General features: G+C 39.8%; 2 protein-coding genes across 4 annotated transcripts; one reads left to right on the top strand and one right to left on the bottom strand.

Annotated features, from left to right (window-relative positions):
- Positions 1-47,210: 47,210 nt before the first annotated feature.
- LOC149312755 (fibroblast growth factor 20-like) lies at positions 47,211-52,655 on the bottom strand. Its single transcript, XM_089526982.1, has 3 exons — positions 52,331-52,655; positions 48,866-48,969; positions 47,211-47,456 (listed from the first exon to the last, which is right to left on the bottom strand). Exons 1-3 carry the CDS (start codon positions 52,653-52,655, stop codon positions 47,211-47,213), a joined length of 675 nt encoding a protein of 224 aa, XP_089383108.1.
- A 19,658-nt stretch (positions 52,656-72,313) lies between these two features.
- LOC149312756 (calcium uptake protein 3, mitochondrial-like) lies at positions 72,314-121,190 on the top strand. Of its 3 annotated transcripts, XM_089525295.1 has the most exons (15): positions 72,314-72,661; positions 90,287-90,440; positions 90,948-90,979; positions 95,823-95,901; positions 96,829-96,876; positions 98,334-98,416; positions 98,684-98,755; positions 103,144-103,182; positions 107,027-107,122; positions 110,247-110,347; positions 111,015-111,186; positions 114,008-114,116; positions 118,041-118,198; positions 118,523-118,587; positions 121,113-121,190. In XM_089525295.1, exons 1-14 carry the CDS (start codon positions 72,323-72,325, stop codon positions 118,565-118,567), a joined length of 1,527 nt encoding a protein of 508 aa, XP_089381421.1. In that variant the 5' UTR covers positions 72,314-72,322; the 3' UTR covers positions 118,568-118,587; positions 121,113-121,190. The 3 variants fall into 3 exon arrangements, with proteins under 3 accessions (XP_089381421.1, XP_089381420.1, XP_089381422.1); XM_089525294.1 differs by lacking the exon at positions 118,523-118,587; XM_089525296.1 differs by lacking the exons at positions 107,027-107,122; positions 118,523-118,587.
- The last annotated feature ends 706 nt before the right edge of the window (positions 121,191-121,896 follow it).

Below are 121,896 nucleotides of genomic sequence, written 5' to 3' on the forward strand. Positions count from 1 at the left end.
AAGATACAATGAAACAGGTAAAAGGAGGGGAAGAATTTTAAAAGATGGAATATAGTAGCACCTTTAAGACTAACTGGTTTTTATTTTAACATGAGGTTTCATGGATATAAACCCACTTCTTCAGATGCAGTACAGAGTAATAGCCAGGCCTCAGGATATAATGAATTAGAATTTGTAATATAATTCAACTCAGCTGTTTCTCTTTCTAGTCTTCCTTTGTAATTTCATCTTTCAAGGATTGCAGCCAATAAAGCCCAAAAATCTTGTATGTCCAAGGAGGTTGAAATGTTCTACAGTTGGTTTGAGGATATTGACACTCCTCATGTCCAATTTGGGTCCATTTATCCTCTTACATATAGACTGTCCTAATTGTCCAATGTAAAATGTTTCTGGCATAGGATGGCATATATTGTATTGGAGGAAAAACAAATGAATGTACCTCTGATGTTCTGGCTGATATTATTGGCCCCTGTGATAATGCTCCCAGAGCAGATGAGGGGAAAGAGTTGTTTTGTGGCAGAGTCTTGTCCCTGTATTATCACCCATGTTATGCATCCTTTTCTGGGTAAATAGCTATTTGGAGGCTGTCTCTAAGCCAAAAAAGGCCTCCGTCCCAGAGCTTCTGAGAAAGGTGCACTCTTTTCCAGAACTTTTTGTAGCTTTTTGATTATGCATTTGCATGGTCTCAGTTGGGGACTGGAGGTGACATCTAGGGGTCACCTAGAAATGTATATATTATATACAATGCAGTACACTTTTATATCCCCAAATAAGGCCACAACCCTGTGCAAACATTATAATAAGTAATTCAGCTTACACAGTGGGGACAAAAAGGAATACCCCTTTTAATCCTGACCCCAAAGTTCTTATATCATTTCTTGTGAACAGAGCCTTCTTAAAGATAATTTGTACATGCACTAGCCCTCTCCAACTCTATTTAACTCTATTTGGTTCTTGCATTGTATTGCAGAGCATAGATTGTGGAGAAAGAACTTAGATACATATAACTTGTTTGTACTTTTTTATTCTTTGTTCACAGAATCTATCAATACCTGCAAAAATTCCAAGCCTCATGCATGTACACACATGTTCACATGCATTCTGTTTCAAATGCATCTGTATGAGGGCCTGTGGAAGGCCCATCTCTTCTCTTGATCAAGAACATTGGGAGCTAGGGCAGATCAGAATCATGCACCCATGCAGTGATTGCTTTTGGATGGAAAAACAAATCAAATTGGAATAAGTATTATTTGTTTAAATATATAAAAGAATATATATTATTTGATTTCCTTAGGGAAAGAAGGCTTAAATATATTAGGGAAAGCAATAAAGAATCATGGAGATATAAATGGGAAATTGTGATTAAGAAAGTGGAAGGTAAAATGGAGTATGAAGAAGTAAGAAATATAATTAATGATATTTTCCACACCTCCGATAATGATTGTTAACTTAATTGTTATGTATTTCCTCCAGTGTTGTTAGTGGGAGGGGGGAAGCACATTATGGATTATGGATCGTATAATGTGTGCTATATACTGTGTAATAAAATTAATTTAACAAAAAGATTTACTAATCATGCAAATAACATAAAGAAGCTATGAACATACAAAAATCTGAAAACCAGGAACCTCCTTACAGAGGTTAGTTTGCTTTGTGTGTTTTCTCCCCATTTCACTCCTGCCACAAGTATTTATCTCTTACCAGTCAGGCAACTCATTAAACCTTAAAGTGCTAACACTGATAGAAGGATGTCTGGCTGGCATTTTTCCAGATTTACTTGAATGATGTTCAAAGCAAAGATATATTTATTTCAGTTAGCTATATGTCTTCAAGAACGCCTGGTGGAAGTTGGAACTGATGGATCTTCCTGACACAGTGTTAATAATGTTCCAGTGGAGTGTATAGAAAACATTTGTACAGAAGTAACGCATGCCTGTTAGCTCATTTAGCAAAGGCTCTCTTGAAATTTGGTTTAAAAAAAAAGAAAATCTTTCTGTCCAAAATGGCCATTGGGAGTTTTTTTTCTTTTTTCTTTGTCAATGGCATGTCCAGTAACATTGCTTTCAGAAGCCTTGCCTATAAAATACCAATGTTCTGAGGAGGAAAATGCTGCAAATGATCCTTGAGGCTACATCTACACTGCAATTTGACACCGCTTTAAGTGATCTGACTCAAATGCTATGGAATTCTGGGATTTGTAGTTCTGTGAGAGATTTAGCTTTCTCTGTCAGAGAGCTCTGCTGCTACCACAAACTACAGATCCCTGGATTCCATAGGATGGAGCCATGGGCAGTTAAAACAGTGTCAAACTGCATTAATTCTGCAGCGTGGCAACAACCTGGGATAGTCTAACAGCAGACCACAGGTCACATTCAGCCTTGTGGCAATTTTATCTGGTCATTGTCAGGTATACCAAATTTTAGTTACATCTCCCTTTGAATTCTGTAAGAGTATAAAAAGAGCTGAGAGCCAGCATGGTATAGTGGTTTGGGCATAGGACTTGGACTCTGGAGATCAGGGTTCAATTCCCTGTTCAGCCATGGAAACTGCTGGGTGTCCATTGCCATATGTCAAAAACTACCTGAAGGCAGATAACAACAAACAAACAAATAAGAAGAACTAAGATGTATCAAACCAAAGATCTATCTAATCCAGTGATTCCCAATTCCCAGTACGCCCCCCAAAAGTGGTAGAAGAATCCAGGGGGGCAGTGAGATAGAAAGGTGGCAGTAGAGGTGGTGAGGGGGAAAGGGGACAGCAGTGGGGCCTACAGTGAAAGTACTGGTGTGCAGGAAAGCCAAGGGGAACCAGCAGTCTTTAGGACCATGGTGGGGATAAGGATTATATAAAACTTATTTTCAGAGTCACCAGAAAACCGCCAGATAGCCTCACTGATCATTTTGCATGGTGGTGTCTCCTGCTCTTTGCCTGCCCATGTGAGTTCACTACCTTACAGGAATTTTTCACTAGTAGTGCCAATTGGGAAACTTGTACGAGGCTGGGGCACATGACAACACTTCTGTAGCTCTGAGAGGCACCATTTTGAGACAGACTGGAGCAAAGAGTTTCAAAGAGTGGAATAAAGAGTGGAGTACATGGTGGCAGAGGAGAAGTGGCAGCAAAAGGAGCTTTCAAACTTGCACAAGCAAGAAGCTTCTTGGGCGCTGCTCAGCCAGCTGCTTGGCTGTTGTTCCCAAGGTGATTGGGTGGACATGGAGCAAGAACTAAGATTGTCTGTTCTGAATTTGCAGTAAAAAGTAAAGGTAAAAGTTTTCCCTTGACAAGATTGTCTAGTGTCATCCAGCTGTAGGGGGTAGTGCTCATCTCCGTTACTAATCCGAGGGAGCCAGTATTGTCAGAGGCAATTCCATGGTCATGTGGCCAGCATATCAAAAATATGTGGGGGGGGGATTAGAGTTGCTGCCCAAAGGAAAGGAGGCGGTAGCCCAAAATCCCATGATATAATACCTGGTTGCATCCCAAATGAGACTACAGAACAGGAGAGATAAGTCACATTTTTTAACAATGAGAGAATCTCCTTAGTGTCTTGCTTCATATGTGTTTTCCTCAGTTTCCACACACTCCTACATGGATCCTTTCAAACTGCTTATCTTCAATTGGAAACTATGTGGGACAAAATGGACAGATGGTGAATCCTTCTTGCTTTACTTAATAGCAATCATTCTGTTTCCCTAGTTCCAAACACTTTGTGTGAATGGCACTCCCTCTTGACCATCATGCACTTCCATAGAATTTTCCATCTCAAAGGTTTATGTACAATGTGAACCTTTCACTATGGTGCTTCACTTATGGAAAAACATGATTTCTGTCCTGGACCCGACTACCTGTATCTCCATACCAAAAGTAAGATATAATTTCCAGATTGTCATCTTGTCATCATGCTAACTATTTGTCTCTCTTTTCTTTTCCTGAGGTTCCCCCTGACCCATGTAATTCCTGTGTATCTCCTCCTTTAATCTGTCAATTTATTAACTGTGCTACAAGGACAGAGCAAACCTGACAGTATGCATATCACAGGGTGAAAGAATACTCTGTAGATCCTATTTCTTAATAGCTCTTATTTATGAATCATGAGAGTAGTTGAGTCAGAGTGCTGTGCAGCTCTTTGCAGCCCTCTTGAAAAGAAACCCTTGTTCTTTAGCTTACTTTAAATGAAATCTGTCTACAGACTTATGTTCTTGGTCTCAGACATCCAACAATTATTATTATGGATGTTTGTAAGGTTCCCAACAATACTGTTGTCTTCTAATTGTGCGGGGGTAAGACTCTACATCTCTCACAGATTTTTCCATCAAGGGAAAATCAATTTCAGCAAGAAATGCAGAATAGCCACACAGTATATTTTAGCTGATAGGACTAGGAGCCCTCAATCTGAATTAGAAGCAGCCTCAGTCTGTGGCCACAAGAGTTTTGTGTATCCATAAATATTTTTCCTGTTGTGTATGGAAAGCTGAAATTAAATCAGCTGTGTGATAGATAAAGATCAGGAAAACATTGTTTTGGGAAAAGTTAATTGCTTATCTCCCAGAAATGCAATTTCAACAGAATTTGGATTGCTCCCTCCACATACCTCCTTTAAAGATTTTCTTAAAAAATTAAAAACACTGGGAAAATCTGACTATGGAAATTTAAATGACAAATAATGCTTATGCCAGGAAAAACATTCCTACATTACATTCAATAGCATTTATTGTATCTGAAATATGTAGATGTACATCTGATATTTGTGCAAGTCTTACATTTCACATTGCATAGGGCCTGAACAGACAGGCCAAAATAAAGCTGCTCTGGGTCACTTTGGAGGTATGTTGCTTAAATGACACATGCATCTTAAGAGGCCAGAAGCTGCACCAAAGCTGCGCTCCAGTCCTTAGGACTGGAGAGTGGCTTTGGCACAGCTTCTGGCATCTTAGGACACATATATCATTTAAACAGCACACTTCCAAAGGGACTCAAAGCAGCTTTATTTTGGCCTGTCTGTTCAGGCCCATACAGTCCACAAGGGGGAAAAAGCTGCACCATGGTAATTATACTACTAAAGATGAAGTTGGACCTAATGCTTCACCATTGCTTATCTTTTCTGCCCCTTGTAATGCAAAGGGATGGGGAAGTAAAGAGAAGGAAACCTAAAACTATAAATCTGATCAAAAATCTTTATTCCCATTTTCATAAGGCTATAAAGCACTAGTCTATGTGTGTTGCAGGCAGGGTGTCACATCAGACCTCAGATCTTAACTCTTTCACACCTGGTAGATCTGTTGCATCCACCTTACAGATAACTTCAATAAACTGACCAGTCTGGCCACTTGTGTATATTTGATGCCTTCAGTCAGGAGCACACTGACAAGACTGTTCTGGAGCCATAAGCCAGAGCCAGTTCTGGGAAAGAAGCCAGGGCAGGTTTAGAACATTTGACACCCAGACATATCCAAAAGTCTTTGCAATCTGATATATTAAGAATCCTGGACAACTAAGCCAAGATCAGAACTCCAGGCAACAGCCTCTTGGGCATGGATCCCAATCTAAGTCAGGTAAACATGCAAGGTCAAAGATGGTATAGCTTGACAGGTATATAAACAATTTCCAAAGACTATTTGGGGATCAAACATCAGATAAACGTCTGTATGGAGTTTATCACACTAGTGAGCTTCCACAGGAAAACGGGATAAACAAGAGTTAAATTAGAGAAAACCCAGACATGCCTGAAGTTTATCACACATTGTTGCTGTTAACGTGAAATAACGTGAAATTAAACTGAAGTTAAACTGGAGGAAAACGGCAGGAAATTCCAAAAGTAAAAAGGTGGCATTTTTCTCTGCTTTAACTTTGCACCATTTCACTTTAGCAGCAATTCGGTGTGATAAACTTCTTGAATTTACAGGTTCTGATTAAATTTGAATTTAATTAACTCTTGTTTAAATCCCATTTTCACGTGGGATCTCACTAGTGTGATAAACTCCTAAGATACCTATCTTACAGACAGACTCTTAAAGATTTTTCACTGTAATCAATAAATCAATTAGATGAAGGTTGAAATCCTATACACCCTTTATCTGGGTATAAGTCCTATTGAAATGGTTGGGATATGAATAGTTGTGCATTATAATGGTTTTCTTTAACGATTATTTTCATGTATTCTTTTTAATACACGTAAAAACTATTGGCGGCAGAAGCATTTCCCTTTCTCATGTATATAAGGGAAAATACTCTAAGGACTTTATCACATGGGGGAAATTGGAAGGTTAACTGAAGGTTAACCCAGGGTCATCCATGGTATTTCATGTAATTTTGCACAAGAATTTCAAACAACGTCGCACAGAAACTGAACGCAATCCAAACACAATCACGAGTCATCCCATGAATAGCTGCATTCAGAAAAATATTGAATTTATAAATCCTTTACCACTGCAATTTCACAGTCAATTCGCATTTGCATTAATATGAAATGTGTCTCTATTTCAGCCATTAGAAACAAACTACAATTTCCATAATCCTTTGTTGCGATTTTCTTTCCTGTACTCCCTGGCTGCCGAGAGCAAAGCAGCTGTTTTCAAAGGAAAGAGAGAAGGGTGTATGTGAAAATGTGGAGCCTGAGCATGCCTCCTCCAAATGCATCTGAGTCTACGAGGTCTACGAAAGCTCATGCTGCCAATTTTATTCTTTCAGTTAGTCTCAAAGATGCTACAAGATCTCTCTATGTACAGACTAACATGGCTATATCTTTGAATTCTACCCATAAAAAAGACTTCATGCTGCCTCCTCCTCCACTGCTTTTCCTCAGTTGCCAACAAGAATTGGAGTATGCAGGTAAGTCAAGAAATAAAGGGAGTGCAGACTCAGATCCCAGAATGTTGAAGGAGCCAATGGGGGCGGGGAGGAGACAGCCAAGAAACAGTAGTGGAGAAGGGGGGCACATGGATGAGAAGGAATGATAGAAATAGACAGATGGGCAGGTCAAGAAAGAAAAGGAATGCAAACTCAAAGTCCGAAAAGTCAATTGTTTGGTGGTTCCTTAGATTAAAGTGTGAATGGAAATTAATGGAGACTTTTGTTGCACACCTTGGCCCTTCTGTCAAGCAAGGCTAGAAAATCAACCCCAAAATTCCAGTATGCAATACACCTCTATTTATTAATTCCTGTTATCTAATCCATCCATTCCTGTGTGGCCTTATGCTTCTTTCTCAAAAAGACGTGCAGAATGAAACAGTCATGACTGGAGGCAGGCCTACAACTGTGGACTCGTTCTTCACAAAGTGCACAGTCTGGAATAAAGCTTCATGATTTTCTTGAAAATGCACAGTTTTTAAACATAGTGGTGAGTTTTCCTTTCCTTCCGGGGAGGAAAGCCCAAAAGGTTTTGAAACCACAGGAAGAAATACTGATTCCTTTTCCTCAACATCTGTCTGGAAGTGGGAAAATCAAGAATTTCCATCCTTAATTTGAAAGTGCAGTACAAGAACCAAAAACTGAAGACAACAATGTAGGAAGAAGGACAGAAATGTAATAATTAAGCCAATAAAAATATGAGAAACTGGCAGACAGATGAATAAACTCACTGAAGTAACTCTCTGATTAATCTAACCATGATCAAGGATATTTTTCAGTTTGTCTAACTTTTTGTATCCCCTTGCACAACATAAATCATTGTAACTATGGAGATTATGGCACCACCAATCGCCCACAGGATAGACGTGGATTTAACAGTCAACATTGGATTTTATCACGCTGCCTGTAGCCGGGCAATATGCAACCCATATGCAATCCAGGCTTCTCATGCAGTTTTTCAAGAACAAGGGTTGCATACAGGTTGCGTAGTGCCTGGCTATGGGACAGTGCAATAAAATCTGTCTTTGACTGTTAAATCCTAGATCTATCCCACGGGTGACCTGGCAGTGCGATAATCTCATATGACTATTGCCACCCAAGACACCTAATTATTTCCCATCTCTCCTTGCTGCCCAACCTCCAGATTCAGAAGTGTCTTGAAGGCACACAACAACACAGCAGTAAATGGGGAAGGAAATCTGGAAGATGTATAGCTCCTGGGATCTCACTTGTGCTAGTGCTTCCTAGCAAGCTCATGGACAGCATACAGACATTCTACCATCATGCAGTATTGTGGAGACACAACACTCAAACCTCTGTAGCCACAATAAATCAACTTTGCTTGGGTTGAGTACAGTTCCATCCACCCCAGCCAGCGTTGGCAATGGTTGGGAGATAATATTTGTAATTTTAAGTACTTGGCAAAATCAGCTTTTGGCTATCTTTGATGATGATAGCATAGCATTTTCATTGCCTTAGATAGACTCAACAATATAATTTTGTCACTGAAAATCTAATATCTGGCAGTCATAAGTTGGACTCATTGGTAAAGGAGATTCAGTTTCCAAGCCTATACATATCTACCCAAAAGTAAGTGAGTATAAGACTTCAACCTTAGTTGTGTTTGTCTTTGTCTAGCCAGCATAGCTAAAGTATAAGATTGCAGCATTAGCCTTCAATATCCTCTCCTCACAAGGAAACTGTGTGCAACATAATATAGTATCTAGGGCTTTAGTCACACATGGCTGTATTTTTATGTATGCGCTTAAGCTTCACTACCAGAAATTCTATTTCCTTCCCATCAAGTGTTAAATTTCACCAGTGGCCCTGCAAGTTGCATTTTTCTTCCTGTCCTCCCACACCCAAAGCTGACCTTTCATTCTAGCTATGTTATTGTTTTTCTGGGAGAATTTTTAAAAAAAGAAAGAAAGAAGATGAAGGTGGACACAGTGACCTATGTCTTGATTTTGAAATTTAACTGACATTATTGAAATGCGGGGATTTACCATTACATTTCCCTGACAGTCTTGTAGAATGATCAAAGATCGAAGGCTCTGCCTTAGCCCTTTAGAAACCTTGGGAGCTTATACTTAATCTCAGCTAGCAGCTGTTTTAGATGCACAAAATTCACCTGCTGGTGGAAGCAAATTACCAAACTGATGAAATTACAAAGTCATTAACTGTGGAAAATCTCTATTGACAGTTGTAAGTCTTCTACAAATCCATATCTATTACTTTCCAGAGAACAAGCCAGCTTACAAGGTGGTCCAGAACTGAAAAGTAATTCCCTGGCTTACTCTTTGGGGAATTTCCCTAGTACTCAAAAGGACATTTGTTGTGGACAGCAGAAATACTAAAAGACTACATTAATGGTTTTCAAACATCCTGTTCTTCAGAAACTGTTTCCACATAGATCACCAAAAGACACCTGTGGATCTGCTAAAGACTCCTGCATTTTGTGTTTTAGGAAACCACAACAGTCTCTTGGTCAGTCTTGGGGTAAAAACAGGCAAAGTGTGGATGATGTGGCTCTGATAAACATTCTCTGGACTGAAAATACATGCTTTAGAATACAGCACAAGTGTGTCAAAACCACAATGACAGCACTTTAAAATGTACAGTTAGGAATTCCAACAACTTGTTGCAGTGTAGAGTGCTTTGGTTCAGTTTTCTAGTAAGCCCTGACTTCCACCACTTTAGCAAAGCTTGGAACATTTGGGAGCATTTCTGTGTTGTCAAAATGTGTTGATGAAAGCAGTATTCGCAAAGATGTTAAAAACAAAGCTCGGAACATTTGGGTTGTGTTTTTTCCTGCTTAACACAGAGAATGGGAAACTTAATTTTTAATCAGAGAAATAGTTTCACATCTTCATTCTCTGAAGATGCCAGCCACAGATGCTGGTGAAACATCAGGAATAAACTCTTCTAGAACATGGCCACATAGCCCGAAAAACCCACAAAAAACTATAGTTTCACATTTGTTGGCATTTTGTAAAACTGTTATTTGAATGGCATGCATCAAGCAACTGTGGTTGATACTTAATATGTCATACCTAAAGACATTACTAGGGCTTGTCTCTTGTAATATGACTGAGCTCTCCCACATTTTTATGGTACCAATAGGTACCCCTAGGCCTCAACTTTTGGTCCTGAAATCTCATAGAATCATAGAGTTGCAAGAGACCTCAAGGGCCATCAAGTCCAATCCACTGCTGTGCAAGAATACTCAAATCAAATCACCTTCACCAGATGGCCATCAAGCCTCTGTTTAAAACCCTCCAAAGGAGGAGACTCCACCACACTCTGAAGGAGTATGTTCTACTCGTGAACAACTCTTACTGTCAGGTGGTTCTTCCTAATGTTGAGGTTGAATCTCTCTTCATGTAGCTTGAATCCATTGCTCTGCATCCTATTCTCTAGAGCAGCAGAAAACAAGCTTGATCCATCATCTATATGACATCCCTTAAAATATTTAAACAGGGCTGTCAAATCACCTCTCACAGCCTGTGAAGCTATAGCAACCCTGTGAAACTAGCAACCTGGATACCTATCCTTTGGGTTTTTTCTAGATTTTGAATGGGCTTTTCCCAATCTGAAAAGGTTTGAATGACCCCATATGGCTAAACACTATCAGTAAGAGCTTTAAGTCAAGTTATGCTGGGGTTTGGGTCATATTCACTACTAGAATCTGGCATCAACAACCTGCCTCAATTTCAGTTCAGTCTTCAGGGTCAAAAAGTTTCCCCATCTGTAGGTAAAGCAGCCTTACTCAAAGTGGTGATTTATGGACTTGTGTTTATTCCAAGCCATTAGCTGTCAAGTTTCCTGAAAAGAAAAAAAACAACTGTAGCCAATGGGTGCAAATAAAGTAATGGTCTGCCACATTTGGGCCCATACAGACAAGCCAAAATAAAGCTGCTTCAGGTCACTTTGGAGGTATGCTATTTAAATGATGCATGTGTCCTAAGAGTCCAGAAGCCACGCCAAAGCCATGCTTCAATCCTAAGGACGGGAACATGGCTTTGGTGAGGGTTCTAGACTCTTAGGATGCCTGCATCATTTAAACAGCATATCTCCAAAGTGACCCGAAGCAGCTTTATTTTGGCCTGTCTGTTTGGGCCCAATTGCTGATCTCCCACATCAGAAAGTCTAAGGAGTATTGAGTTAAAGGATACCTTTTCTAACCTGCTGCATTACATGGCATTCAGACTCAACTCTGACTATGTTATCACAATACAGAAGTGCAGCACACATTTCTGGTAATTGGCCCATGCCTATATAGTGCCAAGAAGAAAGGGGGTTTTTTTAACCTCATGGTACTGGGTGACCTTGGGCAAGTCACATTCTCTCAACCTCAGAGGAGGCAGTAGCAAACCCTCTCTGAAGAAACCTGCCAAGAGAACCCCATAATAGGGTCACCTTAAGGCCACCATAAATTGGAAATGACTTGAAGGTATCCAACAGCAAGACAACCCTAATCTGAACCCCCCTTCAGGATATTTGCTACAAATTGTAAAGAGCCTTTCCCCCATCCCACTGGCCATCAAAACACATAGGTTTAAATACAGTTTCCTTGTCTTCAGATTTCTTTAGATCCATTTTTTCTTCATTTGTTTTTATGGGTTTAAACTATAAGCTCATAAGTTTTTCTCAGGCAATTTTAGAGGTATCGTAACAAAAACACTTATTTCAGTGCATAAATATCTATTTTAATGTGCAAATGTCTGTGCTTCTGCATACCTAGAGCGTCCCCCAAGTATGTAGAAATCACTGTTTTCTTTCTGGGTGGCTGCATTTAATTTCCAAACTGATAGACATTCAACCCCCTGAGTTCACAATGAATGGGAATGAGCTAAAGAAAGATAAATTGGGATAGATCTGGGGTGAATTTCATTCACAACAAAAATTCTCAAGCAAGATTTTCTTTTTTCAAAAAAAAAGTGACTGGAGAGAAGTTCATTGTGCGCTTCTTATGCATTTTGTTCTGGGTACCTGAGTAGTGAACAATGTGCCGCTTATCAGTAGAACAAAAGATGCCTTCATTGGCCAAAGTCTGGGAAAGATGACAGCTGCAAAGTCAGCATCTATATGGAAATGTAGCTTGCTGGAGACCTTGTAGGAAATGGGCTATTCAGGTTGAAGTTAATACGTAATTATCTAATTCAAACTGAGGTAAGATTAACCTCCTCTGAAAACATGTGTAAGTGTAATAGAAATCCTAGATGATCATGCTTGCAAGAGATCGGGTTCAAAGATACAAAACACAGACTGACCTATGTTGGTACAGAAGCAATGTAACATCTACTTGGATCAACACTATTTCTTTCATCCTTGCCAAACTAGAACTCAAGGCAAACAAAAATATTCTACATTTAAATGGTATGTGGTGAATTTTCCTCAGTAAGTTAAATCTATTAATATCTGCCTGATATTAATTTCACTAAAATTAATTTCATAACAAAACATGAAAACTGTTGTGTTTAAAGTAATGTAATCTTAAGGCCAAATCACACTTAAAATAATAGGCTAAATCACACTTTTTAAAACATTGGGCAATAAAGCCTCACATCTATTGACATCACCACCATAGTTTCACATGAGAGTTATGACCTTGGCATAATCAACTTGCAGTATTTTTAAACAACAGACTTGCTTTGTGTTGGTGAGTTTGCACAGTGAATGAAGAATATTAGGCAAATCAAAATATTTATGTATTTGCATGTATGTACAAAAGGATTCATCAAGCGATGCCCAACAAATGAAAGCATTAAAATAATACAGAGATTTTAAAAAGAAGTTGAAAACACATTAAAATACTCTTTTAAATAACTAAAACAAACCTTGGATAGAAAATTAAAACAAACATTTAAAACAGAGCCGTTTCAGACAGCACTGTCTTAGCTTATTGTGAGCTTGTGAGCTCTTGGGACACATAACAGGGTCTCCACTGCAGATCTTAGATTTGGGATAGACTTGTATGGGAGAAGTTGGCTTCTCAGATCGTAACCTGGCCCCAAGCCTTTTAGGAATCCAAGCCAATTAAGAACTGGTGTAAGTGGGTTCAATGGGGATCATGGTGACATCAGGATCTGAAGTGGAACTGCCACAAGGTGTTGGTTAGTTGTGATCATCACTGATGCTGATAACATCACAGTTTTCTTTGGTGGTTCTTCCACAACACTGAGACTGCTATAAAGGAGAAAAACTCAATTTGCCCATGATCTCTTACTAACAGTTTCTGGTAAGCTTTATGACTGCACATCAGCCTTTTAAAATGTTCTCTTTGCATATGAATGAACTAGTAGGAGGACTATGACCTTTAAATATAGAAGTAAGAGCTGAAAGGAAGCAATCATCTTAGACTTATTAAAGAAATGACAATTGAAAATGTAGACGTACTGAGCCAGAGAACAATGTAATAGCACACTAAATAATAATGGATCTAAAGATCACTGACCCATATGAATTCTCATTATTCTGTATCTGCCTCTGTTTGCACACTGATTCCATATGGGCCTTGAATCAAAACATCTTTATTTTATTGGACAATAAAAATTCTAGCAAAGAATTTTCATAGACAATGTGAGCCTTTAAATCATTTGTTTCATGCATAGTCTTATGAAGTTCACCAATCAGTGTTCTTGGTAAATGGTAATGGGTCGCGGAGTACAAAAATATTATCATTGATCAGAAGTTGAACATGACCAGCAGTGTGATTTGGCAGCAAAGAAGACAAATAATATTTTAGACTGCATTGACAGAACCAATGCTTTCAAGTCAAGGAAAGTAATAGTCCCACTATATTCTGTGCTAGTCAGGCTTCACATGGAGTACTGCATTCAGATCTGGGCACCTTATTTTAAGAAGTTTATAGAAAAGTTGGAGTGGGTTCTGAGAAGGACAAACAGAATGATAGAAGGATGGCAAACAAAACTTATGATGGCGGGATACAAACCGCCGCTTTGCGGCGCTTCCCCGCCGCCGCCGTTTGCTCCGCGCGGGAGCTGCAGCAGTCAAACCGCGCGGCTCCCGCGCGGAGCAAAAAAGAAGCTCCATTTCGGAGCTTCTTCTTGCGGCGCCTCTATGACGTCGCGAGGCGCCTGGCGCGGACTCGCGATGTCATAGGCGCTGCGACATGTCTGGACGCTATGCGTCCAGTACGTAAAGATGGCGGCGCCCATGTGGAAGGGGCGCCGCCATCTTGTACGTATTGTATACGTACTAGGGTTAGCGGGGTGCGGAAGCACCGCCCCTTCCTAACCCTAGTACGTATACAATACGTACTATATGGCGGTATGTATCCCGCCGATGAAAAGCTGAAGGTTGTGTATGTTCAGCCTGGTGAAGAGAAGACTGAGGGATGGCATGATTGCACTCTTTAAATATCTAAAGGGCTGTCATAGAGAAGAGGATACAGGTTTGTTCTCTGCTGCAGGGATTTTGGGAAGGGGGGGTCCAGACTGAGTGCCACCATTATAATGGGGCTTGGGCGCGGCAGCACAGCAGCACACACCATTCATTGTATCTAACGGAAGGGGGGGTCCAAACCCCACGGACACCCCCCCCCTTGGCTATGTCCCTGTCTGCTGCCCCAGAGGGTAGGACCAGGTTTAATGGTTACTGTATATACTCATGTATAAGTCTAGAAATTTTAGTCAAAAAATTCACCCCAAAAACCTAGGCCGACTTATCCATGGGTCAATGTAAATACAATACTTTAACGCTTATTAAAAAGGGAACCATCTCCTGGTGAAAGGCAAGTGTGCAATCTGTCCTGGAAGCAATGACCTCCCTCTATTCTCTCTTTCATCCAGCCTTTAGTGTGAGCAAAACAGTTATGCCTGCCATAATTTTGTAGGTTCTTTGGCATTGTTTTTCTTTGCTTCATCATTTAGATTCTTTATTGCATGTCCCTAAATTTTACCCTCAACTTAACCAAGGGGCATATCAAAATCAATAATTTTGCCCCCAAAACCTGCCCTCAACTTATAGATGAGGTTGACTTATAGTTGAATATATATGGTAAGTTATGGGAGGGTAGATTTCAAAGTGAACATTAAAATGAACTTTTTGACAGTAAGTAGTTTAGCAAGGGAACCAATTACCTGGAGTGGTGGTGATGCATTTTTCTCTGGCCATCTTCAAAAAGAGGCTGAACAGCTACCTGATGGGGATGATCTAGTTGGAAGTCTTGCATTGAGCAGGAGGTTGGGCTCAGTAACTTATAGGGCCCCTTCCAACTCTACAATGCTGTTATTCTATGATTCTAATATCTGGAAGGTGACATGTCACCCACTGCTTTACAGAGCCTCTATTCTTAATATGATATAGCTCCCTCTGGTTGTTCATGAACTCTCTTTTGTAACCAATAAGCTAGGGTGGGGAAAATGGTCCTCCAAATATTTAACTCCAGTTTCCATCATCCATAGCCAGCATGGACAATGCTCAGGCAGGCCAGAGGTCCAACAACTTTATGCCTGACCACTTACCATACTGGCTAGTGTGATGGAAATTAGAATCCAACAATGTCAGGAGGGTGGCAAATTCCTCTAGGACCAAGTTCTGTAATTTATTAGGCAGCATACAGCATTTAAAATGATAATGTGAACAGATGTACTTCTTGTTATTTTGAATTTAAGGTTCATGCAGGAGTGCTCACACAAGTGGAAAGTTGCATCAAGAAGCTGTTTCTTTGCAGATTGTTGTTGAATTGTTATGGATTGTTCATGTTTAGGAAGCTGTGTGCAAAATAGGAAGTAGAATGTTTGCAGTTGACAAATATCAATTTATTTTATCAGCACAAGTTAGCTGTAATTAAAAAAAAGAAAGCAAACTTTGCATGAATGATGACTCAGAGATTCACCGCGCTTAGGATTGCCAAATGTCCTGGAAAACCAGGACAATCCCAGATTGGAGGGTCTAAATGCCCTGGCTGGGCATTTTAGATCTGCCAATCCCAGATTCCTGCCTTGCTCCAGGACACATTTTGTCAATCTCCAATCAGACTGGAGATTGACAAAATGTGCCTAGAACAAGACTGAGCTGCTTGGATCCACCTCCCCCTCAGGCACTGTGTGAGCCGGTAGCCAAGATGGCGGCAACTGCCGCCCCTGAACACTCCACTGTGCTCCGTGCAGAGCCAGGCTACCAGCCCATGCACCGGAGCAGGTGGGGAAGCTCTGCCAGCTGGCCGAGTTCCAAGAAAATCAAGGGCGGCTGTGGCAAGGCCTCCCTCCCTGGCGCGGCTGCACGGGGTCTTGGCCAGGCAGCTGAGTCCTAAGGAGATCCAGGGCAGCTGCGGCAACTTTGGAAGACCCTTTAAATAGTTAGTTGCAAAGTTTTAGAGAAATTCTTGTTTCTTCAAAGCAACAGAAAAAAGATATATTTTAGTAGGGCCAGAGAACAGCTTTGGCCATATATACTGAATAGCAAGCAAATCAGGCTAATTTAAATGCTTTGTACCAGCTGTTGAGACTGAATCATTAGAAAAGACAATGATGTTAGGAAAGGGGGAAGGCAGTAGAAAGAGAGGAAGAGCATATACCAAATGGTTAGACCTGATCAGGGAAGATGTGGGCCTGAGCCTGCAGGACTTGAACAGAGAGGTTTAAGATGGGGGGTGGGTCTTGGAGATGTCTCATCCACAGGGCCATGAGTCGAAGTCAACATGAGGGCAGTTAACAATATTCAGTAGAGCTTACTATTCCTTGCCACCTACTCACCCTCTGTCTAACCTGTCAAGAAATGACACATCTAACACATCTTTAAGTATTGCCATCAAGATTAGGATAGGAATGACAGTTCAGGAGGAACTACAGACAGAACAGGATGCTCCAGCACAAGTAGTACTACAAAGATGGGTCCAGTAGCAGCACCTTTTCCTTTGGCCTACTAGTGGCAGCAGAGCTTGGGATGCTGCAGACCTCAGTATCACCTCAACACCCACAGCAGAGGATGAGGCAACAGCAAGAGGCTCACCATGGTCCACTCCTTGAACCATGTGATATTCCTCACCCAACATTTTGTGAGCACCTGTAACTATAAAGGTAATGAAAAGGTTAGCATTACACTACAAAATAGGGGTTAACACTCCTTATGTTACAGGGTTAGTATGCTTAGTTATTGTGAAATGGATTTAATAACATATACTAATGAGCAATTTCCACGCTCTGTTGGAAATGATATTATACTGTAGGCTACAGCAAAACTGTTTGTGTTGCTCTTTTGACTTGGTGAACTGCTGGTTTCTCAAGTTCAGAGATGGGAACCAAGCTGTTTTGTCACATCTGAGATCATGTTTCTCTCTTCACTCCTTTAGACCTTATTAATGTAGCATCTCAATTACAGTAGCCCTTCTAATGGATAAACAGACTAATTAGATTATCATCATTAAGCAACCTGAGTAAGTCTGGCTTTTGCTTTAGCTGTGTACATGAAAATGTCAATGACAAATCAAAGTCCAAACAAGAGTTCCATGGACATTTCAAAGGTTAAAATTTCAATTAAGTCATAAAAACTTTAAGAGCTCTCTAAGGAGCAATAAACTAAGTAAATCCAACTGATAGCCATGCTTAACCTTTTAAAAAAAACAACACTTCATTTGGAGGGCTTTCCCCCTTTACCTTGTTTCTCTTGTTTTTCCCCTGTTGGCCAATCCATGCTAATAATACACAGAATTTGGAGACTGCAACACACATTTCAAACAGCTTCATTTATATACCGCTTCATGCTGAACTAACAGTGTCTAAGTGGTTTTATTTCCTAATATAAGATATCACATAGTGCAAAACAGAAGGATAAATGCTTTGCAAAGGACACAGGATATGAAATGCTGCATGATGAGAAGAATTAAGAGGAGGCAGGATCTGGGGTATTTTTAAATTGTCACCATACATCCTGGGAAAGTCACATGCTCTCAACTGCAGGGGAAGACAGTGGCAAACCACCACTGAACAAATCTTACCAAGAAAACCTAGATCTATCAGGTCCCACATGCTTGCCACTGAACCATGTTCTAACCACTGAACTGTATGTATATTAACTGAGACTGCAAGCTTGCACAAAATGCATTTACTGACATTCACCAAAAAGTTCCATAAATTCATGGTAAATTAGTGTTAGAGTCAGTCAGTTTAGTCTCCTAAGACTATATATTGCTTGAACTTGAGTGCACCATGTGAACTTTGCTGAGAATTGGCTTTCATTCAATGCTCAGCGGGACTTATTTTGGAGATAGTTTCCAGAACCTGAGATAGCTCCTTTAAAGTCTGGTCTAAAATCTGCAATGGAGTCACCACCCCACTCACATCAGAGCCAAGAGGTACCACAGTTGTTCAAGAAAGGTGCATTGGAAGGGTCATGAAAGACATAGTGGATCAGTGGGTGAATATCCTGTTCTAGAATAACAATGACAAGACCAGAAGATTTACAACATAAACTGACATTCACCATTCATCGGGACACTCTTAAATGATCTCTCTTATTATCCCATTGTATAGATGGGTAAAAAACCCAGGATTGCTGGATTAGCAGGAATGATGATATTATCTGCTGCCACCACCCATCAATTTACCTGTTCCCTCTGGGTTTGCTTTACCAAATGCCTGCTCCTGATGGAGATGAAAACTGCAAAAATGTGGTGTGCTTTTTTTAAAAGTACAGATCAACACATCAGTCCACATTTTTGGACTTTTGTTTTGGATATTACTATATGGGCCTGTCAAAAGGAATCACTTTGATACTGAGGAGGAGAGTAACTGCTTTGATATTTAACACTGAATTATGACCAATATAGTAAAATATACAAGCAAAGCAATCACAAGGAAACTTCTTTTGAGATCTAGCCCATATCTATCTTGTGCAAGGCTACAAGCCACCTTGTATGAATTCAGTAGTATGTTTGGAATTAAATATCAGTGAAACTCTTCAGAAATGCACAATGCTCAGGGAGAAGCACAACATCGTGTAAGCCACATTAGGAAATCAAAGCAGTGAGAATGGCTCAGCTACTTGTAAAGACATGTCATTGTTACATGAGATGTATGTTGGCTTAAATCCCATTGGTGCATTCTGTAATTGTGTTTCTGTTCTACTAACACTATCTGACAAGTTAAATTAAGACATATTTTACTACTTAGCCAGAAACATTGAAAGAAGGGAAGCCATCTTCATTATTGTAAGCCTTTGCTGACTGCAGTCCAGTTGTCACTGGTGCACTGTTATTCATGGTGTTAATGGTAACCACATGTCAATTTAATGTTTCTGTCACTGATATCCATAAAAAGATCTACTTTCCCCCTGGAGAACTATGCAATAAAAATTTTATTCTATGTATCTTACATCTATGCATCTTGCATTTCTTTCTATTTAAACCTATGAACAGAATATAAAACCCAAGTTACAATAAATAAACATTCCTAAATAGGGATTGACAATGTTTTTTTTTTCCCCAGTCTATGTCACTGTCACATGTGTTTACCACATGTATTATCATTTCTGCATTATTTGTCTGGTGATAGTGGGGTTTTTTAATGGCATGAATATATTCATTTAAATACAGATTTCTCTAACAAAGGTGCATATTAGTAAGATTTTGATTTTTGTCTTTTTCATTTTGAGATGAGAACTGCATTGAAGCATTTGTAAGTATGAAAATCAGTGGATAATTAAATTGAAATTCACACAATAATTGATTGCAATTAGCACTACCTTTCCATGGGATTGCATGGTACTTTGGGGCTATGGTGATGGTAGCAGTGCTACTGGTAGGATGTCCCATGTCAGTTAGATTTTTGCTAGAAGCCATACTAAATGTGCCAAACAGCTACTGAGCAGCAGCAGCAGGTGATATGGCAAAGGATCTCTCAGACTCCAGTGACACCATAGCTAACACATGTTAGTACTGCACAGATGAAGGCAAAGGCAAACTACTCCTGAAGCCTTCTACTTTGAAAGCCCTATGAGACAGTCCAAAATGAAACAATAGATAGTGCCAGAAGATGAGAAGCCCAGATTACAAGGCACTCAGTAGACTTTCTGGGGTACAGAACAGAACAAGTATAAGTAGTGCTGTGGCTAATTATGCAACTGACCCTAAGTCAAAACGATGTTAAGCTGTTGTTGTGCTCAGAGTTAAAAGGAAAGTTCAAAGCTGCACAACATATATTATATGAACATGGAATGTGAGAAGCGCAAATCAGGAGGAGTTAGACATAGTAAAACAAGAAATGGAATATATAAACATTGCAATACCTGGGATGAGCAAGCTAACATAGACAGGAATGGGACATTTTGAGTCAGATGATTACAGTTTTTATTCAGGAAATGAAAATCTAAGAAGAAATGGGGTGGCATTAAGAGTGAGGAAAGATGTAGCAAAAGCAGTAAAGGATATAATGCAAAGTCTGACCAAATGATACCAATATGACCTCAGAAGAAATCCATCAGTATAACAATAATGCAACTTTATGTTCTAACTACAGAGGCAGAAGAAGAAATTGAAAAAGACTACACTGGAGTCCAAGAGGAAATTGATCACACACCAAAACAGAACATGCTAATAATCATAGGCAATGGAATGCAAAAATAAGAAACAGATCAGAACCAAAGATTGTAGATGTTTTGGTCTAGAATCAAGAAATGGAGCAGGAAATTTAATTGGTTGACTTTTGTGAGGCTCAGTCATAATCAAAATGGAAACTTCAGTCAGGAAATCAGAAGAAAACTAGGACTTGGAGGGCAGCTACGACAGGATCCTCAAATATAAAAATATATCATTGAATACAAAACTCAAGAATGTCTATGCAATTGTATTTCAAATGTGTCATTGTGAAAGCTGCACAGGGAAGAAAGCTGATAGGAAGAGAATCAACTAATCTGAGTTGTGGTACTGGAGGAGAGTTCTACAAATATCCTGGACTGCCAAAAGAACAAATAAATTGTATGGGAGGAGGCGGTCTCTGAGATAGCTTGGACCCAAGCCATTTAAAGCCCTAAATGGCTTGGGTCCAAGCTATCTCAGAGACCGCCTCCTCCCATACAATCCTCCCCGCGCTCTCCGGTCCTCTGGGAGGAACTTGTTGCAGCCTCAAAAATCGAGGCTTGCGGCGACCTCCCGGAGGGCTTTCTCTGTTGTCGCCCCTAGGCTCTGGAACGGCCTGCCGGATGAGATCCGTCAATTAACATCTTTGGACAGCTTCAAAAAGGCTGTCAAGACGGATCTCTTCAGGCAGGCCTTCCCAGACTGAAATATCCCGGCCTCAGGATCTTAGGATTTCCCCCTCCTCAGTAATGTCTCCAAAGCCCCCTTTTCTTTAGAACTGAAGTTGCAGTGGTTTATTGGTTGGTATTATTTTGTTTAATTTATTGTTATTTTAACTAGTTATTGTGGTTTTAAATTAGATATGTTGTTTAATAACTTTTTAAGGGGGGAGGGAAATATATTGTTTTTATGCTGTATGTTATTTTAATGCTGTAAACCGCCCGGATTGGTTCGCCACAGGGCGGTATATAAATAAAAATTTATTATTATTATTATTATTAAATAAATTGGTCCTAGAGCAAATCAGGCCTGAGCTCTCTCTGTAAGCCAAGATACCTGACTGAGACTGCCTTAGTTTGGACATATCATGAGAAGACAAGATCACTAGAAAAGAAAATAATACCTGGCAAGATGGAAGGCAGTAGAAAATGGAAGACTGAATTTCAGACAGGTAGACTCAGGGCCTCAACAGACAGCCCCTAAGGGGCAGCTCCATGCCTCCCTTTTCCTCGCTGGATTGGGGTCATGGCAAGCGCACGCCACAGCCTTGCTCTGGCCTTTCACGGCACAAAAAGAAACTGCAAAAAGCAGCACTGTGGAAAGGGTACCCTAGCCGTGGTAGCTTTTTAACGTTCGTTTTGCACACCGCATCTGCATCCACTGCTGTGAGGTTGGGTGCATGTCATAACAATGTCTGGGGGCAGCATGGGGCAGCTGGCATGCATACACCATGCCCCACGCCACCCCACACTGGTGTTTAATGCTGGTTTGTAGAGGCTCTCAGTCAAAAAAAAGCCACAGCTCTGAGTTTGCAAGATGTGAGCAAGGCTGTTGATGATATGGTGACTTGGAGGACTCTCATTCAAAAGGTCACTATATAACTCAGTTACAATTTGACAGCATTTAACAACAACAACAAAATGGAATATTGGAATTCACAAAGGTAGAATTCTTCATGCATTCTTACTCCGAATAATCAGTGCTAACTTTAGAATTAGCTTCCAAAAAGTGGAGAAGCTGCAGAATATTTTGCTTTGAGCCATTCTCACTTCCAAGCAAAGTGCACAACCTGTGGGCCGTAGGTCCATTTTCAATCTTCAGCTGGGACAACATTTGTACAAACAAATCTATTGCCAAAATGCAATGACTGGTTGTGATAGAAATGGGCAGCTATGTACCTCAGAGCTGGTAAATGTCGCCCTCATGTTTTTAGCCCACAGGTTTGAAAGTATCTCACCGTGGGCTATGTTGACTAGAGTTAGCAGTTATGGAGGGTCACAGTTACCTACCGAATGGTTTTTTTTTCTTAAAAGAAAAAAGACATGCATTACAAAAACATAGCATTACATTAGATTTGCTTAGAAGGGGGAAATCACAAATGTAATATATGTAAAAGTAAATAATGCTCATAATTTTGTCTTATCCCCTATTGGACATAACAAAAACATTATAGGACTATTTAGAAAAAAACCCTTTTTAAAAAAAGCACTTCAATGAATAAATAAGAGCAATCCATAATGAAATACAGAACTTTGACACTGTGAGAAAAAGGGAAAAGTTAAGGGGGCAGAAATCAAAGAGAGGCGCAATGGATTTTTATAGTCTAGGATCAGGGAGTCTTCATCTTTGAGAGCAAAGAGGCCAAATAATGACCTAGTAATCTACACAAAGCATTTATGTGGTTTTCTTTGCCATTTCTAGTAGTCCCATAAAGCTTACAAGTAAAAGAAGGTCAACGTGGAGCTCAGGTAGGACTACCAGAGCAACTGTGAACCTCACAGCACTGATATACATATGGAATGCAAAATGCTTTTAAGGCTATCAAAAGGTTAAAGACCTTAAACAGTGCTACATACTCACTTTAATGACATTCTAGAGACAGAAAGTGTGTAAAGACCAGATCAGAATCACCTGTTGGCAAATTTGCTTAACACGAAATAGACAGGAATGACATTATCACATCCAGGTTTTTTATATGAAATTTCCAAAATTTGTAAAGCCCTTCTTAGTCATGATGGAGAGAATTTTAAAAATTTGAGTGTTTGAGAAACTAACTCCATTATGAGCTTTGCATTCTTAACTCTTTAAAAAGCTGGCTTTCAATGCCTGTGCATTTAACCATCTTAGTGGTGGTATATTATTCTTTCAGACAGCTACCAATACTTTAACAGAATCATAGAGTTGAGAGAAGCCACAAGGGTCATCCAATCTAACCCCCTGCCATGGAGGAATATTCAGTCAAAGCACTTCCAACTGATGGGCGTCCAGCCTCTGTTTAAAAAGCTCCAGAGAAAGACATTCTATCACACTCCTAGACAGTATATTCCATTATTGAACAGCTCTTACCATCAGGAAGGTCTTCCTAATGTTGAGGTGGAATTTCTTTTCCTATAGTATGAATCCAATCTTCCATAACCTATTATCTGGAGTAGCAGAAAACAAGCATATTCCTTCTTCAATACAACATCTTTTCAGATCTTTAAACATGACTATCACATCTCCTCTTAACCTTTTCCTCTCCAAGCTAAACATGCCCAGCTCCCTAAGCATCATAGGGCATGGTTTCAAGACCTTTCACTATTTTGATCATCCTTTTCTGGACAGATATCTCAATATTCTTCTTGAACTGTGGGGCTCAGAACAGGACACAGTATGCCAGGTGAGTTCTGACCAGAGTAGAATAGAGTGGTACTTTTACTTCCCACTATTTAGACATTATACACTTATTGATGGCTTTTTTAGCTGCTGCATCACACTGTTGACTAACAGCTGAATGACAAATGGGTACAAAACAATCCTCTTCATGCTGAAAATACCTGTATCTATGAATCTGGCTACTTCAGATAGGTGAAAATTCCATTCTATTTTGTTTTTTATAAGTTTTAATATTTAACAAATGTCTTCCAAAATAGGATGGAAACAGCTTGAGATTTTAAAGCATTCAAATGTGGAATGTTTTTGCTGTGCCATGAGAGACAACGAGCCACATTTTGTTATTTTGCTAAACCTGAACAATTGTCCCAAAATGCCCAACAACAAGATGGCAACAAAATTACAGGATGTTAAGTGTTTTTTCTAGCATTGTGTTCCAGGTGGGAGAGTTGCTGCAGCATGTGCCTTAACTGGGCCAGCCTCATCTTGTAGCATCAAAATAGCCAAGCCAAGCAATGGAAAATCTGGAGCTTCTTACCTGGTCAACATCATCCCTTCTAGAAATAAAAGTAATGCTGTCATGGGGAGAAAGAGGAGAACTATGGGTCCATCTATAGTGTACAAAAATGCAGTTTGGCACCATTTTAGCTTCCATGGCTCCGTCCTACAGAATCTTGGGATTTTTAGTTTTGTGAGCCACTAGCATCCTTTGGCAGAGAATGCTAAAAACCTCCTAAAACTGAAAATCCCTGGATTCCATAGGATGGAACTACAGCACTTAAAGTGGCATCAATTTGCATTATTTCTAAAGTATGGGTGCCCCCTATGAGTGTGCATCACTTATGTCTTGGATCATAGCCAGTTCAAATAGCAGCCATAGGCACACATGCTGTGGTACTTAGCATACACTACAGGAAACACCAGAATGGTCCCAAAATGTAGCCCTTTTCAAAGACAGATCCATGAAATTGTTTTAAAGATCTTTCCTCAGATCTCAGTCCTACAGTGGTCTTCTTCCTTTCCTGCCAATCTATACCATAAGCAAAAGCAATGTGGAGTGGGGTAAAGGATGGAGTGGAGTGCCATGATGGAAACACAATGGCCTTGATACAATTGCTAGTCCCAACTAGAGTAACTGCTGAATGACAAGTCAACATTTAGTGGGTCATTCATTATGTCTTTTCCAGTATGTACTGGCAGGGATTTTTGTCTGAGAGATTTGTGTCTTTTTTAAATATGAGAGTACCTATTTTAACCCACAAAGGCTGAAGAAAATAGAAAGTTGATCCAACTGTGCATCCAAGATGAATGATTTTAAACATCTTGGGTTTCCCTCTTGCATCAGAGCGTATAACTAACAGCAACAATAGCTGATCCAATATGAACAGATGTTTTATGTCCTTAGGTGAAAAAGTGTATAGTACAAACTTTGAATGATGAATGAATTTGCAACCTTGGTGTTCAAAGGAAGTATGAATCAAATTTTCAGTCCTGCGTAACATTGCTTGACAGAAACAGATCTAATAAGTTTCCTTTTGTGGAATGACCTGATCTACCAAGGTAGATCAAAACTCTCTCTAGGAGCAGCTGGTTCACGCTCATGATATCTAATTTAGTTTTTCAATTTCTCTTACAGTCAGCTGAAAAAGTTACAATATGACTGCCCAAACTGAAAACTTGAGATTTCAAGGGAGTATAACCTGCTCCTGTACAGTCTGAATCCCTACTCATTGACCTGCCTTTTTATTGACCAGGAGCACCTATTTCTTTTAAACTTCATGGATTATGGTATCAAAAGTCACTGAGAGCCTCAGTGAACGAACAAGGACAGACTTTTTCTGTCCAGTTCATGGCACAGATCTTCCATCAAATCAATCAAGGGTATATCTACACTGTAAAAATAACACTTTAATTTAATGGTTCCATCCTACAAAATCCTAGTTTTGTGAGGCACCAACACCCTTTGGCAAAGAAGACCTTGAAAAACTACAAATTCCAGGATTCTGTAGGATGGAGCTGCAGCACTTAAAGTGATGTCAAACTGCATTATTTATACAGTGTCAATGCAACCCAAAGCTCTCTGCATCCTATATCCAGCCTTGAAGACTGATTGAAACACATCTAGACAATCCATAACATCCAAGAACCCTTGCAGCTGGTAGGCCATCACATGCTCCAGAATCTTGCCCAAAAAAGGAGATATTGGAGATCAGACAGTAATTATCTAGTATAATGACATTCAAGGAGGGCTTTTTCAGACCATAAACATTCATATTTACTTTGTATAGTAAGTCCACTGATATCAGTAGAACATTCCTGAATTAAGAAGGACAGGCTGTTGCATAAGTTGTATGGTGCCCAAGAGTAGAAAGTGCCTTCATCTTTAAAAATGGTCCAAGCTTGGAAAGTTACTTTTAAGTTGCATTAAGATAATGGCACGTAGTAATTATCCAAAACTGATCAGTAATGAGATTTTACTCTGGGACCCAGAAGATTATTCTACCACTGCTCAGTTGTAGATGGCTTCAGCCATATCTTTATATTTTCTCTTGCTAAAGGTAACTTTGCAAGCTATAAAATTGTATAGAGAAGAGAATTCCACTTACAAAGCAAGCTTTACCTGCTGAAATTCCATTTTTACACACTTGATAAAGGAGGGGGTGCTCTGTTCCATGCTCTCTCTCCTTTGGTTATGCTGGCTAAGGATGATGGGTATTTCAGTCCAACATCATCTGAAAAGCCAGATGTTCCTCACCTTGATATAATTTTTTATGTTTCAGTACTGAAAATACATGCATTTATATGCAATCTCATTGTTAGATAAACTATAGCAAAGATTACGTATCACCAGAGTACAATACATTCTTACAGTGCAGACCTATGCATGTTTGTTTGTAAATTAATCCCACTGTGTGCAATATTCTCTAGTAAGCACATTTAGGATTTTGACCTTTATTCTCACTCTGTATCTCTGATGTGTGTTCTTTTCTAAGGGTTTGGACGTGTACAGAAGACCAAGTTAAAACAAGACTTACTTGTTACGGATTTCTGCCCAAGTCTTTTCAACTGTTCGACTCATCAAAAATCAGCTCTGTTCTATCCTGTTCAGCCTAAACAACAAAGCTAAAGGGGAGGGAGGAGAAAAGGTTGCTCCAGAGTGAGAAAAGTTCCCTTACTCACATACACAAAAGCACAGATATCAAACAGGATGGAAATGCTAGCAATCAACACCTGCAGTGAACCACTGGCCAAAAAAAAAAATAAGCAGAAACTTAGCTAACCAACACACCTGTTCAAAAGAATACACTTTAACTCACACTCTTTCTTTTGGATTTACGCTTTTTAATGAAAAATAGTGTCTTAAACCTAGACTGAAGAGCTGCAAAAGTAAAATGCTGTCTTCTACGAAGGGCAGGCTGAAAGGAGTTTTTCTCTTCTGGTAGATTTCTCTTTCCTCCTAATACAGTGCAACCCAGTTGTGTGATATTCTTGGCCCAGTAGCCCATAGGAAACTGTCTTAGATGGAATTACAGCACTGGTCCATTTTGTTTGGCTGCATGGGATTAACAGTGACTTTTCAAGGTTTTCAACAAGGGTCTTTTCCCAAAGGTACTGGACATGGAGCTCTGGCATACAAGAGTATGCACTGAATTATTATAACCTATATGTTTAATATCTGTGTAGTAGAAGAAATTTTAGCAAATTATGCAATTTATCATGCAAGAATGAGAAAAGTTGCATAGGTGCAGGACAGACAGGTGCGATAGGGTGCCTTGATCACATGCGAGGGGCGACACTTCCAGACCCCCCTCGCACATAACGAGGGCATCAAAATGGTGGCACCCTGTACAGCAACCATTTTGACGCAATGGACGCTTAGTGTCCACATGTCATGACACCATAATGATGTCGCGAGTGAGGCATTGGTGCATAGTGGTGTCATTATAGCTATGTTTCTTTAGTTGCTGCAGACCTTTGTGTCTCATTTTTTGTGGATGGGAATATATATTGATCATTTCCAGTCTGTTGGTCACCATTTTGTTTCCCATATTTGTTGACATTTATTAGTTAACACTTGTTGTAGTGTGCCCTCAAATCGTTTCTGTCTTATGGCAACCCTGAAGTAAACTACCGTTGTTTCTGTATTTGTGGATTGTAGCAGTTCAATTGGGATATCATCTGTTCCTGGTAATTCCCCCCCCCCCCCCCCCCGTTTCTCTTACTGCAGCTTCCACCTCGCTTTGTAGAATTTGGGATTTGTCTTGGTATGGTTCTTTGTTCCATGTGTCATTCATTTTTTCGTCTCTTTTATATAACTCTTCTGTGTATTGCATCTAATGTCCTTTTATTTCTTCTTGGTCTTGTAGTGTGTTCTCTATCTTATCATAGAGCATCCCAGTCCTAAAAATACCTTGATCAAAAATATCACTACTACTTTTGATTTCAATGGAGCTTGCTAACAAAATATGTTTTAGAATCTTCAGCTAAAAATTGGATGGAGCGGGAAGAGGAAAAGCCTGCAAAGTTGTTTAGAATTTTTGAACTTTCAGCCACTCACCTAACCCTGACTTGAACTTTTGAAGTAGTTAAAATTTCAATTGGTCCCCATAAAGAGAGCTCAAAAGTGCTGACAAGTGTGAGGATAAAGCTTCCAACACGTTAATAGGTTTTAGTGTCTGATACTTTTGATAATCTGGTCCTAAGTGTCATGGGTCTTCCAGGGTAGATTCCATCTGTCCCATAAAGTTATGTACAGAAACATAATGCAACCCTTTGATCCTCTCCTCTGTGAACATACCGACGTACCAAAAAGTCAACAGCATGTTCTCATCTGTTCACTGGAGAGGAGATGAACCAATTTAGCATGATTGGCAAAACAGTTAACACTGCTGATGGTGTACAATAAATACAAGCTTTCCTCTATGTTAAGACACTCTAATACATCATGTTTCCAGCAGTATTCGTTTATCTTCTCTATTACGGCACAAAACCCAAAGTTCAAGATATTGTGGTTAGTTACTTTTCCTTAGACCTATGTCCTGAAATGCTTCCCACCTCATCTTAACTTCTGCTTTAGCCCAGCCCAGGATAAATAACTACAGATGACAAACATTTAACAAAACAAAAGAATAATGCACTCAGTGCAATTGTAAGTCCAACTAAAGTAGCTCCCTAGATCACTGTGAACTTAAGAAAACATTTATGTAAATCCCCATTGATTCAATTAGTCTATGATTAACATTTGGATTTAGCCAATGATTAGGGTACTTTGTGCCTAATTTTTCTTTTTTCAGTCTTCTGTGTAAACTACCTTGGTATTTTCTAATGCAAACATCAATTTAAAAAAAAAACAAATAAAAAGAAATAATAATGGACCCTAGTTCCTACTTGTACTATAAAACAGTCAATATTAACAGTAAAATACAGCAAAACAATATTTTAAATCCAGAGAACATTGTCTTTTACGTTCTTTTGATTTTTAACATTCCACTTTCATTCTAAATCCAGCTCTCTTCCTCAGCCCTGCAAAAGCAATGTAGAAGGAAAAAAGATAGTTTTCTTCCCATTGCAAATACCGGGCCTGGGGGTGATTTTGATCAAGCTTATGGCAGGAATGGTGTTAGAGTTCCACTCTGATCGTCCCAGAAAAACCTCTTACAACCTAGAAAGACCAGACTGGTGGTGACCTCCCAGAGGTCCTTCTCTGCCACCACTCCAAAAACTTGGAATGACCTGCCAGAAGAGATTCGCCAATTATCCTCGCTCGAGGTTTTCAAAAAAGCAACAAAACCCTTTCTCGTCTGGCAGACCTTCCCCAATTGATAATGTCCAGAACCAATTGAATCCCCCTCCTCTTATTATTTTTCTCATTCGTGGATTGTTTATTAATTTTGATGTGTTGTTATGTATATTTTAACCATTTTTTTGTTTAATTTTATACTTGGGAGGGAAGATTGGGCAGGAGTCTTGTGGGGATTGTTTTTATTGTTGTATCTTGTACAAACTTTGTTGTTGCCTCCATCCCCAAAACAGAAGAGGTGGGATATAAATATATTATTATTATTATTATTATTATTATTATTATTATTATTATTATTATATAAAGCCTTTTCCATAGTCCCTATATGGTTTTCCACAAGTTTGAGTACACACAAGTGGCACTTGGAGCCCCAAAATGCAGCCCTAGAAATCCCTCAAAGCCTCAAACCCCTTCAAGAAAAAATTAAAATTGAATTATTCTTTTTAATGATGCAAAACCACCGCTAAACGCAGCAGTTTTGCATATTTCCCCAGTCTCCACAGACCCTCCCCATTTGTTTATTTATTTCTTTGTTTATTTTAAAAAGCTCATCAGAATGTGGAAACCCATTCTAAACCAGTTCTTTGGTCCATTTTGATATTAACCACATGCATAGGTAAAACTATGACTCCAGTCCTATACAATCCCTTACCAAAAAGTAAGCCCATTAGTGGTGCCACCTTCCAAATTCTAGTCAAACATAGGAGTGTACAATCAGAACATAAAAATAAATTGTTTTTGTTTTGTTATGCCATTGGTCTTCATTATTTAAAAATTAAGGCAAGTGGTGAAACGCCGCCCCTCTTTGCTGCACTGCTGTGCAGCAGCACCCACATGTGGCTGCACAGATGCACATTCAAAAAAGAGCCACTCTAGGCTGCCCCTTTTTTGCGCCATCATAAGGGCTGCAATGCAGCCCTATGATGCCACTTTTGCTGACAGGCATCTGTACACGGCGCCACAGCTGCGTAGCTGTGGCACCCACTGTGTGGACAGATGCCTGTGAAGTCATTAGGGCTAGGTGCACCAGCCCTATCAAGCCCTAATATCCCCGCAATGTGCCCGTCCAATTTGGATGCATCAACCAACAAGCACAACTTTATTGAACAGAAATATCTGCTTCCGCCTACAACAAACAAGTTTCTCTCTCTCTCGTGACCATAGGTCCAACCCTTCTAGAGATTTCTTTCCCCCTACCAGTCCACAGCTGTTCTCCTAGTCTTTCATGGATATCTATTAAGGAGTGCTGGGTCTTCTCCGCTGGTTCCCAGTATGTCTTTTCCACAAGGGAAGGCACCTGTCCCTGTCCTTGTCCCCAACAGCAGCTCTAGATGTCCCACCAGATGTCTTCCAGTTCATCCAAATGTAAAAGAGGGGAAATCAACTCCCTCTGGGCTGTGTCACCTCCCACATGCGGCAGTTTGCCAAGGATCCCTTTTAGGTGATGGTCTCTCACTTTCTCACTCCTATCAACCCCGTTCAGCCTCACCCTCTCTGCAGAACAGCAGATGTGACTCGCCTCAGGTGTGACTCGGCTTCTCTTTCCCTTTCCATGACTGCTACTCTCATTCTCCCTCTTCGCTGTCCACCCAGCTCCACCTTGCCATCTCCTCTTATCCCTATTTCACCTAGCCACTCCCCCCTGCTCTCTTCCCCCCCTGGGTCTTCCTGTCTATCCTTTCTGTCTTCTCCTCATTTATCTCAGACGTGTTGGCTGTCTTCTTCCTGCAATCCCACTGAAAGGGAAGGGAATTCCGATATCTCTCTGTTGCAGTGGTTCTCAACCTTCCTAATGCCGCGACCCTTTAATACAGTTTCTCATGCTGTGGTGACCCCCAACCATAAAATTATTTTCCTAAGTTCTTAAGACCATTGGAAATATGTGTTTTCTGATGGTGTTAGGCAACCCCTGTGAAAGGGTTGTTCGACCCCCAAAGGGGTTGCAACCCACAGGTTGAGAACTGCTGCTCTATCACTACACCCCAACTCCTCTGCCTGGTTACAACTTGCCATTTTTCCCTCGTAGAATGTCTAAGAATGACACAATATCAGAAGCATTCAGAGAAAATAATATATTGAATAATGAATATGCCAACTTTTCCATTTTCTCCTTTCAAATACCTCCTCTTTTTCATCACCACAGTATATTAGTAATCTAATGCCTACTTCTGTACTAATTTACAGGTAGTAATTTTGCTAGCAATTTTGTCTCATGCTTTAATTTTCCTTTTCCTTGAGCAAGCTGATAATAATGTATATCACTCACCAAAAGGCATACTGTGACTTCCTTTGCAGGTCAGAAAATTTGAATTTTCCACATCCAACCCAACCACTAGTCCATACAATGCACTGTCTGTGGTTATTTACATGGTGTTCTTTTAATAGCAGAGTGAGAGGAAGAGGCAAAATGTTTTCCTGTATTTTATAGTTGCATCATTAGATGGCAGTGTAACCTTCAAAGCAAAAGTGCATGAGTGATTGGCAGGTACTATTTATTTTTTAACAAAAGATGTGTGGATTGCTGCCAACCATTGCCAGTCTTTGATTCTAACGGAAGGCAACATGCAACCTTCCAGCGGCCCTAACCTGCCAAGCAACTAGCGAAGAATTTTAGAATTGCACTCCAGCATCTGGAGGCCTGCATTCTGCACACCCTTGCTTTCTTTCCTTTCAGTTCTTTGTCCGATTCAGGGTTTGTTCAGAAGGGGGAAAGTCTCTGGAAATATCAAGCTCTTTTTGTTTTGATTTTACCTGCATATTTCCAAGTTTGCATCCAAACTATCTCTTGAAATGTCCTGGATTCCCCCCCTCTGCCTTTCTCTCCCTACCAATTGTGTGTCTCCTGTAAGGAATTGATTTTCACCAATTTCCATTGAGCCTTCTTTATTCAGGATTTATGTTTGAAATGCTAAAGTTCTTTTATATTACACTATTCACATATTAGAATCATTTTGTTTTGGTGCAAATATTTCCCTTGCTTCATTGCTGTTGAATCTGCATCCTGGAAACAATAGTGTTTTTTACTGGTGGTAGTCATCTTAGTTAGTTCCAGGTTAATACAAACAGACAGGCAAGTAGAAATACATCTCATTTTGGAAAATATTGGATTAATTTACACCAACCTGGGAAGCAGGAATGACAAGTCCTTGGTAATGCAAGGAGCTAGAAGGGCATTAATAGGTAGTGGGTGCATGTTTTCACCATTATGATTTCATTGGTTCACTGTGTGTGGGAGGAGTATATTGGTACCATCATAATCTCCAACACTTAACAGATAAAAACCAAAGAGTATGTGGCTAAACAACATCAGAGTGTGGTCAAGATGGCAAACGTTATCAATGAGGAAGAACAAACAATCTAGAAAAAGCTGTAGCAGCTTACTTTTGTCTGAACCATCTTGGTATGCAATCTGTGCTATATTTTATCTAAGATATAACTATAAATGTTATATTTTTAACAACTTTAAAATGTTGTATGGTTAAGTAGTTCATGTTTTCATCCTGTCAATGTATGCTACATGAAAAATTCTTTGGAAAATTTGTGTTTTCTTGAGGAAAATTTGTTTTGGTTTTTTAAACTTCTGAAATATGATGTTCATATTTTCTTATATTGTGATGCATTTACAACATTATAAAGTCAGCCCTCCACATTTGTAGCTTTGACTTTTGTGGATTTGATTATTCATGGATTTGATTAATACATTCTGTCTAGGAATCTCTAGATTCTCCAGAGCAATTCAGTAGTCAACATCCATGAGAAATCACACTGGAGGACCTAGAGATTCCTAGAGAGAACACTTCTCTAGGTCCTCCAGTGCAATTCTGTGGTCAACCAGTACTGATCATAAATATGAGCTGGAGGAACTACAATGTGTTTTTCCCCACTTTCATGGGAGATCCTGTGTCTCTAACCCCAGTGAATGTGGAAGGTCCATTGTATGTCAGCATTAAAGAATGTGGATAGGAAGATTACAAGATGCAGTGAAAGTCAAGGGCTGACCTGCTGTCAGATCCACAGGCAACAAAAAGATCCAGAAATTAACCTAGGCCTAGACTGTGAATTTAATCAATAACAATTCTGAAGCAGATTCATTATTTCCAACTGTCCCAGTTTAGCAGGGTCAGCCCTTATTAATCCTCTGTCATCTCACTTTTTGAGCTCCTTTAAAAATGTCATAGTTTTTCTCTCCTCCTTACACTTTCCCCCTTTCTGATCAGCTAACTTCAGTTGCTGCAAATGGACTTCAAAATGCAAAGTAGTTTACACTCAGCTCAGAAGAGGAGAGAAGAGAGGAGGGAATAAAATTGTGCCCTTCCCTGTAGGCTCAGGCAAAAGCAAACAGTGGCAGCCTTTCCTCTCTTGCATGTTCTCCCTCACCAAAAATGCTTGCCATCTTGACCACACTCTGATGTTGCTGGGCCACATGTGCTCTGGTTTTCATTTATGAAATGCTAGAGAGTATGCTGGTTTCATCTGTCCATTGTTACAGAGGCTTCCCATGGCAATGTGAAGATTCACACCAAATTTACCATTTGCCCAACTGTTTAGATGAAGTAGATCAGAAACAAAATACAGCTCACATTATTTAAAAGTGCAAAATAACTATATTCTCTAGGATGGTATCTCTTCCATAGTCAGAATACCCTCACAACCCAATACATGTTGTAACTAAAGGGCTGTACAAGCAGCCCCTAAGGGATGGCATGACACCGCCCAATTCCTAGCTGGATTGGGGCCATGGAAACCACATGCCACAGCCCTGATCTGGGTTCTTTTTTATGCCCAGGAAAGGGTGCAATAGTCACTATATGGTGCTCCTTCGGTGCTGCATCATCTGGACACAGCATCAGAGGAGTGCCATGATGCCGCATGCCATGTGGAGCAGCGCATGGTGTCATGGCACCCTGGGGAGCAGAATCAAGGCATATTTCATGTGGACACAATGCCAGAACTCGATCCCCAAGCCAGCCTTAATGGCTGGTCTGAAGAGCACCTAAGTCTCATTGAATGCAGTGAAGCTTCAGCTGAGGTAAATGCATGTGAGATTACAGCCTTCATTGTGCTGCCTCTCTCATGTGTAATGTTGTAATAAAGCTTTCATGTTTAGGATTTTCTAAGATCAAAAATAAAGTTGACAATAAAACCATAATAAATAGGCAGGGTGAGTTGTAAGCACATTAGAAAAGGGTCACCAAGAGCAAAAAAACTATAATCTGGAAATCACCTTACAGGAATGGAACAAATGTACTCTAAATTCAGGGTGGCTGGATTTCCCCCTCTTAACCGCCATCACAACAGCCTCGTGTTATTTCTCCAGCTGTGCACCTGACTCATGTTTTTTGCCAGAGGCATGTAGCTGAGAGGTTGTCACACAACTTTGCTTTAGCAGTTACTGTTTTTGGTGGCTCAGTATCTTGACTATTCCTTATAGTTTCAGTAAGAGAGGACTGTTTTCTAGAAAATATATGCATACAACTGAGTGAAAATAAGTGGTGGTATTGTTCCAAAGTCATTCCCACACATTATAACCCTGGAAGAAAGCTCTGTTCCATCTGAAGTAACTGGAGCATGGGAGTACCAGAAAGGGGAGGCCTGAGTGAAGCTTTCGTTCTCTTGCATCTGAGAAAGTAGAATAAAGTGTACAAAGGCTTATGCTACCAACGTCTTTCTTTCTCCCAGTTAGGGGCAAAACAGACCACCAATAAGAGCCAGCTTGGTGGGGGTGTGGTGAGTGCACGCCACACACCCCGACTGCACCTCCAATCCAGCCTCATGCCACCCACCTGACCAGATGCCGGGCAGTAGAGGAACACCCCTGCAGTGCAGCGACTGATTGCCACATGCTGCAGGAGCAGAGAAGAGCCGTGGCAGCAGCAAAAGGGGCACCCTTTACCCAATGCGAAAAGGAGCTGCTTTCTGCCACTCCTTTTTCACTGGGAAAAGGCCAGAGCAGGGGTGCAGCGTGCAGTTACCTCAGCCCCAATCCAGCGCACAAAGGGGCAGTATGACGCTGCCCCTTTAGGGCAGTCTGTTTTTGGCCTTAGTCTCTAAAGTGTTACAAGATCCCTTTGCATACTGATCCAGAACAACACAGCTATGTCTTTGACTTCTTTTCCCTAATACTTTTTGTTTTCCTATTCATTAAGTCACTGCATATTAATTTGTATCATATAATCAGTTTGAAACGTGTTTCATTTTTATTTGTACTGTACAATCTGCATTCACACTATTTAAAAGAATTTTAAGCCCAAAAAGCTGTGTGTGTGTGTGTCTTTTATAAAAAGCTCGGTCCTTCCCCAAAAGAGCTTACAATCCAAAAGGGCTGTTTATCTCACTTTAAAATGGTTATTTATTGTCCTCTACCCACATGTAGTTGCAAGACAATAATAGACAATAGTGTAATAGCAGTGAGAGACTTTATACAAAGTTTTATGGGACTATTAACATATGATTCAATTGCTTGCATTCTCAAAGTGCTGGAGGCACTGATAAATAGCCTTTTACAACATGCTGGTTCATGTTTTCATACTCAAACATCACCTGTTAGGATCCAAATGCTGCTGTTTAGCAACATGCTGATATTAACAATACAACAAGGTAAGGTATACACTAACCATACGTTAAAAATTAGGATAATTAAAAATATTATTATTATTATCATCATCACCAACACCATCATCACCATCATCATCATCATCATCATCATCATCATCATCATCATCATCATCATACTAGACTTTCTTCCTTATTATTTCCAGTTGTGTGATTTGCTATAGATATGTGAATTTCTATGCCTCTGTCATCATGGTACACTAAGCAAATGTCACGTGAACCTAGCCAAAAGTAACATAAGAAATTGATTGCTTCCTTCCACCCCGTTTCCTCTTTTTAGTCATGTCATGTCACCCTTCTCTGAAATGGCAAATGGGATTGCTTTTGTGTGATTTCAGAATTCCTGGTTCCCCTAGGGAGGGCTACAAGGAGAAGCAAGGATTAGCAGAGCCAAGGGGCATAAACATGCCCTAAATATATAGGCTGTAGGTTTTTCAATCCTTAATACAGGTACATGATAGCACATAGTTCACTGGTTGGACCACTAAAATGCTGCCTAGTAGACAACTGATAGACTTTGTTGCCAAATACCTATTGCTCGCTGATTCTTGGAACCAGTTTTGCACTCCTAAACAGTTACTGGTGGTTTCAGTCTAGGTCTTAGGACTTTATCACACAGGGACAAAAAGCAGAATTTTAATAGAATAAAAGCATTTTTTGATCCAGACTTATGATACGACACCTTGTCCATCCTACTGCTGCCTTAGATCCCAGCAGGATTGTAGCAAGAGAGCAGGCTGGTGGGATAATATTATCAGGCTCTCTCCCTTTCCCTCTTCCCTCTGAAATTGAATAGTTGCATGATGGATCTTTCCTCACTTTTTCTTTGATAAAGTTGTGGTAGTGCTTCAGAGGTACACTAGGGATTATGTTGCCCATGTGTGCCTAGAAATATCTGGTATAGTGACTAGGCAAAACAGTTAATAAGAAGGGGAAAGTGGCACAGAAATAAAGAGTAAGTAGGTCATTACTCATTTTTTATGAGCAGATAAAGATTATTAGTGGATTCTTTGTGAGTCATGAGAGAATCATCTAGAATTTTATCAATTAGTTAAAACAAGATAAAGGGTAGTGAGTGCTCTACCCAGAAGCTCATTACAAAAATCTAAGAGCTACATTACTGTCTGTACCAATTGGTTTTCACACAATCTAACTATTTAAAGTAGTTTGGGAAGTTTGCACAAATCTACCATCTGCCCAGTTAATGCACCTGCCTCATAATAGATTAACAGCTCAATCAAGGGTACCAGAAAGTCTTCTGCCTACCTTGCCTCTTCTGTGAATTCCAGAATTCCATAGCATCTGTCACAGGAGCTATTAATACTGACTTACCTTACAAGATTGTTGTGTGGAAAACATGCAGCTGTCCACCAAGGCTGATGGATTGCAATTTTCAGCAATCCTTATCAGCATCATCCATGATGAGGAATGCTAGGATTTGCAATCTCATAACATCTAGAGAGCCACATGGTTGCCGTCCCTATTCTAGAGAATATGACAGGAAAACATTTAAACAGTCAAAAGGGTGAAATAAAAATTTTCATTCATGTGTCTTATTTCATTAAAATATAAAGTGTGCAAATTGGAATAAATATGAAAAAGTGCACTGAATTACTGTCTTCCTTGTACATTTCCCTTTAAGTGTTTTCTTTACTCACAAATCTCTTCTGCTGACTTTTATAAGTGATCTAAAATAATATAAGGTTTAAACTCATATGTCTTCAGAACTCTGATAGGAAATCCCCATTAGTCTAATAAATATTGCATCTATGGCAGGGAATTGGCAAGCTACCTTGATTGTGATAGTCCCTGGCTGACAATCACACAAAATTCAGAGCAGAAAGCATATCTTAGAACGTTTCAGCATTTGGATTTTCCTGATGACTCCTTTCAAGTTCTTTATGAACAACTTATGTATGGATCAAAACATGCTAATTTCATCACTGCTGGCCAACATCATAAAAGAATTCTGTTTAAGCATCTGCATACATTTGGTAATGTTTGAGAAACTAAAATCTTTCAGAGAAAGTGTTGAGGCAATTCCATGAGATAAAGGGGAACTGCTGTTTGAAACAATATTGTCTTTTGTCATGTGAATTCATATTTGTTATTATTTGTTACTTCCTAACTTGTGGGGGGAGGGGACATTTGCCCGGGACATTTGATCAGAGAGGCATCTTGTGACCAGCTACCAGGTGTTCTGACAAGGAGCAAGAAGGGGCAAGGATGGGAGAAGTGGGGCTTTGGGGACTATTGAAAGCTCCATTCAGACTTTCTCTAGATCAGAGGTTCTCAACCTGTGGGTCGTAAGCCCTTTGGGGTGGTCAAACGACTCTCTCACAGAGTTCACCTAAGACAATCAGAAAACACATATTTCCAATGATCTTAGGAACTGAGACACCGCAGTTCTATGGTTGAGGGTCACCACAACATGAGAAACTGTATTAAAGGCTTGTGGCATTAGGAAGGTTGAGAACCACTGCTCTAGATGTTACAGGCTCTGTCTCCCTCAGCCAAAATGCTTGGGACCAGAATTGCTTTGAGGTTTGGATTTTTCTGATTTGGGGTTATTTGCATATACATAATGAGATATCTTGCAGATGGGACCCAAATCTAAACATGAAATTCATTTACGTTTTGTATACACCTTACACACATAGCAATAGCAATAGCAAGTACATTTATATACTGCTTACCAGTGCAGTTAGGCACTCCCTAAGCGGTTTACAATGTGTAAGCTAATTTCCCCCAACAAGCTGGATACTCCTTTTACCGACCTCGGAAGGATGCAAGACTGAGTTGACCCTGAGCCCCTGGCTGGTATTGAACTCACAACCTTGTGGTTTGTGAATGAATGGCTGCAATGCAGGCATTTAACCACTGTGCCACCAGGACTCTCAACCAGACCCTGGCAGTGATTTTATATATAATTTTTAAATAATATTTTGCATGGAACATCAAGCCATCAGAAAGCAAAGGTGCCACTATCTCAGCCACCAATGTGGACTGTTGGATATTGGGTTATTTTGGATTTTGGAAGTCTGGATAAGGGATATCCAAACTGTAACAGAAAATATATTTCAAATTTTCAATTTAACTAATCAGGGTATAAATTTGATATTGCTAATGTGAATGCTTGGATCCCAAAATTAGTACTAGAGTTTGCAATATTATTCCAGCCAAATAGATTGTGATATATTTTGAGCTTTGCTTTGCATGTTGCATTTGATTGTTGATAGATGACTCCAGATTATGTCGACTTCTTTTCTTGGTATTTCTTGTATTGGACATGATCTAGCTATTGTCAGATTGTTAGATGCTAAGTAAATGCTAAGTAAATAAATATCTTCAGAATGTTTTGTGCACATCCCTTTGTCCATTAATGGATTCCTTATTGTTCAGTTTCAGGGAACCCCTTTGTTATTCTGAAGGAAAAGCCCTCGACTCATTTCCAATGTACATCAGAAAGCAATCATAGAAGATGGAGCCCATTTACTAATCGTATGGGAAGCCTCCATGCATAGAAGGGGCTATCTTCTCTAGATTATTGTTCTCCACAGTAGAGAGGGATGATGAAGGCTAGCACACTCCATTGTATGTATGTTGTTTCAAGTGAATAATGATGCTGGAATAGAACTTTGAATAGCCAAACAATAATTTGCAGTGGAATGGGAACTGAGAATGGGCTCAGTGACATAACACATGCGTTATGTGGATGAGGCCCCAGCAAACTCACTGCCACCTCCAGCTCTAAGACCCTTAGGCCAAACTAGAGATTAAGTGGACTGCATGTTCCCTGTGATTAAACCTTCTTTCCCTCACACAAAATGCATCAGCAAACAGACTGGCAAATCAAGCTCATATATTTCTTCTAATGAGCACTCACAACACAAAGGTTGCTAAATGCATGATGTGTAGGTGAGGAAAAGCATGCACTGTGACAAACAGATGCCTTTCATCACTTGTGGAGCACATCTGCAAAAAGCAAAACATGCTAAACATGTTATTCAGTTTGACCTTCATTTAGCCGGGCTGATAAATATTCCACCAGTAGGAGCAGCTGGTACTGGCCTACATAAACAGTTTGACTCCTATAAAGCATGTTAATATTCAGTCCTTTACAAATATATTTGGGCCAGAATTGGAGAACATGTGATCTTCTATTAGATTGTAACTCTCTTCATTCAGAACTAGCACAGTGAATGATGAAAGAGCATGGGAGATTCAGTACAACAGCTTTTGGAGAGCAACATGCTCCCCTTCTCTGCCTTAAGTGAAAACACTTAAATAAGAGTTCCTATACATGTTATCCAGAAAGGAAGCAGTTATAGAACCTTCACCTCTTTCTCCATAGGTGAGGTGGGACTTATATTAGAAACCTAGGATGACAAGGACAGGAAAAAAATGCAGATGACTCCTCAGTGTGTTAATTTATTATATGCAGGAACAAGACTGACCCAAAACTTTTGGAATGGCACCCCTGCCATTTCAAATACAAAACCAAACTGGCTGACAGTTCAACCTTAGTTTGGCACTGGTATTGAGGTAATAGGACAGTTTCTACCATCACCACATCTGAGGACAGGAATCTACTTTGAGGAAAAGCCCCCCACACCACTTCATCCCCCCCATGTGCGTCGGAGAGAATGGTGCACCGGAGACAGAGAGTGGGGGGTGGAGCATGTCTGGGGACAAGATGATGTGAGTGGTGTGGGTGGGTGGAGGAGGACATCCCATCAAGCACCCCATGCTCAGAGGGAACCTGAGGGTGCCCACTCTGGATGGGAAGAGGCACCGGGGTTTGGGTGCCCGACAGAGCCTCTTCAGGGTGAGAAGGGCATCTTCTCTGTGGCAGCCAGGCTCTTCCTGGGATGGAAGCACTGAGGGAGGTTGGTATGGGACCAGCCCAGCAGGATCCCCGGAAAGAGGATGAAGAGGGGGGTCACCTCAGTGGCTCTTCCCAAAAAGTGCTCAGCAGGCTGGGAGCACAGCCAGACCTCCCCCGACAGACAGCCCACCAGCCTCACTCTTCCAGCCCCCACTCCCGATTCACATCTATCTATCTCTCCCCTGCCCCCGTCAACCCCTCTTCCTCCTCCTCTTTTCCCAGATGTCATAGGGACAGAGCATGGGGGGAGGCTTACCGGGTGTCACCCCCTTCCTGGGATGTCACCCGGTGCAGACTGCACACACACACACACCATGACACTACTGCCTCCAACATCTTGTCCATGCTCGTCATCCTTAGCATTTACTACCTGAGACACCTGCCAGATTCTACTGGTGGGGTGCCTACCTCTACTAACAAAAAATATTGCACATACCCTTTTTTCCATCCAAAGTAGTACAAAATTCTGAGTCTATTTCCAATAATCACCCTGCATGATAGGTAAATAATGTATGTATTATCCATAAATATGTACAGGAATAGGCTGTTCATCTAACAACTTTTGCCTGACTGCAGGAGGGAGACTTTGGCTGACATTCCTGTCCAATAGTGCTGACTTGCGGACATGTTATTGCCAACTTAGCATGCTGCCTGAGGCTTGGCAGGCTCTCCAGAATGCTTTCGCTCTGTCCATTAGCATCACCGCTATCTCATTTGTACTGGGACAAAGCCAGCTGGCCTTTCTCCAGCACACGATCATTGTCAGGCAAGCCAATGACACCGTCTGGCTCCACTATAAAGAAGACGAGTGCTGAGCATGCTCCCTTTATTGGTGACATCGTAAGTAGGTCGAGTAATGCATGGCATCATAATCTCTCTCCAGGCATCTAGCTAATGAGAAAACAAAGCCAAGCTCTTGTGAATTCCATAGATCATATATTTCTTGTATGCATAACTGTCCTCTGTCACCTTCTGTCATCCTTTGGTTTGTAGATGGACATTAAATAAAATTTTGTGCTTTTTTCCTCCATTTCAAGACTCATAGGCAGCATACAGTGCCCAAGCAACATGAAGCTTGTTCCTATAAGCCACTTTTTTTCTTTAGGATTTTTTTTTTTTTGGGGGGGGGGGGGAGAATAGTTAAGAAAATGAGGTCTCAGTCTTCCCAAAGTATATGCTCTGGTAAACAAGTGTAATGTGTTTTTGTTAATGTGACTGTGGGTCACAAAGAATCAGCAGCAACTTTGCTGAACAGAGAGCTTTTTAAAAAAGCTGCCAGGTTCACCAGAATTGCTGCTGACTACATCTGTTATTTGGCCATTCCTGTTACATTTTTCTGCATGGTAGAAATTAAAGATAGAGCCATGTTAGTCTGTATAATCAGTATGTAGAGACATCTTGTAGCACCTTTGAGACTAACTGAAAGAAAAGTTGGCAGCATGAGCTTTTGTAGACTTCAGTCTACTTCCTCAGATGCATTTAGTGGAGTGGAAACCAGGAAGCGACATATATATGCCATTGGTATGTAAGAATGTCAATTCAAATTCAAAATCCTTTGTGTATGGAACTGAAACAGCAAGTCCAGTTTTAATGATGGTCATTACTGAACAAAGACATTGGGAACTGACCAGTGTGTATGGAAATGAATAGGCAAGACCAGTTTGGCATTGGTAACTAGCCTGTAGGTGGGGAGAATAGATGAGTGTAAGATGCCTCCCTGAAGATGAGGTCAGACAGTGTTGAAATGTGTGTAGTGAGCCAGGAAGCCATTACCCCTGTTCAATCCACTGCTGAGGGACTCTAGTTTATGGATGGATTCAAATTGTGCTGTCTCTCTTTCCAATCTACCTTTGTATTCTTTTATTCAAGGACCAGTATTCTGAGGTTTGAGACTGAATGCCCAGGGATACTGAAATGTTCTACCACCAGTTTTTGTGTATTCCCATTCCTATGGTTTTGTCTTCATTGGCCAGAATATTCTGGACTGCCCTTAGAATGTTCAGTCCCTGAATTCCCCCATAATGTGTGTTCTCTCCACATCAGCAATGGACAGCTGCCTTCCCACACAATCTCCATTCGTCGTCCAGCACCAGCACTGAGTACACAAGGTACCTAGCCATTAAGAACATTTGTACACATGTTGGAGTTATGGGAATGATCCAGAAGAAATAACTTCACTTGTTCAAATGAAATTAAAGGGTATGTTTAGATGGAATGTATGTTTGTGGTGAATGGTGGAATACCTTCTACAACTTTTTTCTGGCCTTGAATCAGAAAACCCCAAGCTTTCCCCTTCTCAGAGATCTTTGACATTTATCTACTGGGAATTGCACCGAGTAATCAAACATGTTATGTAGAACTTTTGAATGAAACTAAGAGCTAGCTCACCAACACTAAAGTTGTCTTCACATATTGTGTCCATAGCTAGAGATGGCTGGATTTGGATAATCAAGCAATGGTATTATTGACAATGCCACCAAATGCCAACGTTTGACTCACTTATGTTCCTGAGAAGAAGCAACAACTCTTAAAGTACATTCACTCTTGTAAACAGGATAAAATTCTGTATTTTCCATGTATGCGTTTTAGAGTGATTTCGTACATTATCCAAAATCACCAGTGAAATGGGAAGTGAAAGAACCTCAAGTTATCTCTGGTTTTTTTCTTGGAACCCTACAAGACAGGAGCTTGCAAAATCTTCCTAGCCGCTTTATGTGCTGTATACACCCGAGTTACACCAATCTCATGATGATCCTCATAACTGCCCTATTTCGACTGAGAGCACCTAATATCAAGGGTGAGCAGTCCTCAGCCTTGCAGGACACACACACACATACACACACACACATATAGTCGGCCCTCCACATTTTCAGCTTTGAGTTTTGCGGATTTGATTATTCACGGATTTGATTCATATGTTCTCACTAGAAATCGCTAGATCCTCCAGCATGAATCAGTTATCAACTTCTGCCAAAAAAATCACACTGGGGACCTAAAGATTCATACAGAGAACACTTATCTAGACATTTGTAGGTTCTCCAGTGCAATTTCATGGTTAAATTCTGGCAGATCGTGACCATAGAATTGCCGTGGAGAAACTAGAGATTCCTAGGGAGATGTTCTCTCAGAGTGGGTTTTGTTGTTGTTGTTGTTGTTTGTGTTTCTTCCACTTTTACGAGAGTCCTGTACCCCTAACCCCACCAATTTGGAGTGTCTACTGTATATGTATAAACTTGAAATCTACCAACCTGAGCCTGATGGAGAATATACACACCTTAGACTTATGCAAAAATGCACAACTTGTTGCCATGCAGTTTCTTCATTCAAGCTGTATAATTAAATGTCAAGGAACACCACCACTGAAATAGTGCTCTGCAGCAAGGGAGGCTTTTAGCAAAGTTTGGGAAAGTTACATATTGAGTCCCACACTCCTCTAGCTAGCATGGCCAATAGCTGTGCTGGCTAGGAAATTCTGGAAGTTATAACTGGGAATTCTGGGTAAAGGTAACTTTTCTAAGGTCTGGTTTTTGGTAACTGAAACATGTCTAACATTATTATTAATAGTCTCATAAAAGAATCTCTAAACATCTTCTAAAAGTACCTTTGAAGATAGTTTGGAAAGAGCTGCTCTAGAAGTAGGGCAGCTAATGCATCACATGTGCTTTGCAAAACTACTGGGATTAAAACTTCAAAAGCATTAATGTTTACTTTTCATTCAGAAAACAGGATATCCATGCCCACCATTCTCAAACTGGAGATTTGGGAATCATCAGAGGGATGTTATACCCCTTGTTATGTTATCTGCCCTCATGTCAGCCTCAACTCATGGCAACCCTGTGGGTGAGACATCTCCAAGACCACCTGTCCTCAACCTCTCTGCTCAGAGCCGGCAGGCTCAGGCCCATGTCCTCCTCAACTGAATCTAGCCACCTATCATATGGCCTTCCACTCTTTCTGCTGCCTTTACACTCTTTTCTAATGTTTCATTTTTCCTCATAATGTGGCCCAAGTATGACAGCCTCAATTTATTAATCTAGGCTCCCAGAGAGAGTTCAGGCTTGACCTGTTCTAGAACCCATTTATTTGTCTTCTTGGCTGTCCATGGTATTCTCAGTACTCTTCTCCAGCACATCTCAAATGAGTTTTCTTCCTATCAGCTTAACTGTCCAACTCTCTGAAATAAACAGAGTAGAGGTTCTTTCTTCTTGTAGCCTAGTGCCATATACCTGCCTCTATTTGTATACATGAAGTTTCTAAGTTTACTACTTGAAACTATGAAAGATAGAAACATAGAAAGTTTTATTACACTGAACCAGACCATTAATCCATCTAGCTGTCAGTCTCCATCCACTTTTTTTTGAGTCTTCCATGACATTATGACCATGCTAGCTGGGGACCACAAAAATTTGTTGTAATTCAGCATATCTGCAGAGATATCAGATTGGAGAAGACTGGTCTGCACTGATTCTCTGCAGCTCTCCAAACCTTAGACACCAGTTTTTCCTAGTGCTTCTTTTAAAAATCAAGGATTCAGTCAGAAACCATTAACACACAAGGCATGTACTGCACCAGGAAGCTACAGCATTTCTCTGGAGATCAGAGGCCTGAAAGATATTAGCAATGTTAAGGCTGTAAGTGTGCAAATGTAAGGACTTTATCTGACTGATTCCAAGAAGGTTGACACACAAGTAAGTTTCCTGGAGCAGTATTTGTTTCCTAGTAAAAATTATTTGCCTAAGAAAACTCTGTGAAATTCATAGGGTTGCCATAAATTGATAGGCGATTTGAGGGCACACACATATACACACAAACCTTTAAGATTCACCACCCCAATGAAATTGTAGACTATAGGAAGACTAACTCAAGATTTTGAAAGCAGGGGCAGAGTTCACAAATTTTATATTTCAAGAGCAGATTTAAATCCATGCAGATTTAAGTGGTGGGGAGATAACTTTCCCAGTGATGCTCAATGGCTACTATGGGATATAGTCAAGATTCAGTGGCAAGACAAAAATATTTTTTAGAAGAATTGTCATGACTGTTTTATTTCTTATATCATAGACAGATGGTTGCAATGATATCAACAGGGACCAGTCGCTTTTTCCTTTTTCTCATATAGGGTTTTGTAGATTTATCATGTGTACTTACAACAGGGACCAAAGAAACCTCTGAATGACAGCCTTATGTAGTCTAAAACATAGGGATGTCAGGGGCAGAAGGAAGAGGTTGGTTCCTTCCCACACACCCCCATCACATATGCCATTGGTAGATTATTGTTTGAAAGAACAACAGTGGAACAAAGAGATAAGAGGTATACCTTTAATTCCCCTTTTTAAATTTGAGTGTTTGATTTAGTACACATGCAGGACACAATCCCACAAGTTGTAAGGCAACCAAGGCATTTATTTGTTTAAGGCTATTCATCAGGCATGTGCATAAAAACAGAGCCCCAATCGATTATCTCATTGCAATGACATTCAAGGGACACTCTTCCATTTGTAGTGTTGGGGGATGTCCTGCTCCTTTTCATTTTGCACCATGAGATGACTTTGGAGTAAGTATTGGCACCATAAATGGTTTTCTGTGGGGTAAAGGGCTGCACTCTCTTCATCTCCCAGTAAAAAATAAACTCTGTAATAAATAAATATTTAAAATAAATATATGCACTCTGAATGTATATAAATTAGGTCCATCCTGAAGAGGAAAAACAAATCCAAATTTTGTTTCCAGGTTCGCAACTGTCTCCATCACCTCATGTTGACAATCCATGTGGGTGATCTTGTTTTTCACTAGTTTGCCGTTTATACTTTGCTTCAGAATGACAGCTATCTTTCTATAGTCCATCGCCACACATTTGGGGTGGTTCTTCTAAGCATATTAAAAATCCAGAAGAGCCTGGTCTGAGTCCAGTTCCAACTTCTCTTGTCTACTAGTCCAGCACAAGGGCGAGTAAACCTAAAACAGGTTGGTCCTCTTGGCTTTCAGGTTCATTCTCCTACATCCAGACATTAAGCAATGAGGGCTTGTCTACCACTAAACAGCTCTTCTGATCATCTGGCTTCCTAGATCTCAGTAGTTCCTCAGCATTCAGAAGTTCTTCCTGCTTTTGATACTGTTGAGGCTAAGATTCTATTCCCCGCCTATGTTCAGTTTCAGGTGAGTACTAGCACATCCTTGTAGAGTTCAGGCACTCTTTCAGGGTCCACTGGTCTGGGCAAGAAGTGGGTGAATTTCTGATGTCTTTTGGACCTGGCCCCATCTCTGGGGCTGCCATCTTTGTTGAGGGCCACAAAGTAGCGTCTCCCTGAGTCCCCATGCTTGTACACGTTGGAGGAGTATGTATTATACCAGTTCTCTTCAAACTGTTCTCTGAAGACACATTCAGGAGTGAGCTTCTCCTGTAGAAAAGAATAAAGCAAGTGAGTTTTTTTAACGCAAGAAAGAGGGGGTTCTTTAGGTGATATTCCCTCAGCAAGAAAAGCATTGTTGGTTGTACCTCGGAAGCATATTTCCTTTCAAAGATGAGATCAGAACAAACTAATTCACCTAAGTTTGTACATCCAATGCTTCCAGATCAAACGTGATATATAAGTAAAGCCACTGCTTTGATAAAAGCTCCCCATTTTTAGGGAATTATTTTATCATCAAAGAAAGAAAGGAGATATGAAACACCATATACAAAGTCTCTATAAGCAGAACAACAAGCAAAACTCACTATCGCTAGTGAACCTATTGCATCATTTCTTCCCTTTCTCTCTTTCCATTTCATGGGGGATGGAGCTTGGGAGCACTATTAATTGTTAAGGTCCACCCAGTTGTTAAGTCTACCAAACAACTTTGCATACTTTTCCAGGTCTTTTGGACAAGAGCTTGGAAAAGGTTACTTTTTGTACCACAGGTCCCAGAATTCTCCAGCAGGTAGGATTTGTGACCATGGTGCTTAGAATATTCTGGGATTTTGTAATCCATATAGGTAACTTTTCCCAGTTCTGTGTGCCCCAATCCCATACTCCATCTATCTGTGACAAAAGATATGTGACAAATATAATGTCCAGTTTGGCTGTAATTGTTTCACTTTTTCACTTCTTTAAAATTTATTCATGATTTTATGAACTTATTATATTGCATTATATGTTCTGTATTGTAGGCACCTTTGGGGAGACTGAAATTTTGAAGGTAGCTATGAAATGTAACCAAGCAAACAAGCACAGGCTGATTTGGCAGAAGATGTCAATTTCAAATTCTGGCATCTCAAATTAAGTGATCCAGTAGCAAGTTATGGCAAAGGATCTCTGAGAAAGATCTCTGGCAGACACTCCCAGAGAGGTATAACCAGTATGATACTATTTGGGAATCTGTAGTACTGCAGACTTTGTTGGATTGCAGCTCCTAGCATTCTTCACCATTTTCTGTGATGATCTGGCTAATGGGTCCTGCAATCCAGCAACATCAGGAGGCTCATACATTCCCTGCTACGTCATTACAGAACATTGAACTACATGGGCAAATAATCTGGCAAAGTATAGGACAATTTTATATGTCTCACTGATGAAATTTAAATAAGCTTCCAACAAAACTTGAAAACTATTGTCTTAAATTCTCAGATTATACTCATGAGGGATTACCATGCAAAGAACACACTTGACACTACTGTACTGGCTAGTGTAGTGCTTTCTCTTGAATTAGCAAATAAGACAGGGATATGATTCCACTTTCCTTAAAACCAGTTGCAAAATTCTGAATGACTATCATAGTTCATCAAAAGGAGTCTACAGTGTGAGCTGGGGGATATCATGGTAATACTTACAGAGCCATATAGTTCTCCTTTTTCATTCATTCCAAGGTAAAGGCCACTGTCTACTCCTCGAATACTGACTAGACCTACTGCCACACTGATGAATTCAAGGATACCTGTAAGGGGACAAAAAGCAAAAAGTTCAGCTTTAAGTTTTAATTATGCATGTTGCTGTCAAGACTTGTGTATATAGCTAGAGGCAGAGGAAGTATGTGCTATGTGAAATCTAACAATAACACTCTGAGGTAGCGTGAATACCAAAACCACACAAAAATGCAGCCTTCAGCAACAGTGTTCCATGTATTGGGCATGGCCCAGCCAAATTAAGCACTTTCACGTCCCATTGATTTCAGTGAGAGAGCTACACACGTTGAAATCAATTAGGCTTGCAAGCTTTTCCTGGCTTGTGCCATTCCCTGTTAAATAATAGTAAGGATCAAATATTTGGATTGTTAGGAAGAAAGCGTTCAATTACTGCTTTAACCACAAAAAAAGAGGAAGCATGCACCCATATTTTTCTTTCAAACAGTGTCATTTGATTTTATTTAGAAACATTGTTTTCTTTTCTGCACTACTTCCCTCCCTAAAAGAAAAAATTGATTATTTCAATGGGGAATTGTCAAGGACTTGATGTGCAATGTTAAGTAGCAGCCCAGCCAAATCTTTGACAGAGATCAAATATTCAGTCTTTCCACGGCAAATAAATCATCAGAGATTTTGGAGTTCCCAATATTCAAAGTTTCATTGAAAGACATGGGAGGTATTCTGTCTTTCTGATATCATTTTCAAAGACGGGCCTCGCCGCCTCCCACCAAATCATAATAAGCAGGTGATTCAATCAACAAAGAGACCACATCAGACAAAGCTATTGAGAATGGCGATAGAATAAAGAGGCACCAGGAATGTTTGATCTCAATCTCAAATCTTTTTTTCCTCTCCTTTTTTTTTCTCCTCCCCTCCCTCCCTTTGGTAATTATTCTGTGTTTACATGCTTCCCTTCTGTGCAGAACTATCGGCTGAACTAAAGTTTCTTTCCTTCTGAAAAACATTGGCAGTTCCAACGTTGCAGGTCATTTAAGAGGCTTTTGCAACAGATTGTTTTGACTAAAAGAGAAACCTCTTTGATTCCCTTTGTGGCTGTTCCCAATGGTGGTCAACAACATCAGGCTTCCTCTGACAAGGCTATGCACCCTAACTTTTAGAATCCATCCTCTCTCTCTTCGCTCTCTTTTACAAACCAAGTAACCTCCATTTTGTGGTTAAGTTCTTTTTCTTACTCGTGAACCCTAAACAAAGTGATATAATGCATTTGAAAGACTGAGCAAGCTCTTGGGCCAGTGGCTATTAGAGTGCTGGATATGGACCTAGGTTGCCCAGGCTCCCTAACCAGGTGATCTCCAGATATATTGGACTACAGATTGAGTATGCTGTCTGAGGAAAGGAAAACTATAGTCCATCATCTTTGCAGAGCACAAGTTTGGGGGAAATGTGAACACCCGCTCTGCCATGGACTCCCTCATTGGCCTCTCTGTCAGATCTCTTTTGGCTTCCATTTCCAATTTGTAGACGCACCACCTTCCCACACTGGCACCCTCCAAATGTTTTAGGATTACAACTTCCATCAGCCTCAACTAACCTATGTTATGGTGATGGACATTCACAGGACAGGTATATTTCAGACTTCCCCAATCTGACACCTTCCCAGTCTTTTGGGATACAATTTCCATCAGCCTCAGTAACATCCTCGGTGTGGCCAAAGATCAGAGGATTTGAAGTTTGAAAGTTCTGGAGAGTAGCGAATGGGAAAAGGCTGTTATAGTGGAAGTCTAAAAGGGCTATCTGAGGATAAGTGAACTGTCTCAGGCTGATTTTTGTTTCTTGCTGATAGAAATGTTTGTCTGAGGTACACTGACTATTCAACATCTATGCAGAGTCTACATAGATGTTCAAGAGCAGTTGCTGCTGGTGTTTGTGCATGCTTGCTTCAACTGAATTGCTTTCTGCAAATCAAACAAAGTTCCAGGTTTTGAGGGCATCCCTGCATGCATTTATCCATGCATCATTCCCACTGCATTGCATGTGGGCTGATATATATGTACAGGAAGACAGGACCATATTGCAGACCGTTAGGGATGGTGAAACTCAATCTACTTTAAAAAATCAAAGCCTTGAAGAAATGAGACTGAAATGCTGAAACCCTCAGTAAGAGCAGTATATACAACTGCAATATATGTATTTCTGCTTGCAGACTGATGCAGATAGGACTGTGGCCACCTCAGTTATGCTTTCTCTTGGTCCTGCCATCATAATAGGTATATTTGTTTTAAACATGCATTTTGAATTTGGTTCCTTTTTCTTTTAACTTTTGTCCTATAGATTGTTTGGCCATTTTTTTTTGGTGTAACCTTATAGTGTAAGCTGCCTTGGGCCTCACATAGGGAAAAAGGCAAGCTACAAGTTAAGTAATGCTAAGTCACCATTTCCCAGCACATGGAGAAGTAGCCTAACAGAGGTTTGCACATTTGTTGCGACTATCTGCACCAAGTGCATGGACCCACTTTCCACATTGCTGGAATGCAGACTGTGTAAAATAGCCCTCAAGGGGGCAAGAAAGGCACTTTGTACATGTTCAGTGATGCACAGTCTCATGACTGCACATCCCTCCTGGCCATTTTCAGCAATCTTGATGTAACCTGCTGCAGTATTAAATCTTGCAAATAGATGCTACTCTTCCTCCCGGTCCCTAATTCCTTCCTATTCCTGTTCACATCTACTGCTCACTTGGACAGGCAGCTAAAGCAGACACTTTATTCCCTACTGTGGCTCAGGCCTGGATCAGGGGTGTCACTAAGGGATGCGGGGGATATGGGTCCCACAACAAACTCCAACTCCCAGAATTCCATAGCCTTGAGCCAGATAGTTAGAATTAAAGCGGTGCCAAACCAGCTTAATTCTCCATTGTGGATGCAGCCTGAGAAAGTTGGCTCAAGTCTATGAAAGCTCATGCTACCAACGTCTCTCTTTCAGTTCAGTCTCAAAGGTGCTCCAAGAGCCCTTTGCAGATAGATCTTCAAAACTAAGGTTTTTGGATGAAGTTCTGTTTGTGTTGTTGCTGCTTAGAGAAAAGGAAGGCGAAGGAGCTCCCCAGGCTGAGCTGGGTTGCTATCCCATCGGTTGTTGCTACAAGGATGGATTGCTTCCGTCGCTGGCAAAGGGAGGGCAAAGAGGCTGTGGAAGAGAAGAGGCCTCGGGGAGAAGGGAGGGAGGGAAGGAAGGAAGGAACCAAGGAAAGAAGGGAGAGAGGGAGGGAGGGAGGGAGGGAGGGAGAAGGGATGAAGGAACGAAGGACTTAAGGAAGAAAAGATGGGAGGGAGGGATGAAGGAAAGAAAAAGGAAGGAAGATAGGAAGGTAGGTGTGGATGGGTGGGTTCCTGCTGGGGCTTCTGGGGAGGAGGTAAAGGAAAGGAGGCTCCTTACCGAAGAGGCTGTGGTCCTGGCGGGTGCCTTGGACGGTTCCGTCGGGGAGGATCTGGAGGTGGAAGCCCGTGCGGCAGTAGAGCTGCCTCCGCCGGAGGATGCCCTGCAGGTGGGCCAGGTCCGGGGCGTTGGCATTGGCGGGCAGGGTCCCCGCGGGCTCCCCCTTCTGCTGCTGGGGTTGGAGGGGCTGGAGGCGGGGGTCGAGGATCCTGGGGGGGAGCCTTTCTCCGCTGGAGGGGGGCAGGAGGAAGTGGGCGCCCACCGCCTGGTGCCCCCAGCCCTCCAGGCCGCCCAGGAAGCCCCCGACCTCGGCCAAGGGAGCCATCGAGGAGGAGGAGGAGAAGGAGGCTCAAGGTAGCAGGTGCCTGGATGGGGAGGCTCGCCTGATCTCCCAGAGCATCGGGCGGAAGGCGGAGGAAAGGCTTCCTATCCACATCGAGGAGGAGAGGAGGCTGGAGATCCGAACCCAAGACCGCTCCCAAGTGCAAGCCAAAGAAAAGGGCTCTCCCTCTAGACAGATATAGGTATATATAGAGGTGTCTACGTCGGACAGGTTCCCCCAGCGACCCACCCACCGCCCCCTCCTCTCTAGGCTCAGGCTGGAGCCTTTGATATCTTAAACCGAGCTTCTTTTCCTTCTTCTTCCCCTCCCTCCTTCCTCCCTCACACCTTTCCACCTCCCTCTGGATCTGGAGGGATGAGGGGAGTTCCCCAGATGCTCCCCGGCCAGGATCCCTCCTTCACACACACACCTTGGAAACACCCCTTTCTCCCTCCCTCCCTCCCTCCACACACACAAACACACAAGAGCCAGGTGGTGGCTGTTGTTGCTGGTGATGGTGGTGATGATGATGATGAGGATGGTGGTGGTAGTGGTGGTGCTTATGATGATAGTGGAAGTAGTGGTGATGGTGATGGTGGTGATGATGATGATAATGGTAGTGATGGTGCCAAATAGGATGCTGCCCTCTATTCTCTGCCTCTTTCTAGAAGTCCGAATGTCTGGCCAGGGGGAAACATGATGATGATGATGATGATGATGATGATGATGATGATGATGATGATGATGATGATGATGATGATGATGATGATGATGATGATGGAGGCTTGGCCCCCGGGCGCTTGGAGGGGACAGGTGCAGAAGCCGGGAAGGGAAGGGAAGCGAGCGGGAGGCAGGGAGGGAGGGAAGGAGGGAGGCAGGGCGTTCCCGGAGGGGGAGACCTGCCCAGACACACATGAAAGAGGGACAAGAGGAGGGAAGGGGGAAAAGAAGGGGAGAAGGGGAAAAAGAAGATCTAACAGTTCCACTCCTGGGCTGTTCAGAACACTCATAAAAGTGTGACATGTCTTACCTTTCCCCCTTTTATCGCCTTGCCTAAGAAAGAGAGGCGGGGGAGCCAGGAGGAGGGGGGTTTTCCTCCCCTAATGAATTGGCATCAGCAGTCGGAGTTTCCCCTTTCTTTTTAAAGGGATTCCTAATACAGATATTGAGAGAGAGATCTGTGTGTGTGTGTGTGTGTGTGTGTGATCACCACCACCATCATCTTCATCACCAACACCATCATCATCATCAACATTATCTTCACCCCATCATCATAACGTGTGTGTGTGTGTGTGTATTAGAGGAACTATCAGAAGTGGAGGATGGGGTTCCTGGAGGTGTCTCATCCACAGAGTTGCCATGAGTCAAGGTCTGCTGGAAGGCAGATAACAACAACAAATTCACAGAGAGAGAGAGAGAGAGAGAGACAGTTGGCCCTCCATATCCACGGGTTTTTTTATCCACAAGTTCGAGCATCCACAGATGAAAAATATTTCATATATATATATATATTCCAAAAAGCAAAGCCTGATTGTGCAATTCTTACAAATTAAGAATTATATGATTTTTATATAAGGACACCATTTTTCTCGGCCATTGCATTTAATGGGATTTCAGCATCCACAGGTTTTGGTATTAGCGGGGGTCCTGAACCAAAACCCAGCGGATACCAAGGGTCAACTGGACACACACACACACACACACACTTGGTTATAGATATATACACATACACAAATACACACACATGTACATATATATATATATATATATATAGTACATACATACACACATACATACACACAAACATATATATATATATATATATATATACACACACACACACACACACACAGGGAGAGAGAGGGAGAGAGATACATAAACATACATACATATATACACACACAAACACAAATGTAAGCATGATTTATCTCAGAGAGTGTCTGCACTAGTTTTGGTTTGGTTTGCCTTCCAAGAGCACTGAACAATATATTGTCGTTGCGTGCTTCCAAATCCTTTCTGATTTATGGCAATCACAGGGTTTTCTGAGCTAGTTTCTTCAGAGGGAGTTTGCCATTGCCATCCTCTGAGGCTGAGAGAGAGTGACTTCCCCAAGGTCCTCCGGTGGGTTTCATGGCTGAGCTGGGAATCAAACCCAGCCACAGATGCTGGTGAAACATCAGGAAGAAACTCTTCTAGAACATGGTCACATAGCCCAAAAAACCCACAAAAAACTAATATAAAAGTGGTGGATTTCTCTGGCTATTATGCTGGGTGACCAGCCGTTCTCCTTTTCCAGGACATGGCCTCCGTTTCTGCCCTCTGTCCAAGAGGAGTTCCAAAATGTCCTCCTTGAGCATAACAAAGAAGCATGACTTTATAGTTATATGAGTGTTTCTAGTTTTTGTTTTGTAGTGGCCTACATTGTTCTAGAATGTCCTACATGTTGCAGTACCTTGCCCTCCTTTGCAATTAGCTAAATAGGGTTGGACTTTTAATGCGGTGCACTTCTGTTTTAAGGTTGGTATATTGTCTTTTAGTGCATTTTAATCTTTTTAATGTGTAGTGTTTTAACTTCATTAATAGTTTGTTTTATATTTATATTTATGCTTTTGCATTCATTTTAACTTGTATTGTTTTAAATATGGTATTAGCTGCCTTGAGTCCCATTATCGGGAGAAAAGAAGAGTACAAATGAATTAAATACATAAGGTTGAGTTTCTTAGACTGGAGAAAAACCTGGTGACCAGCCTTCTGAAAACTGAAGTGTTGATTTTGCACCCTCACCCTGTTCCCATAAAAAAAAGTACACCTAAAGCTTGGACTAATAGCAGGTTCCTCTTCATTACAAAATATCCTGTATAGAAGGAACATGGGAGCTATATTTATTTATTTATTGTTTTCCCACCAGAATCTTGTTTTTGTTGTTCTTCATGATGTTGCATTGCTTCAAGCAAACTCCAACTTAAGGCAACCCTATTGTAAGGTTTTGTGTTGTGTTTTTTGTTTGTTTGTTTTGTTTTGTTTTTTGTAATATTTATTTTTCAGTTTGTCATTGCTATCTTCTAACATGGAGAGTGTTACTTGTCCAAGGTCACCCAGTGGGTGTTCATACTGTTATGCCCAAGTTTGTAAGGGCAACCTGTTTATGCTGAGAGCGTGTAGTGGAAATTCCCCCTTGAGTAGACTCCCACAGCATCCCCTACCCTGCCAACATGATTTCACATATCACAGCATGAACCTAAGCATGTTTGCTGAGCAGGAAGGATCATTCAGTAAGGTTTACACTGTAACTGATGGATGAATCTAAAAAGGACAGATCGTTCCAAAGATGGATCCACAGATGACTAAATGCCAGCAATTAAGTAGAGGGCAGAAGGTACTCCTTAATTCTCTTTGTTATTCTCCCTTCTGTCCTCAATTCCCCACACTCTGTTTGTTTGTTTAATGAGCATGGATCACCATCATCATCCTAACCATCTTATCACTGCCACTATCTTCCCACCTTTCCTCCAATGAGTTCAAGGCTACATACATCCTCCTCCTGGTCCTACTCCACACTTTAACCACACAACAGATCTGTGAGGTTGTGGCAGCTGTTGACTTCCATGTCAGTGGGGTGGTGAATCAGCAGCAGATTTTAGTCCAAACATCCAAGGTGCTTAATCCTCTGCTAAGAATAGGTTCAGAACCTTGGATAGTTCCTGAGCTCAGTGGCACTTGCAGCCAGCAAAGTGTATATGGGGTTACAGCTTCTGATATTTTTCTAGCATCAGGTGAAACTTATTTTCCTTGGAAGAAGATTAACCTTCCATTATGAAGCCTCGCCCTCCCTCCAGTCCATCTGCCTTGGTCCAGGCCTTGGAGGTTGAGAGGAACTGCTGGACCTCTTACCCTTTCCCTCCACCACTCTCTTCTCCTTCTGTTTCATGTCTTTTTAGATTGTAAGCCTGAGGGCAGGGAACCGTCTAACTAAAAAGATTGCATGTACAGCGCTGTGTAAATTTACAGCGCTTCATAAATAAAGATTAATAATAATAATAATTTATTTTCTCAGACCTTTTACACTTGGATTTATTTTTGTCTTGCACTGATATGTTGCATTGTTCTTGCCATTTATGTGGCATGAATTGTTTCATGAGCTGCTCTGAGAAGAGTTATTGGCTGAATAGGTATCAAGTTATAGGGAAAGAACATAATATAATATTTTAACATTAAATAGAAGCTGACATGGCATTCTAGAGTCGAACTGACAAATGCTAAACCTTGTGCAAAAGGTATATTTAAATATTAGACATTCATCCACTGAAAAGACAGAAGTGATCACAATACTTTATGGATCAGCTATACTATGCCAGCCTATAAATTATACATTTATCGTCCTCCCTTTACTTATAAAATTTAGAGTACTAGACTCTAAAGTGTGATAGGACTACATTAGAGGAAAGAGTATGGCAGGTTTTTTAAAAATCAAAACCAATGCTTTGCCAGGTCATTTCCTCCCGTGTGTGTGTGTGTGTGTGTGTGTGTGTGTGTGTGTGTGTAATAAATTACAACTTGCATTGTGCAAAAATAAATGTGCTCCTAGTTTGCCTGGGAGCCATTCCTTAACAGGAATTCTTACCTGTATTGTATCAGAAGATACATTCCTGGTTTCCCTTTAAAAAATTTATTTCTCCAATATAAGTTTGGTTAACAGGTACTAGCTCAACATTTCACAACTCAATAGTCTCTCTAATCTGCACTTTGACTTGCTTAGTTCAGGATTCTTACCATCTAGTCCAAAGGTGGGTAGCTTTTGTAGGCCTAATGGCCACATTTTTAGCCCCACAACTCACCACTGGTGCCAGAGGGTCAAAAAGAGCCTGGAAAGGTCTTGTCTTGCTTTGCCTTTTCAACCAAAACATTAAAACTGGAAGTGATTGAGTGGCCATTTGTAGCTTCGTTTTATTTATTTTTTAGTTGGAGGTGGACTCAGGGTTGTAGGAATTCCACAACCGGTGGCTGTACTTTGTCCACTCTGTTTTACTCAGAGATTTAACCTCAATGACTTCTGTTAGTAAGTGCACAGAGCATTGCAACCTGGTGGTCAGATTTCATGGGCCAAATTTCAAGGGTCAGAAGGAAGAGTTTCAGATATTTCTAGTTAGTCAAAGCTTGTTAGATTATATGCGCGTGCCCAGTTTCAGCCTTCCATTAATTATTTCAGTCTTGATGCCATGGTTAGTGAATTAATGAGTCAAAGAAGCCCAAGCTTTGTGCAAAATCTTGTATCAAGAGTAGGCTCATAACAGAAATCAGTGGTGAATGATTTATGACTGGAGCTCCCCAAATCATCATGTGTTATATGTAAGAATTCTCTCTCATTCAACAGTGCTCAACCCCCATGTTGGATGGCTCTCAGATCCAGTTTAAGGTCACTTCAGAGGCAGGTCCTTTTAATATTTCTTTAGATACAACACCCAGCTAAATGAGGAAGGTATGCATATACTAAATTATCTGCTTACCTAGAGTGGTATAGCTGTTACACTGTTGGACTTTGCTCAGGATAGAGGAGGAGAAGTCTATTGGTTCTGGGGGCAGCACTGACTACTAGGACCAGTTTGAAGATTGGATGATAAAAGGGAGTAGAAGCATAATCCCAAACCCACGTCTGAATCTTCTGCCCTCTTCCCCCAATGCCCATTCCCAGATTTTCTATGCAAGGTCTATTTGCATACCTCTTACTTCCCAGTTATTTAACAAAGGGCATGCAAAGAGTATCCCACTGTAATCTCCAGTCACTGATCAGAGGTTACAGAAGTATGACTCTGCCTCCCCACACACCTTCCCTTTTGGGAAGGTATGTGGTGCGAGGCCAAATCCTACTAGTATCTCCAGACTACGAACACAGATAACAGGGACTACCTCAGGGCTCGGAAGTAATGAGTTACAAGTAATGTAGTTACAGAGAGCTAGAGTGGTGTAGTGGATTGAATGTTGGGCTATGATTCTGGAGACCAGGGTTCGATTCCCAGCTCGGCCATGAAACCCACTGGGTGACCTTGGGCAAGTCACACTCTCTCAGCCTCACAGGAAGGCAATGGCAAACCTTCTCTCAACAAATCTTGCCAGGAAAACCCCATGATAGGGTCACTGTAAGGTCACCATAAGTCAGAAACGACTTGAAGGCACACAATGACAACATAATGGATTGTTTTGTTTCATATAAGAATGCTGTAACAAGCTACATTTCAAAAGATGTAATGAGAGAGGCGTTTATTCATTTGACAAGTAATAGTTTCCATTTATTTTAAAGTGTTACTTTTGAAAGACACTTTCAGAAGTTTTATCATTCCAACATTCAGGTTTTATCTCTCCCATCACTCCTAAAGTTTCCCCTCAAAAGGGTAACAATGTAATGTAGTGCAGCAAGGAATACAATGAATTAACTTTTCAATTTTGTTGCTCAGCATTGTGCAAGTAACACTGATGGGTTACTTTACAAATATTCTAACTAATAACTGACAGAATTACTTTTAAAAAGTAACTTTCAAACTTCTTCAGGGGTATCCCACCAATCTGCTTTCCTTCCCAGTTTGAAGCTTGAGCCAGGTCCTAATGTTAATTTTCATTGATCACTGTCAATATCAGTGAAGCTAATACTGGGTTACCCAAACCCAGCACTTGCCTTACCAACAAAGAAGGCCAAAGCGGCATCAGGAGCTCTCTGCAACTCCAGGGCTACAGAATTTGCAGGCTATGCTCAGCCCATATCTGGGCTGGATTAGGCCTAAAGAGAAGATCAAATCCCTACTCAGCCACTAAGCTTACTGGTTGACTTTGGGTTGGTATGACTTCACTACCATGGAGGATTCAATGGATCTGTGATCAAATGATGCTGGCATATTCATAAATAAATAAAGTAAATTAAACTTTAAGATACAAAATGGTTCAATATTCTTATTTAATTCTCCCTTATAACCCTTTGAAGTAGCTCATTATTTTATTTTATTTTATTTTATTTTTATTTACATATGGGGAAGGCAAAATGGCAACAATATTTATTCATAGTTAACACAAATCCAATCTTGTTATAGAGAAGCCCATGGTATCCTCTGAACTACAGTCGGCCCTTCTTATACACGGATTTTTTATACACGGATTCAAGCATACACGGTTTGAAAATGTTCCAAAAAAGTATAAATTTACCTTGATGTTCCATTTTTTATAAGGGACACCATTTTGCTATGTCATTATATTTAATGAGACTTGAGCAAACACGGATTTTGTTATACACGGGGGATCTTGGAACCAAACCCAGTGTATAACAAGGGTCCACTGTATATGGCTTCACATGTGATTGACCAATATCACAAAGGCATTAGATCGCATCTGATCTTGGAAGCTAAGCAGGGTCAGACTTGGTTAGTACTTGAAAGGGGGAAATGGCCAAGGAATACCAAGTGCTGTAGGCTATATTTTGGGGGGGTGGGGGGAGTAATGGCAAAAAGCCTTTGTGTATTCCTTGCTTAAGAAAACCCTATGTTAGCGGGGCCACTGTAAGTCAACAGTCAACTTGAAAGCATGTGCATCCATGCACATGTGCGTGTGCATACACATGCACACACAGAGTATTTCACCATGTATTCTCACCAAACTTAATGTGCAATATATTGTCACCAAAATAAATGTTATTTCCCTTTGTTATTTGAAATTTTTCAGAACAGGATCTTGAAAGGGCTGTGGGAATGGAACTGCTCATTGGATTTACACTTTTGTTTAACTAACAAAAAGAAGTTGTAAAGCAATAGGAAATAATAGGGCGGTGAGGTTTTTGGATTTTTTTTTTCAGTTTCTTTCCATGTGTCTTTTCAGTCACCATGTAAATCTGGGAGATCAAATGGATTTGGCTGCTTTGCTTTATTTTCTGGAAAGAGTTTGGGGCTAATTAATTGGCAGGTGGCTTAAAGCAGGTAACACAACACCTTTTCATCACAGCAGTCCTAAGTACTGCCCTGTGTGCACCTGAGTGATTAAAAAAAAAAGAGGAGAAGACTGTTGAAAGCAAGTGATTTATTATGGAAGGATTTAAAACCTCAAAATGAAAATAATGTTAAATAGAATGATCAGATAAATCACTTCGAAAGACGAGAAAAAGTGTGTGCTGGCAGACTTGGGAAAGTTGTTGAAGATAGATGTTATATAAGTTTACCTTTCAAATAACAGAAGCCTGTCATGTGGCTGGACCTGAAAAATCCTCCATAATCAAGCTTTCAAAGCACATCTGTGTAAACATTATCACCTCGGTGTAAAACATCAACCAGTGGACTTTTGCTTTGAACCAAATCTTCTTAATTGCAGGGCTAAATCAAAGCATTAGATCAAAGTTGCAAAATGTGTGGAAGACCCAGTTCTGCAGGTAGTCCCATACACTTCTGTCTCAAAAGATAGATTTACCAAACAATGACATCATCAACAGTAATAATAATAGGTAAACATTAAACAAATAAATAACTAATTTATTTATTTTGTAACACAGAAAGATTAAATTCAGCCCAAGATATTGCGAACATATACTTGAACAACTGCAAGAGAGGATATTACATCTGGGAGCCTAATGTATACGATTCCAAGCAACAGAATAGTAATTGCACTGTTTCCAAGGAGAGGCAGGTAAGATTCAACATGACCCATCAACATATTTTGTCTGTGAGTTAAGATAGCAATTTGTAAGATGCACAGAAAGGAGGTTGTTATACGCACCCTACAGCATGCCCTCAAACTGTCCTGGTTTAGCAGGGGCAGTCCCAGTTAATCTTCTGCCACCCCACTTTTTCAGCTGCTTTTAGAAGGTCTCAGCTTCGCTGTCCTCCTTCCACTTTCCTTCTTTGTCCTCACCTTATTTCAGTTGCTGCAAACTGAGTTCAACAAAAAAAAGTAGTTTTCACTCAATTAACTCAGCTGGAAGGAGAAAAGAGGGTCTTGGCCTTCCTAGTAGACTCATTTGGGATTTTCCCTCCTTTTTAAGGCCTTCCTAAACTTAGTATAAAAATCCCAGGATTTCCCTGCTTAAAATTTTATATGCTTTCTCCTATTTTTATGTGCTTTCTCCTGTTCTCTTGTTGCATGGCCACACCCATTTGACCAGACTGTGGTGCTGGTCAGCCACATGTGTCCAGGTTTTCATCTGTGAAATGTTGGAGGGTATACTACATCAGGGGTACAAATCACGCAGCCCTTCAAGTATTATATAAAGTCGAACGCTTTCATGGCCGGCATCCATAGTTTTAATGGGGGTTTTGAACTATGAGGCCATGTTCTAGAAGTGTTCTAGAAAGACAGGAAAGCCATTGAAATCCATAAACACCTGGACAACTTCAACAGGAAAGAAGAAACTCTTAAAGTAAACAAAGTTTGGCTACCAGTCCTGAAAAACACCAAAATCAAGACCCAGCAAATGCAAATGAAACCCACCCAGGGTGAGGGGGGTTTCCCAGCAGGCAATGGATTATGAATTAAATAGACAACCTGAGGCCTTGCCATTCAACAACAGAGCAACACACAGATTAACATGTAAATCACTTCCTCTCAACCAACAGTATATATACCCTACTCTCTTCCATGCCAGCATTCTCTGAAGATGCCAGCCACTGCTGCTGGCAAAACATCAGGAATAAGCTCTTCTAAAACATAGCTTCATAGCCTGAAAAACCCACAAAAAAACCTCCAAGTGTTGTTGGAATGCAAGTCCCAGCAGTCTAGCCAGCCTAACCAACAGTGAGGAATGCTGACAGTTGCTGTCCTACACAACATCTGGAGGACCATGTTGAGTGCACCTCACACACTGTGAAATACAGTGATCTTCCATCCACACACTAATAAGGCCCAGTCTGCTTAGATTTGGGAGGAAATCTGCATAATGTTCCCCTAACATCATACCTTTAGGCTGGAAGCTCTTTTACATAAGACTGCAGCCTAAGTCATGTTTCAAAGGCATATTTTAAATTTGAAGGGACCAAGAAAAAAGTACCGTATTTTCTGGCATATAAGACGACTGGGCATATAAGACGACCCCCAACTTTTCCAGTTAAAATATAGAGTTTGGGATATACTCGCCATATAAGACTACCCCTCTTCCAACGCACACCAAATAAAAATTTAAAAAATCAGATTTGATTTCAATATGGTAATTTCAATTCAAATGCTTATGACATGCAGGTACTTAGCAGGAAAACTTGTTGTATGCAAAGCCTGCTTGAATTGGTCAGCTCTCCCTGCCTGCCCAGCCCTCCCTGTCTCCAAGATTTTATTCTACCGTACTTGTACAGCGCCTCCCTTCTTGCTTTCATATGGTCGCCACATATGGAGGGGATGCGGCTGCGGCCATTTTGAGCTCCCTCCACCAGTCACAGATTCTCCAGTCCAGCACCTGCCCTATAAGATGACACCCGGCGTATTAGACGACCCCTGACTTTTGAGATGATTTTCCTGGGTTAAAAAGTAGTCTTATACGCCAGAAAATACAGTATATAATTTTTCAATGTTACTAGTGATTAATTTGTTGGACTGCATGTATGCTACTCAATTTGTTGTACATGTTGACTACTAAGATTTGTTCTAATGATTTAGTTCATTAAACTACACACCTCTTGTAGCCTGACCCATTTCTAAAGTGCTAGATCAGTGATGGCGAATGTTTTGGAGACTGAGTGCCCAAACCGCAACCTAAAACCCACTTATTTATTGCAAAGTGCCACATCCCTCTGGCTTTCTAGTAACAAACTCTGGCAAACTCTGCGCTGAGGTGATGGCATATGTGCCCACAGAGAGGGCTCTGAGTGCATCTCTGGCACTAGTGGCATAGGTTTGCCACCACTGTTCTAGATGAATGACAACTTAAAACCCACAGAAAAATCAGACTCGTTAAAAGATGTTTTTGGAACATAACATCAAACTATACAAATTCAAAAAGGAAGGTGTGAATTTTTTTCCTACAAAAACTTTCAGGCTACCCCAGAGTTTTGGCAATGTGGTCCTTCAGGTGTTAGGCTGCAATTCCCATTAGCCTCAGCAAGTGTAACAAAAAATGAAGAATGATGGGAAGTATATTTTTAAGAAATTAAGACCAGATGTCCATCTCGTCATTCAAACGGTTCATGAATGGAAGCTTCTATGCTGCATACAGTCCTAACACTTGGATTGAAGCAAAAGTGGTTTTTTAAAAAAAACAGAAAATTTATTTGATGTTATGTGCCTTCAAGTCAACTCTAAGTTACTGCACCTCTCTCATAGAGATTTCTTGGCAAGTTACATTCAGAGGGTTGCCAGTGTCTTCCTCTGAGGCTCAGAGAATATGACTTGTCCAAGGTTTCCTAGTAGATTTCCATGCCTGGATAGGTTCTAGAGAGTAGAGCAAATGCATTTACACACATATGTTGGGATTACTCAGTGTAGCTCAATATCTCAATCCTTTGTTCTTGGCTCATTGATTACATTGTATAGGCCCACTTGGTATCCAACAGCTAGGATTCAGTGCCCATTTGAACTCATCCCATTTGGATTCACATATATTCCTTTGCCTTTCTGGAAGCCACAAAATGGATTTGGATTCTGGGAATCATTGTTCAGAAAAAGCATGTTGTTTCCTGAGGTTTGGGGCACACTGGGATTAGCAAATCCAACCTTCTCGTTGGATAACAAACAGCTAAAAGTTAACAGTGATGCAGCTGATCTGCTCTAATAAAGTTTGACAAAACTTTGATTTATTGCAAGTGCAACATACTGCCTTGGAAGTAAATATCAAGATGCTTAGAGCAGGAGTGAAAGTGAAATACAAAACAAACTGACCTCTTTCAAGCACAGCCTTTCATGTCTGCGCTCGGAAGCAGTTATGTATTTTATCAAGTACTGGGAAAGACACGATAAGAGTCTTTTTTCACCTTACTGTTTGCATTAGTCATGTGACAGGAAAAGATAACACCCAATTTTTTCCCCCTTCTGTGTTGCTATCATGGAAAGTTAAATACATTCGAAGAGTGTTTTTGCAAAACCACGCTATTCTACTTCAGGTATACACTTCAATCTTATCATTTCCCTTTACTTCCTAGAACAGTACTTTCAATGGTGTTGAACAAATATATAGTGGCCCAGGTTTGTTTGTTCTTTAAAATTCCCAAAGCAAGGAATTATTTTAATATGCATGGGCAATGTAGTATCAGGATGTCTTGTAAGAATAGTACGTTGTCTTGGAGATTATTCAGTGCCTTTCTTCCATGTGTATATATGTGCCTTCAAGTCACCTGTTGACTTATAGCGACCTCATGGATTTCATAGGGTTTTCTTAGATTTGCCATATTGTTTGGACCACCTCAAGATTCATAACAGACAAGTGAGACTTAAACACTCTCAGTCTAAGCCTTCATGAAGCCAACCAATCGCCAAGCCAAATCAGATTCCATCAATAAAGCCAAAAACACATTCCAAGAAAAATCAAGTCATGAATCATAGTCCAAATCAAAGCCAGAAACACTATCCAAAGACAACCAATAATCTCACTTACATTTCCCTCAATTATGCTGCTGCAGTGAACAAAAAGGAACTCGGGTTTTAAGTGGGAAGCATGCTGGTTAGGTGTTCAGTGGCCTACCAAAGCCCCTACGTAATAGCTCTAGAAGGTTCCAAATAACACATTGCCCAGGTACACAGGTACCATTTGTGTGAGTCACAGAGACTGTGAAGATGAACTATCGAAAATTCTTCCACATCCAGATCATCATCATACCACCTATCATAGAAAACTAAGACTAGAGTGTGGTCAGCACCATGGATGGTACCCAAAATACTATTTGGTCAGACCCAGGACTGTTATGGAAGACATGAAGTGCTGGGCTGCTCCCGAAAGAGCTGTCTTCATAGGCTGTTATCATACGAAGGAAATGTACCTTCATCCCGAAGGAAAGAGAAAGTAGACTCAGTTCAAAAGTAAGCCAATTCACGTGATTAATTATCACACGTGAAGAGCGAAATTGTGGTAATTCCAAAGGCAAAGCAAAGTGATGGCAAAATAAGTTATCATGCCAGTACATACCATGCGGATTCGACAATTTGAATGGGCACCCTTGCGCATGCTCAGTGGGGCTCTGAACGCATCATGAACCTGTACACTTCTGGGGTGAAGAAGGGGGCCACTTCCTGCTTCATGTGAATGCTAGCTTCACATGAATTATTGCTTCGCGTTTCTTCTACTCCATGAATATATGTATGGGCACGTGGAAGCACATGCACACACACACATATATTTGTGTGCACACATACATATGCATGCACACATAGCCCTCCCCAATGGGTGAGCCATGGACATGGGTGGGCATATACATATATGGAAATATAAACGTGTGTGTGTGTGTGTGTGTGTGTGTGTATACAGGTGTGTGTGTGTGTGTGTGTGTGTGTGTGCATATATATGTGCATGTGTGTATACACACACACACACATTTTTGCATCCAAACAAGCTTCTTTTCTATGGGTCTCTGTGCCCTTTCCCCAGTGGCATTAGAGGCACAAACCATGCACTGCTCTGTCCACATTAAAACGTGAAAATGTTCATTCTGCAGTAGCCCTTTCACCAGCAGCATCAGAAACAGCCGCTTTTCCCCTCCTCGCCAGCACTGGAAGTGGAAGGACTACCAGAAGCAAAATGGTGCAAAATCATAGCGTTGCACCATGGGAGGTTTGGGGCGGGGGAATACTAGGGCCGATGCAAACTTGCATTCCTCACCAGCACCACATCGAATTGACTGCGAATTAACCTTGGAATAAGATTTGTGAATTCGCTAGTTCACCGAATTTACCAATTTTTGGATTGACCTAGGATTGGGCTCGGAATGACTGTGAAATGACAGCAATTACATGTGATAATCTCTTACAAATTAATGTGAATACGCATGATTGGGCTTGGGATGGCATTGGATTGGCATTGATTTGCCTGGAAGTTTTCATTGTGTGATAACTGCCATAGGGATTTAGAAATCCTACAGTACAACAAGCCAGGGGAACTCCAACACCACTGCTGAGACTTACTCAGCCACTCAGGAAGTGAGACTGTTGAACTGCAGGGCTGGTGCTGCACCAACAGAAATGCTTTTCTTTTCCAGCCAGCCACCTTCAGATTCATACACAGCAGACTGGTAAGGCACCTGGTGAGGAAATGGAATCCCAATAGACCACTGCAACTCTGCCTTCTTGTTTCCATCCCAGGCAGGAGGCAGGCGAACAAAGCTGGGAGAGGTTAACCCCTCCCCCTGCATACATAGCAAGTTTCCACAGATGAAAAACAGGACATGTGTGTCCAAGCAACATCCGAGTGTGGCCAAGTTACTTATGAGGAAGAACACAAAAGCCAGGTGATGCTGCAGTAATTTGCTTTTGCCTGAGTCTATAGGGAAGCGAAAGATTGCATCCCTTCCTCTCCCGCTACTGAATTGAGTACAAGCTGCTTTTGTATATTATTATTATTATTATTATTATTTCTTATATCCCACCTTTCTCCCAACATAGGGACTCAAGGCAGCAAATTTGCATTCAGTTTGCAGCAACTGAAGTAAGGTGAGGACAAGGGGGGAACATGGAAGGAAGGGGAAGCTGGAACATTTCAAAATCAGCCAAAAAATGGAGCAACAAGGGATTAATTGGCACTCTCCCTGCCAAATCGGAATAGTTGGAGAGTATGACCCACCTACATCCAGCCAAGACTCTGTAGTACAAACCAGGTTGACATGCTCATCCATGATCAAGTTATGAATCATTTTTCCCCATTTACTTACCTTGCATTGAGAACGTATTATGTGGTATGAAGCCGTCTATTTACAAGCCATCAAGATTCATCAGAGAAGCAGTGTAATATTCATTAAAACAGAAGTGGGAATCATGTGTTCCTCCAAATATTGTTGAACTCCCTGCTATCTTCACCATTGGCCAGCTAGGGCTGTTGGGAACTGCAGTCCAAAAGCATCTGCAGAGCTACATGATTCCTGCCCTTGCTTAAAGTATGCCAGCACAACTTGCAACCTATCAAGCCAAATGTAACCCCATGTGGAGAGTTATGTGGCCCTCCAAATACCCACAGGACAATCCATCATGCTCCAGACCAGTGGTTCCTAAACTCTGGTCCTCCAGATGTTTTTTGGATTTCTGCTCTCAGAATTCCTGGCTGTTGATTAAGCTGGCTGGGACTTCTGGTAGTTGAAGTCCAAAGGAACCAACATTTAGGAACCACTGCTCCAGATGTTGTGGGACTCCAGCTCTCATCAGCACCAGACAGCACAGCCAGTGCTCAGGGTAGTGGGAATTGTACTTCAACAACATCTGGCATAAGCTCTGACCTAGTAAGTGCTTAAAAACACTTTCTTTCCACTTCAAGGAAAGTTATTGTGTTTCTGCTCTAACACAGCATTTCCACTACTAATGGCTATATGTGTAGCTAAATGTATTATGTTATGTTAAGCTTATGAGAATGTGAGATACATTACGTGGCCCATTCAGTAACACTGATAAAATTCCTAACAGTCACTTGGAAAATTCATGTTTTTTATTTCAGTTAAGTGTTGAGTGTTGGCACATAATATCTTCAATCAAGCTGGAACCTTACACTTACAATGCAATTAAAATGAAGTTCTATTCTTAAGCAAACACCTCAATGGGAGGGTCTTAGGAACACATCCAGATACAAGTAGTTACAGATGTGTATATTTTTTTTTCAGTTGAACAAAAGATTAGCCTGCAGGTGCTACTGAAAAGTCATTAAATTCATAGCTGAGGATTCCAACTTCAAGGGAGCATAAAGCCGAGATATATTTGGAAGTGATAAATGCAAATCTTTTGCCCAAAATCAAGATGATATGTTAAAATTACTTATTGGGGGGAAATAAGAAGTAAGCAAATAATAAGAAAGTTGATTATAATCTCATAGTGGCCAATAATTTCATACAATAAATCTATGGTCATTTGTTCCTATTGCATGCCTTCAAGTTGTTTTCAACTTATGGTGACTCTAAGGCAAACCTGTCACAGGGTTTTTCTTGGCAAGATTTGTTTAGATGGAGTTTTCCCCGTGCCTACCTCTAAGGCTCAAAGAGTATTATTTGCCTAAGGTCACCCAAAGGGTTTCTATGGCTAAGCGTGGATTTGAACACTGGTCTCAATAGTGCAACACACAAACACTGACATTGGAATTTCTTTTGGGAATTAGTATGTTTTCTATCCAAACATGTAGCTATAATGCATCCAAAATAGCAGTGAGGCTTATGTAGGAAACATACATGTAGCTCAACAAAGTTCAAAAAATGGTATGTATCATTCCTGATTGTAGTGAAGCTCCAAAGATAATAAAGGTATAGGAAAATTCCAGCCGTGCAGCTCTGTACAAAATGTACAGTGCAGAGCCAGATTGTGCAGCTGATTCTAACATGAAAAGTTCTGAAATCAGTTGTTCTGAATCAGTAGTAAAAGAATGAAGATGAGGCTTGGAGTTTTGTGCTTTGATGGTGGTCACTTTAAATGGTAAATAATGCAGCAGAATAAGCCTATACCTATGCTGGTTAGTAGGAATTTGGTTACAGGATTTCACAATTCCCGAGCCTGTTGGAGACTAATAAGAGACTAGTCAGACTACCCCTGGGACTCAGCCTTTAAGGCTAGAAGTTCAGATTCCTTAAGCAAAAGCATCATAAAATTCACAGCATGCCCAAGGCCTCAGAGATCCTAGTAGATAGGAAGAGCAGAGCGCACCCTTCTGTGCTGAAGAACGCGTCTCTTAAGCAAGGCACCAACATTTAAATTCCTCTCAAATCTTGGTTGTGGGGTTAAGCTTGAATGCATCACTGCTTATTAGCTGGGTTCCAGCTAAAGGTGCCCAAGTGTGACAGACCCTTCTACTGCAGAGCCTGGCTTTACCCAGTTGTCAATGGGCAATGTGTTCTTCAGAATTTCATCTTTCTATAGGAGGGATGGGGAACCTACGACGACCCTCCAGGTTCTGACAAACTACCATTCCCATCATGCCTCACCACCAGCCAAGCTGAAGGACGTTTTAGCCAGGCTCACGAGGGACTGGTTGTAGATCCCCCGTTATGGTGATGCTACCATAAGAGCTTCGCTCTGGTGCCACAACCAACTACAATGCCCAGAATGCCATAGCATGGAGCCAAGGCAGTGAAAGGGGGGCGGGGAGGTCAAACCAAATTATTTCTGCAATGTGGATGGACTCTGAGGTGCACAGTGACAAAATGGCTTTCTAAAAAGGAATGTAGGACATTCATGGGTAGATTTTTTCTATCTGTTCTTTCCCATGACAGTTAAGTACATTCACATTCCAGGGGTGGCGGGCGGGGGGCGGGGGAGAGAAATACCTCTGATTATTAGATGATAGAGCAAGCAGGGCTTCTGCATCAAGAATGGTATGACAGAAGAGGGAATTTCAATCAGGAATTTATCACACAGGAGGAAATTAGGAGTTTAAGCAGTATTTAACCTGTGAAAATCACACAACTGACATTAAAATGCAGTTCAAATGAGATTAACACAAGAGCCATTATCCCGTGAATAACCAGGGAATAACCAGCAAAAAGTCATTCAAGAGAAAATCTCGTGAATAATTTGCTGCTGTTTCTTGGCACTTTTATCATGTTTCATCTTGATGTCATGTGAAAACCATTAGTGCAATTGTGGGATTATCATGGGTTAATCACTGTTTATACTTCCAATTGTCCCCCATGTGATAAACTCCTAGGTGTCGATAGCTGTACCTGCCGAAATGTCCTTTTCAGCATAGTGTATTGTGTGAGTGGGTGACTGGGTGCTCTCACTTCACCTGTTGACTCCATGGATTTCACTGGGTTTTCTTAGGCAAGGAATACTCAGAGGTGGGTTTGACAGTTCCTTCCTCTGAAATATAGCCTACAGTACCTGGTATTTGTTGGCAGCCTCCCAACCAAGTACTAACCAGAGCTGACCCTGCTCAGCATCCCCGATCAGATAGGACATGGCGCCTTCAGGGTTATCATTGCTGTTGAGTGCTACCAACTCAGGGCAACCTTAAGGTGAACCTGTCATAGGGTTTTCTTGGGAAGTTTCTTCAGAGGGTGTTTGCCATTGCCATCCTCTGAGGCCGATAGGCTGTGACATGCCCACGCTCACCCAGTGGGTTTCCATGGCTCAGCATGAATATACTTTATTACAGTCGAAGATCAGCATACATGACTGAGCAGGGATTTGAACCCTGAGTGTGGTGTAGTAGTTTGAGTGTTAGACTCTGTGGAACAGAGCTCCAGTCCCAGCTCAGCCATGAAACCCACTGGGTCATCCTGGGCAAGTCACACACTCTCAGCCTCAGAGGATGGCAATGGCAAAGACACTCCTCTGAAGACACTTGCCAAGAAACCCTTGTGTTATGTTTGCCGTAAGTCAGAAACGACTTGAAGGCACACAACACACACATTCTAGAGTCATCGTACAATATTCAAACTACTACACCACTCTGTTAAAAGTGGATGACCAGAGGCCCTCCATTTTCCTGGACCTGTCCTCCATTTCAACCTTCTTTCCAGGAGAAATTCCAAAACATCATTTTGGGCATGACTACGATCTGAAACACACTGCAGAAATAATTCAGTTTGAGACCACTTTAGCTGCCCTGGCTCAGTGCTATGGAATCCTGGGAATTATAGTTTGTTGTGGCACCAGAGTATCGGGTGGTAGAGCTTGTTGTGATGTAACAAAGAATTAAACATATTTTAAAAGATAAAAGTGTTTAAAATATAGGAATAGTAAGTAATAAGTAATACTTTTTGGCCATGGTGATAGAAGAACAAAGGAAAATGGCTGGGTCCTTGCCAGGATTGTAGCATATGAAGGCTGTATCCACACTGCAGAAATAATCCGGTTTGATACCACTTTAACTGCCACAGCTCAATGCTATGGAATCCTGCAAATTGCAGTTTGTTGTGGCCCTAGAGCTCTCTGACAGAGAAAGCTCCATCACAAAACCACAGTCCCCAGAATTCCCTAGTATTGAGCCATGGCAATTAAAGTGGTATCAAACCGGGTTATTTCTGCAGTGCGGATAGTGGACACAGCCTTTGTGAGGATTCCTTAGCACTGAGCCATGGCAGTTATCAAAGTGGTATCAAACCGGATTATTTCTGCAATGTGTTTTGGATCTATGAATCTGCAGACCAGGTTCAGATTTATTATTATTATGGGAAATGTAGTCCTGAGAGACATTTAGCCTTCTCCGTCAGAGAGAGTTCTGGTGCCACAACAAACTACAATTCCCAGCACTCCCTAGCACTGGGGGGCAAGGTAGTTAAAGCGGTCTCAAACTGGATTATTTCTGCGGTGTGTTTTGGACCTATGAATTGCTGTTGTTGGAAATATAAAGTTTCGCGAGGTATTTAGTTCTTTCACAAGGTGTAACGGTCCTTCCTCTCTGAGAGGGGGAGAGATAAACCCGTGAGGCGTGCGAGGGCGGCCTCTGAGGGAAGGCGAGGAAACAACGGCCATTTTAGGTGAGGGCGGAGGGAGGGTCTCGCGTCTGGCGCGTCCAAGTCTCGCGAGATTTCCGCTCCGCCGCCGCTGCTGTGGCTGCTGTCACCCGGCGCATCAGTCAGTCGGCTCCTGTCAGTCGGAGCGGCGCGATGGCAGCGCTGAGAGGCGTCCTGCTGCGATGGCGGCGGCGGCGTTGCAGCATCGGCATCAGTAGCGGGAGCAGCGTCTCCTCAGAGCCTCTTCCCTGCCGCCATCGCCGGCTGTTTCTGTGGAGCCTGAGAGCGAGCGAGGGCAGCGAAGGAGCGCCGGGAAGGCTGAGCGCAGCCTTGGTAGCCGGGGCGACCGGCGGGGCTGCGGCGTGGTTCCTCTGCCAGCGCTTCTACGGCCAGCGGGAGACCCAGGGCCAGAGGAGGGCGGCGGAGGCAGCCCGAGAGGCCGCCCGGGGGCTGCTGCCCATCCCTGTGGCCGCGGCCGCCAAGGAGGCGACGGTAGGGCGCAGGGAGGGCAGGGGAGGGGTGCTCACTGCGGAACGAACCCGGTTTCATGCCGCTTTGGCTCAAGGCAGCGGGATTCTGGGAATGGTCTTTGTGGAAACGCCAACAACACAAAGGGGAATAAAAGAAAGAATATAAAAGCAATACGTTCTATTATTATATAATAGAATAATAGATCATTATATATATATATAATATAAAATTCTGTTATTGCATAGAATCATAGAATCGTAGAGTTGGAAGAGACCGCAAGGGCCATCCAGTCCAACCCCATTCTGCCATGCAGGAACTCTCAATCAAAGCATCCCTGACAGATGGCCATCCAGCCTCTGCTTAAAGACCTGCAGAGAAAGAGACTCCAGTACACTCCGAGGGAGTGTGTTCCACTGTCAAACAGCCCTTACTCTCAGGAAGTTCCTCCTAATGTTCAGGTAGAATCTCTTTTCCTATACCTTGCATGCATTCCTCCGGTTCTTGTTCTCTGGAGCAGCAGAAAACAAGCTTGCTCCCTCCTCAATATGACATCCTTTCAAATATTTAAACAGGGCTATCATATCACCTCTTAACCTTCTTTTCTCCAGGCTAAACATCCCCAGCTCCCTCAGTCATTCCTCATAGGACATGGTTTCCAGACCCTTCACCATTTTAGTCACCCTCCTTTTGACACGCTCCACTTTCTCAACATCCTTTTTAAATTGTGGTGCCCAGAACTGGACACAGTATTCCAGGTGAGGTCTGACCAAAGCAGAATAGACTATTACTTCCCTTGATCTAGACAGTATACTTCTATTGATGCAGCCTGAAACAACAAAAAGGGGTATTGTACCTAACAGAGAAAAGAAAAAAGTTAGGTAATGATAAAAGGGTATCAACAATGTTGATTAAAAACAAAGGTATCTTGTGCACTCTTTGTCTTACATAAAGATCCTAAAATGTACACTTAGAGGATGCAATTACAACAAGCCCTAGAAATGACAATCAGTTTTTGTAATTCAGTTTCTGTTGCCATAACACACAAGCGTTCCCAGAATTCCACAGCCTTAAGCCACTGCTGTCAAAGCAGTGTGAAACCAGATTAATTCCATAGTGCAGATGCAGCCACAGACAGCACCTCCTTCGTAGTGGTTCTACGACTCTGGGTTCAAATCCCAGTTCTTTCATTGGCCGAGTTACACTCTCTCAGCGTCAGGGGAAGGCAATGGAAAACCTCCTCTGAACAAATCTTGCCCAGGAAACCCCAGGACAGGTTACTACTATTAATAATAATAATAATAATAATAATAGTATTAATAATGTCCCTCCTTCTCCCAAAACTGGGACTCAGGGCAGCTTGCAACATTAAAAAGAGCCCTGGAGCTGCAGTGGTTAAATGCCTGTCCTGCTGCCACTCACTCACAAACCACAAGGTTGTGAGTTCAATACCAGCCAGGGGCTCAGGGTCGACTTAGTTCCAAGGTCACTAAAATGAGTACCCATCATATTGGGGGCAATGAGCTTACACATTGTAAACCGCTTAGGGAGTGCTTAAGTGCACTGGTAAGCAGTATAGAAATGTACTTGCTGTTGTTATTCCTAAAAAATAGTACATTGGTCCCTCCACATTTGCTAGGGTTAGGGGCACAGGACCCCCATGAATGTGGAAAAACTGCAAATAACAAAAACACTGTTTTTGCCTGAGAGAACACCTCTCTAGGAATCTCTAGGTCCTCCAGGGCAACTCTCTGGTCAACATCTGCCAGACTTTGGCCATAGATTTGCCCTTGAGGAGCTACAAAAGCCTAGTGGAGTCTTCTCTCTAGGAATCTCTAGGTCCTTCGGTGCAACCTTTGGTACAAGTTGGCCATAGAGTTGCGCTGGAGACCCAGGTATTCCTAGAGAGAACATATTAATAAAATCTGTGAATAATCAAAGCCGCAAAAGCCAAAGCTACAAATGTGGAGGGATGAGTGTATAATTAATTAGATTCACCTCAGAGTCACCCATAAGTCAGGAATGACTTGAAGGTCAACCACCACAATGAATTGGTAAATTTATCAAGGTCTGCTAAATGAAAAGAGACATATTTAAAGACATTACAAATCACTTAGGTAGAAAAAAAATCAACCCATGTTGATTGAGTTAGGAAGTCTTGGTAATGACAGAAGTATGAGTGAAGGTAAGAATGATTGTGAGATCTATGATTGATTGGGAAGACTGGATGATTGAATGGTTGAAAGAGTGGATTCTGTGATTTATATAAACCTAAATATTTGTCAAGTAAACTCAACTGTGCTGAATGCTGTATTTTTTATGCTGTAAAAATGTGGAAAAAATGAAATTAAAACAACAACAACAGTAACAAATGGATGAGTCCCAGGGAATCCCAGTCTCACTAACATGAATCCAGTTTTCCTTACAGAACTGACAGGACACATTTATCATTTCAGATCCTTATAAAATTAACATCCAGATGCAACTCATGGGACAAATATATACAGTCATCCCTCCATATTTGCGGCTTTGATATTTGTGGATTTGATTATTCACGGATTTCATTAATATGTTCTCTCCAGGACTATCTAGGTCCTCCAGTGCAACTCTGTGGTCAACTTTAACTAAAGGTAGCACTGAAAGACCATTTGTAGCTACTCCAGTGCCATTCTATGGTCAGTGTCTGTCAGATGTTGACCACAGAATTGCACTGGAGGACCTAGAGATTCCTAGAGAGGTGTCCTCTCAGGTAAAAACAGTGTTTTGTTATTTGTGGTTTTTCCATATTCACAAGGGTCTCGTTGCCCTAACCCTAGTGAATATGGAGGGACAACTGTACATTCCTGAAGCTGTTTGGAAATCTTGGTTAACCAGCTGCAAGGTGACCAGATGTCCTAACTGCAAAGGAAGACAAGGCACTGCAAAATGGAGGATCTTCAAGAAAAATGGAGGAATGACCACGTAAAAAGCTTAAAACACTCATATAAATGTAAATCCATGCTTCTTAGTCCTGCTCAAAATTCCTCCTGGACATAAGGTTGTAATTGGAGGACATGTCCTGGGAAAGGAGGACCAAGTCTGGTCACTTGAGTTATTTATTTTATATTTATTATCTATGTCAAGGATTTATATCCTGCCTTTCTCCCACAGTGAGATTCAAGGCGGGTTACAATAAATCTAAAAAGACAAAACAGGATTAGATGTCAGGAAGGCTTGTTCTTTATGTGTAACAAGAACAACTATTCTTTCCCTGGGGAATGGCAGGGGGGGAGCTTTGCCTGGTGAATGCCTGCCTGTCCTCCCAGTTAACAGGGACACAGAAAGCAAACATCCTAGCAGCAATTTTGGGGGAATGGGAGCCTCTTTGCCTCCTCTCCCTTTCTGCAGTGCGATGGACGACCTTTCCCGCCTTGCTCTTGGATCTTGCTTCGGTCAGCGTCTCTCCTGACAGATGGTGGCAGCGAAGGGGAAAAACAAGAAGAGTGGAGGAAACAACGAGGAAGGCCTTGGGTCAAGGGAGGCCTCCCAGGCCAGCTTTTAATGGGCTTCCTTTTTGTCACACACAAATCCAACCTTATCTGCAGGGCTGGGGTGGGAAACACTGCCGCGCCACAGAAATACATGACTGAAAGCGAAATTGTGGATTATTTATGCAAAGGGATCTCGACTACCTGTGTAAAAGAAGATGTGGCATAAGCTTTCCACTGGGTGCCCTTGGACAAGACATATGCTCTCAGCCTCAGAGGAAGGCAGTGGCAAAACTCCTCTGAACAAATCTCCAAGAAAGCCCCATGATAGGGTTGCCATAAATCAGAAGCAAAGTCATAGAATCATGGAATCATAGAGTTGGAAGAGACTGCAAGGGCCATCCAGTTCAACCCCCTGCCGTGCAGGAAATCTAAATCAAAGCATCCCCAACAGATGGCCATTCATGAAGGCACACAACATACACACACACTTCAGAGTCATAGTCCAACACTCACACTACTACACCACCCTGTTAAATTTGGAGAGGGCAGGATGACCAGACACTCTCCTTTTCCAAGACGTGTCCTCCATTTCAACCTTTTGTCCAGGAGGAATTTCAAAATGTTCTCCATTTTGAGCATTACTGAAGCATGAATTTATGTTTATATTAGTGTTTTTAAGCTTTTATTTGGTCATGCCCTATCTTTTTTTTAATGTCCTACATTTTGTGGTGTCTGGTCCTCCTTAGCTGTTACGATATCTGGTCAACCTGGCTTTCCTAGACTCAGTACCGCACTACATTGTTGTAACACTATGATTCCACTTTTACAGCTATGGCTGTCTCCTGTGGAATCCTGGGATTTGCAATTTGGTGTTGTTGTGTGCTTTCAAGTCATTTCCAATGTATGGCAACCCTATTCACGGGGTTTTCTTCACAAGATTTGTTCAGAGGTTTGCCGTTGCCGTTCCCTGAGGCTGAGAGCCTGTGACTTGCCAAACATTGCACATTAGGTTTTCGTGTTGAGCTGGAAATCGAACCCGTGTCTGCAGAGCAATGGCTTCATTGTGGGGTAGGGTGCAGGGAGTGTGGAGTGCATCATGTGGGAGGTGACCCCTCCCACATGAAGCCCGATTTGGCTCTTTTCCCCTTTCTTTGCAGGATGAACAAACATGCACCCTTCCCGGCTGCTTGGTCACTAGGCTTTCTCCCTGGGGAGGAAGCCAGGTGACAGAGCAGCAGGAAAGGCAAACATGTGCCTTTCCTAGGTGACACCCTCCACACCAGGTGACACCCTAGCTAGTGATGCCACTGTTTCGTAGTCATCATCCACCACCCAAACCACTATACCACACTGACTCTCTTGCAGTTTAGGGAGAGGTATTTATAATTCTCAGCCAGAGAGCTGCTGGACCTCAGTAAACTACAAACCCCAAAATGCCACAGGAGGCAGCCATAGCAGGTTGAAGTGGAATAATAGGCTATAATGTAGGCTATAATGTAGTGCAATCTGCATGGATGATTGACTGGCTTGGAAACCACTCCTCCACTCCTTGATGGCTTCGATGTCATCAATTATTTTTATCAAAGACAACCTGAAAAAATAAGTAGCAGAGGTTTCCGTTTGATATTTGTACAAATCTGTTCCATTTTACCTTCATGCCCTGAGAAGCTGTGGTGACTTGTCTTCCCATTGCATCCTGGATGCAACAGGATAGCCATGCCCTTTATGAGTGGTTCTGTATCCCTTTTATTGTCCCAAGACTTTCTCATATTTTGACCACCTAGTTGAAAATTATTTTCACTGTCTTTTTCACTTTGTCAATGATACTTCACATGATGCTCAGGTAGTTACATATTGAGGAAGGATTTTGCAATCTGGGGAAGATAACCACAGGGCAGATTATTTTTATCTACTTTTTAAAACTGACCTTGGCAGGGAAAATATATCAAGTTGCCAGTTGCTTTGTGTTAATGCTTTTGAAATCTGAGCAGCATTACAGCATGTCTTTTAGATTTGTTTATGTAATGGTGAATATTGAAGGTGACTGGGGAAATAAATGTTTATAAATCACTGTGGACATTGCCATTCTTACAACATATAATATATACAGTAATAATATTCTTACATTGCAGGTACACAACAGTGGCTATTGCATGTCTGTTAACAGTGTTTTGCTTGTCAAAATAATTGCAGTTATAATTTTTGACATATGTCTTCCCATGCATGTCTATATTCCATTTGAGGAAGCTTGGGCTTTTATCATTTGTTCTGCATGATTATGTCAGCTTCTCCAAATGCAGTTTGTGTGATGCAGCCATATAGTGTCGTCATTTGGCTTCAGATAAATATTTCATAACAGTAATCTTCTTTGTTCAGGTTGTTCTGCTCTTCCAGGAGGGACCAAAGTGCATTCTTAAGTATTATTAAAAATTTAGGATGCTTGTCTGGGCATAAGCAGTATAAGATTATTATTATTATTATTATTATTATTATTATTATGTTACTGATAGGTAGAATGAGAGTTTGAACTTAATTTGTTAATTAATTCACTAATTTTTTAAAAATTATTTCACCAAACTTTCTAGATTCACTAATTAACACTGAAATGAAATACATTTACTTTAATGAATTATTTTGTTGGGATTCATTCGGGTATGGGCCTACCTTTCAGTTATATTCAGTAAAACAGGACAGTCTGCTGGTTCAAGTTGAAGAAATAATATAACTGAAGGAAGTATGTCACCTGGCTCTTTTTTTAGACAGTATAAATGTACAGTATTATAAAAGCTTACAGATTTAGGTTTGTATAAATATCTGAAACAGTTACATATACCTTGCCAAAAGACTTGATGGGTCTGGTGCTGAAACAAATTGACATAGCTATGTTCTGTACCTGAAGAGGACTGTAAGTGCTTTAACAGTGTTTAGCAAGGAAACCGTCTAATCAAAAAGATTGTATGTACAGCGCTGTGTAAATTTACAGTGCTTTATAAATAAAGGTTAATAATAATAATAATAATAATAAATACTAATCATTCTCCCTTTTCATGTTTGCCTTCCTGTTTGATTCTTCTGCCTCTGCCTCCATCCGTTTGTTTTATGTTTTGAGAGACAAGCATTTTATGAAATATGAAATGCCTATTACTGTTGATGTGCATAGTAGTAATAGTAAGCAGGAAGGATAGTAAGTAATAATTGAATGATGTTGTTGTAATTGTATGCCTTCAAGTAGTTTCTGACCTTCAGTGACCCTGTCACAGGGCTGTCTTGGCAAGATTTGTTCAGAGGAGGTTTTGCCTTGGCCTCCTTTGAGGCTGAGAGAGTGTGACTTATCTAAGGTCACCCACTCGTTTTGACAGCCTAACAGAGATTCGAACCCTGGTCTCCAGAGTCATAGTCCTGTGCTCAAACTAGCTCACCATACTGACTCAGTACCGTACTTGAATACTTAGTTTATTACACTCAAGAGAAAATTCACTGAGAGCTGTGGGAAAGGAAATGTTGGTTAGAAGGAATGCAAGCACATGATTCCTTGATGTTAGGAATGCTATTCCATAGGGGTCCTCCTGTACTAGCATAACAAATGCCTTGTAGATTTCATGTTACCAGACCCAAAAGCATCTTGAATAAAAGTATCAAGAATGCTTTCTTCTCCTAATGATATTATTGACTGTTTTTATACCAGTATATATGTTTTGATAGAAATACCAGCATCTTTATCAAGCATTTTATAACACAGAGAGATAATGAAATACAGAGATTTACTGTTTGTTTATGTGGGCAAGGTAGTAAAATGTTTTTGGAGGGTGGCGGGCAAGGGGAATATCAGCACTATATTGGCTGTTTTGTATCATGGATTAATAGTGGAATACCACCAAACATTTTGCATACCACAGTTTTGTATACCACTAAAACTGTTTATGTAGATGAAAAAAATAGAACAAATGTTTTGTTGTTATTATTCTTGTGTTTTTGTTTACAGAAAGAACAGTGGAAACAATACTAGCTTAGTTGAAACACCTGTTTTCTAGTATATGGATTGACAGAGGTTAATTTTTTTAAAAAAAAAAGCCAATACATAAATAAGCCTTAAACTACTACCAACTGGTTGAGTAGGTTTGGATCTGTGGTTGCTTTTGGAACAGACATATTCATTGTTTGAGCAAATGAATTCACTGAAGTGTGCAAGGCTTATAAAGAACTAGAAACATGAGGGTGGGGGAGAATTTTGCCTGAAGGGCAATATTACAAGGTGACTTAAATGAGTTTCAGAAATAATGTGAATGTTCAACTTTTTAATCAAATGCATATGCAGCAGATACAAATGAGTGTACACATTGGCACACCTTTGATATACCACTTAATTGTGCTTCAGCATTTTGATAACTAGGCTGGCACGAATTATCCCCCTTCCATTCTCTTTCACAGAACATCTATCAGCAGAAGATTTCACTGATGTTTTAGATTAAGCATAGTGCATCATCTTAGCCTTAAACTGTGATTGTGGGAAAAGTGTAGTTTGAAAATGCTAGATTTGACTGACCATAGTTAAGATTAGCTTTAATTTGTCCATGTTAGGGTGATGTGGCAAGCTGTGGTTAATCTAAAATGAAAATGAAAACTTTCACATTCCCAACTTGTAATTTTGCAAGAGTGAAAGAAGGAAGTACATAAGCCCAGTGAGAAGGCACACTCATTTTTGTACAGTGGACCCTTGTTATACGCTGGGGTTTGGTTCCAAGATCCCCCGTGTATAACAAAATCCGTGTATGCTCAAGTCCCATTAAGTATAATGACATAGCAAAATGGTGTCCCTAATAAAAAATGGAACATCAAGGTAAATTTATACTCTTTTGGAACATTTTCAAACCGTGTATGCTTAAATCCATGTATAAAAAATCCGTGTATAAGAAGGGCTGACTGTAAAATGAAAATGGTTTAGTACAATACTTATTTAGGTTATTAACAAAATAAATAAATAATTTTGTTAACTGCCCTCAAGTCAACCCCAGCTCCTGGCGACCTTGTGGATGAGACATCTACAGTGCACCCACGCCATACGCGGGCTTGCCATACGCAGATTTAAGCTTGCACGTATGGCAAACCCTGGATGTTAAAATGGTGCAGGCGCCTGCAGCTCACAGCCATAAAAACAGTAGGAGTTGAGGTCCCACGTTTTTGGGCATCTGCAGGGGGATCCAGAATGGATACCAAGGGCCCACTATACAAGCCTTCCCCCTTCCTCCACTGCTCAGCTCAGGTCCTGTAAATTCATACCTGTGACCTTTCTAATAGAGTCCATCTAGTGTAAGGTCTTCCTCTTCTGACTGCTGTCCACCTTTCCTAACATTATTGTCTTTTCCAGTGAGTCATGCCTTCTCACAATATGGCCAAAGTATGATAGTCTCAGTTTGATCGTTTTGGCATCCAGGGAAATTTCAGGATTTATCTATTGAAAGACCCATTTGTTTGTCTTTTTGGCTGTCCTCGGTATCCTCAACGCTCATCTCCAGCACCACATCTCAAATGAATTGATTTTCTTCTTGTCTGCTTTCTTCATAGTCTATCTCTCATATCCTCACATGGTGATGGGGAATGCAGTGGCTTGTATGATTCTAACCTTTGTGCTCAGTTGTGTATCTTTGCTCTTTAGGGTCTTCTCTAGTTCTTTCATAGCTGCACTTCCCATTCCTAGTCTTCTTCTGATTTCTTGACAGCAATCCCCATTCCAATTGATGTTTGATCCTAGGAATGGAAATTATTTTGCTATTTTAATTTCCTCACTGTCTAGGTAGAATATATGTACGTCCTCCATGGTCCTTATTTTTGTTTTCTTTATGTTCAACGTTAAGCCTGCCTTTGCACTTTCTTCTTTGACCTTCCAAGTCCATGATGTTTTCTGCTAATAGTATGGCATTGTCTGCATATCTTAGATTGTTCATATTTCTTCCTCCTATCTTTACTCCTCCTTTTTCTGAGGCTACGTGTGCTCTTATATGATATTTTGTGCATACAAGTTGAATAGATACGTGGGTTGATAGAATGCAGCCTTACCTGAACTCCTTGCCAGCTATGGATTCTTCTTAGATTGTACACCATAGGCAGGTTTACTCTTTTATATTTGTTGTTTTTATGTACAGCGCTGTGCAAATCTACAGCGCTATATAAATAAAGAAGAATAATAAATAATAAATATGAACCATTCTTTTGTTCTCTAGGGACATCCTGAGATTAGCTGACTTGAAAATAGAAACCAGATCCTTCCTGCCCCCCAGAATCTTCAGCTATATTTTTGAAAATGTACATGGCCCAGAACAGATGGGCCAAAAGAAGCAGCTTCTGGCTGCTTTGGAGGAATAGCATTCAAAGTATGCATTCCTCCAACATAGCCTGAAGCCATGCTCCGGTCCTTTGGACCAGAGCAAAAAGGAACCCTGATAATCCAATTCCTGGCTGCACGGTTTGGTCCTGAGGCCATAGCTCACTTTTGGAGCAGGCCGTGCAGTTGTCGTGGAACTGATTTGCTTGCAGCCAGAGCAGACTCAGGCTGCTCTTTCTTGCCATTCTGCTCTGGCTGCATGTTTATGCTAAGAAGCCTTGTAATGCAGGATTGGTAAAGGTCACAATGTAAGAGAGCAGAATTAGTGTGCTATATACATCTAAAATATTCAGCGCAGAAAATAGCTTTTCACTTTAAGTTTTAAATGTTTTGACAATATGATGATAAAAGATTACATATACAGTCAGCCCTTCTTATACACGGATTCAAGCATCCATGGTTTGAAAAGGTTCAAACAAAGTATAAATTTCAAATATCAAACCTTGATTTTCCATTTTTTAAAGGGACACCATTTTGCTATGTCATTATATTTAATGGGACTTGAGCATCCACAAATTTTGTTATCCACGGGGGATCTTGGAACCAAACCCCAGCGTATAACAAGGGTCCACTGTAACTATTAAATAGACAATAAGAATTTACTAATAAACGAAGAATGTGTGATAGATTTGTAGAAAGTTGACAAACTCCGGTCAAGAGTTTTTTGGAAAAGGATTCTGAATGATCAAAAGTAATGTTTTTATTTAAATTCTCTCTTTTATTTCCAATTTATGTTAGAAAACCAACTTGCTGTGTTTTACAACCTTTATATAAAGTCATATTACAATAATCAAATGAAATAGGACTACAAGTAGTCTCTACTTCACAGTTTGGTGAATGCTAAAATAGTTTTGACTACTTTGGGATTTTCCCACACTAAAAATTTGATGTTTAACCTCTTGGCCACCCAGCATGCAAACAAAATTACAAGACTTTTATCTACTTGGGAGCATATTATGTTAGCCTGAAGCCAAGCCAAGCACAACTTTTGGAACTGTTTTCTTTCCCTTAATTTCTTTTATTTGTACAGAATCACACTAATTTCAAACAAACTTACTTTGTAGCAAGGAATGTGAAAATTGCTCATTTAAAATAAAAACACACGTTTGTAACAAACTTAGATCAAAGTTATAAGAACTTGGCTTAAAGGTGAACATGATAATTTCCTATGAAATTTTGGGAAGAATGTGTTTTATAGGTAGTGTTTTCAATTTTTGAGTCAAGTATAAAATGCATCTGAGTAATCATCATTGAACGGTGGCTGTATTTCCCCTTCACTTTGGATTATAAAACTATTTGGTCATAGTACATTTTTGACCCTGACACCAGGGTTTGAATCCCATTTCAGCCTTATAAACCCACCTGGTGATCTTGGGTAAGTCACACGCTCTCAGTGTCAGAGGATGGCAATGGCAACCCCCCTCTGAAGAAACTTGGCAAGAAAATCCCATAATAGACCTTAGGGTCGCCATATGTTGGAAACGACCTGAAGGCACAAAACATAGAATTAATCTAAATTTTCTATTTCATCTTTAGCAATCTGGTATGATAATTCAGGTTTATAGACATTTTGATATAATTATGTATAGATTTTGGTAGTTTAAACAGAATAAATGATGCAGACTAATTATTCTTAATCTTAAGTATCACCACTCATTCTATCAATGAACCTGGATTTCATCATGATAGACAATAAAAGCACACTTTGTCTAAGAAGTATGCAGAGAGATCTTGTAGCACCTTTTGAGACTAACTGAAAGAAAAGTTGGCAGCATGAGCTTTCATAGTGGTCCAAATGCACCTGAAATCTACGAAAGCTCATGCTGCCAACGTCTTTCTTTCAGTTAGTCTCAAAGGTGCTACAAAATCTCTCTTCATACTGATTCTACAGACTAACATGGCTTTATCTTTGAATTCTTTGTCCAAGAAGAACATTCATGTATTTACAGGGATATATTTCTAATTTGTGGTAAGTTTTAAGGACATAATTATAGTAGTATTGTTGGGAGTAAACACAAGCAAAAATAATAAATTCTATCAGTAGGGGAAGATCGTACTAATACTGTTGAACATAAGTGAACATAATTGTTTCTACCATACAAAGAATATACCAAAAATAATATTCTTATATGAACAGTATAATATATTTTATTATTGTTGTTGCTGTTGCTGCTATTATTCAGAATTATTCATAAATAAAAAGTCAATAAATGTTTGGCTGTGACTAAAATACTCATGACTCACCTAAACTACTTCTATGTCTCACCTATGGTACAAGTGTCACTGTTTGAGAACCACAGGTTTGGACTATTGATAATGGATATAAGTGTGCAGTTACATCACTTAGCCATTCTTGGCATCAGTTTCCATGCAGTAGATCTTTTATCTGGTTTCTGCCTTTTTTTCCGTGGGAAAAGAACATTTTCTTTCCTCTTTAGAGTGAACCTTTTGAATTGCAGACCTTAAGGAAACATGAGACCAACTCTTGGCAATGAACCATTTGTTTCTTTTTTAAAAAAAACTAGGAAGAAAATGATGTTATGCTTTACTGGAATTTAACTGAATGTGAGAAACAGCTATACTTTAAGTGCTACACTAAAATACACTGAAAAGGCACTGACTCTATAACAATGATATGATTGCTTTTTATGACAATTGACCTTGTATTGCTATTATGAATTCATAATTGGATTGCTGGTAAAACAAAGTTTACTCATGTGGATATTTTTTATAAATCTGCAAATGAGCAGAATAATAAGTCTGAAATAAATGAGTGCTTTCTTTATGACCTTCAGCTACTATTCAGACATTTACAACAGGCCCCATTTTAGAAGAGGCATTCTCTTTTCAGTGGGAAAAAAAAGAATAGGGAAGATATAATACAACCTTCAAAAAAAGCAACAAAGCGTTTCCTGGCACCTTAAAGACTAACCAGTTTTATTTGGCATAAACTTTGCTTACTGCCCATATGTTTTGGAAGTATGTACATTACGCAACGTAGACTTCAACCATACATGGAGAGAGAAATCCTAGAGGACCAAGTGGTATTCAGGGATGGAAGAGGCAGTAGGGACCACATCGCAAACATATGATAGCTAATGGAGCATACCAAGGAATTCCAAAAGAAAATCATCATGTGCTTCATAGACCTTTTCTTCCCTACTCCAGCTGAAATGGAGCCCAGTGAAGGCCACACAGATAAGGAGAGTGGCAAGCAGTGATGTAGTGTTGCATAGTCTGAGTTCAGCACACACCTTGCATTTACATTTGTAACTTAGAAGACATCGTTCAGAATAAAAAATAATAATAGTAGACTTCATAAGCAGGTTGATACAAATTACTGGAAGCCATTTTCCAATGAGGCTATTGCCCATGGTGCAGCATTTATGCTGTATCATGCCACCTAATGTATCTCAAATTCAAGGAGCCAAATATAGTATTCCCAGAGATATATAAATCGTGTGGGGTGTTGAAGCTATACTACCAATTTTATTTTTAAATAACCGAAACTTTGGAACATTGTGGTTGGGAATGTGGTTAGAAAAACATTCAGGGTTTTTTGTTTTTGTTTTGGTAACTAAAATAACTGTTCTTGAGCGAACAAGAAGTCAGAGAGTAACCTCTTTAAAACTGCAATGATAACTGTAACAGTGCTTTTAAAAAACTAATTCTCTAATCTCTGGTTTAGACATAGAACTTTTCTGCCTTTCATATTCTTCAGTGGGATTTTAGTGTAATTATAAAAGTAGATTCTATCTGCTGTATATCAGAAATGTGAGTACTGCTGCACACTTTCAAAAGTATTTTTAACATTGATAGGTTATCTGCTTTGTGCCTGCCTAACTGCAGGCACAAAATAAACAACAGTGCATGTTGGAAGTAGAGATGTGCTTGTAAATGAGTAGTCACAGGCTCTCAGATGTTCACTCTAGTTTTTGATAACAGAACACGTTTTGTTGTGAAGCCATCAGAGTCAAATAAAACATTTGTTGGCAATAGATCAAGGTGTAGAGTGTCTGCAACTGATTCTTTCCTTGCTGGTACTGTGTCAATTTATTTCTGAGCATTTCAAATGTTTTTTATATCCACTTTATTTGAAGTGTTCTTAACAGGCTCACTGAGTGATAGAATATATGAAATTAAAATACAATTTCACTTTCTGCATCAGGTCAACACATTTGTTTTGTTACAGTCTGTCATTTTAGCATTCAGTGCATCCTTCAGTACCATTTTTTCATGAAATGCAAGAAGCTCAAAGCTGTATCTTACTGGACTTGCTGCTTAGTAATAAAGTGGTTCAGTCTGACTACACTATATATAGTGAAAACATTCCCTCTTTGTACCATGTGTAAATGAATGGGCATGCAAGTTTGGAACAGCATTTCCAGCTATTCCATGGTTCTTTCATGGTAGTCCTTTTCAGCATGTGTCACTTATTGAAAATATGAAATGAAACCATTGAGTAGCATGCTTAATCTAACACACTTGTTTAATTATACATTTAATACTCTTCTGGGATTCCTGTATAATTTAATGCAACTTCTTGGTTCCAACTGACAGTAAAATGGCTTGCTTCATAAATATCTATTTTCTCAGTATACCATTGTATTACAATGATTATACCTAGATTATTAATGCTATCACATTGATAGAAGACTGGAAGAATACTTTTTAATTATTTAAAGATGACCTTCTAATGAGTAGCTACTTTGTAGGTCTCAGCTAGTTCAATAAGGTAGTTCCATTTGTTTGGTTTTTTCCTGCCAACCCTGCAGGAACTCTTCAAAATCATGTTTTAGTTCACTCCTTCTAGAAAGGACCCTGTCAACTATACCTGTCATTGTGTGGAATTATTTCCCTTGAAGACTGCCCTCAAATGTCCAATTCTATGAAAAACATTCAAATACTACTGTCTGTCACCACACAGAATGCCACACACCATCAATTTCATCTAGGATTAACATTCCACTGACAGAACAAACATAATAGGTATTTGTTATTGAGTCTGTCTTACTGATACCAGATTCCCATTTCCACAGAAGCATCAGTAAGAACAAGATGCTTAATTCTTCAAGTGGTCATCTGTGCATTCTCACATACAAGCTTTGGATCCTGTGTGGAGCACAACTCAAAACCATCTAGAAGCTAGAGATTTTGGCAGTAACCTAACACCTTTATGCATATCCTTCCTCTAGCCTTTCATTAGTTTGAAGACTTGTCTGACACAGTGGTGAAAAAGAAAAAGATCTGTCCAGTATATCAAAGGGAAGGAGGGACATTTGTGACTGTACAAATGACCACTTGAAGAATGCATTACCAGATAGTCACAAACATCTGGAAGAGACACTCCCCTAAGTAATATGGTTGAGGTGGTCATAACTTGTAGAGCAACTTTGGTCATGTTCAGATAATGACAGCTTTGCTAGCCTGTTGGTGAGAGTGATCTTTTCATTACACACTTCTCTAATTATTGTGACAACAAGGGATGACTTTTACAGACACAGAAGGGTAGAGAAATAGGTACTGAGTAGTGTAAAAGATGACCTCTGATCAGTATAAAATGCCACACTCCCAGTTATTTTGACAGAAACTAGGTGACAGCTGAGTTGCCCATTGTGGGTTGACTAATGAATCCTTGGCCAACTCAGAAGGAATCAACAGTAACCCCCCCCCCCCCCCAATACAAGAGGCATTTGTCATGGTTGCCCTTGAAGGGAATTTTCCATTTGAATTGTAAACACCTCTTAAAGAAGGCCCATTGAAGCCATAGGCCTCCAGGTGGAAATCAGTTTGACAATTTGAAATCAGTATGACAATTGTCCCATGATATAAATTTGTAAATTTCTTCCGCTGTGGAATTGCCATTCCTCTTCTACCCCTGTACATTTTAAAGCAGCATTGCACAGTTACATAACAGATGATGCCACTATTCAGTGAGGTAATGGCATAGTGGTTTGAGTATTGAACTATGACTCTGGAGATCAGGGTTCGATTCACCACTTGGACATGAAATCCTGCTGGGTGACCTTAGGCAAGCCACATACTCTCAGCCTCAGGGGATGTCAATGGCAAACCTCCTCTGATCAAATCTTGCCAAAAAAAATAAAAATAAACCCAAAATAAGTCTTAGGGTTGCTATGTCAGAAGCGACTTAAAGACGCATAACAACAAAACCTGCAACTCTGCAGTTTATCATGCAACTTTCAAAGGCAGATAGCCCACCTGCACTAAACAATTTATTAATCTCCTGCTTCCAGAACATACTTAATCTCTGATAATATTCAGTATAGCTTTTTCTTCCTTACAGCTATTGTTTCTTTATGAAGGGGTTTAGCAGACAGAGTCTATCCCTGTTATAGCCTGGCTGTTTTTCACCTCAGTTGGTCAAAGGATGGAGCATTGAATGGGAGGAGACCTGTAGAGTTACTATTATTATTATTATTTCATTTTCTTATATCCCACTTTTCCCCCAACATATGGACCTGGAGAGTTCCCTCCTACCAGGGGTCACTGCAGCTTCCCCACTGACACTTTATATATCAGAAAGTTACATATGTTTGGATAAGTGATGGCAGGTTGCTGATTAGTTTATTAAATTATATGCATTCAAAAACTTACTAAGATTGTACGGTACAGTATTCTTTAAGCAGAAAATCCTATATTAAAAATATGGTTTAGTGGTTTGAGCTTTGGACTATGTCTCTGGAAACTAGGGTTCGAATCCTTGCTTAGCCATGGAAAACTACTGGGTGATCTTGAGCAAGTCACATATAGTCTCAGTTGAAGGCAGAATCAACCCTCCTTTGAACAAATCTTGCCTTGCAAAAAACCCTCTGTGATAAATTCACCTTAGAAATGACTTGAAGGCACATGATCTGACTGGAACTCTATGGAAGTGTTAGAAATGTTGGATCTGAAAACTAAAATCCATTATTCATAAAAAGTAAGGTAATGGATTAAATCAGATGTTTATGATAGTTTGCCTGAGAAAAAATGTCTGTGTCCAGTTTTTGTAAAGGTTTTGAGTAAAAACATGATACAACATCACTGCAAGATTGCCAAGATCAGTAAACAAGTCTTAACGTCTTTTGATAGGGATATGCTTTCATGATAATTTTTTAAGTTTGCCGCTAATTACTAAGCAATTTGGATCAGATCATCTCCAGAAGTAAGAATAGAAACTGGACCCTTATTGACTCTAATCCATTACATCACCAATGCTTTGGTCCATTCCTGGATCACATTGCACAGCCTGTCAGGTGTAATTTTCATTAAGCTTCACAAAAATGTTTGAATCTGTGTGACTTGGACACACTTCTGCCATTTTGTCCCAGAGCGACATGCATTCATTACAGTACTAAATCTGATGGTTGGAGGCAGATCCTTTCTCTGTCCTGTTTTACAAGCTGCTTTACAGGAGAGAAAACGAGTTTGTTTAATCCCATTTTTGTTAAACTTCCTGGCTAGCTGCACTTTAACATGGTCTGAACTATACACCCATAATCAGTATAATTAACATCCTTAACCAATGCAATTTGTATAGTAAAATTGAATGTATTATAAGTGACTGTCACAATATATTCATAAGTGACTGTCACATTTTCATGTAGTTAAAGAAGCTAAAATATTAGATGGGGAAAGAGAGAAAAATACTTACGAGTTCAAGAAAGGATGCTTTGGAAAAGCTGAGAAGAAAAGATGAATCAGTTTAGAGTGTTCAATGAAACATAATTTTAAAAATCACCAAAAGCAAAACAACTAATACTACATTGTTGTTTTTTTCTTTTATCTTTTTAAAAGGCCACAGAAGGTAGATCCAATTATGAAGATTTGGATCTCTATGCAACTTCCCGGGAGCAGCGATTTCGTATGTTTTCCAGTTTAGAATTCGAAGGGCAGCTATTTATGACACCATATGACTTCATTCAGTCTGTTACAAGTGATGAACCAAAACGTAAGTATGCTCTCCCCCCCCCCATGTTATAAACAACATGAATTAAATTAGAGTTTCCCTTTTTGTGTTGTTACATCACAAATCAGTGATACCTTTATTTGGACAACCTTTATTTGAACAATCAAAATGCACATAATAAATAATGCAAGCTTTTGAAGCTCCACTGGCTTCTTCATCAGGCAAAGGTGTTAAAAAATATATACAATGACAATATTAGGTCTGCATTCTCTCAAGGTGTTGTTGTTGTGTAGCGAGATATCTATGCTAGCAGGCCTCTCACCTTTCTGGCCAAAATCTCCTGGACTTTGGAATGCTTTGTTCCCAATATTACAGGGCCAGAAGGAGGAGGAGACTTCTTGCATAGATATCCTAGGGTTGTATGATGAGATAAATGAGGGTTGGTGATATTAGCAGCCATTAGGAGTATTTCATTAATATTTGTTAATATTAGGAGTATTAGAAATATTAGTATTTTTGTAATAACAGTTATTTTTGTATTCATTTTAGATCCAAAACAGTGGAAGTCTCTTTCAAAACAGGTGAGACTTCCAAATGAATTCTGATCTGTGTTGCAAAGAATTAAAATTTCATTTCAATGAGAGTTTGCAATGTTAGGTTTGAAAATTAATTTGATAATGCTAAATGGACACAGTACCTTAGCAGTTAAGACGCTGACTCTGACAACCGCAAGGTCAGCAGTTCAAGACCCAAGTGCCGCGTAATGGAGTGAGCTCTCGTCACTAATTCCAGCTTCTGCCAACCTAGCAGTTCAAAAGCATGTAAAAATGCAAGTAGATAGATAGGCACCACTTCGGTGAGAAGGTAACATCATTCCTTGCAGTCAAGCTGGCCATAGAGTTGTCTTTGATAATGCTGACTATGGCTCAGTAATAGAGAGGAGCACCCCCCCCCCCAATAGTTGGGCACAACTAGACAATCTTGTCAAAGGGGAAACCTTTACCTTTGATGTTAAATGTTAGAAATTGGAAAAAATATTTCACTATCATAAACATCAATTAAAACATACATGTGGGCCCAGTCCGGGATTTACAGGTTGTCACTAGTGACCTTAAAAGAGCACACTTTATTATTGGTTCCTTCAAAGGCCTTTTTTTTTTTTTTTTTTTTTTTTTTTTTTGTCCTTTGAAATGTGCCTTCCTCCAACCTGGAATTTCCCCTCCATGGACTACAAAGTCGACAATAGGATTGTTACCTGGGAGCAGTGGCAGTCCAGTATTTCTGTGAACTGTCAGGCTGGGAAAAGCTATCCCAAAGCATGGGATTTTATCTTATAACCTCTTCAGTTCAATTTGTCACTTGTCTGCTTTTCCTGCATTGTGCGGAGTACGTAATTCTTATACTGGGTCTAGCTCATTCCGTGCATCATCAAGGCAGGGCTTCCAAACCAGATGCTCCCCCCAGTTTATGACCAGTCTTACAGTGAACAGGGCAGGTCTTTGCTAGCTCTGGACACTTCACCGCTATTTTAAGCAAAAGGGAATTAATTTGGGGGAGATTTTCCTTGAGTTTACTGCCTGCATTCAAACTTTGCTACCCAAACGGGACAGCTGGTTTGCCTCACAAAGCAGAGAACACACAGCCCTGACTTCTCCTTTGATAAGGAGGCAAGAAGTGGCAATGGGAATGCCTGCAGGCCATGGCCAACTGGTGGACCAGCCTACCCAGCCAGGGGGATCAGATCCTCCCTTGCTCCAGTCTAAGGAGGCAGTGGAGATGCAGGAGGAGACTACATGTGCTGTGAACGAGCACAGAAGTGGCCACGTGAGTGTGTGCTTATGATACCCCTGCTTCTGTCCCACCCCTGGGAATTCTTTGGAACTCAGAGCCCTGTCAGTATGTAAGGAGTTGTGTATTTTTCATAAAAAGTCAGTTATTCTCTGCCTAGATCCTTCATTTGTCTCCAAAGTAAACTGCATGATTCACAGGAAGAAATCATGTTGCCCTCCTTTTGCCCAGACCCCAGGGCTCCACAGGAGAAAGAGTGGCATGGGATGGATGTGCTTTGGTCTCTCTAGTTCTATTTGGAGAGAACTAGGAATTTCTGAAAATTGGATCATATATTTGTTTTCTTACAGAAGACCACAAAAGAGCAATGTGTTTCTTCCTTCACCTTGTCTCATTGGTTGAGACTGTGTACTGAACTAGCTTATGTTCATAGTTCCTTACTGGTTCCAGAGGGGATTCAGGTTTATTTCACACATAGTGCTGCCACCTTGGCAACTTTAGGTACACTGATTTGTACAGATACATAGGACAGCTACTTGGGGCTCCGCTTTGTTTTTTGTCAACAGTGACAAAATTAAAAAGTTCACTACTGTGGATACTACACAACTGTAGTGAGTATCTTAGTTGTAGTTAGAAAAATTATTATTATTATTATTAACCTTTATTTATGAAGCGCTGTAAATTTACACAGCGCTGTACATGCAATTTTTTTTTTTTTTAGTTAGACGGTTCCCTGCCCTCAGGCTTACAATCTAAAAAAAAAAAAAAAAATTACCCACTTGATGCGTGAGTATCTTTGGGCCCATACAGACAGGCCAAAATAAAGCTGCTTCGGATCACTTTGGAGGTATGCTAAGGACTGCAGCGTAGCTTTGGCGCAGCTTCTGGCCTGTTAGGACACATGCATCATTTAAACAGCATACCTCCAAAGTGACCCAAAGCAGCTTTATTTTGACCTGTCTGTGGCCTGTTACAGGAGGGTTACAGACCGCCCGTTTGGGGTGGGCTGCACCCGCCCCTTTCCCCGGTGTATCGGGGCCTCAGCTGCCAGACCGGCAGCCTCCGAGGCCCCGATGCACCACTTTCCAGGCTGCGGGGAAGCGGCAAAAGGCCGCTTCGCCACAGCCTGAAAAGGGGTGTCCTTGGGGCTTCAAGCCCCAAGGACACCCCGCAGCGGCAGGGAGGAGGAGAAAGGGGCCGCTTGACCCCTTTCTCCCTTGCTTCGCTGGGCGCAGCCATCTGAAGGCTGCACCCAGCGCCGCAAAGCGGCGCCACAAACCAGGAAGGAGCTCCGAAACAGAGCTCCTTCCTGGTCCGCGCAAAGGGCGCACTAAGCGCCCTGGCGCGGACCGACGACGTCACGTCCCGCCACCCCGTATAGAGGCGGCGCGGTCGTGACGTCGTCATGGCAGCTCCCATGTGGAAGGGGAGCCGCCATTTTGTACCGACTCAGTCCGTACTAGGGTTAGGGGGGTGCGGAAGCACCGCACCTTCCTAACCCTAGTACGGACTGACTGTATTTTCATGGCGGTTTGTAACCCGCCACAGACTGCCAAAATAAAGCTGCTTCGGGTCTCTTTGGAGGTATGCTGTTTAAATGATGCATGCATCCTAAGAATCCGGAAGCTGCACCAAAGCTGCACTCCAGTGTTTAGGAATGGAGTGTGGCTTTGGGGCAACCTCCGGACTCTTAGGACCCATGCATCATTTAAATAGCAAACCTCCAAGGAGACCCGAAGCAGCTTTATTTTGGCAGTCTGTAACAGGCCTGTATGGGCCCTTAGACTACTTTAGAGTATCTGAGTATATACAGAATGTTTTCCTGCACAACTGAATTGCTGCAACTTTCCTGTCTCACACCCCAGTCAAAAACTATGGTCTGCAGAAATCAGTGGTAGAGCACAGATTTTGCATGCAGGAGCCCAGGAATCCATACATCCTTCAGCATCTGCAGCTGAAATGATCAGGGAATTTTTAAGGTTAAGGTAAGATGGCTGAAGACAATTAAAAATCCTAGATAGAAAGGAAGAGGAGGTGGGGTAAGTGAGATAATGGGAGGAGTATGGCAGATAGAAGGCAAAACCTAGCTGTAATTTGGTAGCACATTAAATAATTACAAAGGAGTTCATTGCAGCTCATCCCCAAATAATATTATATAATAATTGCATATTATATAGTAATGTACAATAGAAGTCAGTCCAAGTTATAATCAATGAGGAAGAGAAGTTACTTGAGGGAGTGCACTTCCACCCTCTAGAAAACCTGCAGATATTTTCCTTTCATATAGACCTATAGGAATAGGTGCTTTTCAAGCCTAATGTGAAATCTTTCAGAAAGGACCCCAAAATGTTATATAATAATTGTATATTATACAATAGCAACTATAGAAAATTGTCCAGAACATAATCAGTAGAGGAGAAGGAGTTATTGAAAAGTAACTTAAAACAGCCTCCCTTCCATATAGACGTGTGGAAGTTGGCATTCTCAAAAGACCCTGGAGGCTTGAAAGCCTTGGTCTTCAGCAGAGCAGGCAAATGACTCTCCCTCCCCCATTCCAGCTTTACTTTTTTCTTGTTTTCCATTCTTCTTTTTCGCTTGTTTCATGAACCTAGCTGTTCTTATGCGTCTCACACCCAACTACCTGAACTGAACACCAGCAAGCCATCTCTCCCTTCTGCTGTCTCTGCAGAGAAATCACACAGATTAGCCCGCCTAACAGTAGAACCTTATGACATGTTTTCTCCAGCAGATATTCCTGTTTTACTGAATGAGTAAACAGTGGGAGAGGCTTCTACCCTAAAGAATTCTAATGAACTCACTCACTAAAGTATACAGCATTTTAAATTTTAGTGTCAGTTCAGGACTAGAAAGTTAATAACTGAATGCATTAATCAACAAGTTAATTTCAAGATCTGGCATCAACATATGTGATTTGGGGTGCTAGATCCATACAAATTATTTACACTGTGTGAAGATTGTGACTTTTGATGGCCATTTAAATGTGCATGAAATTTCTTCACTGTTTAAGTTCAATTTTTAATATTTAATAGTATAAACAGTTGCTGCATGTCAGAGCTAGGATATTTGGTACTAGGTGGCATGTTTTTGTGTAGTGCATTAGCAGCCATAAGAAACAAGCTGATTCATGAACTCAAAACTGAACTTGTACATAAATTAAACTTGTACTTTATGTAAGCTATACAGTATCTTCTGTCCCAGTTTCAGCATACACAGATAATAATACTGTTCTATGCTGTGAATATTGTCTGGATTTTATTATATATTGTAGATTCCTACCTTTAGATCTTTCAATGTGTTTGGGACTTAATTTGTTTCTTGTCTTCCCCCCTCCCCCACAGTGCAAAGTGCTATAAGAAAAGGAAATACTGCTGCCATCAACAATTTTTGCAGATTTCTGTATTATAAATTCTTCATCTGGTTTTGTTCAATTGATTTTTAGTCAATCAAAAAGTTTTTTAAAAAAGTATTACTGTCTAGCCACTCTAGTAGTCTATTTAGAACAATGTCCCACTGAGTTCCATTGAGAACACTCCTTTTTAAGTTACAGTAGCATTCCAGTATCACTGGGTCATTATTGTGCATTCAGTATCTTCCCCCTCCCTGATCATTTTGCAGGAACTGAATCAGATACTTCTAGAAACTCCACCAGTCTGGAAAGGATCATCAAAACTTTTTCGGAATCTCCGGGAGAGAGGTATTGTGAAATATTTGACACAGTGATGACTTTGGACAGTTTGCTCGATGATACACATGTCAATAAACCATCTCAATCATGTATATTACAGTATATCCATTTTTCGAATTAAGCATGATTCCCTTTAAAATTTCATTAACTTGGGGCTCTACAGATCACCTCAATATAGCAGGGTCCTGCCACCCCTTTCAGCATGAGATCGGGGCTCGGCAACCACATGCCACTTTGCTAGCTGTAAAAAAAACAGCAAAATGCCACTCCTTTTAGAGCTGTCAAAAAGCTGCCCTTGCTACCACGACGGCACTTTGCCGTGCTCTTTTATCACACGGGACAGATCCCGTGCAGAAACTGAATTTAAACTGGAAAAACCCCACAAAAGTGGGTAGATTTTCAGATGACATGAGGGGGTTAACCCGAACAGAAAGTGGACAAAACCCACAAAAGCAGGTTTATTTTCACATGACGTAAGGGTTAATGAGCATTAACGCGACATTAACCGGAACGGAAAGTAGACAAAACCCACTCCTTTTTTTCTTTTGGAAAATCCCAACTTTCCGTTTGGGTTAATGTTGCTTTATTGCTTATTAACCCCAACGTGTCTGAAAATCAACCTGCTTTTGCGATTTTTCCCAGATTTTTAAATCCCGTTTCTGCACAAGATCTGTCACTTGTGATAAACTCCTAAAACTATTGAGATTCAAATTCAACTCACCATTCAGTCACTGATCTTAAGTAGGCTGAGAGTAGTTTATCCTAATTGACCATGTTGTTGTGAGGATGAAATGGGCATGGAAAGAAATTAGTAAACCACTCATTGTTGGAGAAAAGGTGGGATAAAAAATCCCATTAAAATAATTTTTGTGTCTTTATAATTGCTTGTGTTTGATTATGGAGCAGATCATTAATTATTGACGTGTGTTTTTTCAGGTGTGATTTCTTACACAGAATACCTCTTTCTGTTATGTATTTTAACAAGTAAGTATTCAGAATAAGTATTGTCAATAGGAAAATATATTTTACATACTTACAGATATTACATTATCTTCATTAAAACATGCGTTAAATTTTTGTATAATGGGAAATCTTATAACTTCTACTGTTGAAACGTTTGGGAATAACTTAATGTAGAGGTTGCAGTTTTAATTTGCTTTATTTTTAACTTCATAGATTAGTACTTTAGATGTGTAATGTTGAAAAATAGTGTTTCACAATGGAATTAGCTACCAGAGTGGAAATAGAATGAACTGTAGTATTGTCAGAAGGCAATAACCAGATTTGAGTTTCAGTCTCTTTTTCTCATTTACAAATTAAGAGTTAGTCTTAGTAGTAATAAGATGCAGTTTATGTGACCATAATATATTTCCTTTCTCAAAAACTCCCTACAGACTAGTGTAATAAGTCTATACTCCAATGTAAGACTCTTTATTTCCACTCTAAAAGGCAAGAGTTTCCAAGCAAAATTGGCTACAAAACGCAACTGTTGAGTCCTCTGGATAAGATTCTTATGAACAGGTCAGGAATGGCTGCAGAGCAAGAATAGATACACTACTTTTGAATTTATGACTGCTTATGGTAGGGTGAGCATCTCTTGAGTAACTGCTATGTGAATAAAAGAAGATGAAGAGTCATCATGAGATTCACCAGTTGCCTGTTATCATGGTGATCTGAGGGATTCTGTTGAGAAGACCCAATATATCACCTGCTCTGCCCCCAGCAAAGTACCCAGTCATAAAGAAATGTTACAGTAACTGATGAAAACCCCTGAATTGAGTGTAGTGATTAGATTGTTACAGTTATTGTTACTGTTTAACCAATGAACAAATCACTTGCTATATGAAATGATAGTTGGTACACCAGATATCCCAAACAAATGTTGGTTGTGAATATGGGCAATGCAAATTCTAATTCAATGTAGCTACAGACTGATTTCAGGAATGGAGGGTAAACTGGTTACTGTTATGCTTGGATGTGGCTTTCTTAAATGTATTGTACATACCAGTCAAGTAACTATTACATCCATTACCAAAGTTTGATCCAATAGCAGCTGTATGATTAACCCATGGGTCTTTCCCAATCATGGAGGGTATAAGGTATAGGCTGAGGGCTTTTAAAAGCAAAACTGTAGGGCAAATGAGGCAAATTTGTAGCCTCCCAACAGCCAGTTCTATTGAGCTGAGTCCATAGGTGCTGCCTGAGGTTTGCTGAAATTGTAGGAAAGTAAACATCACGTACTCACCTAGTTAGCACTTTTTTGCTATTAAAATCAGACTTAGCACCCCACTCTTTTGACAGAATTTAGTTAGTGTCATATTCATACACACAAAACTGCTATTGTCATGTGTAATTAGGATTTTTGTGCCCTTGTGTAAGCTTTATAATGGTATGTGCCTTTCTCTGTTACATTTCCCCTCCCCCCCATTTTTTCTTAACAGAGCCACATGCTGGTTTTAGAATCGCTTTCAACATGTTTGATACAGATGGAAATGAGATGGTGGACAAAAAAGAGTTCTTAGTGGTAGGTATATTGTACATAGCCCATTTACTACTCTTCTATGTATGCCAAAGGAAAAGAATGTTGTACCTGTGTATTGAAGAAAAGGAGACAATTTTGTACTTTGCATTAGAACTGTTCAAGAAAATTTTGAGAAATTCTAAAGCAGCTTCATTGCTTACCATTTTTATTGGACTGGGCCTAAAGGCACTGATGTGTGTGGTTGCATTAGTCTATAAACATCTTAATGCACTGGAACAACGACAGATGATACCATTTACTTTTTTGCAGCTGCAAGACATATTTAGAAAGAAAAATGAGAAGAAAGAAAAAAAAGGAAATGAAGAGAAACGTGCTATGGTGGTAGGTGTCCGTGAAAGAAATTTGAGCAAAAATTGTGTTGTACTGTATCTGCATTTCTGTGTGTGATTATCTGAGCTCCTTTCACATACTAGATGTTTAAGCTCACAATAAGGCACATATTGTTTGTTCTGATTCTGATTAACATGAAGTTGTGTTGTCTGAAACTTAAATGAAAATTAAAGTTTTGGAGAAAAAGTGGTAACACTATCAAATAATCCTAGTGTGCATACTGATAGATGGCATCTCTTGCTAATAAATTGTTGCTCTTATTCTGTAAGCTATAAAGGAAATCACAGTTGACTTTCTAAGATCAGGGAACATTTTTTTTGTATACATCCTACTGTGTTCCATCCACACAATTGCTCCTGGCATAACTCTTGCATCTTTTATTAAAGGAATGCTGATTGAGCCCCTAAATAACAACTCAACACATGAAGCCTTCAACTTCACAAACTCAACACATGTTGACTGTACCTTTTTCAATAGGCACCATTTCATCATCCTATTTATTTTTTAAGTCAATCTTTTAAGCAGCACTAAACACTAAATAATGAATTACAAGTTAAATCAAATGTGTTGTAGCAGCATGTCTCCAAATTGTATTTGTGGTCTCTTATTATATAGACTCTCTGCAGTTACTGTCATTTTAGCAATGTGGTTAATGGCAATAAACATCCAACATGGGGGGAACAGAGACATGTCTCAAAGTGCTTGATAGATGGCTGCTGTATTTTAGAAAAAGCACAGTGTATTTTGATACATATACAGTACATATGTGTGTGTATGAGAGAGAGAGAGAGAGAGAGAGACCATATTTGTGTGTGTGTGTGTGTGTGTGTGAATATGTGTGCCTATGTGTGTATTATACATGAATACATAAAAATAAATATAGATTTAAAAGGGCAACAGATAATTTTATAATAAAACAGACCTAATATAGCAAATATTTTAATCTTTGTACACTGTTTAGAGCCTATACATATTGATTTGAAATCTGACTAAAGAAATTTCTGAAGCTGAGACTCTCACTTCATTTACCAGGCAAAAAGAAACATGAGAACTAGGCTAAAAAAATTTGTTAGCAGTTGGCCAGGAAAAAATGGGAGAGAAGGGGGGGCAAAAGAGGGGGGAGTGACATAGCCTTCAAGGACCTAGTGGTGCAACTGGGCTGAAAAAAATCTCTTAGTAAATTTATAGGAGTGAGAGAAGATCCAAGGTCTACATTTTGTCCTTCAGGAACCAAAGATTTGATTTTAAAATCTACTCTAACTCTATCTTTAATAGAACCTTCTCATAAATATTACCATATATATCCAACTAGAAATCAAGAAACTTATTCCCCAAAATTGGTCCTAAAATCCATGATTTTGACCCTGACACCTTCCCTCGACTTATACATGAGGTCGACTTGTACACAAGTATATACGGTATTCACTTGTTTGTAACCCAAAATCTGAAGTCTGTTGCATGACTTACTAAAGAAATACCTGTTTTATTACTGGCGTTCCTTACATTTGAAAGGTATTCTCCTAAACATTTTTTGAGAGGTCTTGTCTATGCTGCATAAATCTTGAGACATTTGCATTGAATGGCATAGATGACAAAACTGCTATTCCAAATTGTAAAGTAGGCCAACGTGTATCTTTTGTTTGTTAGCGTGATCTGAGAACTCAGTCTTTTTAAAAGTAAACCTGTAATAGACACAGGGGTCATAGGAGTGGTGTTCATTGGGTCTGATTGCACCTTTTAGGGTGTTCCTGGATGTTTGTTTCTTTTCTCTGAAATTGTTATTCATCAAACTATCTTTAATGCTTTTGCTTCTTTTGAATAAAGTCTGGCACTTTTCTTGTTAACCTGGTATGTGGTGAATTATGTGCCAGTGCTTTTTGATAGAATCCTGTAAACTGTTGGTAATATGATTGAAAGTGAAACTGCAATTGCAACAGTTGGATAGTGGTCTCTCTCTCTCTCTTTTATCTCTGGGAACATGCTATTTGTGATGCTCTGTGTAAACCCTGAACTACCACATTATGTAGATATTCTGTGTCTATTAGTTGAGTGTTCAATATACAGGCTTCGTTTCTGAAGTCACTTTCATTGAAATAGTTCATTTCTAATCTAAGGAACTGTCCATACCACTATCAACAATTCATAGAATCATAGAGTTGGAAGAGACCGCAAGGGCCGTCAACTCCAACCCCCTGCGAAGAGAACTGTTTCAGTTAAAGTCACTTCAGAAAAGAAGGCTGTGTATTACATATTAGATTGCCTCTAAAAAGATCTGGAACGTAAGATATCAAATCTTAAATATGTATTGCTATCTGTGAGTTTTCTATACAGAGATGCCATGAGCATCCTGTGGTCGTTCCTTTTATCTGCCAATAAAAGTTGTTGTCAAGTTTAAGATAATTTTTGTCAAGGCTAGTTCGGCCAGAAAGGTTAGGAAGTGAAAAGACATTTCACGTCTCTCCTCTTGTTATGATGGTAAAAACCTCCTCTTGTAGGAAACTGGTGTAAAGAGATCACACATCCATAGTAACTAGCATGTCTCACTCCTCTAGCATCAGAGGTGTTGTTTTACTAATAAAATCTGAAGAGTCTTATATATACAATGGGATTTTGGATATCAACTATTTTTTAACATTGGGCCACAAATTGTGCAAGTGGTTCTAGGACTGAGCTGCACCCTGATACTATTGGGTGACCTGGAGGGTGAATGATCACTTTCAGTATTTTTCATAAAATATAAATATGGGTGTTCTAGGGTTAGAGTTAACAAAAAAAATGTTCCTCTTCTGATACGTAGTCCAAACTGAGACCCTCATTCACAGTGGTTTTAATTATTTTGGTAGTCACCATTATGGGGTTATCTTTACATAAGGTGTATGCTGAATTATCTGAAAGCTGTTGACGTATTTCATTTTTAGAATTAACACTGTCCTGGACGGCAATGGCACCTCATTAGTTTGCTTCCTTGAGAAAAGTGGCAGAAGCTAGAGATAATTCTTGTACAGCTTGACATTTCCTATTATTCATGTTATTCCAGGAACATGGTGCTGTATTCTCAGACTCTTCTAATTCCTGGGATACCAACATCTCAAAAACAGTTATACCTGAATGAGTGGGAGAGAGGAACATAAATTGGGAGGGTGTTTTAAAACTCACTTTTGAATCTGTAGATGCAGGCCCTCCAAAATAGTGGTATAATTTGATATTTGAAAAAACATCCAATCTGACTTGAACAGAATCATGCAAATGAGTAGGAAGGAAAGAGAAACCCTTGTTTAAAACTTTTTTTTCCAAAAGAAAGGGTACATCCTTTTAGGCTAGCTCACTCCCCCCCCCCTTTCTTTTCTTTCTCTACCTTTCCTCCCCCTGACCATCTTCTAACATAATAATTCTTGAGTCTAGTTCACATGTTTCTTTTTTCCAGTAAATGGAATGAGATTCTCAGCTTCAGAAATTTCTGCAGTCTGATTGCAAATAGGTCTGTACAAGGTCTAAGCAGTGTACAAAGATTAAAACTATATTTGTTATGACATATTTTATATGTTTTGTCATATAATTATGTGTTGTTGTTTTTTATATTTATATTTATTTTTAATTTTACATAGTCCCTGAAGAAGGCTATAAAAATATGCATACGCTGAAACGCATTGGGCTTATCTCTAGAATAAAGCATCCATCTATTGAGCACTTGGAGATGTGTCTCCTTTTCTTCCCCTGTGAATTCTACTGAATGATCTCCATTTTTTGTCTCTCTAATGGCAATAAATATCAAGGTATAATATTAGCATTCTAATAGTATTTTAATACAGGTATACCTCAGTTAACAAAGTAGATGTGTTCCTGAGCATTACTTCTTTAACAGAACATTTGGTACTAAAGAAAAAACATATAGAAACTTACAGAAATTTCAGAACATTTTAGTCTTTCAATGGTGGGGCAAAGCAGGTGGCACAAAAGGTCTGCTCCGGGGCCACACCTCTGCCATTCACCCCAGGACTGTGGCAGCGGCACATACCCAGCCTCAATCCGAGCCGCTGCCGAGGTCCTGAACAGGTGCCAAAAAGGAGCAGTATATTACCACTCATTTTCAGGCCGGTGTTTTGGCAAAGAGCCATGCCTGGGTCAGCTTTTGGCTGCAATCTGTGCGGGCGTCATCTGAATGCCACACCCCCAATGTGACCCCACAGCAACCCTTTTTGACAGTCTGAGGCCAATGTTAAGACTTTATTAAAAAATAAGGAATTTGATCTTTTAAGTGGAAATTGTCTTTTATAAAATGAAATGGAACCTGTATATCTTAACCTTCTATCTTCTGTCTTTTTTTTTTATCTTGTCTTCATTTTGAAACACAACTCTTCATTGTTTTGGCAATACATCAGCGTCTGCAACTTTATGGATACCACAGTTCTACTGATGCAGTATGTACTGTCCCCTACTAGATGCTTTTATAGAATCAAGTAGTAATATATATTATGTTTTGGGGGGGAAAGCCCATAGAAAGGGGGAGTACCCTAGACTAACCTGAAAGCATCATGAAGTGACCAATAATGTCCTCCAAAGGCAGGGAGCACTAGTGTCCATTTTGAGTTAAATAAATACCCTAAATTCTGTGCAGAGGAGTGAAAGTGTAGGGATCTAGAGGAGTACTCAGATATGGCCTTGGAACTGCATGCTGATTCTGGACCACATTTTGCCCACCCCAGATATAAGCACTCAAAACAAGAAATGGCTCACAATACTGGCTTAAAGTGAAAATGTTCAGTCTAGTTTAGGATTGTTTTAGGGTTGCCAGATTGGAACCAGGAGGCCATTCTTGTCTCATAAAAGATAAGGTGGATGATTGTGCCCCCCCCCCCAACTGTTATTGGACTGCACCTCCAGCATCTCCCACTGTTGGCTGTACTAGCTAGGGATGACGGGAGTTGCAGTCCAGCAAAATCAGTTGTTGATGCTGTCAGAGAGAAGTGAGACAGCAAGAAAGAATGTAGCCACTGTGTTTTGTGCCTTGTTCTTTCTCCTAGCAATTGATCTGGTAGGAGTGGGAGGTGAAAGGACTGGCAAACAATCTGATGGGAGGAATAGCCACTGTATGATCTTCTGCTGGTTTAGAACTTTTTGAGGACTGCATGAAATATTTGGTTTGCAGTCTGGCAAGCCTAGTGTAGGTGTTCTGTTCTGTTTTGCTGGGGTTGTTTGTTTGTAAGATGTAGGAGCACTGGCTCAATAAATGGTTTTGTTTTTCAAATGTAGGATAAACTACATCACACTAAAGGGGAAATAATCACCTTTACTCTTGGTTGAGTATGCTATATCATTTAGAGTAGATAAGATGACTGAGATGATTTAATACCAGGATATTAGAATCCACCACGAGTATTACATTCAAAACTTTTACTTATTTTTGGGCATGAAACAAAAAGAGCGAAGATCTGTCAGGCTCTTCCAAGTTGAAATTCAAAGAGAGCAGATAGATCATGTATTCAATAATAGTTAGAAGTATACTGTATGTGTTTATTTACCAGATGAGAATGAAACTGAAGCAAGGCTTATTGAGACACTTGTCTTCTATAGTATAAAGCAAATAAAATTCATTTTAGTGAAATAGATTGTCTATCGTGCAGTTATATTTCTGCTATCCTTTTTAGTATGTATTCTAGTCTCAAACAATGAAGCCTAATAATGATCTTTTTAAAACAATGCAAATATTGATTGAATTATGAATAGAACAGAAGGACATACTTTTGTCCTTTTTGTTTTGTGTATTACTTGTATGGACCTTTGCATTTTGCATTCAGTCAGCATGCATTGCATGTGCCTTTTCGACTGGCTGAACAATATCACAGCTAATTATCTTAAGTACATGAAGCATGTATAATTTAAAAATACTAACCTATTAGAATTGAGTTGAGCTGATAAAAGTAAGTATCATGAAAGAGTTAATTTTCATAGTGTTTTTGGTATAAATTTGATTTCTTTCCTCAGAGCTATTTCTGTGCTAGGATTTCCATGCAAAAATACTCTGGGCTTGCAGATGGTCATTAAGGGATGCATTTCTTTTAGCAGGTCCTGCGGTCAGATGCTGGTGTTGGTGGAGGGAGCTTTATACATAAACAGCAAGACTGGAGAATAAAAAGTCCATAATTTCATTATTAACAGATGCATAGTGTTGGCCTGGCATGAGATAGTGATCCAGGGATAGATAACTCACATGTTCTCTGATGAGCACTGCCACCTTGCCCCACCTGCTAGGAGGAATCATGGCGTGAACACTGTAGAATCCATGTAAGCACAAAGCCACCATTTCCCTTGCCATCTGTGAGTGAGGCAAGCCAGTCAGCCCCCAAGCTGGATATGATACCGGCTGGCTGCACGCTGCAAGGCAGATGAATCTAAATAAAGGATGAGAGTTTGGGAAGGCTGTTAAAACCTAAATGCTGGAGGAGCTCCTGGGGAAATATATGAATCCCCCCCCCCCAAGCAGGTGAACTGGCGTGAGTGATGTTTCTCTTGCCTGCCTAGGAAAAGTTCTCCCCACTCAGCTGCTGATTGACTGCTGCTCCCAGAGCCTGCAAAAGATCATATAAGCTTCCAGGAGAGAGACTGACACACTGAAGGAGGAAGATGACAGCCTTCCCAACCTCCCAGTTATGCCACCTGGGAACCACAAACAACCCTTTCCAAATCAGTTCAGGGGTTCTAGCTAAGTGTTCCCAAATGTCTGTGAGCAGGGTAACCAGACATCCTCCTTTTCCGGGACATGCCCTACATTTCAACCTTCTGTCCAGGAGGAGTTTCAAAATGTCCTCCATTTTGAGCATGATTAAGAAACATGAAGTTACATTGATATTAGTGCTTTTAGCTTTAGTGGATAATGTCCTACATTTTTCTTGACTGCCTTGTCCGACTGCCTTGTCCTCCTTTGCAATTATGAAATGTAGTCACCATATAAATTAATATAATTTTGGAAAATTTTAGAAGGATGACATAAGTAGTATACAGACATGCACTTGTAAGGTCACTCTGTTATCTATCATGTCACTACAGAAAATATAAAGCAACATCAATTCTTTATACTTAATTAAGGATAGCTTTCCTGCCTGAAGAAAAATGTCTACATTAGCAAGAAATATTCAGTTCAGTAAACACACCCCAACTCTTTCTGCCTGCCTCCCTTTTTGTGTACATACTGTGTTCTTTTAAGCTATTTTTAAAAAGGAAATGGCTGTTGATCAATCTCTAAACAGGCAAAATTAAAGATGCACTAAATTTTTAATTTCATTAGGATGGAGTTAAATGTATGCCTAAGGCCCGAAACGCACAGGCAAAATGACATGGCTTCAGGCCATGTTAGGGGTGTGTCGTTTATATGACACACAACCCAAACGCAGCCTGAAGCTATGCCGACACTGTGCCAAGCAAGAAGAACTGGGCCAAGAAGGAACAGATAGAATCCGTTTCTTTCTTGGCCCAGTTGAGGACCGCAATGGCAGCCCAGATGCGGTGAATGGCACCAGTGCAGCCTTGCACCACTCCTATGGTGCCATCTGTTTTGGGCCTAAGTCTCATCTATTTAAACTTCTTAACTTTGACTGGACCCTCCTCCAGTTCAAACAATATTAATAACAAAATTAATAGAAATCGATGGGACATGTTAATCTTGATTAACTAGTCTTATTTATTTCAGGCTAACATTCTTTGGAATAGATCAACATTATTTTATCTAAAAAGCAATACAATATTCTAACCACACAAGAGTCTAGTAGTTTATAAAGTGAAGCTATGAACTTCTGACTTGAACATTGGTTTCTTAAAATGTGTCGAAACTACTTTAATACTATAAATTTGGTACTGTATTGAAACAATGGCCTAAATCCAATTCTTATTCCTAACTAAAGTAGACTAACTGAATCAATAAGAATTTGGTAAGTCAATACTAGTTCCATTGATTTAATGGCTTAATGTAGTTGAGATTAAAAATTGCATTTCATTCCATATGTTAAAGTCCCGTGAACAAAGCTATATTTTTAAAAAGCTAAAATTATATATCTTACAACTTCGTGTTATGATGAATAAAGAATATGGATCTTGGAAAAATTGCTGCTTTGAAAATGGCACTATATTCTAGGGAGTCTGTCATACAGTATTTTTTAATTTGTGCAGGAAGAAGAAATGGGTAATCTGTAAAAGTGTATAATCTCCTTTTGGTGATTCTTTGATTTTTCCTCCCTTCCTCAATAATGATACATCTTGCAAATTCTACAGGTACTAAAAACAGAAGGCGAGGACCTTGTTCCAAGAAGCTATTGGGATACTCTGAGACGTAGCACAAGCCAGGCGCTCTTTTCAGACCTTGCAGAGGTATAAGGAAACCTCTGTATGGTCCATAAAATGTATTTCACTCACCTACTTCATATTGCATTTTATTGTTTTTCTCCATTGTAAATACCATACCTTTGAATTATTTTTTCCTTTTGATTTGAAATTGGTTCTTGATCCTTGGTTTGTTTGTTTTTTTCATACCTGAGCTTATTAATCATTTCTTATATTATTTGTAGGCACTATTATTTTAAGACGCCAGAAAGAATTACTCTTGTATTTCACATCTTTGTAATACTGGATGTATTTCTCACTGATTTTTTAATGACAATTATATGTACAGTTATATTCCCCCCATGTATATAATTAGACATTTTCCTCTGAATTGTCTAAATGGATCCAAGGCATTCAGTGAAGACCTGATTATAAAAACCTGGTGATAAAATGCTGTCCAGATGCTAAAGCTTTGTGCTTGATTTGAAGGAATAATTCAGTTACTTTAACAAGCTTTATAAAAGAATAGTTCCCATTTGAGGCACTGCTAATTTAATAGCCTTATATAAGAGGGAATTTGGATATGATACTTCCTGCTGCTGCATGAAAAATTGTATGAAATACACAATTCACTCTTGCATAATATTGAAGACACAGAGTCCCTACAAAAGTTTGAAAATGTGTTTGACATTATCTCTGTGTCTTGCCTGCTGGTGGGTTGAAGCCATTTAGGTGAATCTGCAGACCTCCCAGCCAGAAGAAAGATAACTTTCATATTTTTTTGAGATTGCAAATGAAGACACTTGGGGAGGAGACACTTAGACTTGTTTGTTTCTTAATGAAAGGAATGAATGTATTCATAAACAGAGTCCTGAGGGTATGGGAACTGAAGGAGACAGCATCTTACCTGACAAGTCAGGATTAAAGAATTTTATGTAATATATGCACAAGACCTGATAGAACGCCTGCCACCCAGAATATAAAGTGTATACTGGCCTCAATATGTCTCCCATAAGATAGGTAAATTAGTTTGCACATTCTCTTTCCCTTCTTGAGAGAAGGAGCAAGAGTTGCCTGTTAGTGAAACTGCATCTAGGCAGACACTGCTACACACCTTTTGAGTGTTACTTAGGACCAGTGTGATACAGACGTGGTGAGATAGGCATGATTCTAATTGGTGCTAATCCAGAGATGTTCCCTTACCAACTAGCAGAAAGGGTGAGCCTAGGGTTTTTAGCAGGATCCCAAAGCTAGATGTGACATTACTTTATTGGTAAGTGCTAACAGTTTCTACCTTTTACTTTGTCATTAAGTCTCATAAGCCTAAAAAAGTCAGATGATGCTGTCCAGACACTTTAAATTAAATCAAAGTAGAGCATCAACAACGAAAATGACTCAAAAATCATAGTTTTTTGTGGGTTTTTTGGGCTATGTGGCCACGTTCTAGCAGAGTTTCTTCCTGCCGGCCATGAAAGCCTTCAACTCAAAAATCAGTTTGCATTCTGCAATCGCTTTCCTTCTTTTATTATGAAGGCAGGAGAATTATGCTTGTACTTTAGAAGTTAGCCAACCGAATTTAAAGAATAATGAGTAAGAAAAAAAATTGAGTAAGAAAGAAGTGAGGACAGCCACTGTTACTGACAGCTATAGTACAGTAGTTAATGCTAGCCTAGGACATAGGAAATGGTGGTAACTCCACCATGGATTCTTTTCTGCCCAGCTCCATAATTAGAATTTATATCAAGCTTATCTTGGATTGACGAGTGCTTCTGTTGCTTTGATAATATTCCACAGTTGGCCATAATGAACACTATAGAATGATAATGGTATATAAAATAATTTCTGCTTTCTAGCCCCAACAAGACTTACCTTCACAAAATGTTCTCCATTATTTCTATTCATGGGTCCAGACATTTTACTTGGAAATATTTTTACTCTAACCATCTAAATAGTCTTTCTGGAACAGATCACTATTACTTGCTAGCAACGCAAAATGTTTTCCATTGTGGTACTTTAGTATTTTTTGAGAAATGAAATGAATTCAGCTTGAAAAGTTTCCCCATGGTCCACAAAAATTTAAGATCAAATAATTTGCTTTAAGTCACCTGGGATGGCCTGGAAAATACAAGTCTTAGCATGATTTAAATATCTGCCTTGTGAATTAAATTTGCACTACCTCAGGAATGTACTCAGTTTTTATAAACTATTGCTGTAATAGAAGGTTGTCAGCTTTATTTGTCTAAATCAAGTGCAGTTTTACTACAAGGTCTTTGAGGTCCTGATTACTTAAGTTATGTTCTGAAGACCAAGCTTGCATTTAGCAGTACAACATTTTATAATTAAAAAAGGAGAGGAAAGCATTGCAATGAATGCTAATTCTTTCCAAATTCAGAATTAATTTATAATCCTTGGTAACACTGTAAGGATTCAACATTTTAGGATTTTGTGTCAGTGTCTCATTTGTGAACTATATGAAACTGAAAGACAGCCAGTTAGGCCACATACTGTTACAAATTACTTCAAAAACTATAAAGATTTAACTATATCTAGTTTGTTCATTTCTTACATGTGAAGCACTTTCTTACAATTCCACCCTTCCTCTGTTCACACTTGAGGTTTTTCCTCATAGGGAGAGAAGTCTTTGAGATTTTTGCAAGGACAGATTTTTGCAGAGAGAAAACAGCACAATGTCAAAACATGTAATGCCACAAGCATCTGAGGTAGGCTTCCATAATTTTATTTTCCCCAACAAAGTATTTTCTTCAACCTTTTGACAGTAAAGAAGATAGGAGAGAGAAAAATATAACTACTATGATGTTTGAAATTACCATTCTAATACGTTTTCACCATAACATTTTTATTATCTTATTTCAAAGTTCTAATTCATTTAACCTAATCAGGTCTCTGTTTTATCACTGTGGATCATACCATGTCTCATATTGTAAGTGTAAATTGAAAACACAGTAACAATTGATTTGTATATTGTGTTGCAAGTATGATCTGACTAATATATACTAACTGATTTTGCAAATAGTTTTAATTTTCTGCATGATGCATTTAGTCTTAAAACCACCTCTCTTTTTTAAGTAATGCAGTGTTAAGGATTTTGTTTTTGTGATTGAAACCATTAAAACTTCGAGAAATTAATGTCAAACGGTAATGTATCTTTAAGCGTGCAGATGACATCACCAGTTTACTATCAGATACTACACTTCTGGTGCACTTTTTTGGCAAGAAAGGAAAAGCTGAGCTGAACTTTGAAGACTTCTATAGGTGAGCCTTTCTTTGATAATTCAGTTTATATACTAGGCTTTCATATATGACATGCTAGAAGTAATACATATCCCTAATATTATTGCCTGTATACATAGCTTGTTTGTTTAATCTGAATTTGGTAAGTACTCTCCTCATCTTTTTAAAAAAATAAATAAATTGGAAGTTCTGGTTTGTATAGCTTGACACACATTTTTGTTATGAAAAACAACAATCCTTATTCGGTTGATAGGTTAAATGTTTTCAAAAATGTTTTCAAATTATTACATCATTGCCAAGGACAGATTTAAATTTTAGGCCTTAGTTTCCAGTTGAAAAATTATTCCCACTAGGGAAAACAGGATGAATGTGGAATGTAATGAAACTTAGTCCAGTTCAAATGTGAAACTTTAGATTTTTATTTCGACTGCTTCAAACACACAATTTATAGGGAAATAAATTTTTCAGTGTGTTTTACATTCTGTTTTTACAAATCTTACCAAAACAATTATGTGTCTGGATAATGACATGACTGAACTACCACTATTAATCCTCTGTGAATGACTACTGTACCACAGAGTTACAAGGGACATTGTGGAGTATCAGAATTTAAATGTCTGCAATAATACACACACACACCTGCACAAATAGAGTTCTAAGACTATCCTGTCAATACTTTTTAATGTAGGTTTATGGATAACCTCCAAACTGAAGTTCTTGAAATAGAATTCCTTTCCTACTCTAATGGGATGAATACCATCAGTGAAGAAGACTTTGCTCATATACTGTTAAGATATACGAATGTGGAAAATACATCAAGCTATCTGGAAAATGTGCACTGCAGTATCCCAGAAGAGCAAGTAAGCTTTCAAACAACAACCTTGCCATCAGCAACAATGTTTGTAGAGAATATGGCTGCCTTCTGGAAAAATGGACATATCTAGTGTAGATTTCTCCCAGACAGATCTGCATAGTTATAAAAGCTGATGTTCAGATCTGGAGTTCAGAAAAAGAAGGCAAACATTTTTTTACTAACCCACACACTTCTAGAGGAGGAAGAAAAGATATGGGCCTTGCCTAGTTACCACTTAGGCCAAATGAGTATGCACAGCACATTCTCAATTAATGAAGATTCTGGGCAAGGAGCAGTGGTACTTCATAGGTCACATATTTATGATCCTCATTATTCTCCCAACAAGGTCCACTATGTCAGAATAATACATATTACTACAGGTTGAGTACCCAGAAATCCAAAAACCTTGAAAGCCCAATTTTTCTGCCACCAGATGCCTGTTTCTGCCTTCAGGGTGGTGTCTGTGGCACTTCTGCTTGTTTGTCTTTCAGATCCTCAGGTTGTCTCCAGACTCACATCTCATACATAACATAAGTAGTGAACAAAGGAAATGGGAGGCTGGAGAGAGTCAAATGAGCAGGATCAGTTCAGCCGCCACCTCAAAGGCAGAAGTAAGTGGCTGGCAACAAAAAGATGAGGCTAGAAAGAGACTGAGGATCTGTAAAATGTGGGAATTCAATCATAGTGCTCAGCATAAATTTGCCACCGCCACCCCACCACCATTTCACAGATCCTCATGTATATGCTATACAGGAACATACTATGCTACTTGTGTAATCTGAAAAAATCCCAACTACAAAACACTTCTGGTCCAAGCATTTTGTACCAGCAAACCCTTTTCACCAAATGCCACTCGGTTTAACCAAGATGGCAAAATTCACACTCATGAGATAGAGAGAAAGTTGTTAACAGACTCAAGGGAATTCCAAGGTTTAATGAAATATAAATATGACTTTATCAGAAAGAAGGCCTTGCGGGAGAACAAAGATCAAGCAGCCCAGTGAGCACTGAGCATAATTGGTGTCCACAGAATACCAACAGTTGTGGGGAACCATGGAGAAGAGAATATTTTAGAATGTGTGTAATTTGTACTCCATACTGCAATATTTGATTGCAGGTCCAGCTTGTTAAAATGAATTATTTATATTGTGCCAGGTTCTTTAAGTTGTTGCCCCTTTTTCCTGGAAGGGTTTATAAATCCTCCTCAGAACTTGTGTAAGAAACAAATTCTGTTGCTGGCTATTTTCATATGCTGAAGGCAAAGCTTAATTTCTAAGCAAAGACTAGGGCCCGTTACAAACGGGCCTAAAAGTGCGTGCTCTTGTGATTGTTGCTTGAATAGGAAGGTAGGGTGGAAGAGCATATTAACACCTTTTACCTAGTCCTCTATTCTTAGCAGAGTATCATTTGTAGGAGGCCACTATTGCTTCCTCATTATTCAAACAGAGGTTTTCATAGAAGTTGCGCCATTATTTAAATAGGTAGCTTTAGTTGACAGTCTATTTGTTAGGAAACAAATATGCTGTCAGCAGTAAACTTAAACAAACTAAATTCATCAGTGGAAAGCAGCAGGGTTGATGTTACGACACTGGCACCCTTTCAAGCATGGGAGGCTTTGGGTTCATTTCATTCCATTTGTTTGCAGAAGGATCCAGTTTGACTGTTTTTCACCTATTTGTAAACAGATTTGATTTAATTTCATATGGCTGCATTTTTAACAGTATCAGCATTTTAGCTTTTGGGACTTTTCAGTGCAATCTCTTAGCTGCCCTTAAAGAGAGAACTGGGAAGCATCACTTGGCAGTTAAGAACAGCTGAGAGATTGCACTGAAAAAGCAGGCACTGTGGCTAGATACTGTGATACACAGAGTGTTTCAGCAACTATAGGTGATGAACTATGGGTACAATACTAATACTAATTTGAAAATATACTGTGTTATAAAGACACTGAAAATGGAAATAAATGCAGATTAATTACAATAATAAAGGATGTTGTAATTATGTGGATCAACTGAGCTGAAGCAACACACCAAAAACATTTCCCCACCTTCCATCCTTGCCACTGTAGCCTGGCAAGACTAGTGGCTAAGTGATGATCCGCCTTGTTAGTCTCACTGGTCCCACTGAGGGCTTCTGTGTTAAGAAACAAAAAATCCTCATTGTAGTTACTGTAGGTTGAATTCTGCAGATATTTTTAAAAAGGTATAATTTGAACTAAAGGAAAAAAGAGCTGTAGTATGAATGGAATTTGCATTTGCAAATGACTGGAGAATTAGAGGTCGAAATGGTTATATTTATATGGTCTTACCAGATGCGGTGGCTCAAGTGGTTAAGACACTGACTCTGTTGATTGCAAGATCGGCAAGTTGGCAGTTCAAGGCCCAGGTGCCACATGATGGGGTGAGCTCCCATCACTAGTCCCAGCTTCTGCCAACCTAACAGTACAAAAGCATGCAAATACAAGTAGATAGATAGGTACCACTCCAGTGGTAAGGTAAACAGCATTCTGTGCAGTTGTGCTGGCCATATAATGAGAGAGTAGTCTCTGACAACGCTGGCTCTTCAGCTTAGTTACAGAGATGAGCACTGCCCCCTATGGTTGGACGTGACTTGACAACCTTGGGGATTATCTTTACCTTTTTACGAAATAATTAAGTTGTCCATGTTACTATGTTGTCTTCCTATCTGCTCTGTGTCTTGCATTCAAGACTTCTTCGAGCATGGAGTTGTTACTGTTGTTGTTCCTTGTTTGTTTATTTCCCACCTTTTTTGCCAGCTCTGTACTGTTTATTTTATGGTACTTATGTCAGCCTTATTTTATTTAACAGGGCATTACATTTGATGAATTCAGATCATTTTTCCAGTTTTTGAACAATCTAGAAGACTTTGCAATTGCAATGCAGATGTATAATTTTGCAAACCGTTCCATAGGACAAGGTGAGAATACCTATCAACAATTTAATTACTTTTATTATTAAAATATTAGAAACCTACTTTTAAAAAACAACCCTTTCACATTTGTTTGTGTCAAATGTGGTATTAGCTATGTGATATTCTATTTTCAAATAGAATTGAAGCTCTCTTATAGGATTAGAAGTAGCTGGATCCTTCTGAATGACCTGCCTTTCAGACTCCCAAAATATAAATGTGTTTGCTATTTGTGAGGCACATTAGGTCTACTATAGGATAGATTTTTTCCTAATAAATAGAGCATAGAGTGACTGACCTATCTTTACTGCTTTTTATATGCATTTATATGCAGGCACTATTTTCTTTAGGATTTCTTTTTAAAAAATTAAATCAAAAAGTTGCCTAATGTTTTCATTAGTCTGCTTTATGTTTTTCTGGTATTTGTTTTATAGTTTATAGTTGTTTATTGTTTTGTAGTGACCCATGTGAGTACCAGGTAAAGTGGTTTGGACTGGCTCCATTTCATTTTAAAACATTGCATTGACTGATAGAAAAGAGAGAACTGACAGTTCAGTGACAAGAAATGGAGTGATCATTCAAAGTGACAGTGTATGTGACAATCAATAATGCTGAATTTTATTTCAAGCTCAACTGACCCTAGTGTAATCTCTCACCTTTCTGAATTCTTAGAATAGTAGGATAAACAAGAAATAATTTGTTATTGATTTGCTGTCAGATATCCATAAATAGGATATTACTGTGAGTTGCCTTAAGACAATATCTGGCTACAATTGTAGACTTAAAAATATTGTTAGCTCAGGCTGTGAAAGCAGTGTATCTTCACGGAAAGATCAATCTCTCATAATGTTCTTTTAGCGATTATGGCACTTGGATACCACTTTGTCATGGCTGCATTCTATAAAATTCTGGAATTTCTAGTCCATTGAGTCACTAGATCTCCAGCAAAGAATTCTATATAGTTTATGAAACTACAAATCCCTGAATTTCATAGGATGGCACCATGGCAGTCAACATGGTATTAAAGTGGTATGATTGTGTAGTGTGAAAAAATATTAAATGAATCTGAGGGAGTACACTGTGACTGCATCCGTACTGCAGAAAAATGCAGTTTGACACTGTTTTAACTGCCATGGCTCAGTGCTATGGAATTCTGGGAATTGTAGTTTTGTGAGGCATTTAGCCTTCCCTGTCAGAGAGCTTTGATACCACAACAAAACTATAATTCACAGAATTCCAGAGCCATGACAAAGTGATGTCAACCCAGATTATTTCTGCAGTTCAGCTGAAGCCCAAGTTTACAAAAGTTTATGCTACATCTTCTTTCACACAATTAGTCTCAAATGTCCTACAAGATCCCTTTGCATAAATGGTCCTTGTTATTTAACCATTCTAGAAAGTTGTGTATAAAAAGGAATAATCAAAAGTGGGGATTGTGGAAAGTCTCCCTTGCCATCCTTTCCCCCACAATAAGGATGATGTGATTTAAATCAGTATTTGAAAATAAACAATAGAATTCCAATTTCAGATAGGGGTTATGATAGACAGAGTTATGAACAGTGTTTTGGGGGCTCTGTAAGACTTACAGTATGTTTACCTGGATATTGGTAAATAAACCTAAACTATAAAATACAGTAGTCTTCTGTGACCTTCTGCCAAAGTAAACTGTAGTTTTGGAAAGTCTTACATTTCAGAGAAATGGAGGCAACTTAACAAATTAAATACTAATAATAATAGCCTGTGATCAGATTAGTGAAGGTTATATACTCTGAAGTAGATGAAAAGTGATTCTGTAATGCTTTAGTGAACCAGGAGTTTGGACAAAAAAAGATCAGAGATTCTAAAGTAAGTTGTTCAAAATAACTTTATTTAAAACTTACAACAGAACAATAGTTGATGCATTCTAACTTAAAGGAGATGAAGATAAAAATAAATGTATTCAGTAACTGCAAAATTAAAAAAAATGAATATGCAGTATTGAACCACAAGATGGAGTAACTGCTACATATATATTGAAGCATCAATAAAAATTACTTTTACATATTGTAATTATGACAGGAAAAAATAACTGGTGTGGGGAAAGTTGCCTGGGGTCCACATGGAGCCCCTGGGTTTTTGTTTTGTTTTGTTTTCCTAGTTTTAATAGGGAAATAGCTGTTGTCATGTTAGTTGTACTGAGAATAGCTGGTGAGGCATCACTCCATCTGCAGTTGCCCAGTCCAAGTTGAATAATTGCTTAATACAATTATAGCTCCAGCTAGACTTTGCACCAGTCCAGTTTCTAGTTCTATAGGAACTTAGTATATAGAGTAAATCAAAGGGGGAAAAGGGGAGAATCATAGTACAGAGGTTCAACAGACTAGTTCTTGTGGAGTCAGATGAAAGTTGGGGGAGATCAGGCTAAAGCATAAAATCCAGAGAAATCCAGACATGAAATAAATTAAGATGAAATATCAGGAGGAAATTAAATGAAGTAGTGAAGTCTGAACCTCATTAGGGAATTGAATGAAAAGAGAAAGGAGAGGGAAGTAGAATTTTTTTCAGAGCTTTATACAATACAGAAGTACATCCCATAAAAATGTTTTACCGTATATACTCAACTATAAGTCGACCTCATGTATAAGTCGAGGGCAAGTCTTAGGGCCAAAATTATGGATTTTGATATGACCCGTGGATAAGTCGAGGATAAAACTTAGAAGCATGTAACAAACGGTGTAATTACTGTCTTCATACAGAAATGTTTTATTCAGATCCTTCTAAGCGCAATTCCTCTTGGCACTCCTTTGAGGAGAAGCACCAAAGAGATGCCATTGCTGCCATTTTCCCACCCAAGCAATCAAAAAAGCATTATGGTGGAAAAAATAGAGGGGGTTGGTGCTTCTTTTGGGTGCTCTCAGAATGAACATTACAAGCAACAGTTGTGATTGGGGAAAGAAAAAATTCCAAAGAAAGTAACAAAGATTAATTAGACGGCTGTAAAGTAACTATTGAAAACACAACATAGAAAAAATAATGTACTAAATTATTGTGAGCAAAAGGAATGTCATTTAAGAGCAAAGTTCCCTGTATTCCAGAGAAAAGATTAAGTCACACCATATAATATTATATTAGGGAAAGGCAGGAAAAATGCTTATACATCTTATCAGATTATTGTACTGGAATATGGAACATCCAGGTTCAAGTTTCCAGTCAGCATGAAATTCACTGGGTGATTGTGGACTTCTCTCAGACTAATCTAAATCACAGGGTTGTTGTCAGGATAAAGTAAGGAGGATGAAAATTATGTTTGTCACCTGAAGCTCACTGAAGAAAAACAGAATATAAAGATCAATAATGAATTTTTCCTCTGATTGGTATCTTCTCCTTGCTTCTTTCTTAACTAAAAACCTGTTCTGAATTGGTAAAGATGTGTGAAGAGGAGATTGATCATCCTACTCTATCCTTACTATTCTAGAACATTTTTTATTTTATTTTTATTTTTTGCTTGAGGAATATGATATAATCTGCCTAAGGTATAATCTTGTCAGAGTACACTGGGTATTAAACATGGTTTTATTTTGTTTTTCATACTAAGCTATTGTTCCTACATTTAGTCAGCCTAAAGACCAGATAAACCATTTATTTATCTCCTCACTCATTTCAGAATCCAGATTCACAGCCAAACAGAATAACTCTCCTCCCTTTCAGCAGGCAGTTCATGAACCAAAGATTTCTTCCTTCCATTCCTATGTAGTCCATGTCCTTTGAACCTACCAAAAATAACCTAAATTACACAGTCATCATCAACATTTGCTTTTTCTCCCTACTAGTCATGTAACATAGAATCTCACTTTGAAGAAAATATTCAGATAATATAGAAAATGAGATAAAGTAATGTAATTACCTATAACTGATGGCTTTGTAAACTGTGCTAATTTGTCTTTATTTCCTTAGATGAGTTCAAGCGTGCAGTGTATGTAGCTACAGGTTTGAAGCTTTCACCACATTTAGTGAACACAGTCTTTAAGATCTTTGATGTAGACAAAGACGATCAACTGAGCTACAAAGAATTTATTGGCATTATGAAAGACAGATTGCATCGAGGATTCAGAGTAAGAATCTGTATTTGCTCTTAATTATAAAATAATTGTTTTTCAGTTGCACTTGATATGTAATTGATCTGTTAATAGATTATTTCTATAAATGTTCCATGATTACTGCTTTTGTTTTATTTATACATTTTTCCAGCTATTGAACCTCAGAATGTCACATAGATATGTACTTGTATTTTGTTATGAAATATTCATATTATCTGTTACAGTAAATATCAAGTGTTAAACTTTTTATGAAAATGAAGCCCATTTTTATTGTACAGTTGTTCTTGAATTAAACTTACTGATCATATATATGTTAATTCAATAACACTTCATTTATAGAGGTGGATTTCCCCCCCTGTAGCCATGTCTTCAGACACAATCTGATCCAACTTGCTGTTGATCAAGTAGGTCCTCACTTCATTATGTAGTGGGCATCATCTTGTCATTAAAATTTATGGAGCGAATAATAGCTGCTTACCAAGTAGTTTTAGACATTGGATCTAGAGTCTTACTGCCCTCTAAAGACGATAAATTATATTGTAGTTTGTGGAAATTAATTTTATCACTGGGTGTTTATTTGAAGAAATTCTACAATATTACATCATTTTATATTAATATATATTTTTAAATTATACAGTCATCTCAGTGATCAATGTATTGATACACTGACTTTTTTCCCACAAAACAACCTAATAAAAGAGTTTAGATCAGTTGTTATTGGATTAGGGAACTACGTATGCTTAGCCTATAAATCAATTGGACTGTTAAACTCTTCTGATCAAACAAGATTGAGGGGCTTTTGTATTGTAATGCCTGAACAGATAAGCAGCACAATTTCCCCCTTCTCCTATCCTGCCCATGTTTTCAACTCCCAAGCCCTTCCTGACAACTCTCCAGCACTTCCATGGCAGGCACTAGAGGGCGGGAAAGTAGCCATGGGAAATTACAGGCTTTTGCTCAATGGAACTCATACAAGGCATTTGTCATGTCTTGCCTTGTGGTTTGACTACAACCTTCTAACTCACTTTTCTGAACTCTACTGCTTGGTAGCCTGCTCCAAAAGATTATATTTATTCATTTGTTTAACATGAGGAAGACATTGCAGATTTCCAAAGCAGGCCGGGGGGGGGGGGGGGGATAGACTGTAAGTCTTTTAAATTTAGCTGGGCTTGGTCTGAGTGAAACTCAAAATCCAAAATGATACATTTGATCAAGTGTGGTCACCTTCCCCCTTCCCCATTATGATTATTCACCCTACCCTGTGTGTAGTGTCCCTTCAAATCATTTCCAACTTATAGCATTTCTAAGGTGAACATATCACAATGTTCTCTTGGCAAGATTTTTTTCAAAAGGGTTTTGCCACTGGGAGTGTAACTTGCCCCAGATCACCCCAGAGGTTTCCGTGGTTGAGGAAATATTTGAACCCTGGTCTCCATGTGGTCACCATAAAGTCAACAGGGGACTTGAAAGCGCACACACACACACTCCCAAAATTCTAGTCCAGCACTTATTATATATACTCATCTATAGGTCTAGAAATTTTATTCAAAAAATTGTCCCAAAAAACTGGGTCAACTTATCTACAGGTCAATGTAATTACTGTACTTTAACTCTTATACATATTAAAAAGGAACCATCCCCTTTCTCTGAATAGAGGGGTAAAAGGTGAGATCTTAATCCATCCTGGAGCATGAAAAAGAAGCATGGATCCCCCCTATTCTCTCATCAATCCAGCCTTTAGGTTGAGCACAAGCAGTTATGCCTGCCAGAATTTTCTAAGATCTTTGGCATCATTTTCCTTTGCAACATCCTTTATATCCTTTATTACATACTCCTAAGTTTTACAGTCGACTTATCTATGGGTCATATCAAAATCCATAATTTTGGCCCCAAAACTTACCCTCAACTTATACATGCGGTCGACTTATAGTCGAGTATATACGGTAAACCACTATACCACACTGGCTAATCTAATTTGCATAGACATTTGGGGAGGGATCTATGTACTGCTCATTTCTTTAGAATTTTAATTAGTGAATCATTTGCTATAACACCCTGCTGCCTTCAAATGTAGTGATAAAATTTATTTCTTTACCTGTAATCTAAGTATTAAAAACTGTTGTCGTACTGTGACCTTGCTAAGTGTCTGGATAGCTAGTAGAGAAATAGAATGTGTGTTAGTTGGTCAGCTTATAGCGTAACTAAGTAACATATTTAGAATGTAAGATAGATAAAGTAGATATAGATATAAATATATAATTATTTAATTCTTAGTATACATTCTCTTTTGCAGTTTTCATTCCTTGCTTTCAAAATTGTTTTGTAGACTGATTTAAAACTATCTTGTTGTGTAATCTAGTATGTTTAACTGCCATCTTGTGGACAGTGAATATACTGCCAGATAATTTAGCATCCTTTAAGCAATAAATATTAAATTCCATGAAGTTTAAATATTGAAGAAATTTTCACACTATCTTATTCAAATAAGAGAGTCCCAAGTTTTGATATAAAACTTACAGTTTGGCATTCTTTGACAAGAAGGTTTTTTTTTTAAAAAAAAAACCTGCCATATACATTCTTTTAAAGCAGACATGGGAATCATCATCCTTCCACATGTGCAAATCCCAGGAGCCTTAGTCACCATAGCCAATGGTGTGAATTGCTGGGAACTGCAGATAACATCATTTGAAGGGTCAATGACTTCCACCCCTACGTTTGATTTTTTTTTCTGTCAATACTGGTACACATTGTTGTACCACAGATGCAGGAATATTGAATTCTAAAATTATTTTTACTGAGTTTTCTACACAGTAAAGGTTAACAGGTAGCATCCCTTTGTACTGTCATACTACTCCCCTCCTTATTCTAATCTTAGGCTGCCTTCACTTGTTGCCTGCACACACACATGTCTCTGTCTTCTGCTTCTCAGGGCTACAAAAGTATGCAGAAATACACAACTTTCAAATCCTGTGTGAAGAAGGAACTCAATAGCAATAGATAACTTACGGTATGTATTTTTTGCACAATATGGCTAAGATTGCTAGTAAGAAATGCTCATTGGCTGAAATCCTGTATGGCAGTGATGAATACATAACCTGGAGTTAATAATCATAGTAATAATAATTTTATTTATATTCCGCTTAATCTCAGGGAATCCAAGCGGATTACAGCAGTAAAATACGGTACAATTAAAAGAGATAGATTAAAAATTCCAAAAATCCCTCCCCCTCCCCCTCACATGAAAACATAATCAAGTCCTAAAAAGAGATTAAACTGAAAAAAGAGTTAAAACATTAATATACAATACACTAAAATGAGATAAAAATTCCAAGCGGAGTCCGGGTAGGGTACATACACATAAGAGATGGAAGGGGAAAGGGGGGGGGGGCAGGTCAGCAACGGTGTTCTAGTCTGGAAAGGCCTGCCGGAAGAGATCCATCTTAATAGCCTTCTTGAAGGTATCCAAAGTGGTAATCTGATGGATCTTGTCTGGCAGGTTGTTCCACAGTCTAGGAGTGGCTGATGAAAAGGATCTCTGGGTCACTGCAGTGAGTCTAGTCCTCTTAGGTTGGAGCAAATTCTTCCCAGTGGAACGAAGAATACGGGGTGGATTATATGGGAGAAGGCAAGAAGTCAGGAACCACACCATGTAGGGCTTTAAAGGTTAAAACCAACACCTTGTATCTTGCTCGGAAGCTAATAGGCAGCCAGTG

The sequence above is a fragment of the Sceloporus occidentalis genome, unplaced genomic scaffold (assembly GCF_023333645.1).
Source record: "Sceloporus occidentalis isolate IW3139 unplaced genomic scaffold, rSceOcc1.0.p SCAF_5, whole genome shotgun sequence".
NCBI lineage: Eukaryota > Metazoa > Chordata > Lepidosauria > Squamata > Phrynosomatidae > Sceloporus > Sceloporus occidentalis.

Bases quoted from the DNA above. Each gene is read 5' to 3' on its own strand.
- LOC149312755 (XM_089526982.1), bottom strand. From the start codon at position 52,655: ATGGCTCCCTTGGCCGAGGTCGGGGGCTTCCTGGGCGGCCTGGAGGGC. The intron at 48,970-52,330 runs GTAAGGAGCCTC...GTCCCCTTACAG, and splicing joins CCAGGACCACAGCCTCTTCG to GTATCCTTGAATTCATCAGT. The intron at 47,457-48,865 runs GTAAGTATTACC...TCTTTTCTACAG, and splicing joins AAGGAGAACTATATGGCTCT to GAGAAGCTCACTCCTGAATG.
- LOC149312756 (XM_089525294.1), top strand. From the start codon at position 72,323: ATGGCAGCGCTGAGAGGCGTCCTGCTGCGATGGCGGCGGCGGCGTTGC. The intron at 95,902-96,828 runs GTATTGTGAAAT...GTGTTTTTTCAG, and splicing joins TCGGAATCTCCGGGAGAGAG to GTGTGATTTCTTACACAGAA. The intron at 98,417-98,683 runs GTAGGTATATTG...ACTTTTTTGCAG, and splicing joins ACAAAAAAGAGTTCTTAGTG to CTGCAAGACATATTTAGAAA.